The sequence below is a fragment of the Euprymna scolopes genome, chromosome 44, assembly GCF_053919585.1.
Source record: "Euprymna scolopes isolate OS-2025 chromosome 44, ASM5391958v1, whole genome shotgun sequence".
NCBI lineage: Eukaryota > Metazoa > Mollusca > Cephalopoda > Sepiida > Sepiolidae > Euprymna > Euprymna scolopes.
Window position 1 is genome coordinate 57092059 of NC_136525.1, and position 144179 is coordinate 57236237.

At 36.0% G+C, this 144179-nt stretch overlaps 3 protein-coding genes across 11 annotated transcripts in view; all 3 read right to left on the minus strand.

Annotated features, from left to right (window-relative positions):
- Window positions 1-12511: 12511 nt before the first annotated feature.
- On the minus strand, window positions 12512-19914 carry LOC145268862 (uncharacterized). The gene is made up of 2 exons (XM_080124572.1): window positions 19758-19914; window positions 12512-14447 (listed from the first exon to the last, which is right to left on the minus strand). The coding sequence occupies exon 2, from the start codon at window positions 14438-14440 to the stop codon at window positions 13463-13465; it is 978 nt and encodes a 325-aa protein (XP_079980698.1). The 5' UTR covers window positions 14441-14447; window positions 19758-19914; the 3' UTR covers window positions 12512-13462.
- Window positions 19915-36549: 16635 nt separating this feature from the next.
- Window positions 36550-70257, minus strand: LOC145268863 (E3 ubiquitin-protein ligase TRIM45-like). 9 transcript variants are annotated; one of them, XM_080124575.1, is made up of 5 exons: window positions 69314-69565; window positions 59086-59118; window positions 51133-51221; window positions 45056-45879; window positions 36550-40151 (listed from the first exon to the last, which is right to left on the minus strand). In XM_080124575.1, exons 4-5 carry the CDS (start codon window positions 45779-45781, stop codon window positions 39411-39413), a joined length of 1467 nt encoding a protein of 488 aa, XP_079980701.1. In that variant the 5' UTR covers window positions 45782-45879; window positions 51133-51221; window positions 59086-59118; window positions 69314-69565; the 3' UTR covers window positions 36550-39410. The 9 variants fall into 9 exon arrangements, with proteins under 9 accessions (XP_079980701.1, XP_079980703.1, XP_079980702.1 ...); XM_080124577.1 differs by lacking the exon at window positions 69314-69565 and adding an exon at window positions 62850-62995; XM_080124576.1 differs by lacking the exon at window positions 69314-69565 and adding an exon at window positions 60442-60646.
- A 28789-nt stretch (window positions 70258-99046) lies between these two features.
- LOC145268635 (uncharacterized) overlaps window positions 99047-144179 on the minus strand; it is a 69144-nt gene continuing 24011 nt past the window's right edge. Inside the window, exons 9-26 of the mRNA XM_080124112.1 lie at window positions 143047-143136; window positions 141839-141889; window positions 139532-139582; window positions 137460-137510; window positions 136005-136055; window positions 135443-135493; window positions 131089-131139; window positions 129565-129615; window positions 126095-126145; window positions 124668-124718; window positions 122591-122671; window positions 115841-115891; window positions 115075-115143; window positions 114229-114297; window positions 111539-111616; window positions 107637-107672; window positions 106639-106682; window positions 99047-99159 (exon numbers count right to left, since the gene is read on the minus strand). Of these exons, the coding sequence (XP_079980238.1) occupies window positions 99105-99159; window positions 106639-106682; window positions 107637-107672; window positions 111539-111616; window positions 114229-114297; window positions 115075-115143; window positions 115841-115891; window positions 122591-122671; window positions 124668-124718; window positions 126095-126145; window positions 129565-129615; window positions 131089-131139; window positions 135443-135493; window positions 136005-136055; window positions 137460-137510; window positions 139532-139582; window positions 141839-141889; window positions 143047-143136 (1032 nt within the window). The 3' untranslated portion in view covers window positions 99047-99104. The remainder of the gene's footprint in view (window positions 99160-106638; window positions 106683-107636; window positions 107673-111538; window positions 111617-114228; window positions 114298-115074; window positions 115144-115840; window positions 115892-122590; window positions 122672-124667; window positions 124719-126094; window positions 126146-129564; window positions 129616-131088; window positions 131140-135442; window positions 135494-136004; window positions 136056-137459; window positions 137511-139531; window positions 139583-141838; window positions 141890-143046; window positions 143137-144179) is intronic.

Here is a 144179-nt window from a genome sequence, read left to right on the forward strand (position 1 = left end):
TACTGGATCGATAGAAGGATCTGACCATGGCAACAGATTTGATATACGTATTCCATTTAAGATCAGGAGTAAAGATCAAACCCAGAAGCCTATCAAAACTTGAGACCTCCCCAAGACGAGAGCCATTCATTTTAATTGATGCCAGATGGGGATCAGAACGTTGATGATGTAAAGATAGAAGCTTGGTTTTAGATGCATTAAAAGTAACCAGCCACTCCTTTCCCATTGTATAACGTGATCAAGATCAGAGGAGAGAGAATCGGAGAGAACTTGGTCGTTTACTGTCTTAGATGTGCTACCATATATGGCAGTGTCGTCAGCAAAAATGTCTACGAATGATGTAAGGATGTGATTTAGAAGATCATTAATGTAAATCAGGAAAAGAGTTGGGCCCAGGATGGACCCCTGAGGGACTCCAGCATTTATACTGTGAGCTTCTGATTTCTGCCCATCAACTACTACTCTTATGAACCTATCAGTGAGAAATGATTTAATAATTGAGAAGACATTTCCAGCTATACCATAGCTGGAGATCTTGTGAAGTAAACCTTTATGCCATACCCTATCAAAAGCCTTTGATATGTCAAGAGCAATTGCCCTAGAAAGGTTGCCTCTGTCGAGAGATTCGCTAATCTTATGAGATATAACTGTGAGCACATCTGCTGTAGATCTAGCAGAACGGAAACCATATTGTGTGTCACTAAGAAGGTTATTTTTGCTGAGATAGTTGATTACTGCTCTATTTAACACAGATTCCAGCAACTTACTCATGACGCACAGGAGACTTATTGGCCTGTACTGAGAGGGAGATGAACGATCACCTGAATTCTTAAATACAGGGCATACTGATGAGATTTTCCAGGGTGATGGGAAGCAATTCTCCTTAAGACAACGTTTAAACAGTTTTGTAAGTATGGACGCTAGTTCTGGTTGAAGTTTTTTGAGTACTATAATTGGAATACGTCAGGGCCGGTTGCTTTACTGGAATCAAGGTTTTTGATTAGCTGGGCAACATCACGTAAAGATATTTGTATATCACATAGCATATTTTCTGATACAGTAGGAAATATTGGGGGTTGGCGGCCTTGATCGCAAAGGGTAGACTTAGCTGCAAAGTTCTTGGCAAAGAGTTTGGCTTTGTCTGATGCTGACGAGATTACCTCAGGTCCATTGATGATGGTTGGGATAGAGCACATGCTTCTGTTAAGGATTCTGTTTGCTATTTGCCAAAACTGGTGGGAACCAAGCCGTTGCTCAGCTACTTTTGACTTGACGGACTGAGCATACAACTCTCTTGCATTCTTTATTACTTTCTTACAATGGTTGCTGGCAGTCCTGAAAGCAGCTTTAGTTTCCCTACATCTATGACGTTGGAAGCAGTGGAAAAAGTGATTTCTGTGCACAATAGCAGCAGCACATTCTGGAGAAAACCATGGCTGGCTGTTAGGTTTTTTCTGGAACTTTTTCGAGCGTAGGAAACAGTCTATACCTACAATTAACCATTCCATCAGGTCTGATACTATAGACAACACATTCTTTTTAAACATGGAACGCAGAGGAAGATCCGGTATAAATGTACGGAAACTATCCCAGTCAGCCATAGTGTATCGATATACAGTACGATGGAGAGGTATGTCTGAGGACTTATTACATTTCATTTTTATCTTAATTGATACAACTGAGTGGTCGGAAGATCCAAGAGGAGACAGAACAGAAACTGAACATAGTTCAGGGAAAGTTGTGAGAAAAAGGTCTAGGAGACTCGCATACTGGCCGTCATTATCGGGCACATGGGTGGGTTCGTGAACAATCTGAGTGAGGTCATAAGCAATGGAGAAATCATGACAGAACTTCCCCTCATCATCGGTCTTGTTTGAGTGGGTCAACCATTCCACATTGTGAACATTGAAGTCTCCAAATACATGAATTTTAGCTGTGCCTATATAAAAGATGGCTTTCCATGTGGTAAGGACATCTCCAGAGAAGATCCTAACTTATCCTATATGTGCTTCCGAGTAGCATTAGCTCACACTACTGCATTTATATTTATTCTCTATCGCCCCCATAACAGCGGAGTTACTATCTTTAAAAGCATATCTGAGAAAATTGACCAAGTTCTATCAGCATATCCTTATATGCTGATAGAACTTGGTCAATTTTCTCAGATATGCTTTTAAAGATAGTAACTCTGCTGTTATGGGGGCGATAGAGAATAAATATAAATGCAGTAGTGTGAGCTAATGCTACTCGGAAGCACATACAGGATAAGTTAGGATCTTCTCTGGAGATGTCCCTACCACATGGAAAGCCATCTTTTATATAGGCACATATTCCATGCCCATGGTGATCTTGGGAGTCAGATTTGGAAGTTAGGTTAGAGTATCCTTTAATTACGAACTCATCTAGGGAAATAGTCTGTCCAATTCCGATTTTGCTTAAAAATAAAAGGTCTGGTTTAGTCTCCTGTAATTGGGCTTCAACTTTTGGAAGGTTACAACGTACACCCCTGATGTTGGAGAAGGAGACATGGTAGTGGGGGTCTACGTTGGAAGTTTCATATCCGAGTTTAATCGTGTATTTTTTATTGAAACTTGTCATGATGGAATTTTGGAGTTTGTGGACTAGGTCGTCAGACTTGCTTAGAGCAGGACAGAGAGGGGAAACTAAGAGAGAAAAGTAACAAAGAATTTTTTTTTTTTGTAGAACATGATAAGGTAAAGCTGTAACAATTACCCACTAATATGGCATCGAGAGGCCCCACCAGATGCTACTGCATGGTCCAGAATCCATTCACCAAATGGCAATACAGAAGCCCCAGTACTTTGCACCTGCTGATAGGACAGCCTCCTTAGTGGTTAATCCAAGGTGCGGGTCCCTGACTATCAGGCGGATAACGTCAGCCCAGATAAAACGTTTACCTCCAGCACCCTTACTAGTGACATGGCTACAAGGATAGACATAGAAACAGAAAATTTCCGTCATCTCTGTCGACTGTTCACACAAAATATTGCCAACCTAGAATACAGCTTTTTCTTCTCCCTTTGTCAGAAAAATCACTCATTAAAAAAATGAGGACTGAGTGACAAATAAAGAGAAGCGAGAGTATACAAGCAATCGAATCTTGAACACCCAGAAAAATGGTACAAGCACAAGCTGGCAACGATACTTAAAAACAAAAATTACAAAATCCTCTGGGACACAGATGTACAAAAAGATGAACCTATTCAATCAAGAAGGCCGGATTTTATAATAAGTACTGGAGAGTACTGGCAATCCAGGGAGACTTGTTGTCACTTAGACTCGAGGGCACACCCCAGGTTTTTGACAGCGAAATCTCTGATGACGATCTATCTGAGAACTTCTAGTAACTAGTACTACTATTATTACTACTACTACTACTACTACTACTACTAAAAACCTAGTAAAAAAGGTATAAACACATGGCCAGTATCACTGGTAAGGTACTTTAAACCGTTTATAGGTTGGACCAAAGAAGAACTGAGGCACCTCAGTGAAAAGAACAGGAAACTTATGACCATGCACAATACAGCACATTCAAAAGATGATTCTGATCGACTCTATGTGAAAAGGAAAGCGGCGAGAGAAAATTGGCTAGTATAGAAGACTGTGTGAATGACGCACACATAAAAAATTAGAAAAACACACAACACAGAACATAGAAAGACTAATTTGTGCAGCAAAAGACACTATAAAAAGTAGCAAAACAGAGAACAAAGAGGAAAAACGAGAAAAGAAAAATGGAAATAAAAACAACTACATGGACGATCCAGAAGATTACAAAAGACAAGAAAACACCTGGACATGGCTACGAAAATGACACTTAAACAGAGAAACTGAATCATTAAAAAGAGCTGCACAAAATAACATGATTAGAACCAACTATATTAAAGCTAAGATCGACAAGATACAAGCAGCAGCAAATGCAGATTCTGGACGAAATAATAGACCGCATAATAAGTGAATGCAGCAAACTAGCTCAAAAAGAATAGAAATGATCAAATAGACAAGGCAGTGCACTGGAAACTATGCAAACAATTGAATACCCAGACAAATAGTACAAGCACAAACCAGTACCCAAACTTAAAAGCTGGGACCATAAAATCCTATGGGACATGGACATATAAACAGATAAACTCACTCATTCAAGGAGACTAGATGATATAATAGGTAACAAGGAGAAATGTCCTGCAACATCATAAATTTCACCGTTCTATAAGACCATAGGACGAATATAAAATAGATGGAGAAGCGAAGCAAATGCACATGGTTGGCCAGAGAACTGAAATGGATATGGAGGATAGAGGAAAGTCAATATAACCAATAATCTTAGGAGCACTAAGCACAATCCTGAAAATTTTAGAAAAAATGGTAAAAGCTGAACCAGGAGGATAGCTGAGAAAATACAACAGATTGCAATAATGAAAATGGCTGAAATGTTAAGGAAAACTCTTGAATGCAGAGACTCGTACACATGAGTTACAAATGTTAAACAGTTTTATAGAAACTGCAGCAGAAGAAAAAAGATAGAGAAACACCACATGGAACCAAAAAAAGTAAGACTGTAAAATTATAAGTTAACAACCCTCCTCAAAAATTTGTAGTATTGGCATCAACTATCCCCCCTAATAGCCGAGAAGCTCAAAAGACTGAGGAAAAAAGACACCTGGACATGGCTACAAAAAAGATCTGCACTGGATGGATGCAAAGAAGACTTGGACCTTGGGGAGGCTTATTACTACCTAAATTCCAGTGATGACCAATGGTTATTGCCAATGAGAAGTCAACAGCAAGCGGCTGTTGCAATGATGTAAATTTACTTGCAAAGGATATTAAAAGAGGGGGGTATTGGATATCTGGGGAGATTTGTTGTCACCCAGACTTCAAGGAACATCACCGAGTGTTTTCAGTGAACAATTTCTGGTGACAACCTGTGTAGGAACCCTTAGTTCTAATAATAACAATAATTATTATAATAGTGATAGTAAGTTATAGACGAAATGTAGTAATACAAAATGTGAATATAAAAATTGTAATGATGGCTGTATTTATCTATGCACACATATAAAACATATATAAAAGTATATACACAAACACATGCACGCACACACAGACATGTATACCTTTTTGGTCCCCTGGCAAAAGGAGGATGGACTTGTAAATTCACCCTTGTTGGTTCATCTGTCCGCACTTTTCTCAATAAATACACCTTGGAATATTTTGAAATTTTGCACAAACATTAAGCATGATATGAGTAAAAAAGTAACAGAACAGATTTTCCAGGAAAACTCCGATTGTCCCCCTAGGTTAAAATGGCAAAAATTGACATTTTTGTGCTTCTTAAAAAAAATTGATTCCTTGGATTTTTATAAAACTTTCTGAAAAGTTGTAACTAACTGATTTCTATTTAATTTTATTTGTCTATACTTTGCAATAACTTTTGGGTGTGCCCCAGGGGCTCTTTATGGGCTAATAAAAACACTGCATTTTTGGGACTATTTTACCATATTTGTCCAAAATTTTCTGTGTATGTCTATTTAGCAATTTTGCATTGTGTTGAACTCAAATTTAAATATGTTAAGGCCTTGAGGACTTTTGGAGCTAAATGGGGAGGGGGGCGAATGATGGACTTAGTCATTTCTTTTTTTTGCAGAACTCAAATTTACACATGTTAAGGCCTAAAACTGCACCGTTTGTTCATTTTCACCAAGATTTGACGTCCCCTAGGAACTTTTGGGGCTAAATGGGGTGGGGGAATGCTGAACTTAGTCATTTTTTTATGCCTCGTTCACTGTGCACTCACGGGGGGCCCATGCAGGCTTCACTTGTTAAGTGTGTGATATGAGTAGGCTATACAAGCTAAAGAGTAACTTGTTAGAAAATATAATCAGACGAGTTTATAGATGCTTTTTTCATTGCATTTTCACCCAAAACAAGGCACAGTGTCACTTGGATGTAGGGAGCTACTATATGAGGCATAATTGCAGGGATACTATGAAGAAAGTTTCACAGCAAGATGTCTGTTTGCATTACACTTGAACTTCTGCATGTCAGTACAGTTGGAGAAGCAGGAACCCGAAAGGGAATTCTAAAGTCTAGCAGTTCTGGAGAAGAAACTATTAGAGTAGAAGGCTTTCTGACATCTGGGGATCTCTACTGTATAGAGGTGGAATTTTGCTGCTTGTCAGGTTTGTCGGGGGTATTTACATTAAAGGAGTGCAAGGGCTTGTAGTTCGTCAGAGCATCCACCATTAAAATACTTGTAAAACAGGCATTTCGTCAATGGGAGACTGACAGTTCAGAACCTATTAGATTGATGATTCTCTTTTGAACCCTGTCCAGGAGTGAAAGACTGGTACCAGATGCACCAGCCCAAATGTGACAGCAATGCTCCATACATGGGCGAATTGTGGCCTTGTAAAGGTATACAATACTTTTCAGGCATAAATAACTTTCTAGCACATACCTAGTCATAGCATACTAACCTCGCACTCACATTTTCTGTTGTTTATTTTATTCATTTATATTCATATTGTTACCCAGACTTAGGGTTAGTGGTAGATTAAGGAAAGGAATACACTTTTATTAGTTTTAAACAACAATTTAAACAAATTTTAAAATCAGATTTTATCCGTCATAATGATTATAAAAAAAAAACTTTCTAAGAAACTTTTTATCTACTTTTCTCCCCGCAAAAGCAGAGTCAGACACAAGGTTGTTTCATTGCGATGAAAAATTTAATTTCTGAAAACGGGCATTCTGGGTTGGAAGAAAAGTAAAAATTTCCCAAATCTAGAATGGTTTATCTTTCACTAACTGAGACCAATAAAGATGAAGTGTAGCATCAGAACAGATACTACACTTTGTAATAATGGCAAGCAATCTATTAAATATTAATGCAAGCAACAGTAAATGTAGTCACTAGTTTTGTCTTCTCTGCCCCAGCCTCTCGAACCAAAGGCTCTCAACTCCTTCGCCACCCTTACTCAAGGCACGCCTCCATGCTGGTCTATCTTCGGCTAACTCCTCCCACACATTCACATCAATGCCAAGAGCGATCAGATCCCGTTTGGCCACGTCTTTAAAGTGCAGCACCGGGCGACCGCGGCTTCTTGATCCGTGTGCCAGTTCGCTGTAGAGGATATCCTTAGGGGGATGACCTTCGGGCATTCTGCGCAGGTGTCCAAGCCAGCTCGATCGTTGTATCTTGAGTGTCTGGAACAAGGAGCAGCTGCCGGCACATCTTAGCACCTCTTCGTTGGTGATTCTATCCCACCAATTGATGCCCATAATATGTCGCAAGCATCGGAGATGGTAGACGTTCAGTCTTTTCTCCTGACGAGCATACGTGGTCCAAGTCTCTGCTCCATCATTCGTAGATGCGGCATTTTGTGCCAGAAGTGAGGTATTTATTAAACTATACTCTTTCACATAGTCGGTTGAAAGTAGACGCTGCTCTACCTATGCACGTTTTTAGCTCTTGTTCAATGGATACTCCCTTGTTGATGTTGTGTCCAAGATACGCAAAGTTCTCGACAAGTCTCTAGTTTGTGGCCATTGATGGTGATTGGTGATGCGTCACTCTGATGCATCACAACTGTCTTCTTCACACTGGAACTCCACACAAGCAGCGCTCAATTTATTAAGCAGCCGCTAGAGTCCACTTGCAGCGTACGAGACCAATGCAGCATCGTTTGCAAACAGCAGCTCAAGTATTAGGTCTTTTCGAATCTTGGTTTTGGTGCGTAGGCGAGCCAAGTTAAAAAGTTTTCCATCAGAGCGAGTATGAAGGAAAACACTGTCTTCGTCCTCGTGATTTCCAAAAGCGTGGTGCAGAAGAACTGAGAAAAAAAATGCCAAACAGTGTGGGAGCCAACACACAACCTTGCTTGACTCCACTGCACACGAAGAAGATGTCAGACATGTCACCCTCAAAGAAGACTCGGCTGCCATGTTGTCATGGAGCAATCTTATCAAACTAAGAAGAGTTGGTGGACAGTCCAACTTTTGTAGGATTGACCATGTCAAAAGCTTTTGTGAGGCCCACACATGCGATATGGAGAGGTCTACATTGTTCTCTGCATTTTTCCTAGATTTGATGCACTGAAAATATCATGTCCGTGGTTGAGCGCCCGCTGCAGAAGCTGCATTGTGATTCTGGATAAAAGCAGTTTGCAATCTGCTGGAGCCTTGGAAGGATCACTCTGGCAAAGACTTTGCTGGTGACACTGAGTAAAGATATACCACGGTAGTTAATGCAATCTCCTTTGTCCCTTTGTCTCCTTTCTTGAATTAAGTGACAATTTTAGCATCTTTCATAGCTGTTGGAAATTTTCCGTTGTGCCAACTGGTGCAGAGGAGGTCGTACAAGTGCGGGAGCAAAAACTTATCGCACTTGAGCAAGTCTGCTGGAACCTCATCGGTACCTGGGGCCTTCTCTACATTCGTGTGTTGGAGAGCTACTTCGAGTTTTTACATAGTTGGAATGTTGTCCAGTTTGACTAAGGTATCGAAGTTCAGAGTGAATTTAAAGCTGACTACACTTTGTACCTAGCCAAAAAGTCAACAAAGTGACATTAATAATGCCAAATTTTTCCTTCGAAATCGTATTGGTTTTTATTCTTGTTATTTTTTTACGACTTAGATATAAAGTTACCAGGTGCTTTGCTTCTCTAAACCTATAGCTAATTCTAAGTCTCGGTAGTAATACTAGTTTATTCATTTATTTATTTTTACATTTCTAACTGCCAGTTATTATGTTTGTTATTTAGTTTAATTGTGCTTGAAATTATTCTAGATGGAGGCAGTTTTATTTTTTTATATTCATCACTCACCTCCTTAAAAAGAAAAAAGAAAAATAAATAAAAGAAAACGGCCACGTATCCAAATTTTCTCTCATAATTTTAAATAAAGGAAAAAAAAAACGGGAATAATAGTTATCTTTCTTGTAATGAAATTTTAGTAGCAAGGGAGACCACTCCCTTTTTTAATATTTCGAATTTTTCCCCTTGTACTGTTTAAACATGTTTATATAACTTATTTATGTTTATATATTTGCATGTACAGAAATCAATTAACTAATTAACGGATCATTATGAATTTCGAAAAACAGATGCTAGGCGCAAGGTATGCAGTGAATATTTAGTTTCATTTAATGGTAATGTCTTAAATTAACGTTGTTAAGAATTTTTTAATTTTACGAAGGGCAGATAACTTTCGGTCCTAAATTAATGTCGGTTTCAAATTCAAGCAAAGAAAAGTTTTTTTTTTTTTTTTTTTTACACATTGGTCACCACTTATCAAGGCCCGGAAACCACTCAGGGATAAGGGTTATTGCAAGTACATTGTGTTAGTGTGGAGATTTGATGAAGTGTTTACTTAAGGGGCGATTAGGAATTTGTTAACGTTGGACTTGAAGACATCCAAGTTGTAGTCAGGTGGGAAGCAGGCAAACGGAACAGAGTTCCACAGACATGCAGTTCTAAGAAAGAAGCTTTGTTCATGGAATCCACGTTTTGATTTAGGCACAGATAAAGAGTGGGGGAAATTTTTCACAGTGGATTCGCCTAGACGGGTGTTTTTCGTGAAAGATTGGCGAGGGGGAACCAGAGATTGGAGTTCAGACGAGCACCTGCCATAGAAATAACGATAAAACAAGGACAGGTTCGCAACGTCTCTTCTGTGGGAGAGAGGTTGCAAGGTAGAGAAAAGGGCATCCCCCACTAAGCCACGAAGTCTATTTTGTACTCTGTCAAGGCAGGATAGGCTGTTTTTAGCAGTTCCTGCCAAGATATGTCAGCAGTATTCCATCCTTGGACGTACTTGGGTTTTATATAGATAGAGAATTGCATCAGTAGTGAGATATCTTCTGGAGCGGTAGAAGGATCCCACCATCTTTCCAGCGACCCTGGCAACAGACTTGATGTACGTGTTCCATTTCAGATCAGGAGTAAAGGTCAAACCCAGAAGCTTGTCAAAACACGGGGCCTCTCCCAGACGAGAGCCATCCATCCCAATTGATGCCAGATGGGGATCAGAGCGTTGATGATGTAAGGATAGGAGCTTGGTTTTAGATGCATTAAAGGTAACCAGCCACGTCTTCCCCCACTGAACCACGCGCTCGAAATCAGAGGAGAGAGAATCAGAGAGAACTTTGTCATTTACAGCCTTTGACGTGTTGCCATAGATGGTCGTGTCATCAGCATAGATGTCAACGAATGATTTAAGTATGTGTTTAGGGAGGTCATTGATGTAGATCAGGAAGAGAGTTGGGCCCAGGATTGACCCCTGAGGGACTCCAGCATTAATACTGCAGGCCTCTGATTTTTGTCCATCGACCACTACTCTTATGAGCCTATCGGAGAGAAATGATTTAATGATTGAGAAAACATTTCCAGTTATACCGTAGCTGGAAACCTTGTGAAGTAGACCCTTATGCCATACCTTGTCGAAGGCTTTTGATATGTCAAGAGCAATTGCCCTAGAAAGGAAGCCTTTGTCAAGAGATTCACTAATCCTGTGAGATATAACTGTCAGCACATCTGCGGTAGATCTTGCAGAGCGGAAACCATATTGTGTGTCACTAAGAAGGTTGTTTCTGCTGAGGTGGTTGACTATTTCTCTATTTAATATGGATTCCAGCAACTTACTCATAACACACAGGAGACTTATTAGTCTGTACTGAGAGGGAGATGACTTATCACCTGAATTCTTAAATACAGGGCAAACTGATGAGGTCTTCCAGGGAGTCTGAAAGCACTTCTCCTTAACGCAGCGCTTAAATAGTTTCTTAAGTATGGGAGCAAGTTCTGGTTGAAGCTTTTTTAACACTATAATTGGGATGCCGTCAGGGCCAGTTGCTTTACTGGAATCAAGGTTCAATGTTGAAACAGTATAGTAAAAGGCAACATGGAACCTCAGACGATCTGTTCCGATCTTACATAATTGAGTTTTTATGGTGAAATATGTATAAAATGATGACATTCTTGGACGTCTTATTTGTTGTATTAAACAGTCCTATCCTGTTTAAACAACCTTTTGGTGATTTTTTTTAATAAAAATTAATGTTTGTATTCAATTTTTTCCTTGAATTTGTTACAGTCTTGTTCAAACTTACTTTTTTATTTATTTTTATAGAAATAAAAGTTTGTATTCAATGCTTAAAACGTTTTTTAAATATTAGATATAAAACATTTTTGAACAGGTCACAAATAGGAAGGAAAAACAAGTTGCATAAGTTACCCAATATTGTTTATAAATAATTTCTGAACGATATTTCTTTTTAAATAATTTGTCAGTAATAATAATAATGATTATTGAAACGTTTAGTATTTTTTTAAATGAAGTCTAGCTTATATTTTGAATGAAAAGAAAAAGAAAAACAATACATTTTATATTACTGTTAGGTACGTGCAAAATGAATGCCGATACTCAAAAATGCATAAATATTTTGACCCCTCCCTTTACTTAAAAATTCATAAAAAATCAGAAAATTAACCAATTTTAATGAAATTTTCAGTATTTATAAAATAATGATCACGGAATATAGTGAACCTATTATTTTTATTTAAATCTTAGAGGAAATATATTATTTTGTTTAAACAAAAAATACCTTTACTAAAGTTATGGTTTTCTGTAGTAAAAAAAATGAATGAATTTATTTTTGCTTTTTTTTATGAAAATAAAGCATCGTAAATTATAACAATTAAAAAAGATTATTTTATTTTTACAGGAACATTACGAAAAAAAAGAAAAATAAAGTCCGTATTAATGAATTCGATATAACTCAAAGAAAAATTAATTTCTCGAACTACCAATATTATCATTGGATTAAGCATTGTTTATTTAATATTTTCACACAAAAAATTATAATAGCAAAAAATATTTCTACTTTTTTTTTTAATTACATGTTTCGCATAATTTTTATATGTAAGATTTTAATATTTTCCAAGTATGTTGCTTGCGCAGCCTTTTTCTACATCGCAAATAGTAATAAAAACTACTCTAATTCGATTGGCAATCACCCTCAGACTTAGGCTTACGCTTCTATTAAACCTTTATTTATTTTTATTTTTTACTATCTTTAAAACCTAAAATTCGCTGATTTTTCAACAAAGTTGGCGGCCGTGACAAAAACTAAGCTGATTTTGCTAGGCAAAGGTGACGATAATAAGTGCATAATTAATATATCATACAATCATTAAATACACGTGAGATTGTGCAAATATAAAAGTAATTGTTACTTTGTGCGTTTGGTAACGGTTATTTGTTGTATATTTGTTCTGATTTCTACTTAAAATGAAAAAAATTTATTATCACAAAATTCAAGGAAACAGAATATTTTGAAAACAAAATTTCATTACAAAATATATTTTCAGTAAAATATTTTTGAAAACAAAATTTCATTACAAAATTTATTTTTCAATAAAATATTTGGAAAATAAAAAACTTCATTATAAAATTTATTTTCTAATAAAATATTTGGAGAACAAAATTTCATTGCAAAATTTATTTTTCAATAAAATATTTGGAAAAGTGTAATGAAATCGTTTTTTTCATTTTTTGTATAAACAATCATTTTGTTTTCTGAAATTGAAAGTTTTGGAAAACATTCGGATTTTTTAGGAAATTTGTATAAAAGTGTTTCTTTTGGAAAAGAAGAAAAAATTCCTTCTTTTGTTGAAAAATACAAATGTCCAAATTTATCGAAAGAAAAATCTCGCCATTCATTTTCGTTTTTTACAGAATTAATTTTTTTCCCGTCCGAATTAAAAGAAACGATTTCAGATGAATCATAACTTAATCCCCAAAAATCTCCACTCGAAGGATCAACACGAATTCGCAACCGACCAATTAACCTTTCCGACAGTGTTGTCAGCCCATCAACTTCTATAGTTTTCATTTTTTCGCCTTACTTTTGTGAATGAATGAATTGCAAAATTAGCATCACAACAGAAAATCGACTCATTTGTCGAACACAAAGACAAAAAATGTTTTTCTGTTCTGATTATCTTTTTAACTTTCAAATGAGGACGAATCTTTTTTCTTTCCAAAAAAATTATTTTACCTTCTAACATTCCACAAGGATCCTTCCCTAAACCACAAGCCACCAAAATATTGAGTGAGATTAATTCCACATCGTTCGGTTGGAAAAAGAAATTATTTTCATCAAAACGACATTCAGTCAGAATTTCTTTATGTTCATTTAATTCAATAATTGATTGATTTTCCAAATCGCTAAGAAAGATGTGATCGTCTTTAGCGATATAAATCGATTGAATGATTCGCGAGACTAATCCCTGTTGAAGAGGCAATCGTCTATGTGGCCTGAATTCCTTTATTGGAGGAAACTTTTTAACAAGGCTCACACGTGAAGAAAGAGAGACAGTTTTATCGCTCAATGAAAAATCGATCAACAGTCTGAACAGTCGACAGATAAATCAGTTTAGTCATGTGTTATTTTCGATCGATTTAGTTCTTCCTGCCAGTCTCGAACTTTTGACTCCAGTCTATTCAAACTATGCAAAATATCCGTTTTTCGGTCATTTCCAGTCAACAAACGTTGATAATGCGAGAGGCATATCTCAATTTGCAGCAACTTTCGGTCATTTGCATCCACCGTGTGGCGCATTTGTGTCTCTTCTTCATGGTTTTTTCGGATTACAGTCTCACATAACTTGATTGCCTCAAGTCGTGCGCTCTCCACCTTCGCTTCATATTGCCGCCAAATCTGGCCAATTTCAAAATGACATTTAGCAGTTAATTCAGTGCGATTTCCCACCACTTTTGCATTCGACCTCTTTACACATTCCGCAAATTCTTTCACTTCCTTTTGTAAAATGGGAATTTCTTCAGTCTTCCGCCTTGCAACCTCACCTTTTACAGTGAGGACCCGCTGACCTACGCAGCCTGACTTTTGGTGATCCGCTTCGTAACAAATGTTGCAAAAACACGTGTTGCACTGCTGACAGAACAAGTCTCGTTCCTTGCCATGAATGCTGCATCGATCATTCATCACGGACGAAATCCATTGCGCGTGATCTAAACTTTTACATTTATGATCTTTGGCGAATTGTCTATGGACAAAGTTGCAATGATCACAAATTAACTTATCACACGTGTGACACCAATTGTTAGCGGGTGCCGTAACGCCTCTTTCTAAGCAGAAATCACATATTCGTTCGGAGTGCAGCTTAATATCAGTAAACAAAAATGGCAAGAGTTGTGACTCTTTCACTTTGAACACTTCTCCACAATTCGGACAAGTTCCGGTTTCTGATGCTTTTCCTTCTTCCCACAGTCTGTTCTCTTCCATGCAAGTCTGGCATACATTATGGAAACAGGCTAGCGTGTGCGAATCGATGGACAGTTCCTTTTCACAATTACTGCACTGATGGCGGCGATTTGAAACAGCTGAAGCCATTATTAATCTAAAAGAAAATAGAAAAACGGAGTTTTAATGAAGAGAAAAATAGGTAATGTGCTGTTTAGCAGAGAGGTAATCGATATTAGATAAATATCGATTATTATCACGGATGGCATCTTAAGATGAATATAAATTGCGTAGAGAAAAAAAAAGAAAAAAAAAACACGATTGTCGGGCTATATTAAAATCCAGAGTGATTCAGAACGCGGTAGGCACAGGGGCTGTAACTCTTACCATTCGGTTATCTCCCTTTTATTAACGTAAGAAGGACATTACAGGTACTGGTACAACTTTTGAACCAAAAACCTACTAGGTTAGGGTTAGGTTAGGATTAGGTTATGGTTAGTTTAAGCTTAGTTTACTATTAAGTTTAGGTTAGCTTAAGCTTAAATTAATATTAAGTTTAGGTTAGTTTGGGGTAGGTTAGAGTTAGTTTAAGGTTAAACTACATAAAGTAGATACTGGTAACGAGGTCACTGATTTTTGTAGTCTTTTCCTTTCTTCTTTCTTATTTCTATATTTTATCTTTCACTCTCTCTCGTTCACTCTTCCATTCTTGTCTTCTTTAAAACAATTTAAATTTTCTAAAAATAAGGATACTTTAAACATGTCGACCTTTTCTCTTTCCAATACTAAACAAATCTAAAATGCTGACACAATCGAAAGGAAATGATTTTGTACTTTACATATAACCACTCACATGACACGTCATGAACTGACTTTTTATTATTGCTAAAAAAAGAAAGAAAGCAGACAGTGGATACTGCGAGATGTAAATAAGAAAGAAAACAGTAAAACAAATCTACTCATCTCCTACTGACACTGTTGCCCCCCCCCCCATTTTTTTTTTCATTTGTGGGTGCATATGCTGACACCTAATATCACAGTTAAATTCGAGGGAAATATTTTTACACCCCTTCTCTAAAAAAATGGGGTGTCTCTACTCCACAAGCCGTTATTAACATGGGCAAGTTGGGGTGTGTATTCCGAAAGCCGATTTTAACAATGAGAGGTTGAGGGTGTCTATTCCGAAAGACGTATTTAACATGGAGAGGTTGGGAGGTGTCTATTCCAAAGGCCATTCATAACATGAGGAGATTAGGTGTGTCTATTCCGAAAGCCGTTCTTAACATGGGGAGGTTCGGGGTGTTTATTCTGAAAGCCGTTCTTAACGTGACATTACTCAAAGAAGTGAAAAAAGTTGTAATTGTTTTGTTTTACACGTTAAAAAAAAAGACATAAAACTGGAATTTAATTTAATACTATTAGTGGAAGATTTGCAAAGAAGACTTGACCAACAAACAGAAACAACTAGGACTGCTACCACTGATTTCGATCACTCTAAACAGTCCATATACAGTGAGAAACCTAACTTCAAAACCTGCTTTTACTTTCTTTTCTTATTTTAATGAACCATTTTTCATACTTTTATTAATTCATACTGATTTATGCATTCCCTTAATTACTTTTTTTTACATTCAAACAGTGTCTGCATGTTATTGCACCAAACCATCACTAATCGCGAGTGGAAACCAGATTATTTCATTTTGGACACGGCCGCCAATGTCCGCAATTGTTCAGGGACAGCAGTGGCCAGCAACAACAACCGTAGTTTAGTTTTTTATGAGAGGGAGTGTCAGGCTTCCACCTGGCAACGCCGATTAACGCTAGTTACTTATAGTAATAAGACAAATGCTGCTGCTGCTGCTGCTTCTGCTGCTGCTGCTGCTGCTGCTGCTGCTGCTCATAATAATAATAATAATAATAATAATAATAATAAACCCATCCAAGCAAAAAGACCGGATGTTGTAATAATTAAAAAGAAAGAAAAGTCCTGTCAAATCATAGACTTTGCTGTTCCAGCTGACCACAGGGTGAATATCAAAGAAAAGGAGAAACAGAGCAAATACACAGAGCTAGCCAGAGAACTGAAAGGGACATGGATGATTAAGAAAATCAAGATAATGCGTATAATAGTAGGAACATTAGGAAAAATTCCGAAAAACTTTGAAAAAAGAATGGGAGAAATTGGAATAAGAGGAATGACTGGAAAGATACAATGAATAACAATAATGAAATATTAAGGAAAATCCTTTAATATGGAGACTAATACACATAAGCCACATGCACGGGCCAGATAAATAGCTGCAGAGGCAAAACATGAAGAAGCGTTACATGGAACCAAGAACATTGAAGCTGCATATCTATAAGTTCTCTATCTCATCTCCATCCCTTTCCATTACCCTATCACCGCCCCCCTCCAAATGTGATGCCAAATAGCCGAGAAGGGTCAAGGAGGATGGAAGGGTCAAGAGGAGAGCGCCGGACAAGTGCAAAGAGAACTGGGACTCTAGAAAGGCTTATCACCACTCAAATTCCAGTGGAGACCAATGGCCGCGTCTAGGAAGAAATCAACAGTAAGCGGCTGCTGCGATAACGCAAATTCATTTGCAAATGTTATCGAAAGAGTTGGAGATTACTGGAAATCTGGAAGACTTGTTGTCACTCAGCTTCTAGGGAACACCACAGGTTGTTTTCAAGGAGAGATCCTTGATGACCTATGTGAAACCTGCTTATGAGCCTAATAATAATAATAATGATAATAATTCGTCGAAGAATATCTCTGTAAATAAATACTTTCAGTTAAAATATCTGTTGGAAGATGTTTCGTCGGGGAAGCCAAATAAGCTATCACCGTCTAAGAAAACAGTGGAACTAAGGCAACAACGAAATGCCTTGATGAATATGCCGGATAACCTATTTAAATATTGGATTTTATTTATTAACCTTCCAAAACATGAATGAGAAAGAGAGAGTGAGAGAGAGAGAGAGAGAGAGAGAGAGAGAGAGAGAGAGAGAGAGAGAGAGAGACAGACAGAGACAGAGACAGAGAGAGAGAGAGAGAGAGACAGAAAGAGGCAGGCAGACAGACAGACAGACAGACAGAAACACAGACAGAGAGACAGAAAAGCCGAAAGAACAAGACAGACAGACAGACAGACAGACAGACAGACAGAGGGAATGAATTAATTGAGAGAATTTCGATATTTTTTTCTTCTCCAGTTTCTCCGATTTTGGAAATAGAAATGCATTTCTAAAATTTTACTGACCGTTTCTTACGAACCGAGATTCACTTCGACCTCACTCACAACTGCAAACTCCATGTAAGCAGAAACTGACAATATTTGAAACTTTTGATTCAATCACTTAAATCACTTTTCTAGGGATTACTTAAAAATTTGGTGTAAAATGTTAGAATTTTGAATGAAGGATCAGTTTTAACATAAAATTGTAACGTAAAATTATTACTCATTTTCGAACTACCTGGCAGAAATGATCACCCATTTTTGATCAGATTTCGTTTTAAGCACATAACCTAATATTTTTTCAGGTTAGATAAATTTTCTTTTGTTTGTGTGTGTAGGGGAGGGGGTTAACACGATAACAAATTTTGGACAATTTTATGTGGAAAAAAATATGTAAATAAAAAATAATTACTTTTATATAAAAAAGTTTTATGGTAAGAGTGAAGCCCTACACACACTGCTTATTTTTAAGAATATTTATTGTTTCTGATCAAGCATTAGTTCGAGTGGCAATACGAAAAGTAAATCTATCTATCTAGTCTACTATTATATAAAAAGAACTTTTGTGTGTGTGTGTGTGAGAGAGAGAGAGAGAGAGAGAGAGAGAGAGAGAGAGAGAGAGAGAGAGTTCACTATAGACTCCAAAACGGCTCGGTTCATTTTTATGAAATTTCACACAGATGTATCTGGCAGTGTTCTTAGATAGGTTTTGTATCGGAATGTCTCTGATAAGTAGCGATAATCGATAATCAAAAACTCTGACGAAAGAACAAACGATTTTGGCACCGTATATAGCCTAACATCACAAGTGAATTTGAGAAATTTAATTACCACAAAAGTAGAAAGGCCCGGCATATAAAATCAACAGTCGGTTCTTTGATATGACAGGGGCGCTTTCGAAAAGAATATTTCTGTTTAGAATATAATTGAACCATCATACTTGACTTTTTTATTTTAAATTTAATTCAAGCCGTTATATATGAAAATAATTTGATAAAATCAACAGTAGGTTTTCTACAGTGCAATGTAAACTATTGTGGAATAAAGTCACTGCGATGAGGCATGTGAAGATTGCTCCTGGTGCACCGTGATAGATCCCCAACTAGAGCACACAATCAATCGATTTGATTGAAAAATGGGTGATTTCACTGATTTTGATGACACGAAAAATATGGGAGTGTGAAACATTCGTTCATCATCATTCAATCCGGGACAACGTCGGGTTTATCTGCTAGTAAAAAATTAAAATTAAAAAAGAAAAAAACGCATAATGAACGTTAAATGCTGATTTATGGCGTATGGGTGAATTAAAAGTCAATTTTCCCTCAAAAAGTAATTATTTTATTCATTACATGTTTTTATATATATTTTTTTTTAATCAACTAAAAATCCCACCTTCAACACACTGATTTCCCTAAAATTATGAAAATGGCCAAAATTAAAAAATTAAATAAAATATTTACATGTTTTTAAAAACACTATTTGGTCGGGAAGTGGGTGATCATTTTGCATTAAATTCATATGCAAAACAGAGCACCACTCTAATTTAAAATAACTGTGTTGTTTGTCGCCAAAATTTCAAGCAGTTTACATGCTTCTCCCATTTTTTTTCTCTTATTTCTGACCTAGTTATGTGTATAAGAGTACAATAATGTCGTGAAATTTTTATTGTAAATCACAATGCGTACAATAATGTCATGAAATTTTCACTGTAAATTAAATAGCCGCATTAAAACTAATGAAAATAGAGAAAAAAAATTGGAAGTTTAAACTTTTAATTTTTTCTCTCTATTTGTGTTTCTATTCTTATCAGAATACAATTAAAAAGCATTCTGGCGAATCTAATTTTTACTTTACAAATACAACAGAACTTTCTAAGAGAATTATGACAAAAGAATTAATTAACCCTTACCCGAACCCTTAACTTTAATTCATATTTAGACGAATATTTTGTATTATTCGGATTTTTCGTGCGAGTTTAAGAGAAGGATCCCCGAGTTCAACAAGATACATCTGAAGAAGGTTGAGAGTTACATCGTCCGAAACGTTGTGAAAATAATAGGTCAGTTGAGAACAGTAATTTAAATAATACAAATAGTACAAATTATCAATCCTCATCTAAAAAAATTCAGAAAGCTAAGAAGATTTGTTTGCAACAAAATCGGCGTTGCAATGTCATATAAAATCAATTATATTCTTTTCTAGCAAATAATAAAATCCAAACAAACCTTTTGTTCTGAGAATTAAAAAAAATAGAAATTTCCTTCTTTTCATCAACTGAAGTATTTTGTTTCAAATATTTTCTGACAACTGCCTTAATCGCAAAAGTATTCTCATTTAAAAAAAAAAAGCACCTTTGTTGCTTGCCACACCCACCTCCGAACAGAAAACAAGAAAAACAGGTTTGAAAAGAAATACAATATGGCCTGGCCACATGGTTGGTTGGTTGTTTCTGTTTTACAGCATATCAACCCTTTTTAGGTTATTTAATGCCGAATCCAGTGATTCGGAAGAAAATTTTTAATAGAATTTTTTTTCAAGTCGGTTTCTATTTAATCCATAATTGGGACCCTACTACCACTCCGGGTCAGAGTGGACTTGGGAGCAATGGCAATTAAAGGGTGGCTTCACACTCCCCAAAGCCTGCAAGTTTGGGCCTCACCATCGGATATAGTTTAAGGTCATATCCAGGACCGCCACATATGGGAGATAGTTTTATAGATGTGAATTTTCACAAGTAAAAATGTTATCTTTTACCTAAAAATGATAGTTAAAATAAAATTTGAAAAACCCTTTTCTTCTTTCTTTTTACTTATTTTAAAGTTTTAGAATTTAGTTTTGCAACTTCAAAATCTGTTTCAAATGTTATCTTTTGTTTGTTACTAACCTATTGTAAACTAAGTTGTTTAGTTTGGGAATTGTTGAGATGACGTTTACGAATTTGTAATGATCGCACCTCACAACGTTTCAGCCGATTTAACCTCTAACTTTTTTCAAAGGCCCGTGGCGAAACGGCTATATGTGCTAAGTAATATTCATGGTCTTCTAAAATGGCGATCCTTAGTACCAACCACACTAAGAATACAATTACAGATTATTTAAGACTTCTGATCGGTCAGGGTTGACAGGAAGGAGAACAAGCTACCCTCATAGATTAAATAAAGGTCTCTATTTTAAATAAGTTCAATGAGACGTACCTGAAGAAGGTCGGAGGTTACACCGGCGAAAACGTTGCGAAAAAACACTCAAAATGAGAACAGTATTTCAAATAATACAAATTACCACCCCTGACGGAATTTGGGGTTGTCACCAAAACCCGCTTTTTAGGGTAACAAATTAAAGGGGGGAAAAGGGCAAAAATAAACAAGCAAAGCAAATAGAAATGAGCAAATGAAACAACGACCCGAAATGAGTTTAAGATGCTCAAAACAAACGAAACAACCGAAACCTTATATATAAACAAACGAAACCTTATATATATATATAACAAACAAAACTTTATATATATATATATATATATATATATATATATATATATATATATATATATATATATATATATATATATATAGCAAACGAAACCTTATATATATATATATATATATAACAAACAAAACCTTATATGTATATATATATATATAAGGTTTTGTTTGTTATATATATATATATATAAGGTTTCGTTTGTTATATATATATATATATATATATAAGGTTTTGTTTTATATATATATATATATATATATATATATATATAACGAAACCTTATATATATATATATATAACAAACAAAACCTTATATGTATATTATATATAAGGTTTTGTTTGTTATATATATATATATATATATATATATATAAGGTTTCGTTTGTTATATATATATATATATATAAGGTTTTGTTTTATATATATATATATAAGGTTTTGTTATATATATATATATATATATATATATATATATATATATATATATATAAGGTTTTGTTTATATATATATATATATATATATATATATATATATATATATATATATATATATATATATATATATATATATATATACTTCGGAATAGTTTTTATTTAACAATCAGTGGTTATGTAAACGTGAGATTGTTGGTTTACAAAATATTACTGGCAGTAATATTCTATAAGTTATCCCATCTAAACAAGAATTGCTCGATATGCAAGATAGAGCAAATAAATTAAATTGTGATTCAATGAATTTCAAAAAACTCTCATTGAAATGAAATAAAGTGGTTGAGTTTCATATCAAAGAATTTTTATTATTCTAAGCAAGACAAAGAATGTTTTAGAATGTTTATCTCCTTAACCTATAGGGTTTCGATGTCTACCATCTCATCAGAGGAGTGAAAATATTAGCAAATAGTTATAAAGGTATGCACCCTATTTGCTAAAGTCAGTGAGACAAATACTCCTGCTACAGGACTTCTGATAAATGTATTATTTTCACTTTGACTTTCCATGTCTCAAAGATTAGAAATGAGAATATCCCAACATATCCCTCGGGATATTCGACTACACCAGGTTTCGAGAGCATCCGGGCACTCCCAGGCTCATGAGTCTGCCATTGGCGATCACCTGTTGAGTATAAATAGGTGTGCCGATCAATATTCCGATGGGTGGTTTTCTGTTTTATACAGTGCTAGGTCGAACTATCATCTCAATATCATTGAGGCGTTAGTTATTAACAACTCTCGACCTAGCCTGTGTAGACAAAAGATTCTTAGACATCAGTTGGAGATATTCATTGATTTAAAACCACCTGAACAGTGAGATTTTTTTTTTTTTTTTTTTCTCCACTGTTCTTCCAACTGTAACTAAAATTCCCCTCTTCCCTCATTCGTTTTCTTAGTTTTTAATCTATCATTCTGACGTTTCCTCTTAGAGGGTCAGACGATAAGGCCTTAGGGAAAATTTTAATTTCACCTGCCCATTTCTTGTTTTTTTTTTTTTTGGTATTTAAATTAAATTATGTTTCCTCTGATATATATATATATATATATATATATATATATATATATATATATATATATATATATCGAAATGAGTTTAAAATGATCCGAATTTATTTAAAGAAAATAAAATGTTACTGTTGCTTATATTTTCCTAAGTTCAGGTTTTAAAAACCTGTAATAAATAAATATATATATATATATATATATATATATATATATATATATTTTTTTTTTTTTTTTTTTTTTTTTTTTTTTCTGGAAAGAAATCATGCAGGTTGCAAAATCCTTTTAAAGTTCTTTTCTTTTTCTCTCTTCTGCTCTGTCTCTTTTTTTTTTTTTTTTTCTTTCAAACAAACGAAACCTTCAAAAGGTGTAAAAGTATAGCTCTCTGAAAGCGGTTATCTTTTCTTCAGCACCCCAGAAATAAATTGTTCCTTTCTCTGAAATGGTTGGTTTCTTTTCCTTTCTCTCCCGTTCGAATGGGTGACAAAGACAAAAATCTTTGTTGACGAGTCTCTCGTCGACAGCTAGAAATAAATATAGTGACCGGCTCGGCCAATCTTACGTCGGTCTGCTTTCTCTGAAAGGGGTTGACTCCTTCAATAAATGGTGTTTTTTGAAACACCAATTTCAACCTCTCAATAAAGGTCTTCTACTCTTAATGACGGTTGAGTGTTTTACGTCAGGGGCCTCTACGACGGAATTCCAGAAACAAGACTTTACTCTGCGATGTCTTCTCTGGAACTAATTTTAAAAAGGGTGCAAGAAAGATTTCTGGGATTGTTTTCATGGTACAGTAAATCAGCGTCAAGCAATGATGATGGCTACCAAGAAAAAGGGAAAGGCACCAACAGAGAGATATAACCTTTTCTCCCTCGCAGGGGTCGCGCGCGCACGGTGAAAAACGATGCGCACTAACCCTAAGGACGGTTGGCTATATTTTCGCTCCTTCGAGCCTCGGACCCCGCACAAGCAGCCGTCTCTCTCCCTCTGCTACTCGTAAGTCTCTCCGAATTGGACGTTGGTATCTGGCCGTCTAGTGTTGTAACGCCCAATCGGGAATTCTTGGTAATTTCTGTCATGATCGTCTTCTCGTCGGTGGCCGTCTCTCTCTGTCTGCGACGGCTGGAAAGTCAAGTTTGGTTATACTGAAATCGAAGGGCAGTCTTCACAAGTATAAATGGAAACAATCAACAACGATGAGGATAGTTTTAGGCTGTTCATTTAGTGATTCAGTATACATTAAGGCTCGGCTCGTCACTTATACTTTCGTCAGGCTTGGAATGCAACCCCCACAGTGTATTTAACAAAAACTCTAAGTGGCGGTCTTGTTAGTTCTCTTCGTCTCAATTAGAAGAGGCTGGCGGCGCACATGGCTTCCCAACTTCTCTGTTCGACAGACTGTCCGATTCTCTTTTTTTGTCTATCTCCGCAGTAGTTTTATTAAACGTCATCCTCCCCTACCTTCTGTAGTTGACCCAATCTCTCTATTCGACGGGTAATCATAATTCTTTCTCTCTCTCTCTCTCTCTCTCCTTCCCAACCGACCCCCTCTCGATTCAATTCTGAGAATTAGTTATCTGTCTAGGCATTTAACCAATTTGTTCCCTTAAAATTAGAATGACTAATTCAATTGTTTTCGGGGTTTGTTCTTTCTTTCTCATCACCTCCAACTTGTTGGTTTAAGTGAATCATGTTATCATTTACACTCGGATCGTCGACTTTACTCGTCGACCCTTCCCAGACCTCCTTGCATTTTCCTCGCCAACCCGACATCTGGCTTATCTTTAATCTGGCCCTTTTGAAATCCAAATAATTTACTTGTCACCCGATGACAATTCGTTGGTTTCTCACGAGATGGGACTGAGACCTCTCGCCCAGCTCCATCCCACTCACCCTCAACCTAGGAAGCAAGGTTATCCGGTGTCGCCCGGCTTCGTTACATACGACCCCCCGTTTTTCGTGTCATTGTCATCAATTACACGCACGTCCCCTGCCTCTAGCTTCTGCTCCAAACCAGTGTGGGTCGTATATGTACTTATGTATGTAGGTAGGCGTGTGGGTTGCATTCCCTTCCCCCGTTTTTCTTTTCACAGTTGAGAACCCGACGAGGGGAAAAAAAAATCTTTCTTCTCTTTCAGCATGCAAAAGAAGATAATTAATAAAATAGGACGAACCAAACAAAATAAAATAGAAAGAGAAAAAAAAATGTTCTTGGACCAACGGTCCATCTGATATGCATAAAATTGTTCGTCTTGAAAATTTTGCAAATTTCTTTTTTATCTCATTTCGTCTGCATTTTTGTTCAAAACAATTAAAAAACAAAGAGTTCATAGCGACTCAACAGTTAGCATGCAATTGATAAGGTAGGGTCGTTGAGTCCATTTTCCCTTCCTCTTCCTAAGTGTCATAAGGACAACATTGATAAGTTCAATTCATAGATTCCTTCCCTTCTTTGTCTTGCGAAATCGTTCTTTAATCCGAAGCATGCAAGCAAAAGTAAAAATATAACAACCAAAACAAAAAAAAAAAAATCATTTTTTCCTTGAATTACTCAATAGTTAGCGTGCGGTAAAGGAAGGATCTTCTCCTCTTTTTTTTTTCAGTGAGGTACCCAAAATCCAATAAAGAAAAGAGAAAAAAAACACACACACAAGGAATCCTCCGGTGGTCCCCTCTCCCTCTCTTCACATAAGAAGCCATGTACAGTTTATGTCACAAAATCACCTGGGGATATAGATTTCCCTGTCTCTCTTACTTCCTTTCCGTCCTGGGTCGCTGGACGATTTTCGAAGGTCTCACTGCCGGCTTGGGTTCCTCCTCAACGCGGATCTGGTTTACCAGGTCCTCGGCTTGATTCTCTGATAGCCACAACTCAGGCTCTTCTTCCACGCCCCGAGAAAGGGCGCTCATTGGTATCCCCGCTCCGCTCTGGTGCGTTGTCGTCGGCGGGTTACCATCACGTAATCTCCTCCATCCTCCCCATAGATACCTTACCAAAACGGCTAAAACTATCACTACCATTAGAATACTCATGATCGGCCAAGCTATTTTTCCAACCACTTCTGGCCTCCCCCCTGACTCTTCCCTACCGACTCGGTTTAATTTAAACCTCAATTTCTCTAGACTGATTTTTTCGATCGGTCCCAACACTTCGGCCATCTTCTGTAAGGTAATATTGGTTCCCATAGCTCCACCCAACCGCTGGAGTTGGTTTCTATTAGCTTCTTAAGGGACCCCCTATCTTCGAATCTCTCTTCCGCCTGATAGTACGGGGGCAAGGAAATCGAGGCCCCGTGTGTGGCACAACCCATGGGTAGCTCTATAACAGACAATGGCGCAGCGACTCTCACTGTTCTCGGGGGCTTCCCGTCACAAACTCGGGTTAACTCTATTCCCTCTTGGGTTACCACCGCCCAAATCCCGTCGGACACCCCCACTGCGGAAGGTAATGTCACCTTCGTTAAGATTTCTACCTCGCAACTCTCTTTGATCCCCGGTTCGTTTTTTCTAAACAGCTCTAGTACGCACAACCGGTATCGACTCGCTACATAAATGGGGCTGGTTGACCCACACGTTCCAAGGGCGTCAGCCCTGCATCGGCCGGCTTCTTCACCGGTCAGCAACATGAATCTTGTTCTCGCCATTTTTAACGCGATAAAGTCCGTTTCCATCTTATATCTAGCCACTGCCCCTAGCTTCTGGTCCGCTCTGGGGTAGGGCATGGCTAGGTTCATGACTTGGTATATCTCGAAAGTACTGTTGTGGTCCAACAAGGGGATCGACACTAGTACAACGAGTCTATCCTCTTCCAACAATGTAACGCAGCCCAGGGTATTATAGTATCTCCATAACCGCTCGGTGGGGTCTACCGGCAGTCTCAAGTGGGGGGGCAACTTCGACTGTACCTCCAACAGCACTTCTCTTAACCTCCCTGGAGCCACTATACTCGGCGACAAATGTCCCAAGGACAACATATCCAGCTGCGCCCGCACATGTTCCAATTGTATCATTACCTGTCGCCCTGTCTGATGGACCCTGTTCGTTATGGCCAACAATTGCAGGTACCTCTGCACAAAACCATCCGACTCTCGTAATTCCGTGGATATCAGCTGGGTTATATTCGCTACCTCTTCCTTGAATCCTCGAATCTGGGAAAACAGCCTCCCTATGCTGGCCCTGTTCTTGGCCAGTTCTAACCTGGTAACATTTAGGATCGATACGCTCTCTTCGGCTACGTGTGCCAACACCCCCTGGTCCTTCTCGACCTGTTCCAATCTCCTCCGAATGATCCTTACATCACTTTCGGATACCGTCCCAAACAATACGTGGAGGGCCTTTCCCACTATTGGCAGCACCGATCTCTTCGGTTTCGTTCGGAGCAACTCTACCTCCTTTAGGTAGAACCTCATATCCTCCCACTGAGCCTCCATTACGATGGTCTCCCTCCTCAGGGAGGCCAGTAACTGCACGTACTCGCTACGACCCCTATATTCTTGGATTATTTGGCTCTCGATCTTGGCCAATTTGGCCGCTTGTTCACTCAACCGCTCGATCACCACTCTATACGGCTGCAGGTCTATCACTAGCGTGACCAACCACCTTGATCTGGTGATCACTACTTCACTGGTCTTTTTAAACACGGTATTCCGGCTCTGCTCCCACATACTTGCTACCGCTAAGGCCGCCAATAGTACCACTACTTTTCGTCCATACATTCCTGAAATGATACAAGTAGAGAACCAGTCTGAGCTCTCTATGTTAGACTCTTTCCAACAGGTTCCAATCACTCTGTCATTACTCGAAAGACTTTAGAACCACTCTGACTGTCAAATTCCTTCCAACCTGTTCCAATCCTTCTGTCATTACTCGACAGTTTAAAGGCTTTAAAATCACTCTGGCTGTTAAATTCCTTCCAACCCGTTCCAATCATTCTGTCCTTACTCGACAGTTTAAAGGCTTTAAAATCACTCTGACTGTTAAACTCTTTCCAACCTGTTCCAATCATTTTTGTCCCTACTCGACAGTTTAAAGGCTTTAAAATCACTCTCACTGTTAATCTCTTTCCAACCTGTTCCAATCATTTTTGTCCCTACTCGACAGTTTAAAGGCTTTAAAATCACTCTGACTGTTAAACTCTTTCCAACCTGTTCCAATCATTCTGTCCTTACTCGACAGTTTAAAGGCTTTAAAATCACTCTGACTGTTAAACTCTTTCCAATCTGTTCCAATCATTTTTGTCCCTACTCGACAGTTTAAAGGCTTTAAAATCACTCTCAACATCAGACTATTCTCGCTTCCTCAGCACACCCGAGAGTCGCGAGCGCCACGCCCTCCAGGCCCCTCACATGCACGGGGGCCCTTCCGCACACATGATGGCCCGGCGGTGCGCCGCCGCTTTCCCAAGGTGGCTAATCAACAGAAAAAAATAATAATTATAGCTTTCCTTCTCTTCACTACAATTCTTCTTCCTTCTATTCTGGTCCCCCGGGGTGGTCTACTCCTCTTAGCCTTAACTTCAGGGGCAATTCCTTCTCGACGCCTAATGTTTCCTTCTCCCTTTTCCACTTCTCCCGGAACCGAGCAAGGGGGACTTCATCCTCTTCTTCCCACTCGCTCGGTGCATCCCCCGGGCTTAATCCCTGATTCTCACCGATCCGACCTCCTCTGTCCGTGGGAGCCGTCTTAGCTCCCTCCCTCGAGGAGGTCGTCGCCTCCTTTACAAGCCTGTCACCAGCTGGAGGGGGAAACTGACATCCCGCTCCTCCCCACTCTGATTCACTATCAGATTCCACTCCCTCTGGGTCCACGAGAGTGGTCCGTCTCATTTTCCTCCTCTTCGCTCTTATGGGCTCTGGCTCTTCCCATCCTTCCACTTCTGCCAGCTTTAGATCATTGACATGCACTCATTTCGTTTTCCCTGCCACCTGGTCCCAGATGACAAAGGATACCGGTCCCGTCTGCTGTACGATCCGGTAAAAGGGGGCCCATCTCTGGTCTAACTTCCCTTCTCTTAGGGGCAACCTGTAGTATACCGGGTCCCCCACTTGTAAGCCAACTTCCTTCCTTCCCTTATTTACTCGTTCATTCCTTTTTTGCTGGGCCCTCTGGACCCTCCTCCTAACTTGGGTAAAAATCTGGTGCTGCTTTTCTAAAATCAACTTATGGTGGTCTTCCCCCAGGTATTTGCAGCGTGGTTTCAGCAAGTCATCGATAGGCAACACCACGTTCCTTCCAAACAGCAAGTAATAAGGGGCGGCCTTCGTGGTTTCATTCATAGTGAATCTTACCGCCGCCAGTGCTTGGGGAAGATATAAATCCCAATTCTCCCTGTTGCCCTCAGCTAGTTTGGCCAGCACATCAGCCAGGGTCCGGTGGAACCGCTCGACCTTGGCGTTACTTTGGGGCCGATACACAGAGGTGGTCACGTGCTGGACGTTCAGACCTCGCAACGTCTCGGCCATGATCTGGTTCACATTCTCTGGTCCGTTATCCGTGACCAACTGTTCTGGGGCTCCATATCGGGGAAATATCTCGGATAGTATTATATGGGACACAGTTTGTGCCCGTTTATCTGGTATTGCGAATGCCTCCGGCCAGTTCGTCAACCAGTCCACGAAGCTAAGTATGTAGAGATTACCCACGGTGGTTTCTCCATATGGCCCTGAGATATCCATGCTCACCTTTTGAAACGGAAAACTTGACACGTCTGTTTCCATCAGAGGGGCCGATCTTCCACTCCTACTCTGGAGTAGCTAGGTGCGGCAGCTCCCCAGGTGGGCTATCACGTCCTGGTACAGCCTCGGCCAGTAATAATTCCGGCCTATCAATTTGTATGTCTTCTCGATCCCCATGTGCCCAGTTCCCTCGTGGCATAGGGTCAATATTTCCCCTCTCAACCCCTCCGGCACGACCAGCTTGGCGCTCACTCGGCCCTCCCTCCGGGAGAGATAACACAGCACCCCCTCTTGTATTACAAATCTGGTCGCTGTACCCTTCTCTACGCTAGCTCAGAGACTAGCTATTTCTTGATCCTCTTGAGCTTTCTCGATGAGGCTCCTCCAGTGGGGATCCCTGATCGTTTCTGGTTCCTCCTCAATGTTACTTCCCCACTCAGGCCGCTGGCCCTTTCGATGAGAATTTATGATGTTTATCTGATACGCCTTATCGTCCACGCGCGGTTCCAACTTGACCGACTTGGTCTCCAACTTCTCCGGTATCCGGGACAGCAGATCCGCGCAGGTGTTGTCCCTACCAGCCAGGTATTCTATCTTACATTGATAGCCGCTAAGCTTCAAGGCCCACTGTTGTATTTTTTTGTTCGTCCAGGCCTTTGAGTGGTTTATGGTCCGTCTTGATAGTAAAGACAGCTCCATTCAGATAGTAGTCTAGTTTCTGCACCGCATATATGATTGCAAATGCCTCTTTCTCTATCACCGGCCATCTCTGCTGGGTCTCTGACAATCTATGTGACAGGAAATACACGGGCACCTCCTCGGGTATCCCTGGTATTGAGCCGTCCCTCTCGGGGCAAGGCTGGGTCAACACCGCCCCCACGCACCTATCACTGGCATCGGTGTACAACACCATAGACCTGCTCAGGTCAGGGTAGGTCAGCAGTGGCACCGCGGTCAGTTGTTCTTTAAGGGCCTCGAAGGCCTTTTGGCAGTCTTCCGTCCACTTGAATCGGGCGTATTTCTTTGTTAGTGCTACCAAAGGTCCCGCTAATCGGCTGAATGCAGGCACGAATCGTCGGTAATAACCTATTGCACCTATGAATCCGCGGACCTGCCTCACCGTTTTGGGTTCCGGCATGGCTCGAATGACCTCGACCTTGTCCATGTCCGGGTGAATCCCGTCCCTGTCTATTATAAACCCCAAGTACTTCGTCTTATCCCTCAAGAACTGACACTTGGGTAGCTTCAGCTTCAACCTGTGTTCCCTTAGTCTATCGAACACCCTCTGCAGGTGTTCGAAGTGCTCCTCCTCATTTTTCGAAAATACCAGTATGTCGTCCAGGTAGGCCATGGCGAAATCTTCCAGGCCTCGCAATACTATTGACATCAACTGGGTGAATATCCCTGGCGCATTCGACAACCCAAAGGGCATCACTCTAAACTGAAACAGCCCCGCATGACAGGCAAAGGCCGTCTTCTCTTGATCCTTCTGCTCTAGTGCCACCTGCCAATATCCAGACCTCAGATCCAAGGTCGAAAAACAGGTGGACCTCCCCAGTAAGGCCAGTATGTCGTCTATAAGCAGCAAGGGTACTGCCAATGGTTTAGTGACGGCGTTCAGTCTTCGGAAGTCAACGCAAAACCGGTGACCGCCGTCCTTCTTCTCAACAATAACTATGGGGAAACTCCACGGGGAGCTGGACCTTTCTATTATCCCTGCCTCCAACATATCCGCCACTGTCTCCTCGGCCAATTTTCTCTTGTGTATCGGGGTTCTATACGGTCTCATCCTTATGGGCGGGTGGTCCCCTGTGTCAATTCCCATCTCCACCGTCTTGGTCTGTCCCAACTCTCTATCAGTCAAGGCTATCACGTCTCGGTTATCCTCTAACAGTTGTTTGGTCCTTATTCTGTATGGTCCAGGAACCACAATGTCCTCATCTCCCAATCGTTCAGATCTCCGCCTCCCTTCCTTCCTGGGGATCTCCTCTAACCATACCCTTTCTGTCCTCTTCACTGGGCAGCAATATGCTAACTCTTCTCCCTTAGCTATTCGGATCGTCCTTCCCGATGTGTTGAGCATCAACACCGGTATCGTCCCCGACGCTTGGACAACCGATTCGCTCACCGTCACTCCCTCTTCATTATCCATGTATTTCTCTACGGGGGTTATCTGGACTAATCCCCTTTTTATTTCCTTCCCCGTTTCAATCCTACCGGCGCAAGACATCGCCATCCTGGGCGAAATCCTCATGTCGGCGCTCGCCAAAATGGGCAACTCGTCGTGTTCTTCGCCTCCCAAGGGAATTTCCGTTTCACCTATCGTCAGTACAGCAGGGTCAAAACTGAGTCTGGCTCCCTTGGCTCGGAGCCAATCCTCCCCCAAGATCAATTCGCTGCACAGCCCGTGCGTTACATACAAGGGAAACTCGTCCTCTCCCCCTGCTACTTGTAAGGGCAACCATGCCACTCCGTCCACCCGCAGTTCGCTCCCATCTGCCTGGCTGATCACTATGTCCGACGGTTCTAGTCTGCCCATTCTCGCTAGTCCTTGATACGTTTCTTTCCCCAACAGTGAGATCGATGCCCCAGTATCCATCAGTGCCTTCACTCGCACACCTCCCACAATCGCTCCGCATGTGAGTTCCTTTTTTTCAGTGGGCAGGGAGAACACCTGGGCTCTCCCTCTCTCTATTTGTGGGGTCCTTATTCTGTATCCCGCTACCGAGGACATGGGGGCGGGCAGCAACAAACCCCCTTGTGACCCATCCGTCCTCGGATCGCCGTGGTGCTCCCGACGGTCCCTAACAATTGTCTCCCTGGGTGGGCGCACGCCGCCCCGGCGCCGCCTCCCAGAGGGGCACCCCTTCCTTAGGTGGTCCTCCTCTCCACATTGCCAACATCGACGCCGCCGGCAATTGGCGGAGAAGTGGTTCTTCTCCCCACACGTCCAACACGCTACTGATTTCGACTTTACTGGGGCCACCCGTCCAGTTACCTTCGGCGGGGCGGCCCTCTGGCGTCTCCCTGGTTCCTTCCCTCATATCTGGGTGGTACGCGATGATTGGGTGTAGTGACCCCCAACCTCCTGTCTCCAGCTACTCTGCACCCCCTGTTCTCGTGTCTGAACTGCCCACATTTGTCGCAGTTCGGTCCAACCGGATCAGGTGGTCTCCCCCATCCCGTGGGACACTCCGCCGCCCGATGCCCCTCACTCTGGCAGGTCCAACAAATCAGTCCATATCTGCCGGGAGTGGGTTTGTAAAACCCATGCGTGAGGTGCCATTCTTTTCTGTTTCGATCGGCCTCCGCCTCCCAGTCTTCTTCCCCTTCTTTCCACCCGGGCTTCCCTTTCTTCTGGGGTTTCCTAGTGTTTTCGCCCCTTTCTATTCTCTCTCCAAGCCTTACACTTGCCCATGCTAATTCCTTAGCTCCCGCTAGGGACAGTGGCTGGCCCCTGACAATATCTCTCCTGGTCTCCTTGTCACTCAGACCATCCACAAACGCATCAATCAGTATCGTCTGTATGGCATCACTGCCTCCCGTCCTCTCATCCGGGAACGCCAACACCGCCAGCCTCTCTATTCGTTCTGCCAGTTCGTCGATGCCGTCCTTGTCCGACATTTTCAGTCGTGTTAACTTTCGCACCGCCTGAATTGCCATTCGCTCACTGGCATATTGTTTCACCAGTGCCCTGCGCAACTCGGACCAAGTGACGGTTTGATTGTCGGCGTATATTGTCCCAATGAATTTTGAGACCGGTCCCGCAGCATTGTCCAAAGCCAGCAGGACCATCTCGTAATCCTCTAGTCCGTATATCACCCTCTTCTTTTCTATTATCGCTAGCCACTCCTGCAGTCCGGCGGGTTCACCCACATAGGACGGAATCCTTATCCCCCCTATGGGCTTATCCATCTTCTTTGCTCCCCCGAGGGGCCCTTCGCCTATGGTACTAACGCCCTCTAGCTCATTTATTTCTCCTTCGTCTGAGGTGATCATTATAGTAATGCTTCTCTTCGTTCACTCTTCTTAAAGTCTCCAATTCCCTTCTTCTTCCTCACAACCTATCGTAATATCCCTACTTAGAACCACAACCAATTAAAAAAGAAAAAAAAAAAAACCCACCGACAACAAGCACCTGTAAAAAAAACGAGCGAAGCAACAAGGAACCAAAAGAAAATCTTTTTCCTACCTCTTTTTGCTGTTCTCGTCCTTCTGTTTCTCTTTTTCTGCACTTCTGCAATTGATGGCTGACTTTTGACCGCACGGTCTTAGCTAAGCCCTAAAAGTTTTGTTTAGTTTACTTTTCTTTTTCTTTGATCTCTTCTGATCTTCCCTCCGTCTCGGTGATCATTTATTGGATAGATCTGGATGCTGTTTTTTGTGACAACCAGTGTGGCATTCTGGCTTCACGGCACCATTAATATAACCCTTTCTCCCTCGCAGGGGTCGCGCGCGCACGGTGAAAAACGATGCGCACTAACCCTAAGGACGGTTGGCTATATTTTCGCTCCTTCGAGCCTCGGACCCCGCACAAGCATCCGTCTCTCTCCCTCTGCTACTCGTAAGTCTCTCCGAATTGGACGTTGGTATCTGGCCGTCTAGTGTTGTAACGCCCAATCGGGAATTCTTGGTAATTTCTGTCGTGATCGTCTTCTCGTCAGTGGCCGTCTCTCTCTGTCTGCGACGGCTGGAAAGTTAAGTTTGGTTATGCTGAAATCGAAGGGCAGTCTTCACAAATATAAATGGAAACAATCAACAACGATGAGGATAGTTTTAGGCTGTTCATTTAGTGATTCGGTATACATTAAGGCTCGGCTCGTCACTTATACTTTCGTCAGGCTTGGAATGCAACCCCCACAGTGTATTTAACAAAAACTCTAAGTGGCGGTCTTGTTAGTTCTCTTCGTCTCAATTAGAAGAGGCTGGCGGCGCACGTGGCTTCCCAACTTCTCTGTTCGACAGACTGTCCGATTCTCTTTTTTTGTCTATCTCCGCAGTAGTTTTATTAAACGTCATCCTCCCCTACCTTCTGTAGTTGACCCAATCTCTCTATTCGACGGGTAATCATAATTCTTTCTCTCTCTCTCTCTCTCCTTCCCAACCGACCTCCTCTCGATTCAATTCCGAGAATTAGTTATCTGTCTAGGAATTTAACCAATTTGTTCCCTTAAAATTAGAATGACTAATTCAATTGTTTTCGGGGTTTGTTCTTTCTCTCTCATCACCTCCAACTTGTTGGTTTAAGTGAATCATGTTATCATTTACACTCGGATCGTCGACTTTACTCGTCGACCCTTCCCAGACCTCCTTGCGTTTTCCTCGCCAACCCGACATCTAGCTTATCTTTAATCTGGCCCTTTTGAAATCCAAATAATTTACTTGTCACCCGATGACAATTCGTTGGTTTCTCACGAGATGGGACTGAGACCTCTCGCCCAGCTCCATCCCACTCACCCTCAACCTAGGAAGCAAGGTTATCCAGTGTCCTCCGGCTTCGTTACAGAGAACGAGAGAGAGAGAGAGAGAGAGAGAGAGAGAGAGAGAGAGAGAGAAAGATGCCCACCAGGACTTAAATGGTATAAAAAAGGACAGAGAGATAGAGGGGAGTGAAAGAGAGAGAGAGAGAGAGAGAGAGAGAGAGAGAGAGTGAGTGTGTGTTTGTGTGTGTGTGTGTGTGTGTGACAGAGACGCACCCACATTTGCCAGCTGAAGAAGGCCCTTCAAGCTCCAACGAGATGAGAAGGAGAGGGTAAGGTGAATTTTACAGGTTAGCCAAAATGCTGACACCCTTTTGCACTGTTTATGGCGAGGTCAAAAAAAATAAATAAAATTCCGACACTCCATATCTGAAAAAAAGCCAGAAACCTAAACATTTTCAATTTAAATCGGTTTCTTACTCGCTCCCTCGCTCTATCTCTCGGTCTCATTATGTATATATATATATATATATATATATATATATATATATATATATATATATATATATATATATATATATATATATTGTGTGTGTGTGTGTGTGGTGATAGTAATACCGTATGATTTAATTTGCATGAGTAGACTTCCATGCAAAACTCTGTAAAAGTCAAAAGTCTAGCCTCCCCTGCTTTATCCAGTGAATGGTATACACGTTCATAGATTACAGTTATCTGATATAGAACGTGTTTGCCTGGATTCATACTGTTGTTTGGAAAGAAGTTTAGTATCTATATGGTCGTAGACCAGTGCTTGAGTGTTTAAGAACTGCAAGATTTTAATGAAGAGAGGAAGGAGGATAATGGGGCAATAATTGAGTGGTTTAGTTCTTTCACCAAATTTTGTACAATTCTGGCACCACAGAAGCAATTTCCCAGCAATTAGGGAAGCAAGATTTGGTGAGGCATCTGTTGAAGAATTTACTGAGCACTATTTTAAAACAGTATAGTAGGGATGAGATCAAGCCCACACGCCTTCAAGGTGTCTAGGTTTTTATAATATCACAAACACGAGAAGAGGTAATTTTAAGATCTTCGAGTGTGGCATCCATCTGCAAAGGGAAATTTGGGAGGGAGTGGTTTGTTGAGTCTAAAGTGGAGTTGGGAGCGAACCGCCGGGCAAGTAGGTCAGCATTTTTGGTTGCCGTGCAAACAACATGATGGTTGTCGAATAGTGGGGGAATTATTGATTGCCCATTATTTACCACACTGTTACAAATTTTCTTAAAATTGAGTTTTTAATTCCTCCGATTCAATGCCTTTTCTAATGATTTTGGTATGTCATCTCTTGCCTGGTGCTATTTTACCCTTACAGATATTTCTAGCTTCTATAAACATTTGTCTATTTGTGCTGACTTCTCTTTTTGAGAAGGGATTAATTTATTTCTAATAGCCTGAGGCTCCCTTGGCGAGGAATGCTGAGGGGGCTGTCCAGGCACTTTTTGCCAGTCACTGCCTCTTTTTGGGGACAATGATTTTTCAATCCCAATTTCCAACCTTAGTTTTAATGCTTTCATTTACTTTTTATTCAAGAACTTCTCAATAAACTTTGATCTTTAAAAGTATATTTTACATCTATGTAAAATTGTCGATATAAATATATTTTGGTTGTTAGTTCATGTTTCTAGCTTTCATTCCAAAATTTCTGTTGTTGGGTAAACACTTAATATTGCACAGTCGCTAAATCAACGTATGTTGTATTGTTGGGTTTGAGTGTTTATATACACTGAATGTACATACTGTATGTGTTGAAGGGTTCATCTGAATGGGTGTATGTGTTGCGGGACTAACCGATGTTGATGTTAATCCCGCAAATACAAAATAATAATATGATAAAAATCAAGTGTAAAATGGAGTTGAAACAATCAAGCAAAGATGACTGAGACGAATGGATAAATTAAATACAAAATTTATTTTTTTTTAAATTTATTTTTTTAAATGAATGAAAAGAGAAGATAAGAAAGTTTCTTCTAAATTGAAAGTCTCTTCCTGTGACTGAGGTAATTAAATGTTTTTGTTATGTAATGAAGAAGACGTGGAGGAATTAATCGTCAGGCGTATGCGTGTTTAACGTCCCAAGGACGGGTCAACGTTGATATCTACGCTGGTGCTCAAAGGTCTACTGACTTGTTTGGGCACAAAATGCTTTTTTATAGATCCAGACCGGCTCCAGGAAGGGACCGCTCCTGCTGATATTTTGGCGTTTGGAAAAAAAAAAGATTATATTTTAAATTTTCTCATTGGTTGGTTGTGTCACGTGACCTGCTTTTAACTACGTCCGCCAAAAATATGTTATTTTCACTTTTGTTATTTTGAGAAAAGTGTGTGGGTGTATTTAAATTTGAGCCGTTGCTTATACATCCGAGCACGCGCACAATGGGGTTTTACAGTTGAGGCAGCATCCCATTATTTTGTTTTGAGTAGATTCGACACGACGGCGGCGGGGCTACGATATGGCCCCCTCCTTAAAACATTGATTGGATAATCAATTCCGTAATAAATGCACGTTTATGTAGTGTCCAGAAGATAAATCAAAATATGTTCAAGCTTCCTGTAGGCGAGGAAGGGTGTAAGAAATGCGTGACATGGTTGGTTGAGAATGATTGGGTTTGCGTGATTGTTCGTTGCCCGGTTGAAAACAAATGCAAATGAGTCTGCATGATCTTAGTCTGCAAATGCAAGTATGGTTGAAGTCGGTTACACGAAGGCTGCAAAGCCAGTACAAGTGAGTCTGTGTACCAAGGTTGGTGTGCATCGTTCGTGTTGATTGGATGCGTCGGTTGAATCAACGAACGACCAGTCGTGGAGTTTTTCGGTGTACGTAGAGCAGCTAACTCATTTTTTGAACTGGCAACTTCTTCCATAACGTCCAGTTGTTGAGTTTTTACTGTGCACGTCGCAGCTAACTAAAACTGGTGTGAGTTCAATGTAAGTTGTTATTGAAGAGCGCGGATTTTGTGTGTTTGCCGAAAATCCATGAGGTTCAGGTTTGTTGAATTCAGTCGGGGGAGGTTTGAAAAGTATTGTTTGCAGAGCTTGACTTTTTACGACTTGTATGAAGTCAAGAACTCAATGTCGATTCATGTTGAGAGACAGCGTCGTTCCTTGGTTTGGCTGCGATCTGTTAGAGATCAGCGATATCGATGGCTTGAATGGTATCATGTAAGCATGCATGTGGTTTATCGGCATTGTGTAAAAAATGCGACATAGTCGTGCTTATGCATGCCTGGAAACATATTGGGATTGTTTACGAATCCGAGGTGCAAGTAATGATGAGTTCGTTCTGAAAATGTTGAATGACCGCTAGCAATGTAGGTAGAAATCTGTCAGTTGGCGGTTTGTCCAACATATTAGCTACATGACCATCAATCCGTAGGAGGTTCATGTGTGTTTTTTGCGCTAATTGGCTGTCGTTGGTATTCGATTTGTAGAAAATCGAGTTGTTTAATCTCCGATTTTTTAGCGATTAATCGCAAAAAATCGGTAATTTTGAGAGACCAGTGTCGTTATTTCTTAAGAAAGTCTGTGGATACGTGTGGTTGATTTACAGATGTTGCTTATTAGATGTTTGGAAAAGAAAAATTAGTTATGCTTGTGTTTCTTTTCGTTTTTCACGTGTCTGGTTGGGAGGTAATGCCTGAGCCACGTACAGGGGTACAGCAACGCTGATGGATAAATCATAGTCGGTTTTGTCGCTAGTCATCCTGTTCGATTACACAACTCACGTCGGGGTAAACCACTTGTTGCGGGACTAACGTTGACACCCACAGTCTCGCAACAAATGGAAACAAAGATAAAATTATGGAGAGTTGACAACCAATGCAGAGATGACCGCAAGCAGATGAATAAATTGCGCGCACAACTTGATTTTACAGTTGAGGCAGCACGCCATTATTTTCTTTTGAGTAGATTCGAGGTGGCGGCGGCGTCAGGGCTACGATATACATGTCACTAAATGTCTATGGTGGTTCTTCACTAATTGAACCCTAGCTTATCGTGTTAACATTTTCTTAGGGTATAATTAACTCTTTTCTTTAACCCTTTTAACCCTGACATGATCTTTAGCAGTGTATCTTTTAGTGTGTGTGCGTGGTGTGTGTGTGTATGTGTGCGTGTGTGTGTGTGTGTGTGTGTATGCGTGTGTGTGTGTTGACATATAACACGAATACACGAATACATAAATGTGTCATATCTTGTTCTGCTGCTGTCTTTTTGGGAGGCTTCTTCGATCCCTCAGAAGGAGTTGATTCTTTTGACAAGAAAACACATGCGATTAACTCAAGATGATGGGTTGGTTTTTATAGTTGTTTATTCGTTGCCAGGGATTATCTGTAGCAGAGAAGCGATCGACAGTCTTTACTTGGGTGGCTAGTTCTTACATGTCCCACGTCTGAGATGCCTCGCCTTATGAGAGGAGACACCTTCCAGATCATCTTCTTCTGTTGATGTCTCCAATCCAACTCATCTATTTTTCTCATCAAACTAGAACCACGTGACCTACACATACTTCCGGGTCGGTTATCAGACAATCTTTTGGTGCAATTGATCAGTCACAGAGTTTGATGTGACTTTGACATGTTTTAACATTATATCAACACACAGCTCACACCTCCCCCTTCACCACACCAGTCAAATAGATATTTCGACAGAATAAGAGATAAAAAATAATCGATAACTAGATCGATAGATATATCGATAATACATATAGATTTATAAATAGATCGAGATATAATAAAGGGAAACGTGTGCTGCAATCATGCAAAGCGCTTTAAAGTTCTACTCTTCCAGAATATAATAAGGGCCTCGCCTGAAGAAAGAAAAATGACACCGTCCGGTATAAGTGATTCTTTCTTTCCCTGGCTAACAGAGCTGGTCAACTTTTGTACACGGGTTGGAGTTTTGAGGCAGTGGCATGATAGGAAATTTCTCCGTTTCAACAATGGTTGTTTTATAATTTTCATTTCAGTAGCCGAATCCACACTCTGTACTGAATCTATGGAAGTTGATGATTCCGCTTTACGTAGGCTGTATTTCACTATGGACTCACCTTGACTTTCAACCTCGGAAAATGTGTCCGTTTCAAGAGTCACAGTTCCCAAGGGAAGGCATTCTAGCAGGTTCAAGCACTCGTGCATTTTGGCATTCATGTCGAATCGAAAAGTTTGTTTTTTCTGGTTCATCCGAAGATTAAGATTTTCAACCTCATTATCATTTTTAGGCATCTCTTTCCGGATTGTTGTGACTAAGTTCATAAACTGCGGTTGGTTTTTGCCCTGGAAGGAATTGTCAAATACTCTATATGTTTCTGACAGTGTTGACAACAAGTCGTTTACCTCGTTTTCCAATGTTTCCATCTTGTGGTCTGCGTTATTATAAAATTTGTTAAGTTCTTCAAGAAGTGCTGTCTCATTGTTCTGGAGTGCTTTAATAAGACGGTTTGTCATATTCTTGATCTCTGAGACAACTTTGCTGTGGTTATCATAGGCAGACTTCCTCTAAATCAGGAAAAAATAAAATAATAAAAAATATTAGATTATAAATTAGCTTGCATACTCACATGTGTTAGACAGCTTTTTAGAAACTAACTTTCAACTCAAATCCATCCTTCTTTATGTTTTCCTTAGCCTTCCCCTCTCAAATGACCCTTCTACTTCTACTATTCTACTAAAATAAGAACTCTTATCCATTCTTTAAATATGACCAAACCAACAAAGTCTCCTGTTCTGCATACATCTTCATATACTGTCTCGCATGAGATAAAATCATGTCTTCAAAACTCACATTACACATGCATCCTTTCATTCTCATATCATTTCTCTCCATCTCTTTAACCTTCATTGAGAAGCTCTTTCTTTTAATTGACAGTGATACACTCTTCACTTCATTCCATCAATATCCATATTTGTTTTTGCCATCTGAATAAATATCCAAAATACTTCATGTTTATCACTGTTCAAAATACTTCATGTTTTTTTCACTGTTCTTTTGTACCTCTTGAAGTTGATCTAGTCACCGTATGCTCAATTATTTGGTCCCTAAATTCAACTTCCAAACTCCACACCTTTCTCTTGAAAATAAACTTCTCTTAACTTTATAAGGTCTCTTCAACTTAATGACTGGTTTATTCAATGTCTCAATTTCTTCACCATGAAGTATTGCTTTCACATCATATAAGAACTTTCTTTATTTTTCCGTACCAATAGACACTCTATTAAAATCTTTTGTGTTCTAAGTATATATGTAACTAGTAGGACACGTGTACTGGCCCAAAGCCAGAAGAGCTACGGTGCAGCCCTCTCCTCTAAAACAAAAACTACATATGATTATCTAGTGCATTATCATATGTGAGTCACGTAAATTATTGATTATGGATAGAAAACAAAAAAGTATTAACTTTAAGAGATGGCAGCAAAGCAACTGGTCCTGCTAATATTCCAGTCATAGTACTAAAAAAGTTACAACAGGGAGTAGCAACCATTCTTGCAAAGCTGTTCAATTGATGCCTAAAGGAGAAATGCTTCCTAACATCTTGGAAAACCTCATTAGTCTACCCAATATTTAAAAACACTAGATATCGCCCTTTTGCATTTCAATATAGATCAATTAGTCTTTTGTGTGTCAGGAGTAAGTTGCTTGAATTTATATTAAATAGAGAAATTCTGGACCACCTCAACAAAAACAACCTACTCAGTAACAAGCTGTATAGTTTCTGTCCTGTGAGATCTAAAACTGATGTACTTACTATAATTTCACATAGGTTCTATGAATCTATCAACTGGGGTTTCCTATCAAAAGCAATAGCTTTTTACATATCAAAGGTATTTGATAGGGTTTAAAATAAAGATTTACTTCACAAGATTTCCAGCTATTGAATATCTGAAATTATCTTCTCAACCATCAGCTCTTTTCTCTTTGATAATCATCGATAGACAGAAAACTAAAGCTTAAAATATCAACACTGGCGCACCTCAAGGGTTCATCTTGGGCTCAACTCCCTTCGTTATTTTAATCAATGATCTCCCAAATCACAATCTAAGTTCATTCATCAACATATATGCAAATGAGACTACCATCTATGGCAATACTTCAAATGTCAACAATAACCAAAATCTCTTTGAGACTCTCTCTTCTGAGCTTGAGCATGTGGTGTAATGATATAAAACGCATCCAAAACCAAACTCCTATCTTTTCACAAACAAACATTCTTATCCCCTCTTGGCCCATATCCATTTCATATCAAAAACGCTCCCTGCTTTGACAAGCTTCTGGGTCTGATCTTCACTCCTGATCTGAAATGGAAGACCTACACCAAATATGTTGCCAAAATTGCTGCAAAACTTGTTGTGTCATTTTACAACTCCAGAAAGTATTTAAATCCTGAGGCGATCCTCTATTTTTATAAGAGTCAAATACATCCTAAAATTGAATAACATTGCAACATTTGGGCAGGAGCTGTGCAAAGCACCCTATCCTGTCTTAACAGAGTTCAAAACCGGCTTCGAAAACTAGTAGGTGATATTCTTTTTTTTCTCTGCAACCTCTTTCCCACGGAAGAAACGTTGAGAGCATATCTCTGCTCTATCGTTATTTTCATTGGACGTGTCCATTTGAGTTTCAATCTATGGTCCTTCTGCAAAACTTTCATAAAAGTACTCGTCTAGCTACAACCGCCATCAACAATTTTCCCCACTCTCTATCTGTGCCTAAATCTAAACACAAATTTCATGGACAAAGCTCCTTTCCTAGAACTACCCGTCTGTGGAACTCTGTTCCACTGGCATGCTTTCTAGCTTACTATAATATAGACGTATTCTTGTAAAAAAATACTTGTTGAGCTGTCTCAATCAAAGTCTACCTAATTTCAACTACTAACGGACATTATGTTGTTATCTCGGTGACAACTGTACACTCATTAATCCTTATCCTCGAGTGGTTTTTCGGAGCTTGATAAGAGGTAACTTCCTTGTAAACACATTCAAATCTATTGTCACAGTGAGAACTTCCTTCTTAACAATGTTACTAGTTACTGCAATAAAATAAATCCATCGTTTTTATCTTTACTCAAACTACATAATCATTCATTAGCAGATATTGCTTTGAAATCTTTCTCACTAATCTTCAACTTCAAGAGTATAATTCTATCACTTACACAACTTTATTCACTTTATCTACCTATGAAATACTAGTAATAAAAGTAAGATTTGTTCATCTGTCTGCTGCATAAAACACTATAAACCACCACCTTCTAAAAAATATTGGAGTTGACAAAAAACTGGCACTCATAGACCTCATCGGAGCCATCTTGAAAGACAAACGTTTTTATGTTTCTTTAAACAACAAATTCGTTGGTGCCAAGAAAAGAATGGTTAATCTCAAGGTAATGTGCTGGCTCCATTACTGTATAACATCTACACCAATGACCAACCATGAACTAGAACTATTACTGATTTATCTATGCTGACAACCTCTGTGTAACATCTGAAGAGAATATGCTTGAAGCAGTAGAAGTACCCAACTCAGCCTTAGATGAACTAAAGAATAATTACTTGCATGTAAGCCTTACAAAACTCAAGTCTACTTGTTTCTATTTCAGAAATCGAAAGACCAAACTATCCATTGACATGGTGTAGTCTGGAGTATAATTTGAGAACTGCACTAACCTTATCTACTGCGGTGTAACCCTACATGCAATGAACGCAAATGTTGCTAATTAGACATTCTGATCAATGACATGCTGTAGATTCTAGGCGCAGTTACTCTTTTTGGACATAATTTATGTCACGTACCATAATAACATAAATGCATACATTGTACGAGCCATAATATATAATAATCTGAATGCATGCGTTAAGTGCCATTAAATGGTTTCATTAAATAGTTGCTATTAAATTGTTAAAACTTGTTGAACTAAGGGGAGAACGGCGTATCTAAACACTTCATTTCCTAATCTACTGGCACTTAACGCATGCATTCACATTTTACTCTCCCAATTTTATTCAGACCGGAATCTCCTCCGATCTCATGGCATATTTTTTTATACCATTAAATTTCCCATACCCCACTAGGGTAAGAAAAGTCGATTTCTATTTCTTAAAAAAATCTCATCTCAGTCTTTTGTAATCGACTGATCTTATGGCATTTTTTCTTGGTGTCACTTACTCCTCCTACGATCAAAGACAACCTCATCTATTCATGCCATAATCCATGAAGGCCTCTTTCGCCTGTCGATGTTGACAATATCTCGTCGACTAAATTACTGACTCTTTCTTCCTTTAGTGTTAATATTTTCACCTTTACACGTTTCCTTTATTATTTTTTTTAATTCCCTAATAGGCAATCTTTACTTACTTAGCTATTATGTATTGGTGGTATATTTTACTTTCACCTTCTACTTATCCTGAGTGATTCGCAACATAATGCCCATATCTGCCATTGCACTCATCTGTCCCTTATGCCAGGTTAGGGAGCATTTCATTTGTTCCCTAAAGTTGATTAAAAACTAGATCCGTTCACGCTGGACAGAATATATTCCGTTCTCTGCTATGTCAGAAAAACCTTTTCCAATGTCGATAACAGCGACTGGCACTTCTAGGCTATAGCTTCACGGAAAATCACAGATTTCCACTTATGAAGCACCCAAATTTACTTCATGATGATTCTACTTGAGATCAATAGAAATTATAAATCGAAAAAAAAAAGAAAATAAAATTCGAAAATAATGAGATAAATAACCGTCTACATATTACCGGTACATACCAAATGCATAAACAAAATGGCATTTTCTATGTTATGATTGGGTGCTGAGTTACTCTTTAACAACATTTCCAAAAACATTACCTATGTATAAGTCGACTACCAAAAAAATAACCTTAAAATCATTTCCCAGAAATTCGGCTTATACACAAGTATATACAGTAAGTAAATAATTGAAAGTAAATCAAACATATAATTGAATGTAAATTAATAATTACAAATAATAAATTTAGCTATAATAGATTTATTTTAAATTTTATTAGTCATTTGTTCATTATTTAGCTTTACTATAGATTATTCAGTAAGTGTCAATTAAAGAATTAAATAAAGTCAAAATATTAAATGCTGAATTATTCAAATACATACACAAAACTTATTTTATTTTCATTAAATTATTAAAATTAATAAAAATTTCTTAATTAAATTAACAATTTATTGAAACATAAACTAGACTAAATTGAAATTGTATCAGTAAGAAACTGTTTGGGGGGAGCTCCTCCTGCTCCCCCTCATCTTTTTATGGGCAGTGTTTTTTTAAGATAAGAAAGAGAATGAGTATTTAGCAAACAACATATGCAATGTTAAAAATATATCAAAAAAAATCTTTCTATATAAACTATTGTAACAATAAGTAAATAAATCTTACCTGTTGTGAAATCTTATCTCGGAGCAGCACCATGCTTTTCATCTGACTCCTGATATCCTCAGTTATGATTTTAGCTTCAGAAGAATATTCAAGAACAGCATCCTCTAAAAGCAGTGTATTTGAACAGGTCTTGTGGTCAGTCATATGGCATTTGTAGCATATACATATTTCACAATTCACGCAGAAAGATTTTAATGGCTCATCTTCATGTTTGGGGCAAGGATATTCAAAATTACTAAACTTGAAGCTTTTCCTTCCTCCAGACAAACACAACTTATGTTTAGATGTCATTGGCATCAAACAATGAATATCTTCACATTTCTGGCACAATGCCTGGTTACAATCTTGACACCAAATGCTGCTTGTTTCCTTGATGTCATCATTAATGCACACATCACAATATTTCGTCAAAGGTTTGATGTTCAGCTTTTGCATCAGACTAACCGCATGAAAATTGTCAGGAAATGTTGAATCAATTACAGCTTCAAGACTCCGAACAGTGAGTCGCTTTTTGCATCGAAGCTTAATCATGTTCTTGCAGACAGGACATGGAAAGCTGTTATCATGTAAGACTGAAGAAAACGAAGCAGTTTCAAGTTGTCTGGATTTGACGTATGTGAGAAGGCACTCACGACAGAAGCAGTGAAGGCATGGAAGAGATTTGGGTTGTGTATAGAGCCCAAGACACAAGTTGCACACAAAACTTTCGTACAAGTATTCAGCCATGATTTTGGTCAATAATTATTTCTTTTTAAAGAATTCAGGATCCGATTTGCTTATGTTGAGATGCCAAAGTTGTAAAGATAATTCTTGATGCAACAGAACTGAGAATTAAAGAAAAATACATATTTATATGAATTTCTTAAATGGATAAAATACACGAATAATTCACACACAGTTTTTATATCGACTGCCACTAAAATGTTCTTCTCTTCTTGTATGCTATATTTTCAGTTTCTTTTTTATACATCCTTTTCAATAGTTGATTGCATGATCCGTTAACACACAAACACAAACTGAATTGAATAAAAAGTTAATTTTATATAGACAACACTACATTAATTGGAACTCATGCTATTCTTATTTGGTTCAACAAGTTATCCATGTTCAGTTTCCTATTTGATTGGAAAGCCTACACCATAGGACCATCTAAAACACACATAATCAATGTAGTAACTGACACCAGAGTATAGATATTAGGCTTCTTATATAAATGCCAAGCATCAACTAAAGTGAAGACCAGGAAACTCATGACAATGCACTATACCCAAAGGATGATACTGACCGACTCTATGTGAAAAAGAAAGATGGGGCAAAAGGACGTGTTTGTACAGAAGATTGTGTAAATGACATAAAAAAGAATTAGAAAAATATACTATGCAGAACACCAAAAGGATAATTACTGCAGTAAGAGCCATTGAAAAATCAAACAAGTCATCAGAGAACACATCAGAAATGCCCATGAACCGATATCTTCTCTTTTCCTGCTGAACAGTGTGTCAATGAGACAACTGAATGGTATGAAGCAGCATTGAAGCACATGTTCCCACGCGAAAGTATTATAGCAAACTCCACTCACCCCTACTGTTCACTACAGATTGTGCAGCTGCCTTTGTACAGAGATAGCATGCATTCCGCCAGTTCGTATATCATAAGTCAAATACAAAAAGGCAAAAATTCATAGATGCTAAAAATCATTGTAAGAGAGAAATAGCAACAGCCAAAAGAAAGCATGCTGAAATAACCAGGGAACGCATAGGATTGCAAAAGGTAGGAACTCATGATTTCTAAAAAATCGATAATAGTGTAGTGAATAAGTGAAATCAGTAATTCCTCCACTATCCAACAACCAGAAGGTCGCATGCACGGCAATTGAGAAGGCGAACCTGCTTGCCCGACGATTTGCCTCCAACTTCATCTTAGAGCCAACAAACAACTCCCTCCCAAATTTTCCTATGCAGACTGCAGCCACACTAGATGATATAAAAACCATTCTTTCTCATATCCGCATTATCATAAAATATTTAGATACCTCCAAAACGTGTGGGCCTGATCTCATCCCTGCTACACTAATCAAGAAATGCTCAGCTGAGCTAGCCCCTGTACTTTTCAAGCTAAATAAATGCCTTGCTGAATCTTGCTTTCCTAATATATGGAAGATGGCCTCTGTCGTACCAGTGTACAAGAATTCTGGTGAAAGGGCTGACCCTCTCTATTATTGTCCTATCAGTCTCTTCCCCCTCTTGCCTAAAATCTTTGAGACCTTAATTAATCAAGCACTAGTCTACCATCTCACAAAAGCAAATCTCTCTAACAAACAATATGGATTTAGGCAATGTCGTTCCACTGCAGATATTTTAACAGTCATCTCTGAACGCATTTACCATGTACTGGATAAGGCGGGCGAAGCCAGGGCTGTAGCCCTTGATATATCCAAGGCCTTTGACAGAGTCTGGCATGAAGGGCTGCAAATGAAATCAAATCGTATGGTATTACTGGACGTATACTAAATATAATTAGATTTTAGACAATAGGACCATCCAAGTTGTCATTGATAGCCATACATCCAAGCAGCAAAACATTAATATGGGAGTGCCTCAAAGGTCAATCCTTGGACCACTATTATTCCTGATATTCATTAACGAACTACTTGATAATATTGTGTCCGAGGGGGATATATTTGCTGATGATACAATGCTCTATAATATGCATGAGGGAAGAATGGATGTACATAAATACAAGACAATGGGAGAAACGTTAGAAAATGACCTCCAGACAATAGTGGAATGGGACCACAAATGAATGGTAACATTTAATTCTAGTAAGACTAAGTTGCTTTCCTTTAACAATTACAAGATGCCTCTTCAATCACCGATATCCATGACAAATAGCACTCATTAACACATAATAACGGGGTGGGGTCAGTAAGAGATGGTACAAAGTTGTAGGACTCCTTCCAAAGCCAAGCCTGAGTCTCTTTGGACTTGTGGGCCGGTGCCGAGCCCTGTTGCCACCTGATTGCACCAGGGGATCACCGCACTCTTCAGCACATCTAGCTACATTTTTGGTGTTTACTTTCAAGCTGTCTTCGAAGATGTGAGGTGGCATGATGTGGCTCTCACTTGAAACCACACCAAAGACCATAACTGTGGCCAGAAATTTGTTTTCATCACCCTGGGCATGTCCTTGTTATTCGTGGCAATCCAGCAATGCATTTTGGGTGTGCTGACAATGGTCTTGTTGTCATAACTTGGATCGGTAGAAAGCATAAGTTTACAGTGCCGCATCTCTCATAACGCTGGCTCAACATTGTGTCACTTTCAGAGTTGATAGAAGGCTCCCAACGCTCTTGGGATTTGTACACAACTTACCAACTAGTAGATGGTCTGCAACAATTAAAGAAAACCGGTTTTCCTCAAATGGAAATGGAATCATGTTGTTTTTCTAGGGCAACAATTTTATCATTTCACCTTGTACTAGTAGTAATAATACTTTATTGCAGAATCCCAAACAATTGTCTATTGAATATTTGTTAGCAAATATCAAAACGATATCAATAAAAACTACAGACCGTACCGAAATAATAACGTTATTATTTAGAAACTCATTCTAAATATGGAGTGGAGAGCGCCTTTTTTCACTATTCTGTACTTTCACCTAACAATCTAATAAACAAAAAATAGGGTAAAAGTTTCATTTCACTTAAAAATCCTATTTAAACAAAACATAACACGGTCTGTATTCTGCAGAAGTACTGTAAAAACAATATTAATATTAAAAGAAAATGACAAAAATCTACAAAAATAACTATACACTTTATATATATATATATATATATATATATATATATATATATATATATATATATATATATATATATATATATGAGCAAACAGTTAATAAAATATGTTAAAAAACACTTTGAAATGAGTTAAAAACATATTTAATCTGAAAAGGAAACACTAGATAAATGGATAGTCCTTAATCCGCGGAGTTTTGAAGAAATACTTTCCTTCTCATCAGAGGGTAGGAATTAGCAAAATGCAGGATCAGATTTTGCATGCAGAAGTATTTGATGAAACAACAAGTAAGTCAAAGATCTTACTTGAAAACAAAAAAAGTGAAGCAGAGGGAATATGGTGAAGAAAAAGGTGATTACACACGAATGGATAGTCTGGTGGAAGATAAAAAATCCAGTGACGGTAAAATCCAAATGTCAAACTTCAAGAAAGTTAAAAGAATTTCCATTTGTAGAAGTAAAATCCAAGGAAATCCCGTAATTGGAAGAAGATGGTCCATAATAATCCAAAGGCAGAAATTCATGGAATAATTCACAAAAATGTGTACAAGGAAAAAAAAGAAAAAAAAAGAAAAGATTCCAATAATATTAATAAAAGAAAAATAAGATGTGCTTTTCACTCTACTTCCGAGACATAAATATAAATAAGAAATATCTGGGAAGAGAAAGAAGAGAAAGAAGAAAAAAAAATGATGATGAAGTTAAATATAAAATATAAAATAAAATAAAAAATAAAATATAAAATAAAATAAAGTAAAATAAAAGGAAACAAAAGTCAAAATGACCCAGACAGGAAATGTTAAAGGCGCGAAAAAATATATAGGGCAAAATAATATAGGTCAACTGAGATGTACAGGTCATCACTTAAATAAAATAAATAAATAAATAAATAATAAATAAATAATAAATAAATAGAAAATAACGAAGGAAAGTATTTCTTCAAAACTCTGCGGATTAAGGACTATCCATTTATCTAGTGTTTCCTTTTCAGATTAAATATGTTTTTAACTCATTTCAAAGTGTTTTTTAACATATTTTATTAACTGTTTGCTCATATTATAAGCTCTATTTCCTATTTGGTTTTATTGAACTTTTACATCTGGCTGAGATAATTTTATAAATATTAATTCTTTAATATTTATAATTTTACTTTAATTTTACCATCTTGGATCATTTTGGTAAATTCAATTGTAATTTTTATTTTAAATATATATATATATATATATATATATATATATATATATATATATATATATATTATATATATATATATATAGAGAGAGAGAGAGAGAGAGAGAGACACACACACACACACACACACACACACACACACACAAATAAAACAATTAGTATAACGTGTTATTTTCTGTGTCACGCTTACATCCGGGTCGTTTAATTGTTGTCTTTCCATTTCGTGTCATAACTAATTTTACCAAGAATTCTTCATAAGTTTTGATTTCCGTTTCGATTTCCGTTTCGATTTTAGCTGAAGGAACTCAAGATATATATATATATATATATATATATATATATATATATATATATATATATATATATATATATATATATATATATATATATATGTGTGTATATGTATATATGTATATATATATATATATATATATATATTCTTTTTATTTATTTCGTTTTTATTTCGGTTTTGATTCAAGCTAATGCACCCAAGTCATATGGATATATTTTTTTTATTTTTGAAATCGCAACTTTATAATATATAAAAATCGATAGAACATTAACTCTATAATAATAAAATACAAAATATGCAAGAATTAAAAAATATGTTTAAGCGTATTTTACAACTGAGCTTTGGCAGGCGTTTGTGGTAGCTTAGATAAATACTTTTGCAGTTTTAACAAAAAAGCTACAATAATATGAGAGTGCTTCCAGTTACACTGAATACCTATAGAATGTCAGCATCAATATATTACATATGAATGAGTCCCCTGTGGAATTTCCACAGATCTCACTGGTTAATATTAATTAGAAAAATTTTTCTTAAAATAATAGCAACAGAAAGTCATGTTTAAAGTAAAATAAAATAATCAAATTATAAACTAAAAAAATCAATTGAAATTATCGGCGTCAATGGAAGGACAACATGTAAATGGTATTACAAAATAATTAATGAGAAAAAATTACAAAGTAAAGTTATCGTTTTTTAGAGAACTTGCACTTCATAAGTAATAAGAAAAATAGCAATTTTTAACCGATTAGGAAACAAAACTAACATGAAAGAAACGTAAGTAAAATCAGTACAAACCTTATGTCGACAGTCATGTCTAAAATTAAGTTGAAGCAGCAAGTAAGTATTATTGTGTCACGGCAGTTGTTGCCTTACTATGCTTTTCTCTGAAAACGAGAAAAACAGGTTTTAAAAGTGATTGTGTTTTTTCTACGCTAGTTATTTATATTTCTCTACCGTTCTTCCTCGAATCATGACTGTATTCTTATCACCCGTGTTTCTAACAGTATAGATGCAGCACTCTCCTTAAATACAAACGGCCAGGTGCCTGCGTTTGAGAATTTTAATGTCCACCACAGAAACTGACTTGGTTTCTCGAGTTAGATGCAGCTGAAAGCAGCATATATAGCTTCTATATTTCTTAGTTGCTTACACAGACAGTCATGTTTCTGACCTGCCTCTCAAGTCGTGAAAATTAGCAAGCCAACAGCTAGATATATTCCTAACTACAATACTTGAAGATTGTGTGACAAATGTCAGTAGTTCACTTGGGAACGCAGATGACCTTGTGATATTGGTATACATCACCCTTAGTTCTCGACCCCAAGCTAACAAGCCGTTGCTCAAAAATGTTTTGAAAAGGCTGATTGGGAAACCATCATAGAACATATCAGAGATGCCACATGGGCTAATATCTTTTCTCTTTCTGCTGAAAAGTGTGCCAGTAAGACAACTGAATGGTCCAAAGCACGCATTGAAGCACATGTATCCACACAGAAGTATTATAGCAAGCCCTACTCTGCCCAATCGTTTACTTCAACTTGTGCAGCTGTCATTATGCAGAAGCATCGTACATTCTGCCGATTCATCTACCACACGTATAAATCGACAAAAGTTTATAAAAGTTAGAAACAATTATAAGAGTGAAATAGGAGAATCCATGGGAAGGCATACCTAATAGGTCCCGAACTGTAAGCTAGACTTCAGCCTTCGTTCCTATTGACGAAATATTGCATCCCTCTGCTTATTTTACAAGTATTTTAATGGTAGATGCTCCAACGAACTACAAGCCCTTGCATCCCATCGACGTAAATACCCCTAACAAACCTGACAAGCAGCAAAATTCCATCCATACACAGTAGAGATCCACAGATGCCAGAAATACTTCTACTCTAATAGTTTCTTCACTAGAACTGTTAGACTTTGGAATTCTCTTCCGAATTCCTGCTTCCCCAACTGTACTGACATGCGGAAGTTCAAGTGTAATGTAAACAGACATCTTGCTGCTCAACTCCTTACATAGTATCTCGGAAATTATGTCCCAGATAGTAGCCCCCTACACCAAAGTGGAACTGTGCTTTGTTTGTGGTGAAAATGCAATAAACAAATGAGAAATTAAAAGAAGTTACCAGGAAACGTATCAAGTTATACAAAATATGAATTCGTAATTTCTTGAAAATTTATAATAGTGTGATAATTAATTGGGCAATCACCAATTCACCCAATATCCAACAACAATAAGGTCACTTGCACGGTAACCGAGAAAACTGACCTACTTTCCTGGTGGTTCGCCTTCAACTCCATCTTAGACCTCACTATACACTTTCTCCCAATATTACTTTGCAAACAGAAGCCATACTCATTGATCTGAAAATCATCTCTTCTCACGTCCATGGTATTATGAAAAACTAGACGCCTCTAAGGCGTATGGGCCTGATTGCATACCTGCCACACTAATTAAGAAATGCTTTGCAGAGCCTGCTCCTGTCCTTACCAAACTCTTCAATTGATGCCTAATAGAGTCTTGGTTCTCTGACAGCTGGAAAATTGGCACCGTTGTACCAGTTTTAAAGAATTCTGACGAAAGAACCGACCCATTCATTTATTGCCTTATCAGTCTCCTGTCCCTCTTCACTAAAATCTTTGAGTCTTGAATCAACACATCATTAATCACCATCTTGTAAATGCTAAGCTTCTCCCTGATGAACAGTATGGATTAAAGTAAACCAGTTCTACTGTGGATATTTTAACGATAATCTCTGAACACATATACCATGCACTGGATAAAACAGGCTGATATGTCACATAAATTCATTTGAAGTAGGGGAGTGGGATTTGCTACAGTTTCATGTAATAATCTGATAAGTCGCCTTACTTAATGGGTGTCCATGGTTGAAACTGCTATTTTTGCTTTGGGTTACCTTTCGATGTCTCTCCTTAGGTGGAGCTACCAGTTGGTAAGTATGGCTTAACCAACTAATTATAATCGTGTAAGGAGAAAGGACCCGGATGTAGTTATATTCATTACATCACATCCTGAGTAAAATTTTCCCGTGAAATTTAGCTTTAATATTTTCTCTTTTTAGGGTCTATTTTTTTCTATGGCTTTTCTTTCTTAATCCTCCTTGTAGCAGTGACGTTTGACACACTGGTATCACTGACGTCAACTTCGAAGATCCATCCATTTGAGTGTTGACTTATAGTGACAGGAATTTCAAAGCTGTCATACAGGAGTCCATTGATATCTCTTCAGCATTTTTCGTGACCTCTGTAGTATCTGGGTCTCACTTCTAATGTCGTTTGCATGGAAATTTGTTTCCTTTTATATCATATATATAACCCGTTCTAATCTTTTGGTTACTATTCCTTCTTCTCAATATATACTTCCATCCCTAAAGTTCTTAAAAAAAACAAACTTTGTCACATGACTTATAGACTCTAGTTTTCATTTTTTTTTAAAGATTTCTTTTTCGAATTGGCCACAGTCTTTGAAACACAGAACATAGTTTTCTTGCAAACATAAACCCCGTGAGCGATAAAGATTATGTCAAATTCGGGTTTGGCATGATTCTGTAAAGTGCAAAATTTTTCTGAATACGTCTTTTATTTGTGACCATGCCTTCATTCTTATCCAGAGTTCGTTAAAATGTGCCTCCAAATTTTTGAGAATGTCCGGTCATATACAAGTAGACAACCCGATGCATGGCCCTCCGATCATTTGCGGTAACCACGCTTCAATTTTTAAAATTGTCATTGGGTAAATGGAATTCACTCAATATCACGAGTGCTTCTGTTCAAGTTTAAATCTTTGTAATTTTATAATTTTATTCTCCATTTAAAACATGAAATAGGAAGCCACAGCCATATGCCTCATATGTCGTTCATTATTTGACCAAAAGGAGAAAGAACCCAAGATTAAAAAAAAAAAAGATTGGATGATGAGAACCGTAACTTAATAAAATTAGTTGTATCAGCTATAATTCCTAACCCTTACTTATTAATCTTAATATATATTTGTGAGGTGTAATTCTCTATTCTGACCTGAATCCTCTGTACTCACACCTATGGAGCTGTTACCTGCTTCTAGCTCCGGATACATATTATCAGGTGTTAATTCTCTCAACCTCCTTCAACACTAACGTGCAACTATATTCTTCCGTAGAATGGCGTTCATTAGTTCCCCATCTAACAATTCCTCATCTCGCCACTAAACCAATACATATCAGTACGCATACAATGCATAAACTATTCCCTAATATAAGCATAACCATGACTTCCTCAGCTTTATCCCTACATCTATATACTTAATTGTCCTAGGGTATCCAGAAATTTATGGATAGAGATCTTCATCTTTTATACTGAAATAGTGTCTGTTGAAAAGTTTAGAACTTACTCATTATTGAGGACCCGTTAGCAATCCTTAGATTTACCCCATTATTGTTGTTCAGATCCCTGTCGAAAAGATTCTTAATTTCCGCTACTTATGACTGATAACTCTGCTCCAGTATCTATCAAAGCTCTATCTGCTCTACCTTCTTTCCTCATAGACCTAGAATTTAGCTCGCTCATTACTGACAGTAAATTATTATTCCGCGTGTAAAGCGTCATATAAAAGGGCTGTCATCATTTCCTTACATGGCCTAATCGTGTTTTCTCTTCCGTTCTTTCCTTTTTTCCTATCATTGTGTGTTTTGGGGTTTGATTGAACCCAAAGCTTCAGCTTGTATCTGCCTTTCAGTTGGACAAACCCCCATGGACTTATCTTCATATTCCTGGCTTGCATCAAGCCAGATCTTCAACTTTAATTCGGATAAGGTTTTCTGATAACCTACCTATAGATCTTGCAATTATACTGTATCACCATCATTTTTATCTCTCAATCTTTTTGACCATCTCTAAAAAAAATCCCAGCACTTGCTAACTAATCACTTTATTCTCCACATCAATTCTGATATATACACCCTCCTCCAGACGTACTATCCTCTCCATACAGTTCTTAATTTCTTCTGTTCTGTTACATAAGCTAATTCGACTATACGCACATTGGGATTTGCAACAATCCCGTAATAATCTTCCAACGATCTTTTCAATTCGTCCCATGTTAGCCATATATTATTCGATGTTAAGCTCTTAATAAAGTCTCTTCTGTTAAGATGAGCTGCCTGACATTTGTCTCTTCTGTTAAGATGAGCTGCCTGACATTTGTCTACATCTGCAATGCGTACCACTTTAAAGGACTGCTGCATGTCCTCCAACCAACACTGTGTTGCGTTGTTATCTCTAATAAGGGGGATTGTGTGTGTGTGTGTGTTCATTTAATCAGAGTTAATTTCGTGTGATCGTCTAGCTGTTCTTTCTATTAAATGATGTGTTCATATGCCGTTGTGTGTGTGTGTGTGTAGTACATGTATTTTTCAACATACATTCTGCGTCTTGAATGTTGGTCCATCTGGAACATCTCGTGTCTTGGAGGGGAGACGGTACCTTTTTTGGATGAGGGCTCATTCACTCCAACACGATGAATTTGTTTTATAGTTTTTATTTCACTTTCCAGATGTCTCACAGAAGATGGAAAGTGAATCTCTGGCTTGTGTAGTTTCTCTTGGCATCGTTTCTAAACACGTCAGCGCCCCTCCCATCTGTGATAGCCGTCCATCCTCTTCTAAGTTATAACCAAATCTCCACGATTCAGCTAACCTGATCACGTGACTCACACGCAATCCGATCAGCTGATCCTGACTTCCGGTCAATGTGTCTCAATCTAATTTACATACCCCCCTCTCTCTCTCTCTTGATCCATTCTCAAACAACTGTACGCACTATCTTCTCTTCGCACTAGCAGTTGTATATTCTTTAAAAACGAATTACTTCTGAGCGTGTTTGTCATCGACCAAGATACATTCTTTTTAGATCTAAGGTCAGATCCATAACGACATTTTATTTTATTTTTTTTACATGGGGGTCACCACTTATCAAGGCTTGAAGGCCACTCAGGGATAAGGGTTATTGCGTGTACAGTAATCAATGAGATAGTATTGTAGTAATCATTAGTATTGGGGGTTTTGATAGAGTGTCTTACTTAAGAGGACGATTTGTAAGGAGTTTGTTTATGTTAGACTTGAACACGTACAAGTTGTAGTCAGGTGTGAAACAGGCAAGTGGCAGAGAGTTCCACTGGATTGCTCATGGAATCTACGTTTGGATTTAGGCACAGATAAAGAGTGGGGAAAATTATTGACAGTAGTTTCAGCTAGACGGGCGTTTCTTGTGAAAGATTGGGGAGGGGGGGACGAGGGATTGGAGCTCCGATGAGCACTTGCCATAACGATAAAACAAAGACAGGCTCGCAACGTCTCTTCTCTGGGAGAGAGGTTGCAGGGAAGAGAAAAGGGCATCCCCCAATAAACCACAAAGTCTATTTTGTACTCTGTCAAGGCAGGATAAGCTGTTTTTAGCAACTCCTGCCCAGATGTGGCAGCAGTACTTCATCCTTGGACGTATTTGGCTTTTATACAGATAGAGAATTGCATCAGTAGTGAGATATCTTCTGGAGCGGTAGAAGGATCCCACCATTTTCCCAGCATCCCTGGCAGCAGATTTGATGTATGTGTTCTATTTCAGATCAGGAGTAAAGGTCAAACCCAGAAGCTTGTCAAAACATGGAGCCTCCCCAAGACGAGAGCCATCCATTTCAATTGATGCCAGATGGGGATCAGAGCGTTGATGATGTAAAGATAGAAGCTTGGTTTTGGATGAATTAAAAGTTACCGGCCACCTCTTCCCCCATTGTAACATGTGCTCAAGATCAGAGGACATTTACGGTCTTTGATGTGTTGCCATAGATGGTCGTGTCATCAGCATAGATGTCAACGAATGATTTAAGTATGTATTTTGGGAGATCATTGATGTAGATCAGGAAGAGAGCTGGGCCCAGGATGGACCCCTGGGGGACTCCAGCATTAATACTGTGGGCCTCTGATTTCTGCCCATCAACCACTACTCTTATGAACCTATCAGAGAGAAATGATTTAATGATTGACAAAACATTTACAGTAATACCGTAGCTGGAAATCTTGTGAAGTAGGCCCTTATGCCATACCTTATCGAAGGCCTTCGATATGTCAAGAGCAATTGCCCAGGAAAGGAAACCTTTGTCAAGAGATTCACTAATTCTATGTGATATAACCGTTAGCACATCTGCTGTAGATTTTGCAGACCGGAAACCATATTGCATGTCATTAAGAAGGTTGTTTCTGTTGAGGTGGTTGACTACTTCTTTATTTAATATGGATTCCAACAACTTACTCATGACACACAGGAGATTATTGGTTTGTACTGAGAGGGAGATGACTTTTCACCTGACTTCTTAAATACAGGGCATACTGATGAGGTTTTCCAGGGTGTTGGAAAGCACTTCTCCTTAAGGCAACGCTCAAACAGTTTTGTAAGTATGGGGGCAAGTTCTGGTTGGAGCTTTTTCAGCACTATAACTGGAATGCCGTCAGGGACAGTTGCTTTACTGGAATAAATGTTCTTGATTAGCTTGGCGACCTCACGCACAGATATTTGTATATTGTATAGCGTGTTGTCTGTTATAGGAGGAAATACAGGGAGTTGATGGTCATTGTCGCATAGGGTAGAATTAGCTGCAAAGTTCTTGGCAAATAGTCTGGCCTTGTCTGATGCTGACGAGATGACCTCTGGTCCATTGATGATGGTTGGGATAGAATGTACGCTTCTGTTCAAGATCCTGTTTGCTATTTGCCAGAACTGGTGGGAACCAAGCCGCTGCTCAGCTACTTTGGATTTAACAGACTGAGCATATAGCTCTCTTGCATGTTTTATTACTCTTTTACAGTGGTTGCTGGCAGTCCTGAAAGCAGCTTTAGTCTCAGTACATCTATTATGGTGGTAGCTATTGAAAAAGTGATTTCTGTGCACGATGGTAGCAGCACATTCAGGGGAGAACCATGGCTGGCTGTTAGGTTTTTGTTGGAAATTTTTGGATGGTATGAATCGATCTATGCCTACAATTAACCATTCGGTCAGGTCTGATACTATATAGGACACATCCTTTTTAAACATGGAATGCAGAGGTAGGTCAGATATGAATTTACGGAAGCTGTCCCAGTCAGCCATAGAGTATCGATATACAGTACGGTGGAGAGGTACGTCTGAAGACTTATTACATTTCATTTTTATCTGAACTGTTACAACAGAGTGGTGTCTACGTTTCTATTAAAAGTTTAATAATCTATATTTAATAAGTAAACAGAGAGACAAAAGCAGCTTTCAAAATTGAAATAGAATTGACACAAGAAAAGAAAATTCATTTTACACGTGAGTAGATGTCTATAAATTATAATGACTACAACACACCTCTATATTGTGCAAGCTGAAGCCACTAACCTCCCCCCGTTGAGGCTGTTTACATATGTATCAGTTGTAGTAGGACTTTTAAGAGAGCGATTGAGTCGAACTCACATTTATGCCACATGTTGTGAATATATTTCACCCCATGAACTATACTTACCGCAAGGTAAACTCGAAAATCTTTAAATAGTTCAAATAAATTGGAATTTGGGGAATTTTTATTAAAGTTTAGTATATATTGTTACAATTTAACAGAAATTAAAGGTATCTGAATTTTCTTTGTCCCTTGTTAGTCTTTCTCTGCTATATCGTTATTTTCATGGTAGGAGCTAGACTGAGCTTCAATCTATTAAACATCCATAGAAATAATATACCTACCGTAAATATTTTTTCCTTTTCCTTCCCCGTGTCCTGAAAATAGACAATAATTTATTTCGATCATAACCAGTCTCTTTCAGGTTCGATGATAAATATTTTTATATTCTCACCTTTATTATAAATTATCGCGAAACTCGCCAATTAATACTGCATATACAATTATTTTGTCGTTTTTGTTATACACACACACACACACACACACACACACACACACACACACACACACACACATATATATATATATATATATATATATATATATATATAGAGAGAGAGAGAGAGAGAGAGAGAGAGAGAGAGAGAGATAGGGTGGGAGAAAGAGAGAAAGTTTAGATAAATCATCAGTATCGTCGGTTTCAAACCTGATAATAGGGGGACACTTTTAGATAACCATATCAAGTTCCCTTCAGCCGATACTCATCTGTTTTATAACCGGAATTGGAAGTATATAGATACATTACAAGATATCGTTCAAATCTCTTTTTTTTTTTCTGAACAAATTAAAATTCAAATAATAAAATTAAAAAAAAGTGGGTTTGTATTACTGTACACATAGATTCGAAAAAGTTGTCAAAAAAACAAATATATAACAAATAAATGTTATCAAAGGCAAGATAAGTTACTTTTCTACCAAACTGGATATATTTTTTGTGTTTTTATTCAATGTAACATATTTATTCAGCTCGAAAAACATACAGTGTTTACCGATGTATTGGATAATTCAAAATGGCGGCCGACTCTCTCTCTTAAACACGGTAAGTTCGAGAAAAGGTGTTATAAATAATAAACTAGACAAAATACTATTAAAAAAACACCGAATATATGTCAACCTATGTCACGGTAATATATATTGAGCGAATTTCTAACAGTATTATCTTGCCTTTGATAACATTTATTTGTTATATATTTGTTTTTTGACAACTTTTTCGAATCTATGTGTACAGTAATACAAACCCCAAGTTTTTTAAGGTAGGTTTTGTGATGGTCTATCAGGCCACAATTACCAAACAATCATAAACCTTTAAAAAAAAATAAATAAATAACAGACCCCCCTCCAAAAAAAGGTGGCTATAAAATTGGTGTTCATTTTACGTTAAATTAATATAGAAAAGTGATTCACTTTTTAAAACGATAATTACTTTATATCTTGGAAACTACTCGTTTCCTGGGATTTTAATGGTTATTTTCGTTTTCAGCAGTCAGCACCCTCGAAAGCCTCTAACTGTGGTAATTTTAAATCCGTAAACATAATAAGTGTCGAACGAATGTAATTTGAATACATGTGCAACTTACGGACCGGGTTGAAATAAATGCATGGCCTACTTATATACTTTTCAAATGAGAAAAATGTGTTACCTTAAATTTATTCGACATCAGAGTAGAAAAGAGTAATCCTTTTTTAGCGGGGGCGGGGGTGTCGTGTTAGGTGAGTCTATGTATGGTGATCGATTCTTCTGGAAGATCCTTTTCGCTGGCCGGATGAAAATGAATTTGTACACAGTAGTTGAGGTCTTAGAACTAAAATACGTGACAGCAGAATATGATTGCGATTTAATTGAATGTAAAGTGAAACCAGGATTTTCTGTTCAGATTCTGAGAAAAAAAGTGTTTTTCGAGGAAATCTAATGCCCACGCCTTTTGGCCAAGATCAAAGTGTAGTATCTGTTCTTCAGATGCAGCACTTCCATTTCTCGTTCTCTTTCAGTGGAGGAGAAATCCTTCACGACTGAGACAATTTTTATTTTTGTACCTTTTCTCCACATTAAAAAACGACCCTGGTGTCAACTCTGTCCCGTGGGGAGGCATTGTAAATAGGTACATTAGAGAAAAAAATCAGAGAGAGAGAGAGGGGGGGTGAGAGAGGGGAAAAGTGAGAGAAAGAAAAGAAAAAGCCGTTTAAAACAAAAATATTTTAATTCAGTGACACATTATGAAACGAGAACAAATATTCTAAAGACACATCCTCCACTTAACAAATATTCTGAAGATACGTCCATTTTATCTGTGCGTTTATCGATGAAAATGCCATTTTAAAGGCATTTAGCCTTAGGATTCACTACAGGCTTAGATTCTGTATAGATTAATTGCGATATATATTTTACCTACTCTCTCTCTCTCTCTCTCTCTCTCTCTCTCTCTCTATATATATATATATATATATATATATATATATATATATATATATATATATATATATATATACAAAGCCGTATCCGGCTACGCGTTGCCGTGGCTCAGTTTATTTAAATGGAACACAAAAACGAAAAAGACAAAATATATGTCTTATGTTTATGTTCTCAATATTTTTGGATACACAATATTTTGAGGTGTCATTTTTTTTTCTGTGCAGATGTAGAGATTGTCTGATTTTCCGACTGTAGTATACATAACATATACTTGTCCATGTGAGAAGATATCATGGTGTAGATGTAAGTCACACAAATGTAAAAATTGTCCCTGAACCGTGTTAATGGTTATTACAAACGCCAAGCGAATTGTGAAGCGCAATATTTATATTAAAATGGTATATCTGTTTAAATCATACAATGTACATTCACTGCCTGTTCTTCTTGACGGTTGACAGAAGGGAAAACATGAAGGTTAAATGTTACTATAGACATGTATGTGAACAGGCACTGAAAAATCTCGAAAAGTACAAAAATGTCGCCGATTTTCTTTTTGGATGTAAGTATAGTGTTTTATCAAAGATAAACCGATGGAAACATTGAAAGGAAAACTGTTTAAAAAATAAACCAACAAAATAAGTGGGAAACCAATGATAATTCAGAATAAAGAAAGAAAGATGAAAAGAATGTAAAAATGTTGTAGGATAAGTTTTCAAAGAAAAGAACTAGTTTAGTAAACTGTTGTCTTTGTTTTATTCCAAGAAAATACAATATATTGCTTTCAAATATAATTAATGAGAATATGCGTAAACATTTTGGTGCTATTTCTTTATTGTTGCTAATTAACTAATCGAAATATTGATTTTCAAGTGAAACCAATAGTATCTACTGAATTGCCATGTCACAGTAATGAAAATAGCCAAAACTTACGAAAAACGATGAGGGAGCAACCAATGATTAAATGAAATAGTTTTTGAAGAAATTTTAGCTTGTGTGTACGTCACATGTCACGTGACCAAACAAACATAGCCACAATCATTTTTTCATGTAATCATTGAAGATCGAAATAATTGGTACACGACAATTAGGTATATTACATTGGTTATTGTAGTGGTTGACAAACAATGTTAGGAGTTATCATGTTTGTTTGTTTGTTTTTTTAAATTAAATATCAACTTTTCAGCTGGCCGATTTCACTACAATAATGAAGAAGCGCCCTTTTTATCAGCAGACCTGTACAATGAAAAACCTCATATATTTTTTGGTACTTTTGCATAACTTGACCCAGATCCTCGGGATTTTCCATCAATTATGATTCGGGCTTGACCGGCAGTCACCGGAGAAGCCGAGCAAAGTAACAGATGTAGACGTATTTCAAAACAAACAAACTGGAAAAAAGTAGAAATACAATTAATATAAAATGACAAAAACCTACTGCAAATTCTGGAAGAGTACCAATCTTCCTAATTTCGTCTTTTTTTTCTTCAATTTCTTTCAGTAGATTATCAGCGATTGCAAACTAACAAATTTAACCAAAATGCAAAAACTTCAATAATGAAATATTTTTAAGGGGTGCTCACTTTCTAATACAAAGTCCTAGTAAATCTTGTGTAATAAATTGCGAACAGACGGGCTTACCTGACAAACGCTCGAGGTGTGCACTCTGCAAAGCGGGCACGTCCAAAGAAAAATGGCAAGATGGCGGCCAAGTAATCACGCAAAATCTCGTGTTCTCTCGCACACACGAGAGTTCAGCTTAGCATAAAAACGGGTCACTGTGAGCAAGAAGTGAGAAGGAAAAATGTAGTCAAGACAAAGACGACGCTTCTGACGACTGAGAAGAAAAAAGAAGAAAAAGAGCAAGAAGTAGAAGAGGAAGAAGAGAACGATACATGAGAAGACGAGGTGTGTGCGGTTTTGAGTAAATCGAAACAGACAGAAAAAAAAACTCTGATTACAAGCTATTTCGGCTTTGGTATGGAGAAATTGGACATCAGATTAATTCCGGAATTCGATGGCTCCCCCACTGGTCCCTCGGTGGTCGAATGGCTGGAAAAGGCTGAGCGCATTTGCCGGTTGTGCAAGATTAAAGACCCAGCTATGGTTATCCCATTGAGACTCACTAAAGGGGCTTATGCCGTGTACCAGCAGCTAGGGGAGGATCCGACCATGGAGCAGATTACACAAGCGCTATACGGGGCATTTGGTACAGACCCTTTTGTCGCCTGGAGGCAGTTTTCCGAACGCCGACTTGGGCCGGGGGAGACAGTGGATATCTATATGGCCGACTTGAAAAAGTTTGCCACTCCCTTTGGCGGTGCAAGTGATCGCATATTGGCATGCACCTTTTTGTCGGGACTTCCGGATGAGGCAAGTCGACTGCTGCAAGCATCGTCAAGACTCACTGAGATTGGATTGGAGGAGTTATTGGCGAGAGCACGAAACATCTTGAAAGACGATCAAGAACTAGTCTCCGCAGCTGTTGACACTCTGGACTTGCCAACGAAGGGTCTACGATGCTATACCTGTGGTGGCCCCAACCACTTTTCCAGAGACTGCAAAAGCGGTACAAGGCGCACCCCTAATTATGGAGCACGACAAGTAATACGGTGTCACCAATGCAATAAGCCAGGCCACATAGTGCGGAATTGTCCGGGAAACGGGCAAGGGGAGGACGCCGCAGCGCTAGCACCCTCCCCAACGCGGCATTGAACAAAGCGCTGCCTGCAGTAACAGTTCAAGTTGATGGATGTGAACGTTCAGCGCTGGTTGACACCGGCTGTACCCAAACCCTTCTTCGAAAGGAATATTGCGCCACATGGAAGAAACGAAGGATCCCTGTACTTACTGTCGGCCAAGGCTCATTGGTGTGTTGTGGGGTCAGCGTTGTTCATATCAGCATTGGCAATGGCTCTCCGGTTGCTGTGACGGTGTTAGTGGTCGATGGGGAGCTGCTCGGATATGACCTTCTCCTTGGAATGGACGCTATCACACAGCTAGGCGGAATTACTATGAACGGCGCCGGTGATGTAAGCTTCTCTCGACCAAACAAACAAATGTGTGCAGCAATCACTCTCGATGAGCCCGACTTCCATGCAGAATACGATAAGGGCACAAACACTTGGACAGCATCCTGGAAATGGGCAGGCAACCAGCCACCAGTGTCATTGCGGAATCGACTTACAGAGTATCCCCCTCCTGCGTGGCTTAGGGGGCAGTACGAGGCAGAACTTCAAGTGTGGCTGGATAATGGCTGGTTAGTTCCATACCCAGAGGATGAGCTCGGGCCCCCGCGGGGGCTAATTCCCCTGATGGCTGTCAGACAAGAGAACAAGCAGAAAGTTCGACCTGTTCTTGATTACCGGGAACTTAATGAATACGTTGACCCACACACTGCGGGGGCTGATGTCTGTGCTCATAAACTACGGGAGTGGCAGCGGCAGGGTGCGGGAGCAGCCACACTGGACTTGCGAAGAGCGTACTTGCAAATACGTGTTGAGAAATCGCTGTGGCCGTTCCAGACGGTGGTGATCAAAGGAACTCGCTATTGCTTGACCAGGCTAGGATTCGGCCTGAATGTAGCCCCTAACATCATGACAGCAATCATGCAGGCGATCCGGCATCAAGATGAAGCGGTGCAACATGCGACATCGTCGTATATAGACGACATTTTTGTCAATGAGAGCCTCCTGTCTGCCCAGGCGGTCAAAGAACACTTCAAGCACTTTGGATTGTCGTGCAAGGAGCCGGAGCGGCTACAGGACGGGGCGAAAGTGCTCGGACTGCAGGTGAGTGGAAGTGCAGATGGCCTTCAATGGGGAAGGAGTGGTGAAATCCCGGAAATCCCATCTACCATCACACGTCGGAGCACGTTTTCCATTTGCGGAAAATTGGTGGGTCACTTCCCTGTGTGTGGGTGGCTCCGAGTGGCTGTAGCGGCCATAAAGTGACGGGCAACTTCTATGTCAACTGGATGGGACGATGAGGTGCATGATCCTGCCCTGCGAAGCATGCTGGTGGAAGTTGTGGCCAGAGTGACCAATGATGACCCTGTACGGGGGAGCTGGTGCGTCGATGGGAGTGAATTTACAGTTTGGGTAGACGCCAGCTCACTTGCCCTTGGCGTTGCTCTGGCGGTCGACGGAAGGATAATAGAAGATGCCTGCTGGCTTCGGCCGGAGAATGACGCCAAGCATATAAACCTAGCTGAACTCGATGCTACACTGAAAGGAGTCAATCTAGCGCTTCAGTGGCAGGCTAGAATCCTTCACATCATCACGAATTCCACGTGTGTGCATCGGTGGATGACCAATGCCTTGAACGGAAAAGCACGTCTGACAACGAAGGCGTCGGCCGAAATGTTGATCCGGAGGCGGCTTGCTACCCTAACCGAAACCACTAAGGAATACGACTTGGTCATAGATGTGACACTGGTGCAGTCCTGTTTGAATCAGGCGGATCGTCTGACCAGAGTGCCACGCCGTTGGCTAGACCTGCCAAAAGAAGTGAATGAGTCAGCACCTGTAAATTGTGCTGCAGTGGGACATAGACTCAGCCCGGAGCATATTAATGATGTCCATTGCCAAAGCGGGCACCCCGGTGTAAACCGAACGCTTTACTTCGCCAGATTGGTTGATCCCTCTGTGTCTCGGAGGCTGTGAAATCTGTTGTGGGAAGCTGCAACACCTGCCGATCGATCGACCCAGCACCTGTCCGGTGGAAGAAGGGAATACTTAGTGTGAAGCGTAATTGGGATAGGATTGCGATGGACATAACGCACTACAACGGGAGGCATTCTTTGACGCTGGCATTCTTTGACGCTTATCGACTGTGGACAATCTAGGTTTTCATTGTGGCGGCGCCTTCGCCGGCAGGACGCGGCTGCCATTATCCATGAGTTGGAAGGTGTGTTCCTCGAGCGTGGCCCTCCTTCTGAGATACTCACCGACAATGGCCCCGCTTTTGTTAGTGAGCCGTATAAACAGTTTGCAGATGGCTGGGGTGTCCATCTGCGTTTTCGGTGTGCCCATGTTCCCAGTGGAAACGGGATTATTGAGCGCAATCACAGAACTGTTAAGATAATCGCAGTGCGGAAGGGGTGTACGGTACCTGAAGCAGTCTATTGGTACAACGTCACCCCTAAGGACGATGTTTCACCCTCCACCGCGCCAGCCAACGCGCTACATACATACCGTGTCAGGGTGAGAGGTTTGGAGAGCAGCTCACTACCCGAACCGGAGCCACCACAAAAGAACATAAAAGAGGGAGATGTCATCTGGGTTAAAAAACCCCGAGGCCAGTGCACGACTCGCTACGGAACCGGTCATGTCACTGAAGTGATCAGCCTGCAGGCGGTGCAAGTTGATGGAGTACCTCGTCATATTAAAGACTTAAGATCAGTATTCCAAACGCAACTGCCGCTTGACGAAGATAGTGAAATTGAATCCGTGACCAGCGACCCATCATTCTGGTTCATGACAGCTTCAATGCACAGCGACACTGAGAGTGGTAGCCTTCAAAGTACTGACCCTCCTGCTGATGATGAAGACCCGGACAGTGATACTGCGATGCTCAGCTTTAGGTTCGCCGACCTTCGTGTCACGGAAGACAGTGCAGACGATGATGAAGCCCCGAATCCCCCTCTCCGAAGAAGCACTCGAAGAAAAAGGCCACCGCCTCCCTGCTCTTTCTGTGATAATGAGATCAGGGGGGAGTGTGTAATAAATTGCGAACAGACGGGCTTACCTGACAAACGCTCGAGGTGTGCACTCTGCAAAGCGGGCATGTCCAAAGAAAAATGGCAAGATGGCGGCGGCTGGTTAATATTGCCAAGTAATCACGCAAAATCTCGTGTTCTCTCGCACACACGAGAGTTCAGCTTAGCATAAAAACGGGTCACTGTGAGCAAGAAGGGAGAAGGAAAAACGTAGTCAAGACAAAGACGACGCTTCTGACGACTGAGAAGAAAAAAGAAGAAAAAGAGCAAGAAGTAGAAGAGGAAGAAGAGAACGATACATGAGAAGACGAGGTGTGTGCGGTTTTGAGTAAATCGAAACAGACAGAAAAAAAAAACTCTGATTACAAATCTATTCCCCTTATTGGAAATACGAAATCAAATTATTGCCCGTATGGTTGAGAGAGGTTCTTTTCGATTTTTTTAGGAGGGGGGAGGCGTTGGCGAGATCCCCTCCCCCACTAAATTCCACAATTTTCACTTTTCTTTTTTTCCTGTTATTCCAGACTAAAGTTACAGGTCATAAAAAAAATTTGAAAGAACATTCTTTATAACTTCACGTGAGGGTTCAGTATTCAATATATTTCGCATTCAATTTAGTACAATGTTATAAGTGAAACATGGAACCTCCACCTGAAAAGTTATAAAAAATGTTTTTTCTAATTTTATTTCTTATAGTCTAAAACTTAAGTGCAATCTCGCTTACGTCCGTCTTTTTTTCGTTCCGTTTTGATCGTTTTTTTTTTTATTGTACCCCTAAAAAACGAATTTGATGGAAAGAATAACATTCAACAATCGTACTTTATTTATTTTTGAAATAATTTAATTTTAAATGATAAAATCAATTTTGCATATCTTTTTAGTATTTTTTTTTTTTTTTTACATACGTCCAACTCACCGTCCACATTGGGTATGTCGACATTTTCGATGAATATTTGACAGGAAAGCGACCACATGTGATTAATTTAAAATATTGTAAACACAGTATGAAGCGCGACAAAACGTTCCTTTTAGTGATGTCACGTGACGGTGGGCGGTGATGTGATTTTCCCCAAATAAAAAATGGCCAGATCGTAACAAATAAAACCACCTAATTTATTAAATAAAAATTAAGTATAATGTTATAATTAAAAAGAAATATATAAAAACACGCACGAGTAAACTGCAAATACTATACCAAAATGTCAAAGCAATTGGTTCAGTAGTTTTTTTAGTTTTTAAAAAAGTAACAAACCAGACGTTTCATTTTTATATATATATGCATGTGTGTATATATAATTTCATCCACGTTCTCTTCCCCTGTATCTCTCTATTTTTTTACATTTTTGTAATGCCTGTGTGTTCCCTATAAAAACCAATGTTAGACTATCGAAATAAAATCTAAAATTTGATTCTCTTTTAAAATTGAACGTGTAAGACAATTAAAGAGTTTCCGAATCTCAAAGTGTTCCCTTAAGGGGGCAATGCGGTCATGACAAAATGTAGCTAGTGTTCTTTTCAATAATGTAAACGATTTTAGATTTGGTTCAGAATCGAATCAGATATCGATATTAGAATGTGTAAAAAGTAACGAAAAAGGGGTGTAAGAATATCATGTTAGTTGCTGGTGGCCTGGAGGAAAGACGCTAGCCGGCAAAGTCAACGATGACTTTGTTGATTGGCTTTGAATCTTCTGACCATCCATCAATAATTATTGCTACCTACACTGATGAGTGCATAAGCATTGAATACTAGTTTACGTAGGTATAAAAATCGTATTTATTTTAAAATATGGAATGTATACGTATGTGTATATATATATCTTCTTCTATATAAATAAAAATGTAAAATTATGTTTGTGACTAACCGATAATTTAAATAACCACTGGACTGGTTGTTTAAGCATTTTGGTATAGTATTTTCATCATACCCATGCGCGTTTTGATATATCTCTTTTTCATTATATTGTTATGCTTAATTTTGATTTAATTAATTAGGTGGTTTTTCTTTGTAACGATGTTGCCATTATTTTATATGGGAAAATATCACCACCAGTGATTCACCAGTGTCATTACTTAAGAGGGCGTTTCATCAGGAATTTGTTCATGTTGGACTTGAATACATCCAAGTTGAAGTCAGGTGGGAAACAGGCAAGCGGTAGAGAGTTCCACAGACGTGCAGTTCTAAGAAAACGATAATTACTTTATATCTTGGAAACTACTTGTTTCCTGGGATTTTAACGGTTATTTTCGTTTAATGGGGGTAATTTTGAATCCGTAAACATCTCAAGTGTCGAACGAATGTAATTTGAATACTTGTGCAACTTACGGACCGTGTTGAAATAAATGCATAGCCTACTTACATTTTTTAAATGAGAAAAATGTGTTACCTTAAATTTGTTCGACATCAGAGTAGAAAAGGGTAATCCTTTTGAACGGAGGCGGGGGCGTCGTGTTAGGTGAGTCTATGGATGGTGCTCGATTCTTCTGGAAGATCCTTTTCGCTGGCCGGATGAAAATGAATTTGTACACAGTAGTTGAGGTCTTAGAACTAAAATACGTGACGCCAGAATATGATTGCGATTTAATTGGATGATACGTAAATGCAAAGTGAAACCAGGATTTTCTGTTCAAATTCTGAGAATAAAAGTAAATAAAAGTGTTTTTCGAGGAAATCTAATATTCACATACATCAGAGAAAAAAGGCGAGAGAGAGAAAGGATGAAAGAGGGGAAAAGTGTGTGTGTGTGTGTGTGTGTGTGTGTGTGTGTGTGTGTGTGTGTGTGAGAGAGAGAGAGAGAGAGAGAGGTAGATAGATAGATAGTGAGAGAGAGAGAGAGAGAGAGAGAGAGAGAGAGAGAGAGAGAGAGAAAAGAAAATGTCGTTTAAAACAGAAATGTCAAACATTATGAAACGAGAACAAATATTCTAAAGATACATCCTCCACCTGACAAATATTCTGAAGGTACGTCCATTTTATCTGTGCGTTTATCAATGAAAATACCGGTTCACTACAGGCATTAATCGCTTAGATTCTGTATAAATTGCGATATATATTTTCACCTAATATCCTCGAACCATGTAATTATTATGTTAGTTTTAACTAAACAAAAAATATATGAATAAACACAATTGCCCAATTACGTTTACACATTTATTATACACTGAAAACGTTTAAACAACAATAAAACACAATACAATAGCGACAGTTCGATAAGACTCACCGACTGGTGGAAAAAATTCTCAGAGCTCACCTCGTGGTGGAACGAAGGTTCTCCTCTTCTTGAGAGGGAAAGGCAACACGTCTGCCCGTGACCAAAGGGAAAAACCAACCAGCCTTAGAGAAGGGGCAGATTACTCTTCCCCGGTGTCCTCTAATTTTTAGTCCCCTACAATTAAAAGGAACTGCTTTCGGTCAAGTTTAGTATCTCGCTTAAATAAACAATTTGTTTACATTATGAAATGAACAATATGGGTCTATTAGAAATCTTTCACTAATTGTAAATGAGTAAAATTTAATCATTGAAAATGTAACTATGTGATTAAAATTTTTATTTAAATTAACCATGTTTGGTCGCTTTCCTGTTAATTATTCTTCAAAAATTGATATTAGTAGCAAAGCGAATATTGTGGATCATGTTTTTACTAATCAGGAAATTAAAGAATTTAAATAGAATTTGACGTATATTTGCTCAGTGACTAATGAGATTCCTATTTCAGTCACCTAAATTATTTAGAGTGAAAGGAGTTTTGGAATTTATATTCAAACATAAACATTATTTTTACTTAAAAATCACATTAATACACTAAGTTATAACAAGTTTCATCGTTAAACCACCACAAACTTCTATATCTACTTACGTTGTATCAGAAACTGAGCGACCCTAAAAATCTTTTGAGACTCGCCGGCAATCACCAGACTAAGACGAGCGTTGTTCAAATGTTGAAACACTAAATCGACATTTTTTTGTTTTTTGTATAAAAAATGTAATTTTTAAATTAATTCTTAGATGATGGAGGTATTTTTTCCTGTTTATTTTTTAAACATCTGTTGACAAAAAATAATTTGTAAATTTGCTTAAAAGAAACCCCCCAACATTTTTTTGTACTTTCACTGTGGGAATATGATGAATGAATACCGAGGCCATATCACCTTACAATTTACAGTTATCAAAAAAGCATATTCATTTCTCATAAAATCTTCTGTTTATAGGCTTTATTTATTCCGTTTATTGTTTTGAAAACAAAGCAATTTTAATCGTTTGCTAATAGTTACTTCGTAACTCTTTAAAAGCCTTTAAACTGTCGAATGGCTTTAAAATTCTTAGAAAATTCTCATTTAATTAAAAGATTGAAAGTTTTGTAAGCTTTCTATCCCTTCTTGGCCTCCGAGCCACGATCACGCCATTCTTGTTTATTACTTACTAGCATTTCAGCCCGGCGTTGTCCGAGTGTTTAGAGGTGTATGTTGAGCAAAAAAAAAAAAAAGTGGTAGGAGGAAGGCAGGCTCGAACCCGTACCGCAAAGGAGGAAAAGAATAGGAAAAATGCCTGACGTCTTTGCTGTTACGACCACCAACAAACCGGAAGTCACTTATGTTTAAATTAAGGCAAGACAATCTGAAGGAGAGGATGACTTTAAAAAATATTGGCGAAAAAAGCGACCCCCCTGTAGAAAAGTGCCGAGTTGAAGGTGAAAATATTAATGTTTTTAGCCAATTTTTCGATATTTGTCGTATGAAAGGTCGAACTTTAAAACGATACTGATCTTGGTAAAATCCGTCGCCTCTGTCGAAAGTTTCAGGCAGACATGCAAACATACATACATACATACATTTATATATTGGTAACTAAAAATTTTCGACTCAAACCAATGAAAAAGCTTGCCCTATCTCTGAATACCCTTTATGTCAAATTTCAAATGTTTAGATCAGAAATTATCTGAGTAATTTGGTAGAGACCGCAGAGGTCAAATTTTTTTAAACTTTGACCCTTATTATGAACCCTTGACATTTATTGTTTGGGGCTCAAATCAAGTTAGATCGATGTCCAAGGAACCTATATCTAAAATGTCCAAGGAACCTATATCTAAAATTTCAAGTGTTTAGACTCAAAATTGTCGGAGGAGTTTGGTACAATTCTCAAAAGTCAAATCGTTAAACTTTGACCCCCTTAACAGACAAATTTCTGGCCGAAAACTGATCACGAAGATTTTCTCAAATTTCAGTACCCTGTATATCAAATTTCGCGTCTGTAGACTTAAAATTGACAAAGTTATTGCATAGGGAAATGTACACACACACACACACACACACACACACACACACACACACACACACACAGATACACAGACACGTTCACTTTTATAGATAGATAGATAGATAGATAGATAGATAGATTAAACAAAAATATATACATATACATAGATATATATGGAAACAATTTTGTGTTTACTGTAAACTTTTTACGCAAATATTATGCAAGTATAAATCATGTAGAATATCTGCATGAATATAATTACACGTAATTGTTAACTAAAGATGATTATCCTATAAAAAACCCGAAAACCTAATAGGGAATTAATTAAAATTAATGCTTAAAAGAATATACAAATTAGCTAGATCTTTTGCTAGTGAATGCAATTCCATGACCCATATATGAGAAAATTGTATTTTCTTTTTAAATAAATAGAAAAGAGGGTTGGGTTTTTAATATGAATGTCAATACACAGAAGAAAAACGAATTCATAGGAGTGTAGATAGATGTGTCGTGTTATTTGACCAAGAAGAATTTGGTGTTTTTTTTTATTATTATTTTGTTATTTATTTATTGAAATAAATTACTATTTATCCTATATTAGTTGATAGTGTTAAACCTTTTTTTTTTTACATGAGGGTCACCACTTATCAAGGCCCGAAGGCCACTCAGGGATAAGGGTTATTGCGTGTACAGTAATCAATGAGATAGGATTGTAGTAATCATTAGTATTGGGGGTTTTGATAGAGTGTCTTATTTAAGGGGGCGGTTTGTCAGGAGTTTGTTTATGTTGGACTTGAAGACGTCCAAGTTGTGGTCAGGTGGGAAACAGACTAGCGGCAGAGAGTTCCACTGGCGTGCAGTTCTAAGAAAGAAGCTTTGTTCATGGATTCTACGTTTGGATTTAGGCATAGATAAAGAGTGGGGAAAATTATTGACAGTAGTTTCAGCCAGACGGGCGTTTCTCGTGAAAGATTAGCAAGGGGGGGACGAGATATTGGAGCTCAGACGAGCACCTGCCATGGAAATAACGATAAAACAAAGACAGGCTCGCAACGTCTCTTCTGTAGGAAAGAGGTTGCAGGGAAGAGAAAAGGGCATCCCCCACTAAGCCACAAAGTCTATTTTGTACTCTGTCAAGGCAGGATAGGCTGTTTTTAGCAGCTCCGGCCCAGATGTGGCAGTAGTACTCCATCCTTGGACGTACTTGGCTTTTATACAGATAGAGAATTGCATCAGTTGTGAGATATCTTCTGGAGCAGTAGAAGGATCCCGCCATTTTCCCAGCATCCCTGGCAACAGATTTGATGTACGTGTTCCATTTCAGATCAGGAGTTAAGGTCAAAGCCAGAAGCTTGTCAAAACATGGAGCCTCCCCAAGACGAGAGCCATCAATTTCAATTGATGCCAGATGGGGAACAGAGCGTTGATGATGTAAAGATAGAAGCTTGGTTTTGGATGCATTAAAAGTGACAAGCCACCTCTTCCCCCATTGTACCACGCGCTCAAGATCAGAGGAGAGAGAATTAGAGAGAACTTTGTCATTTACGGCCTTTGATGTGTTGCCATAGATGGTCGTGTCATAGCATAGTATGTGTTTTGGGAGATCATTGATGTAGATCAGGAAGAGAGTTGGGCCCAGGATGGGCCCTTGAGGGACTCCAGCATTAACACTGTGGGCCTCTGATTTCTGCCCATCAACCACTACTCTTATGAACCTATTAGAGAGAAATGATTTAATGATTGACAAAACATTTACAGTTATACCGTAGCTGGAAATCTTGTGAAGAAGGCCCTTATGCCATACCTTATCGAAGGCCTTGGATATGTCAAGAGCAATTGCCCTAGAAGGAAACCTTTGTCAAGAGATTCACTAATTCTATGTGATATAACCGTTTGCACATCTGCTGTAGATCTTGCAGAGTGGAAACCATATTGCATGTCACTAAGAAGGTTGTTTCTGTTGAGGTGGTTGACTACTTCTTTATTTAATATGGATTCCAACAACTTACTCATGACACACAGGAGACTTATTGGTCTGTACTGAGAGGGAGATGACTTTTCACCTGACTTCTTAAATACAGGGCATACTGATGAGGTTTTCCAGGGTGTTGGAAAGCACTTCTCCTTAAAGCAACGCTTAAACAGTTTTGTAAGTATGGGAGCAAGTTCTGGTTTGATCTTTTTCAACACTATTACTGGAATGCCATCAGGGCCAGTTGCTTTACTGGAATCAAGGTTCTTGATTAGCTTGGCGACCTCATGCATAGATATTTGTATGTTACCTAGCGTGTTGTCTGTTATAGAAGGAAATACAGGGAGTTGATGGTCATAATTGCATAGGGTAGAATTAGCTGCAAAGTTCTTGGCAAATAGTCTGGCCTTGTCTGATGCTGACGAGATGACCTCAGATCCATTGATGATAGTTGGGATAGAACGCACGCTTCTGTTCAAGATCCTGTTTGCTATTTGCCAGAACTGGTGGGAACCAAGCCGCTGCTCAGCTACTTTGGATTTAACAGACTGAGCATATAGCTCTCTTGCATGTTTTATTACTCTTTTACAGTGGTTGCTGGCAGTCCTGAAAGCAGCTTTAGTCTCAGTACATCTATTACGTTGGTAGCTATGGAAAAAGTGATTTCTGTGCGCGATGGCAGCAGCACATTCAGGGGAGAACCATGGCTGGCTGTTAGGTTTTTGTTGGAATTTTTTGGATGGTTTGAATCGGTCTATGCCTACAATTAACCATTCGGTCAGGTCTGATACTATATAGGACACATCCTTTTTTAATACGGAATGCAGAGGTCAGATATGAATGTACGGAAGCTATCCCAGTCAGCCATAGAGTATCGATATACAGTACGGTGGATAGGTACGTCTGAAGACTTATTACATTTCATTTTTATCTTAACTGCTGCAACAGAATGGTCAGAGGATCCTAGAGGAGATAGAACGGAACATGAACACAGCTCAGGGGAAGTCGTGAGGAAAAGGTCTTGAAGGCTTGCATATTGTATCGGGCACACGGGTGGGTTCATGAACAATCTGAGTGGGGTCATAGGCAATGGCAAAATCATGACAAAACCTCCCCTCGTCATCGGTCTTATTTGAGTGGTCAGCCATTCCATATTATGGACATTGAAGTCACCGCAAATGTGAATGTTAGCCGAAGGATGAGCAGACAGGATGTGGTCAATTTTCTCAGATATGCTCTTAAAGATAGTAACCCCACTGTTATGGGGGCGATAGAGGGCAAATATAAATGCAGTGGTGTAAGCTAGTGCAACCCGAAAGCACATATAAAGTAAATTAGGGTCTTCTCTGGAGATATCCCTACCACATGGAAAGCCATCTTTGTGTAGGCACATACTCCATACTCATGGCGATCTTGGGGGTCAGATTTAGATGTTAAGTTGGAGTATCCATTAATTATGAATTCGTCTATGAGTTGGCCCTATGCCAGTTTCACTTAGAAAGAATATGTCCGGTTTCGTCTCCTGTAATTGTGTTTCAACCTCTGGAGGGCTGGAACGTAGACCCCTTATGTTGGAGAAGGAGACCTGGTAGTAGGGGTCTACGTTGGTAGATGGGGTTCTAGGTCTGTTCGTGTTAGAATGAAGACTCTTTTGGACGCTATCTAAGAAGGAGAGACTAGTGGTGTCTAAGAAGGAGAGTCTAGTGGTAGATGCAGCAGCCGGGATGTGGCAACAATACTCCATGCATATGCAAATTTGTAAAGATATAGGATACTCTTTTCTGTGAGTAATTTTCTAGGTGGTAATAGCCCACCTTATTTGCAGCAGACCTGGCAATGTCTTTGGTATTTGTTTCAATTCCTTTTATCGGTGAATGTAAAGCCAAGGAGTTTGAACGATGGTTTCTACGGTAGTGTTATTAATCATGATAATCGGTGGTTGAAAAGATTTCTTGCAATTGTTAAAGGAAAGAAGCTTAGTCTTAGTAGCATTAAATTTTGCTATCTATTTATGATCCCATTCCACTAAAAAAAACTCAGTTATAGCAAGATTTTTTGTATTATTCGGACTATTCTTCTCCTTATGGATGTTATTTTTACAACGTTTCAGCTGATGTAACGTTCGTCCTTCTTCAATTGCATCTTGTTAGAATTTGTGAATATTTTTAATTTAAATCTGTTTATTTTCCTCATTGTAGTTTAACCCTTATCCTCAAGTGGCCTCTGGGCCTTGATAAGTGGTGATACCTGTGTAAAAAAAAAAAGCTAGACAAGTGTTATTTTAGGAAACTTTTGTCAAAGTGGGACCATAGATCGAAGTTCAAGCAAGCACTTGCCATGAAAATATTGATAAAACAGAGACAGGCTTGCAACGTCTCTTTTGTAAGGTTTCAAAGCCCGTTTTGAATTCTGCCATGACATGATAGGGTGCTTTGAGCAGTTCCCACCCATATATGGCAACAGTACTCCATTTTAGGAAACGTATCTGGGTTTTATACAAGTAGAGAATTGCGTTGGAAGTTCAATAACTTCTGGAGCGATAAAATGATGCGACCATTTCTGCAGCAACATTGGCAACGGATTTGATGTAAGTGTTCCATTTCAGGTCAAGAGTAAAGGTCAGACTCGAAACAGGAAGCCTTTTTTAGACGAGAGCCGTTCATATCAATTGGGATCAAGTGGGGATCAGAGTGTTTATGGTGAAAAGATAAAAGCTTGCTTTTTAGATGCATTAAAATTAACCAGCCATTTTTTACCCCATTGCACCACATGCTCAAAGTTGGATGAGAGAGACTCAGAGAGATCTTGGTTGTTGTTAGACTTTAAAGTGTTGCCATAGATTGTATTGTTATCTGCGTGTATGTTGGCAAATGAACTTAGAACCTGATTTGGGAGATCATGTAAAAAGTTGAGCATAATCGGATAATTAGTTTACAAACTACAACTATTTTTTTTATTGCTTTTTAACCCTCCAAAAGGCATGATGCCACTTGGATATAAGGAGCTTCTATTTGGGGCATAATTTACAGGTATACTATGTAGGGAGTTGAGCAGCAAGATGTCTGTTCACATTACACTTGAACTTCTGCACGTCAGTAGAGTCAGGGAAGCAGGAACCTGGGATGGAATACTAAAGTCTGGGAAGCATTGAAAGTTTCCATCCATTTATGTCCCCATTCCACTACAGACTTGAGGTATTCCTCTAAGGTTTTATGTAATTTCCTTAGATATGTGTTCTTTTGTTTTGCCCTTGTGTCTTCTATGTCATGGTTTCATCAGCAAAAATGCGCATCTCAGAGACAATTCTATCAAGGAGTTCATTTATGAATAAGAGGAATAATAAAGGTCCAAGAACTGATCCTTGAGACACATCCACATTTATATTGTATTCTTTTGATGTACGACAATCGAGGACAACTTGGATTCTTCTCTTAATTAAGAAAGATTTAATTATGTTAAGTATTCGTCCAGTAATATTATATGATTTAATTTTCATGAGAAAACCATCATGCCATACTCTGTTAAAGGCCTTAAGATATATCTAGGGCTACTTGCCCTAGCCTACCCTACCTTATCCATTGCATGGTATATACATTCAAAGATTGCAGTTAGGATATCTGCAATAGAATGAGCTTGCCTAAATTAATACTGTTGGTTGAAAAGGTTAGTATCTATGAGGTGGTGGACTTGTGTTTGATTAAGTGACTCAAAGATTTTGATGAAGAAAGGGAGGAAGCTAATGGGAGGATAATTGAGTGAATCAGTTCTTTCGCTAGAATTTTTGAAAACTGGTAACACAGAAGCAATTTTCCAGCAGCCAGGAAAGCAAGGCATTTGTTTAAAAGTTTGGAGAGAACTGCGGGCACCTCAGTGGACCATTTTTTTTAATAGTATAACTAGGTTAAGATCAGGTCCACATGCCTTTGAGGTGTTTGAGTTTTTTATGATATCAAAAACTTGAGAACGGGTGATTTTCAGATCACCGACTGTGGTTTCTGTCTGAAAAGGAAAATCTGGGAGAGAGTGGTTTGCTAGATCCAAAGTAAAGTTGGAGGTAAATCGTTGAGCAAGCAGATTAGCCTTCTTAGTTGTCGTGCAAACAACTTTATAGATGTTGGAAGTGAGGGAATTGTTGATTACCCACTATGTAGTACACTGTTATAGATTTTTCAGAAATCACAAATTCCTAATTTCTGTGCTTCAATGGGTTTTCTTGTGGTTTTGGTGTATCTTCTCTTAGCTGTGGCTATTTTGCTCTTAAAATTATTTTTAGCTTCTAAAAACTTTTGTCTATTTGTACTGGACTTATGTCGGATAAATCTGCAATGGCAGCTGCACAAGTACACATGAACCATTGGGGAGAGTGGGGTTTGCTATAGAACTCTGTGTGAGAACATGCGCTTGAATTGCCATTTTAAACCATTCAGTGCTCTCATTTGTGCATAGGAAGAGAAAAGATATTTCCCCCCTGGAGTATCTATGATGCGATCTGTGATGGTTTCCTAGTCAACCTTCTTGTAGTATCTTGTCATTTTAAACAATGGCTTTTCAACTTGAAGTCGAGAGTTTAGGGTGATTATCATTATTACAATAATTAACATTCTCAAGAGGGCAATGGGCATTTACTACACACTCCTCTGGAACTGTGGTCATAAATAGAAGTGAGGCTAAAGCTATTGTTGCCAATTTCTCAAACAATAGAAAAATCTGGATTCTGCTTCATTGGAAACAGTTAAGAGATAGTATGCTAACTTTAAACACAGTCGTAGAGACACAAATGATGCTGAACACTCATGTCCACTAAATTCGTTAGTTGTACAAGAAAACTTTTTTAAAGAGTTCACATACTCGTTTTAGCAAATCATTAGAAGTTGCATAAGATAGCAGATGAATTGAAGATATCACAAGAAGCATCTTCTTTTGCATTAAAACTTTAAAGTGTCTAGCATCAGATTAACAAATTTTTACCGTTAATAAAACCATCCTTTTTGAATTTTCAACTCACTCTGCACATGATCACGTTCACATGCAACATCACAACAGATGCTCACTTGAAAGTCATCAATTACAAGTCGTTAAAAAGACAACAGTGAAAACAGTTGTAAACACACCAGGACTAACACTGCTTGATAACAATTTGATGAATCAAATCAAAAGTAATCGTAAACAAAACAAAGGTAAATGAAACAAGAAACCCATGGAAATTATATAAACTAATTTTACTGAAGATTAAAGCAACCCTTTTCAACCTTTCACTGAATACTGCAGTTGTTCTTGCTGATTGGCGGGTGACTAAAATCTGCCCTAGTTTTAAAAAAGGTGACAAAGAAGACCTTATAGCCCAACCTCTATCCCGTATAAAATCCATAGAAATACTGTTCAAGCAAGCAATCATGGCTCATGTTACACCTACTGCTACCATCTCCCCATCTCAACATGATTTTATTAAGAAACGTTCATGTCTCACAAATTGACTTGTGATGGAAAAATAAGTTATGAGTATCATGGATGATGGAGATGCTGCTGACATTGTCTTTTTCAACATTGCCAAAGCCTTTACCTCTGTCGATCACAGCTCACTTTTACATAAACTCAACAGCTATGGTCTTCATGAATCACGAAAAAAGGAAATAATAATGGAACAAGAAATCCACAAAACTTATATACATCAATTTTATTGAAAACTAAAAGGATTATTCAAACAATTGAAAAAAAAAAAATAAATAAATAAAATCAGTGTTATTTAATTGCATTTTCTTATATATATATATATATATATATATATATATATATATATATATATATATATATATATATATGTGTGTGTGTGTGTGTGTGTGTGTGTGTGCAGACCTCTTAATACAGTGTAGTTAGTTATTTTTATGTTCCGTAGCATGTGTATAACAGTTGTTCTTGTGTGATGTGTCTCTTAATGTATGCGCTTGTATTTCCGTGATCGTCTTCAAAAAATGTTCGTTGTGGGTGTGAGTGTTTCTTTATGTGTTTAGACATTCAGCCACAGTTTAAAAATGGACAATTACACATACCTTTCTTCATTTTGATGGATGTATCCTTCACTCTCTCTTTCAGGAGTCTGACATATTGCTGTGCTTTAGTTTCTTCCTTTCATCAAAAACAAAAACATGAACCATCTCTTTTATGTATAAACGTTTATTTCATGCCCTGGAGTTTGCGATGGCTACATCTTGAAAATCTCTCATACCCTATCTTTTGGATATAGAGACAAACTCTTCCCAATCTTGTTCCTAGCAAATCCCGACATTTGACTCCCGACTCCGACCTACTGTTCATCTAAATATGACAGTGTAGTTGGATATAACAACTACGACGATGACGACGATGACGACGATGATGATGATGATGATGATGATGATGATGATGATGATGATGATGATGATGGAAAGAAAGAGCATTGTTAAAAAAGGTTGTTATAGTATTAATTTAATACACACAATTTTTTGTGGATATAATGAATTGATAAAAAAGAAATCGGTTTTCTTCCCTGATAATTGGGATGACACTCAACGGTTATTAAAAACATATTAGCTGAAAACGCTAGCGTCTTGGATTATAAAATGTCTCCAAAAAATGTCAGAAATGCCGTTTTTGGGGGGCAATTTGACAAGTCTCATTTCTATGCTACTCTTGTTAAGAAAAACAGTTAACTTAATTCCTTGGGATGATTGAATTCGCTTGGGGATCATTTGAAATATAGATCAGATGAGTTTCTTTGGACAGGAAAAAACAAGATAGTGAATACAAATTTATAAATTGTTATTCTTTTCTTCTTTTGGCTTGAAATGATTTCTACTTTCTAGTGATGCTGACTTGAGAGACCACGGCTGAACAGTCGTACTCTCTATCAAAAGCAACGTGAGGGGAGTAGCAATCTGTCTGCTTGGATCATCTTATCAACCAGACCCCTCGTCAAAGAAACAGCCTAGCCCCCCCAGCGACTAAATGAGACCCAGAGAGGACAAATCTGGTGACATCACTTACTGGACGTCGTTGAAGAGAAAGGGTTACTCTTTCTCTATCTCATTACATCACCACCCACGTAACCAACGAATCAAAATCACGTCATCCAAATTGTCTGGATTTGTTTATCTAAAAATTAAGTGTCAGCTAAACTTCCTGACATATTTTGCTTTATTACATTCCTTTCTTTGAAAACATTTTCTCTAAATATTTTCCTCTACATAACATTCACCAATATTACTAATAATAACCGATCAGGATTATCTGGCATTGCCCTACACGTTAATATAATATTACATTTATATTAATGCGAATTAATTTATCTTGCATAGTTTATATTTACTTTTGTTGTAAAATAAAGTTATTTAATTTGTATTATTTTATCATTTTTATTTGAACAGGAAAAATTTAATCACATACAAAATTATGTTCGATATCATTTCACTGTATCGTTCATCCATAGAAAATGTAAACCAGTTTCATATGTAAAATACAAATACTTATCATTTTAACCAAGTACACAAACAATTATTTTATATATTTAATCATGTACGCAATTATGTTCAATATTATTTTACTGTATCTCCCATAATCCATAAAAAATGTAAACCAGTTTCATATATAAAATACAAATAGTTATCATGTTAACAAAGAACACAAACAATTATTTCAGAGTTTGTGTAAGTTCCACCAGAATTCAGTCCCAAAGCCATACTGACATTTGAAAAGTTCGAAAATTATGTTTGACATCGGAGTTTTACTGAAATGTATTTATTTTTCTCTTTCCTTGTCCTGTGCGTACAGATCAGTTAACATTTCCTACGTTTTTTTGTTGGTTAGGGTTGGGGGTTAGGCTCAGATTCTGTCAATTTAAAAAAAAAAGCCAAACAATATAAATTGTGATAAAAAATCGGAAATGCATTAAGAAATTTTGAGTAAATAAATAAAACAGAAGATTATTTTTTGTGATTTTTATAATTTTTATTTCAAAATTGTAACAAAATAAAATTAATTGATAAAATTAGTTCCTGGTCGGCAAACACATCCACAGGTAAAACATTGAGAAACGATGGTGCGTTTCATAACAATCAACAATCTTTTATCTTGCATCATCATTATCATCATTGTATTATATGAATCTGAAGATTTTAGTATTGACATTGGTTTTCCTGAAATATTTTGGTTGCTTAATGTAGCCTTATATTTTATGGATGAAAAGGTCTGTAAATCATGTGTCCCTTGAAAGGATCTAAAAAATTCTGCCCAGTGATTCATGCAAAATGCAACAAATGTAAAAAAAAAAAAAACTAGAACATTATGCATCTGAATGTAGAAGTAAATCGGTAAGGGAAGTTGCAGAGGAAGAAAATCACTTCCTGGGGTCGATCTCATTGGGAAATATTAAAAACAGCGAAGAAGAAGGAAAACAAACATAAGCAAACATAGAAGTCACCACTGCAATCTGCAGCAAAATAGTCAACTTCAGTTTAGACACAGGCACAGATATGACCGTAGTACCAGACTGGTTCTTTAGAAAAAGTTCTCCTATAATAAAGTGGATGGATAAAAGACTATATTGGACCAAATCAGAACAAAATAAAGGTGATGGGAAAAATAGATGCTAAACTCTGTTATAGAGAAAAAAATTCACGGCAAGAGTTGTACATTGTTATGATTTAATGGAACCATTGTTGGGTGGACTAGCAACTTGTTTAGCAAAATGAACTCCATAGAAAGTAGAGATCAACAATACAAAGAATACTTTCCAAAAGTATTTACAGGACTAGGAAAACTGGATCATGTTTATAAAATACATTTGGAGGAGACTGCTCAGTCTTTTTCAATTACAACTCCCAAATGACTAGCACTTCCTATGAAACAAAAAGTCCAGGATGAGATTAAAAGATTAGAAAGTGAAGATATCATCCGCCCGATCAAAATGCCTACTGATTGGTGTGCTCTTATTGTAGCAGTTCCAAAAAAGGATGGTAAAATGAGACTTTGTGTTGACTTCACTAAATTTAATGAAAGTGTGAAGCGTGAACATTTCCCACTACCTTCTTCAGACCAGTTATTAGCTCAACTTGATGGAGCATTAGTATTTAGTAAACTGGACTGCAGCAGTGGATTCCATCAAATTGTGTTGCATGAAGATTCTCAAAAGCTAACCACTTTCATTACACCATAAGATATTGCTACAAATGTTTACCATTTGAAAGAAGTTTGGGCCCTGAAATTTTTCATCATGAAATGACATATATTTGTCAGGAATACCAAGAGTCATCTGTGATATAGATGATGTTCTTGTCAGTGGAAGAAACCAACTGGAGCATGACTAGTGTTTAGAAATGGTGCTAGAGTGGACGGAGGCAGCAGGAATAACGTTAAATGATAAATGTGTATTCTCTGTTAGCAAAATCCAATTTATTGGGCAAATCATTTTAGAAGACGGTATCCAAATAGACCCAGAGAAGATCATGAACATGACCAAACCACAAAACATGTCTGAACTGTGACGACTTTTAGGAATGGCAAATCATGTTGGTAAATTTGCTGAAAATTTAGCAGAGACCACAAAACCACTCCGAGATCTTCCAAAGAAAGACGATGCATGGATTTGGGATGAGCCTTGGCAAACTGCATTTAACACACTAAAGAAAAATCTGAGTTCTTTACCGGTACTGTTTTACTATATCTTAGCCAACAAAAATTTCAGCTGATGCATCTTCCTATGGTTTAGGTAAAGTACTGCTCTAGAAACAAGAGAATAACTGGAGACCTGTATTTTATGCCTCAAGATTACTTACTGAAACTGAACAAAATATGCTCAGGTTGAAAAAGAAGCCTTGCAGTCACTTTTTGCTAACTTCTTGATTGGACTGCATAAGTTCATAATTGAAAAAGATCACAAGCCATTATTAGCATTATTAAAAACTAAATGCCTTGATGAACTGACCCCAAGAATACAGCATTTCCATATGCACCTAATGAGATTCACCTATGAGATTATGTATACTGCTGGGAAAAATCTCATTACAGCAGACACTTTATCTAGAGCTCCAAACAGCCTACCAACCAAACATGACTTTGAGCAGGAGACAGAGATGGATATGTTCATCCATTCAATTATACAAAACATCTCTGTTACTGACAAGAGATTGGAGGAAATAAAAGTGAAACAACACTCTGATAAAATCTGCAGTCAAGTCATGAACTATTATAAGATGGACCATTGGTCTGAAACCGCTACACAAGACCCTCAGCTGATACCCTACTGGTTTATAAGGCAGTACTTTACAGTCTGTTAGGGACTTTTACATTATCAGAGCCGACTGATCATCCCTGCAGATCTTCCAAAGATATCTTGGACCGTCTTGATGAAAGATACCAAAATATAGTAAAATGTAAAGCATTTGCCCGGAGTAATATTTGATGGCGAGGCCTTTCAAAACAAATAGTGGAGAAAATAGAGCAATGTAGTATTTGTGAAAAAGAAAGACAATATCCATCAGAACCACTACAACCAACCTGACTACCCTTGGTAAAAATTTGCGATAGATTTACGTATTTGAATTGAATGATCACAAATACCTGATAGTCATAGACTATTATTCAAGATGGATAGAAATATCTCATCAAGAAAATACCATTGCTGGTTGTATTGTAAACCACTGCAAATCAATATTTGCTATGTACAATATACCTGAAATGGTAATAAGTAACAATGAGACTAGACTTATATCTGAAGACTTTCTGGAATTTGCTAAAATCTATGGCTTTATTCATCTCACTAGCAGCCCACAACATCCACAAGGTAATGGTGAAGCAGAAGTGCTCTCCAGACAGTTAAAAATCTTTTTAAAAAGTCAAGTGATCCTTACATTGCTTTACTTAATAACCGTACTACTCCACTACTGTATGGACAAAGTCCTGTAGAATTGTTGATGAATAGGAAACTTAGAACTCGCATTCCAGCACTCCCCCAATCAAAATGAAAATTATCAACAAAATGTTGAAAAATTCAAAGAATCAGATGTTCAGGTTAAAATGAAACAAAAGATATATTTTGATAAACGCCAATGAACTAGAACAAACTCCTGTTACCCAAAGACAGGCAGTTTGGTTGAAAACACCTAAAACGAGCCCAGCCAAAGTGGTAGATACTGTCATTCCAAGATCAGTCATGGTTGAGACTGATTCAGGATTGCTTCATAGAAATAGAAGCCAGTTTCGAAAAAGAAATCAACAAACCAAGTTTCCTCAAGTAGCTACTCCGACAAAAGTGTTTGTCTTACCAAATGCATTCAGAGACATTTTTGAGTACAGCCACAATAATTTAATGGGACAATCTGATCAAACAGATGTGCAGTCAACTATACACGAGGATATCTAACCTTTTAATTCAGAAAGTCCCAAAGTAAAATATACAAAGAGTGGTAGAAAAGTTTAACCATCAAAGAAACTTTCACTATGAATTTGGGAGAGATGTGGAATCGTCTGAATTACCTCCCTTGAACTGTTAAAACTTTTTTTTCTTTTACCCAATTCTTTTTAAATAGAAGACAAAAATATATATCAAGATCCACGAGATCTGTAAGAGTCAGTCAAAAAATTATGTCATTCATTTTATATTTCCCTTTTATTCTGTTTTTATTATAACCCCCCCCCCCAAAAAAAAAACATTACAGTTTCTTTCTTCTTAGACTTTGAAATTCCCTTACGAGTTCCTGCTTCTCTGACTGTACTAACATGCAGAAATCTAAGTGTAATGTAAACAGACATCTCTGCAAATTATGTCCCAGATAGTAGCCTTCTATATCAAAGTGGCATTGTGCCTTGTTTGGGGTGAAGATTCAATAGAAAAAATAAACTGCATCCAGAGATTATACACAAGTTATGAACTGTTTATAGAGTTGTGTCTTTAATGTTAAAATTTCTATTATGACGTTGTTTAGATCCGACTCAATATCATTATGATATATAGTGATAGAGCAAAGTACTGTTTTTGTTTGGAAAAAATGTAAGTTTTTGTAGACTAATTTCACTGTTAATAGTTTATTTGCAACTATTTATTTTGATACTTTCATATTATTATATCTTGTAAAACTAATGTAAAAACATAATATGAAAAGATTTTAAAACAAATTCTTTCATTTCTTACAGGAAAAACATGAAAGAAAAATTTTTGTTTAAAAAAATGACAAAACCTTTTAAAATTTATTGCACAAGTACTCATTTCTTTTCAATAACTTGTAGCAGCCTATTATAAACATTTGATGTTAGATTTGTAAATTTAGTGACTGGTAAGTTTTTGCAGCAACTTTTAACTGCTTATAAGAGGTCACAGTTGCTGTAAAATTGCCTTTCATGAGAATAAATATCTCTCGTCAGGAAGCTCCCTAGGTTCTTAATGAGATTCAAGTCACGGCAATTTGAAAGCCAGTCCATAAGAGAATCTTCAGCAAATCCATTTTCTTTCAATCAGGATTTACTAAACTTTGATGCATGACTTGGTGTGTTTTGAAAGCCATTCAAAGAAATATTGCTCTAGAAAATGACAGTAACTTTTGGAATTACTTTTAACTCCATCTTTCATTTTAAATGAACCCACAAGCACATTATCAATAATCCCAGCCCATATCATGATTCCACCGTCGCCTTGTTTGCATTAAAAAAAATTGTTTCCATTCATGTTGCTTACTCACTATACATACCATATATATTTGTGTATAAGACGATCTTGTGTATAAATCGATATGCATTTTAAGACCAAAAATTGTGTCATTTTAGATGTGTATAAGTCGACTGTAGATTCTAAACAAGTTAAATGGTCCATCTCATGGGTCTTTATTGCACCGATAATTTCCTTTTTTGTGTTTTTTGTAAGACATATTATAAATTGTTTATCGGTATACACAAGAAATAATATGTGCATTTATGCTAGTGTGGTCTATTCGATTTTCATATATAGAACCAATCCACTGCACACTTACATGCAACGAACGTAAATGTTGCTAATCAGAAATTCTGATCAATGACATGCTGTAGATTCCAGGCGCAGTTAATGTTTTTACACATAATTTATGTTACATATGATAATAATGTAAATGCATACATTGCTTGAGCCATAATATACTGTAATAATGTGAATGCATAGGGTAAGAATGGTGGGCCGTAACAATAATATTGTCATTTGTAGGATTTTTAATAGTAAACTTAGGGGACAATAACATATCATAAATACTATATTTCTTAACCTACTAAAAAAAACGTCATAACTTCAATAAATACATCATATCAAACTTAGGCCTATAGCCACGTTGAGAGCAATTCAAATTATTAGTAAGCTTCCTACTGAAAAACCGTGCATGTGCTTACATGCTGACAAACGCACTACAATGGAGTTTGGAAGGAATGCAATTAATTTGCTAGGATTACCGGTATATACCAAGTGCACAAACAAAATGGTGTTTCTTTGTTATGATCAAGCACTGGGTCGCTCTTTAACAACATTTTCAAAAACATTACCTATCTATAAGTCAACCCAATTGTTATGTCTCTCAGTTTTGTCCCTTAAACAGTTATCTCCCTTGGCCGGACATTTTTCTTATAGATTTTCCCCTGACTCGACACCGGCAGATTGACCGGTGTTTTGTCCCTAACTCAGCTGCATTTCTAGCTGCATGTTTCGGTTTGTTAACTCTCATTATCCTTCGCTGTTTTAAGTCATCTCCGGTAAGAAACACTTCTTAAAGACACCTTTTAATACCTTAATGTTATTTTTTATATTATTTTATTTTAACTACAAACTTTGTTTATTTTCTTTATCCACATGTTCGGCCTTATTTCTAGTTGTCGTTAATTCCCTTACATATGACTCCTCGATTTGGGACTTTTTCTCTTTGTATTCTGAACAATGGTTTTTTGTTTCTTTCAGTTTTTTCCGTATATACCTTCAATAAACCTGTTTTTGGGATTTCCTGTCTTCAGAGTTTTGATTGCTAGAAAAGCATCCTGGGGACAGTATACCAATCGTGTCCCCGAAATGTTACTTATACGCAAGTATATATGATAATAATACAAATTATTTCATTTAATAATACATATCCATGAATTGTACATAAAATATGTGGCAATGTCTATTTTGCATATAATCTCTAGATGCAGTTTATAACAGGCAGCTATGTTCCTCAGTGTTATTGGTTGAGGATACATTAATTTCTATTAATAATTTCGGGTACTCATGCAGAGAGTGATCCAGACGTAACTCAGAGTCCGCCCAACTTTCTCCGGAACATGACATCAACAGCCAGAGTAAGCCGAGCGTCGCTGATGAAAGCATAACAAGAAAAGAAAACTTAACTTTAATTTCAAGTTTTATTAACTGTAAAGAAAAATGTTATAACAATATTTTTTCTTTTCTTTTTTTTGCTATATATAAAATAATGTTAAAGATTTTTTTTGTTCGAGAAAAGGTTCAGAGGTAAGTCAAATAAATGCTTTCAAGGAATTTTTTTGTAAAGTTTTTTTTTTTTTTTTTTTCAAGAAAAATTAAAAACAATTTTTTTATTTTTGCTTTTTGGGGTGTTATTTTTGTGTTTGTTTTTTGGGGTGTTTATTTTATTTATTTATTTTTTTTTTTTTCAAGGAAAACCCTGAAAACTAGAAAAGTTGAAACAAAACTGGGTGGGATAATTTTTTTTTTTTTTCATATTAAAACAGATATTGCTGTTGTTTCCTCAGACCATTGTTTTATTAATCGTGTGTGTGCGTAGATTTTATTCCGCATTCATGCTGGAGGTCTTTCTGTGTTGCTCGCTCGAACACCCACAAGTAGATCATTTTAATTATGATGGCAATTGTCAGCTTAGACTTGCCAAAAAAGTTACCAGTTCGGATTACGTAAAGGTTCGGCATTTGGTAGCCTGACACCTTCAGGCATAAGCATCGCTTACCTTTCCTCTTATAATAAGATTGCACCTATGTCCACATGGTACACAAGTTTTCGTTCGTGGCAGTAATTTTTTTCTTGACAAAAGTCAAGGACTCTCGCTGGTGTTTTCAGCTGCCCACTGAAACATTGTGTAAAAGAATACCTAAAGATGAGATTCATTTATGAGAAGCAGAATACGGTCTCCATTTTTTATTGAACCCCATTTCCATGTCAACTGGAAGTGGAGGTATATCCGAGACTTCTTTACTGAAGAGTTCTTTAAGGGGAGCTAATGGTTTATACTATCACATCCCTCTTCTTTCAATAATTGAAATGGAAAGAGAAAAAAAGGAATTTATTTACAATGATGAGATAAAAAATAAAATAAAAAGTCAGTTAGTAACTGTCTCATCTCGGAATCTTTTTTTTTGGGGCGGGGGGGGGGGGGGTCTGACGACACGTCTAGATCTGGTGGTTTTAACTGTCATATGGTTGCTATAGGTGCCCATGTCTGGCACTCCATGGGATGTACGTTTGAAAGGTGCCTGTTGACATTGTGTACTGTCCGTCTCTATACTTGATGAACCGTCCCTGGTAGGTTCCTGAGGAATTTCAGTGGAGTGCATCTCTGGATGTGCTATGCTTCTGGAGGGGATTACTTTAAGATGCTGTCGATTTCGACGAAGAGTTTTTCCAGAGGGGGTCTGTACTATGTACGACCTTGGTTCTCGGTCCAATTGTGTGACAACTGCAGGAGACCACTCACCTGCTTCTTTATTTAACACACGTACAGGTTGTCTGATGGGCAGTCTGGGCAGCTCTTTTGTATATTGATCATGGTACATTCTGTTTTTCTTACTTCTGATACAGTCGTTCTATTATTTTCTCCTTGTTAGCGTTTTGGTTGGTGCATTTGACTGGGATGTTCCCTGCTAACTTCCTTTAGTATATAAGCTCACCTGGTGAGGTTAGAGTATGATCTAAAGGAGTCGAATGTAGGCATAATAGTACCATATCCAAGTCATAACCGCTTGAGGCAGCTTTTTTGAATGCAGATTTCACTCCCTGGATACAGCGTTCAGCAAAGCCATTTGACGAGGGAACTTAGGTGAGGATGTGTGGTGTTCAAAACCCCATTCTTTTGCGAATTGCTTGAAATGTATTGAGCTGAAGTGTGGGCCATTGTCACTTATCACTCTCTCTGGAATTCCTTGTTCTCCAAATATTTGCTTTGTCAGTTTAATAACTTCCTGACTGGAGAACTCCTTCAACACTCGCACAAATGGGAACTTGGAATAATAGTCTGCAATGAGCATAAAGTTGAGACCTTCAATGTGAAATAAGTCGGTAGCCACTATCTGCCATGGCCTCACTGGAATCTCATGGAGCATCAGGGGTTCAGCACTCTGCATTTTTTGGTGCTGCTGGCAAATGGTACATTGTTGTACTATGTTGTCGATGTCTTTGTTAATGTTGTGCCAAAAAACGCAACTTTTGGCTCGGAGTTTACATTTCTCCATCCCACCGCTGCCACCATGAAACATTGTGTAAAAGAATACCAAAAGATGAGATTCATTTATGAGAAGCGGAATACGGTCTCCATTTTTTATTGAACCCCAGTTCTGTGTCAAACGGAAGTGGAGGTATATCCGAGACTTCTTTACTGAAGAGTTCTTTAAGGGGAGGTAATGGTTCATACTATCACACTCACTTAAGGCTGTAAAATTCATGTTTTTTTTTCTGACGTAAAAGTATGAAATGTTGTGCTTTTTTTTCTTTTTTTTTACTGATTTATTTTTTTTTTCTTCCTCTTCCAAATTGTCATCTGCTGCTTTGAATTTTCAACTTGCGCAAATGCGCGTTGCGTTGAAAACCATTGTGCTACATTGTCATTGGCTCAGCTTTATGTTACACCAGACAGCTTAATTTCCTAGGCAATGCTCGGCTTACTCTGGCTGTTGATGTCATGTTCCGAGGAAAGCCGAGCGTGCACTGAGTTTTGTCTGGATCACTCTCTGCATGAGTACCTAATTTCGATAAGGTTCCCCTAAAGAATTAATAAAAGTTGTATGGCTTTTTGTAGTTCAATCAATTAACTTCAAGATGATTCTAAATGGCAGTTTCCATTGATGACGTAAGCAGCCATTTGTATGCAATTTCCTGTTTATTTTCCTCGTGAGTTGCAATAATCCCGATCAGTGTTTGTGCTGATAATGCCCATCAAAACTCCCTCAACACCATTTACACCGCTGCACTCATCTAGAACAATAGCAACATCCTCAACTAGAAGAATCTCCGTGTTGCACCGATGTTGGGCATCATACTGTGGGTGAGATACCCACTACCAGTGCTTAGTTCTCTGCTGAATGTTAAGTGGCACTTTGGACCTTTGATTTCCTAATCATTTTTCACCATTTTCTTTCGTAACCTCTGTTATTGCAAAATATCCGTATCAGCTGTGCAATAAACTCCTATGCAGATGAGACGATCATACTCCTAGATATGTTTCTGATGGCTAGTTACCTTCATGCTTGCCTTTTCCCTATCTATTTAAACAAATCTAAAATACTTTCTTTTAAATTCATGTTTGGATGAAGAGGGCCCACACGTTGTAGCAGTGATAGAGAGACATTAGCTGAGCAAGACTCAGTGTTGAATGATGCATCACCTCTACGGTGCAATAGAGACAAAAACGATCACTTAACAGCTTTGCGTGCAGGAAAATGGTCATGTTAAGAAACAGATTAAAAATATACGATGAGTCAGATTTGAGACAGGTGAGAGAAAGTTGTTTAAAATTTGTCAGTGTTTGTTACATTGTTGTTCGGAAATTTGCATACATTGTGTTTTGTAATAATATTAATATAAATATACTGTTCTGTTGAATCCAGAGCGCCCACTATGTCGATATACTTGTGTGGACTCATGTAATCTGAGGAAAAATCGCAGCTGTGTGAAGTACATGGACATAGTAGGCACCTCCGGGACATGTGGACATTACTTTTATGTGAATATTACTTCAATAAAAATAATTACGGTTCTAAATGTTTTAGGTTAGGGTTGATTGATCAAATTATCTGAACTCTTCACATTACTGCCCTCATCTTGAGAGTTATTTGCAAAATGTTTCTGTTGTTTGAGAAACTAATAAGGTTTTACACCACCTTTAGTCATGTCACTGTAGTTGGCTCCTGCATAAAAAAAACATGCAATTGAACGCTCTGCAGGTGTTGTCTTTTATATATTGTCATTCATGTATAAACGTTAATAAAACATAGTGACAACCGTGGGATCCAAGGATTTTCGTGTAAGAAGGAAGTAATAGGAAAAGTACTTTAGGAAGACAAACTGAGATAAGTAACGTTGAATTATTTTGTATTAATTTGTGTGCACGTGGAATAAGAACAATGGCAAATCTCGGCATGGAAGAAGCAAATATATCTGTGGCTGAAATACCTCAACCTCCATCACCTCTGTGTATGGAAAATAACTTAGCAGTAAATTTAAAACTTTTTAAGTTGAAATGACATAATTATGCCAATATTACTAGATTTATCATACTAAGCTCTTGAAGGGCCTGCTTTCTTAGTTTGTATTCTGTGGGGTATTGCAGCAAAAATCTACAATGCCATGCTTCTCAACCGTATCCAACCATGGATTGAAGAAGTGCTCAAAAAAAACAGAATGGGTTTAGAAAGAATCGCTCTACTACTTTGTCAAATATTTACTGTCAGGAGACTAATCGAAGGAGTAAAAGCCAAAAACATTGAGGCAGTCATGCTCTTTGTAGATTTCTTCAAAACGTTCGACTCTGTACATAGAGGAAAAATGACCAGCATATTAAAAGCACATGGCATTCCAAACAAAGTTATTAATGCTATCATGATGCTATATAAGCACATTCGAGCAATAGTCAGGTCGCCAGATGGGAAATTGAATTTTTCAACATCTGCACCGGGGTTCTATAAGGAACTTGCTCCTTTTCTTTTCATTATATGTCTTGACTTTGTACTTTGCGCCTCTGTTGATATACACATTATGCTAGGCTTCACCCTAAATGAATCCAGAAACAGACGTCATCAATCAGCACACATAACTGATGCAGATTATGCTGACGATACTACTTTGTTTGCAAATAACACTGCTGATGCACAAACACTGTTACACAAGCTAAAAAAGTCTGCAAATGACATTGGTTGACACATTAATGTGGATAAGACAAAGTTTATGACTTTCAATGTGGAAGGAGAGATCAGGGCTCTGGTTGTAAAACCACTTCAACCGTTGCACCCTGGAAAGATGGTAGGGATGCAACCACACATAAAAGGTCAAAAAGAGTGGAAGAACGCTATTGTGTGGCAAAGATTAAATGAGAGGTCACATCATCTACCAGCCATATGTAATTGCATAGTAATGTACTAGTGAATATGGGATCATGTGCAGAAGAGACTTGCAACCCTCAAAGTGAGCCCAACAACAACTCCAACAAAACCAAGCCCAAGGGTAAGGATGGCTAGGAAGAAATCTTACTAGACTCAAGGACTATGCCTCTTAAATGGAGTCCAAAGTGAAAAGGGCAGAATAATCTGTTCGGCAAGAGGGTAGTTAGCCCAATAACTTGCTAGGGTCATTATTTTATTTTTGTCTATTGCTTTTATTAGATCTCTTTTTTTTTTCTTATTTTGTTTTTCAGGAAAGGGAAAATCTTGCATGAGGGACTAATTAGGTTTTACGCCACCTTTAGCTGTATTTGGCCTCTCAGGAATTTCAGAAGGAATGAATCATTCAACCAGTGGGGACAACATGCTTTTGTTCCAATTTTTTTGGAGGGAGTAAGTACTTATCAAAATAGTGATACTTACATCCAGAAACAAAAATAGGTTTAAGGTTCCTAAATTCGTTCTAGAGACTTCTCTCCACTCATGGCTGATGGAGTGAAAACATGTTGCCCATGTTGGTTGAATAATGGATTCAACTTGAAATCCCGTGAAGATTCCAGAGTTCGCCAATATACATCTTAAGAATGTTGGAGGTTACATCGACCAAAACGTTTTGCAATATAAGATAAAAACAGTAGTCCGAAGAATTCAAGTAATATGATCAATAAAAATGATGTTTGTAAATCTCCTTTAACTGTAATAAATTCACAATGACGGTACAAATTTCTGAAGAAACTCTTGTTCAAACAATGCTGCAAATTATGTTTAACTATAAGTATCTGCCAATATCAAAATGAGTTCTATTTTCCCTGGAAAACTGTTGTTATAGACACAAAGCAGGTAAGCATCCATTTTCATCTCTATTGCTACACTTGACTAAGTTGTCTAAAATATCTATGGATTTTTAGAACATTATAATATCTGACATTAGACTATCTCTCCGGCTCCAAACTATCATATGATGTCTCTGATTCAACTAAATGCCCTTACTCACGAGCTATGGTTTAAACAGTGTTACTAGTGTTATTTTTAATAATATGATTTTAAAAATGACGTTGACACATAAGTAAAAGAAACCTAACTCGTTGCCTTTGTTCTAAGGTTTATTTAAATATTACAGTTCAGTTGGTAAATGCAACCAGCATACATTATGCATTGATCTTAAATCTTAGTAAACCAATCAATCGATAAAAATGTTTGTTAAAAACATTTTTTATTTTAACTACAAACAGTATTTGGAGTCTGATTCTCTTATTTCAAACCAAAATGCTCTAAAGTTTATTTAAATTGACTAGTTTAAGAATAAAGTAATGTCAATTGTATGGTTGATGTTCTTGGATCAGCAGTATTCAAAATAGTTTAAGAATATGTAATGTAATTATTGTGTTTAACCGTATACTTCAAACTAGTTTAAGGATAAGGTAATATTATTTATGCGGTTTCTAATTTATATGGTTGTTATTTTATATAGTTATTATTTTGATATTGTATAATTCATTTAATTATTCATTAATTTATATGGTTGCTATTTTGGCATTGTATAATTCAAACTAGTTTAAGGATAAGGTAATAGTAATTATATGGTTTTTGTTGTTTGGCTTGGCATAATCCAAACAAGTTTAAAAATAAGGTACTGTCAAATATACAGTTGTTTTTGTGCTTTGCATAATTCGAACACGTTTAATAATAAGATAATATTAACTATATGCTTGCCCTTGTGTTTGGCTATGCATAATTCGAACTAATACAAGAGTAAGATAATATTAATTATATATGGTTGTTGTTTTTGGCTTTGTATAATTTGAACTAGTTTAAGAATAAATTAAAGAGATGGGATATTTTAAAATATATAAGAATGAGAAGGGTAAAATACACATTTTCACTTAACTCTCACTAAGTTTCAGTATTTGAAAAATCCTTAGATATTCTATGGAACTTATTCGAGGTGATGTATCATTCAACAGTTGGGCATATTCTGCTAATGCTTTTCTATTACGACTACAGCATATGTGCCTCCTTGATCCAAACATGAATTTAAAAGAGAATTATAGGTAAGTCAGAAATCGATAGGGAAACGGCAAATGAAGGTAACTAACAATCGTAAACAGACCTAGAACTATGATAATCTTATTTGCATTGGATATTTATTGCATAACCGACAAGGACATGTTGCAATACAAAAGGTTACGAAAGAAAATGGTGACAAAATGATTGAGAACATCAAGGGACCAAAGACTGCGAAACATACAGCAAAGAAAAAAGCACTGATGGTAAATATCTCATTCACGGCAAGATACCCAACGTCGGTTAGATGGAAATTCTTCTAGCAGAAGATGTTGTGTCTGTTCCAGAAGAGCACAACAGTGTGTATGGTGTTAAGGCAGTCCTGATGGGCAATATCAGCAGAAACACTAGTTGTAAACCGGGACTTATTACAGCTACCGAGAAAAATAAACAGAAAATTGCATACACAATTAACTCCCATTTAGATCCACCTTTGTTAACTGATTGAACTACAAGAAGCTCTGCTAATTCTCAAAGGAAACTTTGTAGAAATTATTACCATGATTTTACTCAAGTAAACTAATGTTTGCTACCTGTTGTTATGACCCATGATTTGCCACCAAAATTTTGTTGATGTTCTAAACATAAGGCAAATTAATCTTCCCATTTCTATGCAATTGTGAGAATCTCCTCACTAAAGCATTCATACAAAATTCTGTCTATTTGATAAAAACGTTTAAAAGAATTAACTGCTGCTGAACAAGTTGAAAAATCCACACAAATTTTTCTAAATATACATCACAGAAACACGATAAATATCATACCATTATAAGACCAACGGACCAACGCTCTTACACGCGGATTCCACACATTTCTTGATTCATTTTGCGCAACTAATGCGACACCCTGCTGATTACTGTTTTTGAAAATCATACCGTTATAGACTAACATTCTTACATGTGGATTCCACCATGCAGGCCAGAAAAAAAGACTTTCATTGACAAGGATGTGTATCATTGAAATATCTGAATAAACAAATAAATTTGTTTATAAAAAAATATAAAAAAAATGTTTTCTAGCTTTCCAAACATATTTTATATACGTTATTTTTAATTGCAAATATGCTTTCTGTTTATTTACTACATGTCACTGGATTCTTCTTCCTTTTGTCTCAACATCCTTAACACATTGCTCTAATTCTAATCTTTGACTTTTAATGGAATTTTCAGCTTTTCTGTTTAGTATTACCTTATGTTGAAACATTTGTTTTAGCATCATTTTTTCCTCACCTTTATGTTCAGACTAAGTGTTATTCTGAACTGTTTAATCGACCTTCCAGTCTCAATACAATTGTTATCTATTGGTATACATCAGCTGCAAATTATTCATGCAATGAATATACAACCTTCCATGGGCTGACAATCAAGAGTGCTTACTTGGAATCTAGTTCGTTCCACAGAAACTCTTGCACTTAAGATGTTGACAACCTTTCATCTGATCCCTGCCGTACATTTCTAAAAAGAATTCTGTTTCAAAAGATTAGGAAAACCAATGCAAACAGTAAAATCATCAGATTCATACGAAATGTATTAAATACATTAGAAATGCAGGACCAAAGGTTATAGATATGCTGGAATGGAGAAAGTGATGTGTTACCTGATGGAAGGAAACTAACATTTTATCAAGTTAGGTTAAAAAAAATATTGAACAACGACTGAAAATGCGTGTGAAAGAAAGCCATACAACAACAGCAACCACCACAACAACAAAACAATATTTACAATAATTCCTCTGGTGCCCATCTGTTCCACTGAAATGGAAAAGAAAGAAAAAAATAAAGAACTGAAAGAAATAAGAATTGAAAAGAAAAACAAGATGTCCAGGGGGGGGGGGGCGTTAATTTCATCCTTTAGAGTCTGTTAGATTAAGAATTAGAAAGAAAATGATTATTTAGGATAATTAGCAACCTTTGTGTCTTCCTGCATGACAAGGTTGGTCAGACTCTGCTAGAGAATTTTTAAACTTTGATTTTACACAACAATTACCCACAAACTTGTAAGCATGGGAAAGCATCAATTCCATCTTTTAAAGTTTGCTATGCAGTATTATTTAGAATAATTAGCAACCTTTGTATATTCCTGCATGGGAAGATTATTCAGAATGTGCTAAAAAATTGTCAGCCTTTGATTTTACCCAAATTAATGTCATCTTTTGCATAGAATATTAATGTCCTGAATTATCCCCTTATTTGATTGATCTGTTTAATCTAGATTCTATGCTATTATTTTTAATTATAAGTCCTGAATTAAAAATTATACATGCAACATCTTTAGAAATATAGTGTTATGTATCTCTCTTCTTTTAAAACTTTACAGCTATTCAATAGTTTTAGCCCTTCTAAAAATTTGGTTGAATCTTGCAATTCATTCCCGTAGTATGTACATCAATTTGATGTGTTTCAAACGACGTATAATCGCAGAATCCTCTCTGACTGCAAGATCAACAACCATTTAAAGTTGGAAGGTTTGTATAACTCCAAGCAGTTGCCAACAATGAGGAAGGCGGAATGAAGATCGGTTGTTATGGAAACCAAAATTCTCTGTTGGATCTCAGGAATTACTCTGCATGACCCTATCTGTCATGAGGAGATCTGAAGTCATTGCACCAATCGAGGACAAAATGACAGAATGATGGCTCAAATTGTTGACAATGCTGAATGAAACTGTCGCAAAATGCACTTTTAAATTAGAAGTTGCTAGCAGCAATTATGAGTGTGTTTTTTGATGCAGACCTTCTCGATGTGTGAAAGAATCAATAAGACTACATAAACCGAATCCAATACATACGTCTTGTATTACTGTGCTATTATGAACCCTACAAAACATAACAACAAGGCTTTCAGACCAGTCTGCATACTTGCTATTGTCAAACGAGATGAAGTCCAGCAGAATTTTATTTTGCTAAATATAAATTTGGAGGAAATTAGAGTAAAGAACCCACTCCAATCATCTATTACATACAAGGCAAATGTTTAATTGTACATCCAACTAATACGTGAAAAATACACAGCAATCAACCAAAAAGTGGTATTTGTTAAATCAGCGTAACCCTGGATGTATAATATTATCCATTATGCTGACTCGAGTTATGCGTGTGTGTATGTCCAGAGATAGGATTGGGAAAAAGAAGAAAGGGGGGGGGGTGAGGGAAAAGAGAGGTAGTACAAGTTATGTTACACTTTTGCCCGGGCAATGTCAGGTATCCCTGCTAGTGGAGAGACTTTTTAGAAGAGTTCTTTATTTTTTGCTGATTATAATTAATCCTGTCTTGTCCTATTTTCCAATATGACATATCTTAATTGTTACACAAAGTAATTGAAACATTGAAAATTATATGGTTGCCTCATTTACTCCGTCACAAAAAATAACGATCATTTTAAATTTTGATTTTAAGAGTATTTTTTTGCTATGCATCCAAATTATTTCAGTGAGGAAGCCAATTTGGAAAACAGTTATCATGGACACACATTCGGTTGATTTTGTTTTAAATGAATACTAATTTGGATTGGAATGAGACTTAATCAGTTCTACACTTACCTGTATTGTTGTCGTCCTTAAGTATTTCGTAGGAGCTGTGGAAAGAAAGAAAAGATTTTTATAATAAAAATACTAATTATATTTAATAATATTAATATATTTCTTTCTATTTTAATCAATGGTCGATCTTTTTATGTGTGACATTTAAACACTATTGATTATGTCTAAAGTTCGATCTTTGATAAAAAAATTATAATGCTTTTCCCGAATGCTACTGATAGCAATATATCTGGAACACAATCACAAGCTCTAAATCTAAAAAAGAAAACACAAATCTAGCTTTCCCGGAAATATCTGATAATTTTGTTTAAGTAGCTTTCATTCTACTTAAATAATTGTTATTATTTTTCACAATTTTAATCGATGAAGTTGAAGTTGAATGCAACTTTTCTACTTTTTTTGCATTCTGTTATTCCATAAAAATTCCATCAACCAATCCCCTGCTTAGCTGGTTGGCCCAATACCATACTGAATGATACCATTTTGTTCTCAAGTATGTGGCAAAGCTCACTAAAGTAAATATATCAGCAAAATAGCTTAGTAAGTCATAACCATATATATATATATATATATATATATATATATATATATATATATAGTTTTAAAAATAATAGGCGGAAGTTTCTCGAGAGCTCTTTCGGCTATCGAACTAAATAATATTGTGCCAAAAGTACGGGGACACTAAATAAATTTATTTACGTTTAAAAACTATTAAAATATTGGCACAACGAGGGAGGAAAAAAAAAGCAGGAGAAAAAATTCAAAGTTCCCCAAAGAGAAACAATGCGTTTGATGTTTCTTTTTGCCGGCACAAAGAAGGTTGACGCACCGCAATAGAGACAGACTCCAAAATCTTTAAATGGTTTTTGGAGTCTGCTCTATGTAGCACCTCAAACCAATCTATTTTATATCTATTGGCACAGCACGGGTTATCAACCAAATGCTGGCCAATAGCAGAGTCCAAGGCTGCAGAAGGAGGGAGACCACCAGACCCCATCCTCCCTTGTCTGATCTTCGATGGAACATGCTGGTTTATACGAGTCAAAAGGTGCAAGAATGTTCGCCCAACATAACCAGCATCGCACTGGCATCTAAACTGATATACAATATTACTATTTTGGATGTAAGGCAAACTATCCTTGCGAAAAGACGGAAAAGCAGGTCTCGTAGTATATACCAAATGCAAAGACACAGAATTGAAGCAGTCGTAAATACTTCTTCGAATCTGTTTGGAAATTCTATTACTCCCCTCCCCAATCCATGGTAATTTCAAATAAACCGGGCATTTCAAGGGTCCAAACTTTTTAGGGGATTTAAAATCAACAACCTTTTGGAAAATACAGTCATCAATAAGGTCAACAGGATAACCATTATTGATGAATATTTCCCTATATATATATATATATATATATATACACACACATATATACAGATATTAGAACTAGCATAGATGATGTAGAATCATTTCTCTTAGCAAACTACCCGGATATCTTAGCATAAAGTGAAACTAACTTGCACTCCTCCATCCCCTCTAACATCTTTAACATGTCTGGTTATCTTCCATTTTGTCGTAAAGACAGACACATGCACAAACTTGGAGTCTATATTCGTAACTCACTCTCCATGACTAGGGAATCTAAACTAAAATCACATGACCAGGCCTTCATGTGTTTTAAATTAACTTTACAACATAGCGTTAGCTACCTATATTTTCTTTATCGCCCTCCCTCGACCCAGGACTGTACTCATGTTCCCACAGGGAAGTTCTAAAGTAAACCCCACACTCCCCAATGGTTTACTCCTACTTGCGCAGCTGCCATTGCTCAGAGGCAACATGCATACCACAGATTTAGCCAGCATAAGTCCAGTACAAACAGACAAAAGTTTATAGAAGTAATTCTAAGAAAGAAGTAGCGATAGCTAAGAGAGAATATACCGAAACCACCAGGGAATGCATTGAAGCACAGAAAGTAGGAACTTGTGATTTCTGGTAAATCTACAACAGTGTAATAAATAATGGGCCATTCCCTCACTATCCAACAATCATGAGGTTGTTGGCATGGCAACCGAGAAAGCTAACATGCTTGCCCGTCAGTTACCTGAAACTCTACTTTGGATCAAGCAAACCACTCCCTTTCCGATTTTCCTTTGCGGACAAAAAACACATTAGATGATCTGAAAATCATCCCTTCTCAAGTACATGATATCATAAAAAACTAGACACCTCAAAAGCATGTGGACCTGATCTCATCCTGACTGTACTATTTAAAAAAATGCTCTGCTGAGGTTGCTCCAGTTCTCTCCAAACTCTTCAATAAATGCCTAAACTAATCATGCTTTCCTGACTGCTGGAAAACTGCTTCTGTGGTACCAGTTTACAAGAATTCTGGCAAAACTCACCCATTAAATTATTGTCTCATTAGCCTCCTCTCTCTTTTTGCCAAAATATTTTAGCCCATAATTAATCAAGTTCTATTCCACCACCTTACAGTTGATAAACTTCTGTCTGACCAACAATATGGATTTAGGCAAGCCTGTTCTATTGTAGATATTCTAATTGTAATCTCTTAACGTATATCCCATGCGCTGGATAAAGCAGGGGAGAGGATGGCAGTAGCCCTAGACATATCTAAGGTTTTTGACAGGGTATAATGGTCTTCTCATGAAAATCAGATCCTATGGTATTACTGGATTAATACTTAACAAAATTAAATCCTTCTTAAATAAGAGAAGAATCCAGGTTGTCCTCAATGGTCGTACATCCAAACAATATGATATAAATGTGGGTGTACCTAAGGGGTTGATCCTTGGACCTTTATTATTCCTGATGTTTATAAATGACCTCCCTGATAAAATAGCCTCCAGATGAATATATTTGCTAATTACACCACACTCTATAACAGACATGAGGAGAAAACGAATAAATACATATCCAAGGAAATAGCGGTAATCCTAGAGAAAGACCTCCTGTCTGTAGTGGAATGAGGTCAAAAATGGATGGTAACGTTCAATGCTGCTGAGACTAAGCTTGTTTCCTTTAATAATTACGAAAAACCTTCTCAACCACAAATAGTTATGGCTAAAGATACATTACATGAAAGAACTTCATTCAAACTCTTCGGCTTAATGTTCACAAGGAACAATTGGAACAGATACATCAATAGCAATGTCCAAGGCTGCTGCAAAGAAGCTGGGCTCTCTCTACTGTGCTAGAATGTTACTTATGCCTGAAAGTATCTTGTACCTCTATAAGCCGACCATTCGGCCATGTATTGAGTATTATTGTCACACTTGGGCTGGTGCATCTGCTACTAGTCCTTCACTTCTGGACAGGGTCTAAAAGAGAGTCACCAATCTGATAGGTCCTGAACTGTCATTTAAGCTTCAACCTCTGTCCCATCAACGAAATGTTGCATTCCTCTGCCTGTTTTAAAAGTATTTTCATGGTGGATGCTCTGATGAACTACAACCCCTTGTACCCCCCTCGACGTAAACACCCCTGACAAACCTAACAAGCAACAAAGTTCCACTCTTACACAATCGAGATTCCTAGATGTACAAAAGCCTTTTACTCTAATAGTTTCTACCCCAGAACTGCTAGACTTTGGAACTCGCTTCCGGGATTTTGCTTTCCCAACTGTACTGACACGCAGAAGTTCAAGTCTAATGTGAAGAAACATTTTGCTGCTCAACTCCCTACATAGTATTCTTCCAACTTATGCCCCTGATAGTAGGCCCCTGCATCAAAGTGACAATGTGCATTGTTTGGGGTAAAAATGTAAAAAAAAAAAAGATAAAGAAAGCATATATGCATATAAACAAATGCATTATGACATTTTTTCTGTTTTAGATAGAATGCATGATTGAAAATGTTTTCGTGATACTCTGGTTTGGAATGCATGTTATGAATTTTTTTTTTTTTTTACACAGTGATCACCACTTATCGAGGCCTGGAAGCCACTCAGGGATAAGGGTTATTGCAAGTACATTACGTTAGTGTGGAGATTTGATGAAGTGTTTACTTAAGGGGGCAGTTCATTAGGAATTTGTTAACATTGGACTTGAACACATCCAAGTTGTAGTCCGGTGGGAAGCAGGCAGACGGAACAGAGTTCCACAGGCATGCAGTTCTAAGAAAGAAGCTTTGTTCCTGGAATCCGCGTTTTGATTTAGGCACAGATATAGAGTGGGGGAAATTATTGACAGTGGCTTTAGCTAGACGGGTGTTTTTCGTGAAAGATTGGCGAGGGGGGGACCAGAGATTGGAGTTCAGACGAGCACCTGCCTCTGGTTTGGAATGCATGTTGTGAAGAGAGTAAACAACCGTAATACCTATTTATATGCTATTTGGAACGTGATTTGAGAAATATTTCGAATTGTAAATATTTGCCACTTTTCTATTTTAGATTGAGCTGCATATAAAAGTTGTTGATTGATATTTTAATTATGTTATTGAGGATGAGATTTGATTAGATTATGTCTCGTCCCTATATATATATATATATATATATATATATATATATATATATAATAAAAGAGGCACAGAAATTCCCCTCTGGACTAAATACTGTAGGTTTGCAAGAACAGATGCCACATACAAATTTATTATGCCTAAACTATTATCAGCTATCTTCTCTAACTTTTGACCGCCATCATAGACACATTTATTTGCTATATTATAACCCCTATTACTTCATCCTAGGAGAGCCATCATCTACAGAGGAAGTAGTTCTAATTTTTCCCTCTCTTTCTATAGTCCTCTTCCTGCCACCAGTCTACACCCCAAAAATATATACACATTCTTACTATGCCCTCCAGTCACCCTTCTTAACTGGATAATAAACTCCTATACACAGCATTAACTTTTCATTTCCCTTACACAAAATAATGATTTCTCCTTACACATTTTCATCCCTTCTCATTGGTTGCTACTTTCTCAACCCGCTTATTCGAGAATAGATACCTTATTGAATAAACAAACACATTGGCTTTTAAAAAAAACATTTTTTTTTCTGTTTCGTTTTCCTTTCTCCCCACAATTTTAATTAACTTCTTCTACTGTTGTCATTTCAACTTATTGTTTTATGCAAATTAAAACAAAGACATAATCACGATATTTGAGGTTTGTAATACCAGCAGGCGAACAACAGATTTCGTAAACATATACACACGGACACATCAACATACACAAACCAAGCAAGTTAGATTATAGGGAGCCATGCTGGGAGGCAGATGGACTGATACTTACACATATATATATACAGTGATGATCATATTTATTGGCACGGTAAAATAAAAGTTAAATTTTGTCTAATAAATTCTAAAAAAGGGATTAAATTAAAGAAAATAACAAAGTATATTATGTATTTTTAACTGGCCTTTCCGATGCAGCAATCGGATTTTAGAAAAAATAAATAACAAAGGAACAACAAACATAATTGCAAAAAACCCTTGTTCAAAATTATTGGCACGATTTATTTAATAATCAATTGTATAGCCTTTGGCCTTGATTACCTTCCTCGGTCGCTTTTCATAGTTTACAACCAAGTTGTTGCACTCTTCAGTAGTAATTTTAGCCCACTCTTCCTGACAATAATCCTCCAATTGAATAAGATTCTTAGGCTTCCTTTGCATTACCCTCAATTTTAATGTTCTCCATAAATTTTCAATTGGATTAAGGTCTGGGCTTTGTGATGGCCACTCCAAAACATTAATATGATTGTCCTCAAGCCATTTCTTAGTCAGTTTAGCCGAATGCTTTGGGTCATTATCTTGCATGAACCACCAACGACGACCAAGTGAGAGCTCTTTAGCAGAGTCTTTCAGGTTTTCATCCAATATTTTAACATAATCTTCCTTTTTTATGCTACCTGTGACCTTAACAAGTCGCCCTGGTCCAGAGGCAGCAAAGGATCCCCAAAACATCAAACTGCCTCCACCGTGCTTCACTGTGGGTATGGTGTTCTTAGGCAGGAAAGCTTCGCCAGATTTTCTGTAAATATAAGACCCTTTATTATGGCCAAATAACTCTATTTTCATTTCGTCAGTCCATAGAACACGTTTCCAGAATGCAACATCTTTATCAATATGACGTTTTGCAAAGGCTAGCCTTGCTTTCAGGTGCATAGGCTTCAATAAGGGAGTCTTTCTCGGACGACATGCTTTTAAACCAGCTCTCTTCAAAACTCTACCAACTGTATGTCGAGATACATTCACTCCAGAGGTGCTCTGTTCATCAACAATCTCCCCAACAGAGATCCTTGGGTTTTGTTTTACTTGTCGAACAATTTTCCGTTCATCTCTTGGGGAAAGAATCCTTTTTCTCCCTCTACCCTCTAAACTCATAACGTGGCCTTGCGATTTGAACTTGTTTATTATGGCTCTAACAGTGGATTTGGGAAGGTTTAGCTTCTTTGAAATCTTATCATAGCCCTCCCCATTGGTATGGCATGCTACAACAAGCTTCCTGACGTCTTCGCTGTGTTCCTTAGTTTTAACCATGGCGATTGAAAATTATAATTTAGTCACTTATAATAGTTTAAATAAATCGCTATCTAAAAATTATCTGAAAAAAATTATTCACTGAATTAGCGTTAAACAAGCATAATATGGCTATAAAAAAGTTCAGAAAGCACGTAAACCGGAAATTGATTGATATTATACTGATACTAAAAGAAAAACAAAGCCGTGCCAATAATTTTGAACAAGGGTTTTTTGCAATTATGTTTGTTGTTCCTTTGTTATTTATTTTTTCTAAAATCCGATTGCTGCATCGGAAAGGCCAGTTAAAAATACATAATATACTTTGTTATTTTCTTTAATTTAATCCCTTTTTTAGAATTTATTAGACAAAATTTAACTTTTATTTTACCGTGCCAATAAATATGATCATCACTGTATATAGAGAGAGAGAGACAGAGGGCGAGAGACAGAGAGCGAGAGAGAGCAAGAGGGAGACAAAGAGTGAGAGAGAGAGACAGACAGACAGACAGGAATAAAATATTCTTTTTTATTTTAGATGACCATTTTCTTTGCTTTTAAATACTACGCATAGAAGTTTATGGTAAATGTGTAGTTTAGCGGCGTAAATTATTTGACAGATAAAATATTATAGAAACTATTTTTATATAAAACATTATTAGACCCAAAGGCTTAAATAAAACCAGCAAAAAATTCATTTTTATTATTTTCATAATTTTTTATTAAATTTAATGTACGATATTCGAGGCCGCCATATTGCTTTTAAAATTTGGCCTTTCTAAGGTTTGACAGATTAGCCTTTTGAAGGCCAAATTTGGCCTCTTTCATACTTTTTCATTACAAAAAATATGGTAGCCAAAAATCATAATTTGGCAACATCTCGTACAGATATCTATGAAAAGTTTACTAAAAACTGTATACCATCTACATACAAATTGTTGAAGAGCACCGATCTCTATTTTTTTTAATTTTCATTGATAAGAAGTTGAGTAAAAACTCTGTAAAAAAAAGTGATGATATGATAAATTACTTACGGAGCTTCCTCTTGGTGAATAATGTACCTTTTGATAGATGGTTCCTAATAAAACATAAAGAAGAGAGTAAACAGTTTTCATTGTCAATCTTAGCAGTTCTGCTGTTTTTTAAACTTTGTTTCAAAAATATATTTTATTATTAGAAAAAAAAAAATAAATTTTAAACTACAAGTTTTATTTGCATTGCGATTTAATTTTAAAATTGCATTGTCTTATAATCTAATAGTTTTATTTGAAAGTTGCATTTTATGATGTTAAAACTTAATGCCTTTACATTATTATTAGTGGATGTTATTAAAATTGAAACTATAGATTGTAATTGAATTCAAGAGTTTATCATTTGAAAATTAGATTATATTTTATAATCAAATATTTTATTCTACGTGTATGTGTGTGTGTTGGAAAAATAAAAAGCAGTAAAACAAATACACTTATTTTCTCTGTAACAATTTAACAATAAAAATAAATGACAAAATAGCTTGTACATAACATAGAAGGTGCATGCAATTTGTGTCTATTGTCTAGTAATTGCGGATTTAAATCTGATGGAAATCAGATTAATATTCGATCTGAAACTATCAGAAAATTCTTTAAAGTTAAACATTTACTTTTAAATCTAATGTTCTCCTAAACGAATCATTGGATTTCTATTAATGGTTTCCAAATAAGGAATTTATTATTAGTGAAAAATATCAGAATTAAAACCAAACTGCATATCATATTAACATTACCTACAGGCATGAGACACGGAAGCTTCTGCATAGCTTAATAGCTATAAAAATAGCTTCATAACTTGCTAAAGTTTATCAAAAACTGCATACTATGCATGCACAAATTGTTGATATGCACCAATCTTTTTAAAAATATATTATTTAATAAAACTCAAAACGAGAGACATTATTTAATGCCTACATTTATCTTTATTATAATTTACTTTCATTGATAAAAGGTTAAGAAAAACTATATGCAAAAGGGTAATGATATAATCAATTACTTACAGAATTTTTCTCTTGTGCCCAGCTTGTTGATGGATCCTAACAAATGATTAAAAGAGGGTAAAAAACTTTTCATTACAAGTATTTAAAGTTTTGCCATTTTTCTGTAAGTTGGTTTCAACTTGATTATTATTAGTGGAAAATTACCAGAACATAAGTTATTTTTTTTTGCATTGGAGAAGGTATATCATTGTAAAATTAGATTACGTGTTATAATTTTATTGCCTTGAACTTTTATTAGCTTACATTGATTATTGAACTTAAGGCCCTTAACATTCTTATTAGTAGATATTATTCAAAATTTTAACTACAGGTTTTATTTGCAAATAAATCACCAGAGTTAATCATTTGATAATGAAATTATATAATCTAATATTTTCATTCCAATATATATATATATATATATATATAGTAACGTCCAAAACTAAGGGACAAAATTTAAAAATCTCATATTTGTTAGAAATAACAACTGTGAAAAGCTGAAATTTTGACAACTCGTAGTCGTTATCAGCCATAATAACATACTTAAATTTGAATCATTTACAAAGAATAGAAAAAGAATTATAACAATTATTTATTTTCAAAATAGGAAAGTAAGGGACAAAATTGAGAAAAACAATGTAAACAATATGCTATATTCAATGTTTTTGATTTTCTCTAAAGAATAAGTCTTAGTCATTTGTAAACGTTACATCAGCCGGCACCATGGCGAAACACCCAAAACTTGATTACTCTGTGAGACAAGCTATTGTAAAGCTACACAAGGAAATTATATCAGATGTGACGAGAGAAACTGGCTTAATAAAAAAGAACCTTCAGAAATACTTAGAAGCAATCCCTGGAAAGTCAAGCTTTAAGGAAATACAGATAGCTGACATAAAGGGAACAGTGTCTATCCTTTAAAAAACCCTCGGATATAAATTTAAACTGTAATAGAATCAAGTGTTAGGAAGGAGCCCCTTGATCTCTTCAAACTAACAAAAGTAAAATAAAAAATATTAGAGCTACTCTGGTGATTTTCTTTTATTTTGCAGGTCCGAGTAAACTTTATTTCAATTGCTTCATATTACTGATACATTTACCAAACTCTGTCGGAATCTTAATTATGTCAGGTGGAGAAGTGATTGGAAACTAACCATTACCAATTTAGAGAAGCAATTGTGAGAAGTCGGCTGCAGTTGTGTTTCCAGAAATATAATACCAAATTTCATCAAGATAGGTTGAGGTGATGGGGCAGAGGAGAGTGATCATAAACAAGTTAGCTGTTGCTATAGTGGCGCCCTGGGATAGTGGGAGTTTATGAAAAGCCGTACGAAATAAAACCTTAACCTTTGACCTTGAAAAATAGTGTGCACCATCCTTACTTGAGAAACAATCATCATGCCAGGTTTAGTCATGATTGGTCCAGTGGTGTGAGCTGTAGGAGAGTATATTATATATAGACTCTGACCTTGACCTTTGTTCGTAACCGTGAAAAATGGTGTGCACCATCATCATGCCAGATTTAGTCATGATCGGTCCAGTGGTGTGGGCTGTAGGAGAGTTGTACTCACAGACACACACACGAACGCTACTACTTATATATATATATATATATATGTTGTTAAAAATATAAATTTTATAATTATTTATAATGAGCTTTGTTTTTTGCATGATATATTAGGATATTTAAAAAATAAATTTTGAATATACTGAAGTGTAGTAAGAATACAGGTTGTATAATACTGTAAATATAAAGTCCAAATAAATATTAGTATCAATATTTATAAGACGATAGCAGGCAGATAAAGAAAACTCACTATGCAAGATAGAGCAATAATATAAATGGAAATTTTGAGTTAAATTATGTATTAGGTTGGTGCAAAAACAATATCGTTTTCTTACATATGTTACTTTTATATATGATTTCTGTATCAATTCATTGATATATATAGCCATGTTATATATCATTTTAAAGCACGTTTTTCGCTCTATCGAATCGTGTTTTTCGTTACCATTCTCAATTTCTTCATTCATTTTTTTTAGGCTTTTCGACAGCATGGACAAAATTCATATCTGCATGATTTTCTTGTTCCAGTTCAAACTAGGCCGAAATCTGCCGAGATGACAATGATGCATTTGTCCCAGGAACCACTAAAGAATGTGTGGTACAATGGTCATTTAAGAAATTTCACAATGATGATGAAAACTTAGATGGAGACGCTCGCAGGCAGCCAACTACGGTTGATAACAAACATTTAAAAGCCTTAATTGAAGCCGATGAGCCGTTCCATATAAGTTATTAAATTTACCAAATTTTCATTACTAATGATTACTATATTGACCAATTTCTACTGTACACTCTTTAACCCTTATCCTTGAGTGGCCTCTGGGCCTTGATAATGTGGTGATGCCTTTGTAAAAAAAAAACAAAAAAAACAACCCATTCTTGAGCAGATTGTGACATGTGATGAGAAGCGGATCCTCTATGACTACTGGCGACGTTCAGCATAGTAGTTGGATGCCAGAGAAGCTCTAACGTATGTGCCCGAGATTGATCAATATGAAGAGACCAATTCTCTTCCATGACAATGCTCGCCTAATATTGCTCAACTAACCCTGCAGAAGCTGGACAAATTGGGCTAAGAGACTTTGCCTCATCTGCCATAATCACTGGCAAGAGGTCCAGTGAACAACTGGACAACTACCTACACAAAAAGTGCTTCAAAAGCAAAGATAATGCCGAATCGGCCTCCAATGACTTCATCGGATTTCTATGCTAATGGTATAAATAAACTTGTTTCTCGTTTGCAAAAATGTGTCAATTCTAATAGTTCTTATTTCGATTAATAACGTTTAAGGTGAAGTTCAACGTCAAAAAACATTATTTTTGCACCGACCTAATATAATTACAACAAAATTTATTGTTTGACAAAGGAATACAGATAATTATTCAAGTCTTTTTTCTTTAACCCATGGATTTTCGATAAATGGCTTATATCATCAAAGGAAAAGTTGAAAAATAGATATAGGTAATTATGATTTTTGCTTATGACACTATTCAAGTCTCCATGAAGAAGTTTTTCTCATGCAAAGCCAAAATTATTTTCAGCCACCCTTCACAAGCACAGACCTAGGCATGTGGTTAGGTCTGTAGCATATAAGTGAACCTTTCAAAATCATATAGGGTTTATCTACTTCTAACTTACATTTTTCGAGCTAGAGCATTATTTGTGTGAAAAATTAGCGAAAAATGGGCCTAAATTTGTGACAAAAATTTTTAAAGTCGTCAGAAAATGTCATATTCCAAATTTCACTTACCCAAGACACAAAATAAGGCATTCAAGCAAGAAAGTACCATATGTAGATTGAATTCAGCAAAAAAAAAACTATACCAAAAATGCTTATTGGTGATTTGCCCTGCAAGAATGTGCATTTTTGTCTGTGATAATGACATTAAATTGTTTTACTACATTTGTAGTATGATAATGACGTTAAATTGTTTTACTACATTTGTAGTATGATAATGACGTTAAATTGTTTTACTACATTTTTTATGATAATGACGTTAAATTGTTTTACTACATTTGTAGTATGATAATGACATTAAATTGTTTTACTACATTTGTAGTATGATAATGACGTTAAATTGTTTTACTACATTTGTAGTATGATAATGACGTTAAATTGTTTTACTACATTTGTAGTATGATAATGACGTTAAATTGTTTTACTACATTTTTTATGATAATGACGTTAAATTGTTTTACTACATTTGTTATGATAATGACGTTAGATTGTTTTACTACATTTTTTATGACTTGAATAGTCTTTTATTTGCTCATAGATTGAAAATATGCAAAAGGGAGGTTAAAAGTTCTTCACTAAACAGAAAATGGAATTTTGAAAAATTAATAAATACTTACAAAATTCGGTAGAAAGCTCAGTAGAAAGGGATGTTTTATATTTATTTCCTCATCATCTTGTTGTTTTCTTTTTTTAGCCTGACGAACATAGAAAGTGGAAAAAAGTTTGTTTTATATTTTTAATAGATTTTGTACAAATTTTTAATAGATATTGTAAAATTTTTTAATAGACTTTGTACAAATTTATACTAGATATTGTACAAATTTTTAATAGATAATGTACAAATATTAATAGATATTGTACAAATTTTTAATAGATATTGTACAAATTTTTAATAGATATTGTCTTTAAAACATCTGATACCTATTTTTATCTTTCTCAAAAAAAAAAAACAACTGGGAGAAAGAAAACCCTTTAAACAAAACTGCATTTTTGGAGTCATGCTTTTATGTACTGAAAACTCTTCATTTTAGAAGCCAATTAATTTTTCTATGTACTCGTCCAGTAATGGCAGATTGAAATATCATAGAAATAGAATGAATATTTGATTAAAAATTGGTGCACGGAAGTTCATTCCAGCTTGGATCAGGTGATTGCCTCTAACACAAGTAAGAAAAGAGGCTATAAACTTTTAATTACCAATCTTTAAATTTCTGCTGATCTTTTAACTTGGTTTCAAAACATGAATTTTTTTATTAAATTGTTATAATTTAAACAAGGTTTATTTGCATTAAATACGGTTTAAGATTTTAAAATTTGTCTTTTAATCTAATATTTTGATTCAAAAGTTACTTTTCATCAGCTTGAATTTTGCTTATATATAATATAACTTAATACTCTTACATTATTATAAGTAGATATTATTATGTCTTATAAACTAATGTTTTAATTCTAGATTATTAATGCATATTTAAAAAATAAGTAGTAAGATGTGTATTCCTTTTTCTTGGTTAGAATTTAACAATAAAAATAAATAACAAAAAAGCTTGTACATAACATAGCAGGCATTTGTGTCCATTGTCAAGTAACGGCATATTTAAATTTGATAGTAATGAGAAAAATATTAGATCTGGAAATACGAGAAAATTCTTTAAAACTGAAAATTTCTTTGTAGCTGATATTCTCTCGAAACAATCTTTGAACTTCTGTTTTTTACTCAGGTTTTCCAAAAACGAATTTATTATTTGAAAATATTAGTATTTAAACTAAACTGCTTTTCATGCTATGATTCTTCTATGGGGTCAAACATAAAAGTCTCTCTATAGCTTGATTGCTAAAAAATAGCGAAATGTTTCAGCTTCAAACGTATCTAATGTGTATTTCATTTTATTAAAATTCAACCAACGCTTCTATAAAAAGAACACAAAACCTAACGTAAATTTTGCATGACCCACATAACGTTCCGACACTTGAAAAGACTACATTGAAAAAACCAAACGGACTTCTACTTGCTGATTTTATGCTCCAACAACAACATGGCAAAAAAAGGGCATACTGAAGGTGAAATTTACCTTCGAAATATATTTATGAATTCCAATATAAAAATTTCAAACAAAATAAATATGTGTCTATTTTGTAATAATGCATTGTTTTGGCTTCAAACATATCTAATGTGTATTTCATTTTATTAAAATTCAACCAACACTTCTATAAAAGGAACACAAACCCTAACATAAATTTTACGTGACCAACGTACTGTTCCGATACTTGAAAAGACTACCGTGAAAACACCAAATGGACTTCTACTTGCTGATTTTGTACACCAACAACAACATGGCAAAAAAAAAAAAAAGAAGACATACTGAAGATGAAGTTTACCTTCGAAATTTTGGAAATAGGGTATGATTATTAATTTCTCCAATATCAAATAATCCTTATACACTTTGAAATTGACTTTACGTATGAAAACCAAAGAAGAGAAATATAACATATGAGAAATATTTGGAATCAAGTCTTCCCTTGCTGTTATTTTAGATCATTTGAAACCATAGCAGCAAGATTCAGTCTCCCCTCCATCAAGGTCAGAGGTTTTGAAAAAATATCAGATATTTTATAATTCATGTGCAAAACTATGAAAATAAATATCTATGATTGAAACATTTTATGGCTGTAAAAATGTGCTAAAAATTGGCTCTTGATGATGGATGACCCCCTTAATGTGCGACCTTAAAGGCTAAATGCCACATAGCCCACTACACGATTCAGGCCATAACCTTTCCGACGGCCTCCATTTGTTGAATTCTGATCAATAGTCACTGAGATTTAGAACTTATAAAAGTGCCAAAAAAAGGTGGTATCTTTATGGATATATCTATACTAGTAGCCAAATTGTATATTGAAATGCTCATATCTTTGGTTCAATGGAACGAAACTACATGAAAATTTGCAGCCTTTTGAAGATTATAATACTATTCTATGATTAAAATTTTATGAAAATTGTAAAAAAAGAACCTATATGTTCAAACAAATAAAATATGCCCACATTTGCCTACATTTGTATATATAATGTCCAGCAGGCCGATTTGGTTTAGCTACTTTGGTTGTCTACTCTGCCAGGCCACTAATATATAATAATAATTATAATTATTAATTAATTATAATATTATATATGTATATGTGTGTTGTTAAAAATATAAATTTTACATTTCTTTTCATTCTGAGATTTGTATTTCAAATGATATATTAGGACAATTAAAAATAAATCTTTAATAAATATACATGGAATTTTGAAAAATATATAATTACTTACAGGATTTACATTGGTGCAACTTATTTTATTTTTGAAAACATTCCCTCCATGTCTTTTCCGCTTTTGGCACTGATGAATGAAGAAAAGAGTTTGTTTTAGATTTTTAGTAGATATTATCTTTACTGGCCCTTATTTTTTTGTATTTTTCTCAAGAAAACTCAGTGAGAATCTAATATTGAAAATTAGACTATGTCTTTTAAGCTAATATTTTTATTCAAAAGTTACTTTTTATTATCTTGAATTTTGATTAGCTTTCATTTATTAAAGAACTTAATATTCTTACATTATTTTTAGTAGATATTATTAGAAATAAAAGTAAAGGTTTTTGATAATTTAGGGAAAAGTATTTTAATCATGCAGTATTGAAGCATGCCCTTAGAAAGCAGGATGAATCTGCAATTCCTGCCAGAATGCAACAAGAACTGAAATACACAGCTGCTGGCAGATTTCTTCTGACTAAAACTTGTTTAGTAAACCATGTGAGGTCACATAATGTCAGGCATGACAAACAATTGTATGAGGCTGTGCTGCTTCCCAGACCACACAAGTATTGCAGTAATATCTCTGGTTTCGTCTCGAATCAAGCAAGCGTTTTGACAAGATTCTCAAAGGTGTAGTATGAAATACCACCACAAAGAACACCAAATACAGGGTGGGCTAAAATAAGGGTCCTATTTTTAAAAATTCATAAATTCATGTAAGTTTTAAGAAGTGTTTTTCGGCCAAAATTTGTTTTGTTTATTTCAAAAAAATCTCGGAAGGGTCAGTCTACACACACATAAAAGCCTGCTTAAATGTTCATCATATAACAGAAAATGGAATTTAGAAAAATGTATAATTACTTACAGGATTAACTTCGGTGCAACTTATTTTATTTTTGTAAACATTCCCTCCGTGTCTTTTCCGCTTTTGGCCCTGATGAATGAAGAAATGAGTTTGTTTTAGATTTTTAGTTGATACTATCTTTACTGGCCCTTATTTTTTTGTATTTTTCTCGAGAAAACTCAGGGAGAATCTAATATTGAAAATTAGACTATGTCTTTTAAGCAAATATTTTTATTCAAAAGTTACTTTTTATTATCTTGAATTTTGATTAGATTTCATTCATTAAAGAACTTAATATTCTTACATTATTTTTAGTAGATATTATTAGAAATAAAAGTACAGGTTTTATTTGCATTCAAGAGAATTTATTTTTAAATTATGTCTTATAATCTAATATTTTTATCCTAAGCTATTGATATATATTAAAGAATAAAAGCAGTAAATATTGATATATATTAAAGAATAAAAGCATAAGGTATTTATATATATTAAAAAAATATATATGTAAAATATTAAATATATATAAAATATATATATTAAATATATATTAAAAAATAAATACAGTATGATATGTACACCTTTTTTTAGAAGTTTATAAAGAACTGCATACTATGCAGACACAAATTGTTGGTGTGCATTAATCTTTTTAAAAATGCATTATTTAATAAAACTCAAAATTAGAGATATCATTTAATGTCTATATTTATCTGGATCATTAAATTTTATTGATATAAGCTTAAGAACAGACTATGTATGAAAAAGGTGATGATATGATCAAAGTACTTACACGACTTTCCTCACTTACGTCATGAAGTTTATCGATGCTTTTTGCTGGCTCCTAAGAAATGTGGAAAAAAAGGTAAAAACTTTTCATTACCAATATTTAAAGTTCTGCTGTTTATTTTAACTTGGTTTCGCAAAAAGAATTTTATTTTTAGTAGAAAATATTAGTATTTGAACTGAACTCCATGTCATGTTACAATTCCCTACCAGGAATAAATGTAGAACGCTCTGTATAACTTAAGTGTACCACAATATTTTTTATTATATGCTATATGCTATATATATATATAAATATATATATATATATATATATATATTTATATATATATATATATGCCATATATATATATATATATATATATATATATATATATATGCCATATATATATATTTATATATATATATATATGCCATATATATATATTTATATATATATATGCCATATATATATATTTATATATATATATGCCATATATATATATTTATATATATATATATGCCATATATATATATTTATATATATATATATATATGCCATATATATATATTTATATATATATATATGCCATATATATATATTTATATATATATATATGCCATATATATATATTTATATATATATATATGCCATATATATATATTTATATATATATATGCCATATATATATATTTATATATATATATATGCCATATATATATATTTATATATATATATATGCCATATATATATATATATATATATATATATATATATGCCATATACTATATGCTATGCTAATATATATATATATATATATATATATGCTAATATTAGCATATATATATATATATATATATATATATATGCTAATATACATACATATATATATGCATATGCTAATATATATATATATATATATATACATATGTGTATATATGTATACATATGTACATATATATATATATATATACATACTTATATATATATATATAGATAGATAGATAGACAGATATAGATATTGTTGTTATCTCCTATCTCGTTAAAGAGAAGAAGAGATCTTATGACAAACTTCTTAATTCATTTATTCTCCAACAGAAAAAGTGGAGGACGCTTAACAAGGAAGCAAAAGAGAAACTACAATGCAAACTTCATCAGATGAAGAATAAGTGGTGGACTAAGTTGTCCGCTGAAAAAGCTTTCTATGGCAAAATCAAACAAACTTATGGACCACAATCTTCATCTATAGTCCCTTTAAAATCTAAAGAATTAATTAATTAATTAATTTTTAATCTGCTTCCCTCCGGACTACAACTTGGATGTCTTCAAGTCCAATGTTAACAAATTCCTAATGAACCGCCCCCTTAAGTAAACATCTCAGCAAATCTCCTCACTAACGTAATGTACTTGCAATAACCCTTATCCCTGAGTGGCTTCCGGGCCTTGATAAGTGGTGATCACTGTGTAAAAAAAAAAAAAAAAAAAAAAAAAAAAAAGATGGCTCTGTTCTAATAAAAGATATAGACGGTATCATGGCACGATCGGGGGAGCATTTTAATGATCTGTTCGATAATCCATCTGTTATAGATGAAGTAGTGATTTCTAGTGTTCCTCAATATCAAATTATTGATGAAATGATGGTGGGCCCCACCCATGATGAGATTAAATGCACTATCAAGGAAATTGATACTAGAAAAGCACCAGGTTAAGATGGGATACGAGTAGAGTTGTTGATCTTTGATGGTGAAAATATTTCTGGAGCGTTGCATTGTCTCATTCTTAACGTATGGCATGACAGTCGTGTTGCTACTAATTGGGTGGATGCAATATTGTTGCCAATTTACAAAGGAAAGGGATAGAATGCTGATTGTGGTGACTATAATTTGATCACGCTTTTCAAAGCTGTGGGTAAATTGCTGGCAATGATTCTGTTGAACCGACTGCTTATGTATATTTGTCCCTGCATCATTCCTGAAAGCCAGTCAGGGTTCAGAAATTGCTGTGGGACAGTTGATATGATTTTTTTTTGGGGGGTGGGAATGGAAACTTACTGAGAATGAGAGATAATAGGATAGCGAAACAACTGTAGGAAAGATACCGAAGCATAAACCTTTGAAAATATTTAAGGTGTATTGAGGGAAAACATCAAGTTGCTAAGGATTGTTAAAACGACTACGAAGTTCAAACTGCAGATCGAAATAAGTGGAGAAAAACGATCACAAAAAAATGCAAAAAATTTGAGGAAAAGCATTTTAATCATGCAGTATTGAAGCATGCCCTTAGAAAATGTAGAAAATGTATAAGGAAAGTCCTTTAAAAAATTACTGCGCCCTCTGTAGATGTACAATGTTCAAGCAACATAAAGCAATTCAAAAACCAGTAAACACCGGTTCTGCACGGAATCCAACTAGCAAGGTGCCTAGACGGACGCGAACGGTTACTCAGACCGGACCCAAGAACGGTAAGATATCCTCACACGGCACGAGAAGCAACAGCAACATGATTCCCGACCAAGTCAATCATCGCTCTCCCAACGTCTTTCAATCACCCGCTTTTATGGCCGCACACAAACACGCGGGCGCTTGTCTCCTGGATGCACATTACACTCCCCCCTGATCTGATGATCACATAGGGAGCATTGTGGGCCTTTTAGTGCGTGTGCTTCTGCGAAGAGGTACATTCACTGTTTCAGATTCGGGTTCTGGATCTGGTTCCACCTCATCAGATGAAGTATCGCTATCAGTCTCTGGAGGGGGCTCACTGAATCCGTGCATCGGCAGCTCATCACTTGACGCTTCACTGCTTTCTTCTGTAGTTGTGTGACGCACCTCGGTAGCTGGGCGAAGATCTCGCACATGTTGTGGGGTTCCATCGACCAAAACAGACTGCTGGCTAATCACTCCAGATATTTGTCCTCGCTTAAACTTGTCGGTGCACCGATTTCCTGGGGGCCGCACCCACACTGGATCTCCCACTTCATATCTGTTACATGTTCCCTTGTCGGCTGGCTGCATAGTGTTGATTCCCTTCACTCCGACTCGGTACGTGTAAATAGCATTCGCAGGTGCGGTTGAAGGAGACGTCCCGTCCTTTGGCGTAATGTTGTACCAATATGTGGCTTCCGTAATAGTACATCGCTTCCTGGCAGCAATTCTCTTGATGCTGCAATGGCTTCTTTCAGCAATGCCATTTCCTGACGGCACATGTGCACATCGCAACTGTAGTCGGACGCCCCACTCATCTAACAACTGCTGGACTTGCTGGCTACAAAACGCTGCATCATTGTCAGTCAGGAGTTCTTCCGGTGCACCTCGCTCAGAAAAAATGGATGATAGGTGGCGAACAACATTTGCTGAATCCTGTCTGGTCATCTGCCGCCACACCGCAAATCTCGTAGGCCCGCAATCAATGAGAGTTAGAAAGGGCTTGCCACTGTAATGGGTAATATCCATGGCCAGCCACTGCCACACACTCTCAACTTCCAATTAACCCTTCTGCCATCGCTCTGGTGCAGGATCAATAGACTGGCAAGCCTCACAATTTCTGATGATCTGTCTGACATCCATCTTGGTCACTGCTGGGTATACACACCTCACAAAATAAAGGGTCCTCTTGATACCCGAATGTCCGCTCTGTGCATGAATTTTTTGTATTTGACATTGGTCGATTGCAACTGCACAAGATCGAGCAGTAATCTCCATTCCCATCTTCGCGGCTTCATACCATTTGGGAGGTACTCGGGTCAGTTGGTCAGCACGATTACAATGTGATGGCACCAGAGTGACGCTCAGTGATAGCCCATACTCGGATACCAGGTTTTTTAGCGTGTATAGCCTTCTCCGTATTAACATTTCGCTTGCTGCCTTGGTACGGATTTGTATCCGTCCTGAAAGTGTGTCAGACACCTAGTGGTAGACACACAGAGAATCTGTGTACAAGGTCATCTTCTTAGACTGCCACTGCAGGGCCAGATTTATCCCCTTTACAACAGCGTCCAGGTTGATATGCTGAGAATCTGTTACGGGCCGCAGCCAACATGCATCCTCGAACACGTTTCCTCCTTGCTCCAACGAGACTCCCAACGCCAAAGAACTGGCATCAACCCACACACCTACGTTGTCTCCGTTAACACACCACCGCCCACAGGCAGGGTCCTTCTTGTTCACTCTCTCCAGTGTCTCTTTAATCATCAGAGTTAGTAGGACATCATCGGATATGTCATCCCAACCCGTGGTTGTTAAATTTGCTCTGTGTTTAATTACACCAACAGCTGCGTGGAGCCAGCCACAGACCGGTAAGTGACCAACAAGTTTTCCACACCAAGAAAAAACGGTCCGCCTTGTAACGATGTTGGGGATGCTTGGAATTTCACTGCCACGCCTCCATTGTAGGGTGCCATCTTCTTCATAAACATCCAATCCCAATACACGTACTCCTTCCCTCAAACGTTCGGGATTCTTGCATTCCAGACCAAACTGAGCCAACTTTTCTTTGACAGACGACGCAGACTGTACATCTTCATTGACGTATACGTCATCAATGTAAGCTGACGTTGAGTCCCTCATGGGCTTTTCTTGGGACAATACTGTGTTGACAATAGTCTTCATGATCTGTGGTGCCACATTTAGGCCAAAGCCAAGGTGTGTAAGGCAGTATCTCTGCCCCTGGAACCAAACTGTCTGGAACGGCCACGTCTCATCAACTCGCACCTGTAAATAGGCTTTTCGCAAATCCAATATCGAGACATTAGTGCCTTTCTGACGCCATTCCCTCAACTTGCTGGCGCATACGTCAGCATCAGCAGTGTAGGCTTCAATATGCTTGTTAAGCTCCCTATAGTCCAGCACGGGCCGTACTTTCGACTTGTTATGCTGGACTACTGCCATCAAGGGTATTAGACCCTTGGGAGGCCCAAGCTTGTCCTCAGAGTAGGGGATTAACTAGCCATCTTGGATCCACACCTTTAGTTCCCTTTCGTATTCTGCTCGGGCCTCACTGGGTATAGGGTACTCTGCAACACCATTCTTGAGTTTAGTCGGTGCCATTCCCTCGGTCCACTTCCAAGATGAAATCCAGGCCCTCTTGCGAAAGTTGTAGTCCACTGTAAAATCCGGCCTATCGATGTGGAGCGCTGCACACACTGGGGCCTCCAAGAATCGCACTTTTCCATCCTAATGAATTGCGACTCCCCCCAGCGCCTTCATGGCATTGTATCCGAGCAACAGGTCAAACCCCAGGAGATTTCCTTGGGTCACGAGCACATTGATCTTAGTGGCTGCACCGGTGTCCATGTAGATCTCGACAGTTCCAGCTCCACAGCATGTCTGGGTCTCGCCTCCTATCGTGGTGACTTTGATCTTTCTCTTAGTACAACTTGGACACAGCCTGGCGCTCACTATAGTATGCGAACAGCCTGAGTCGAGAAGTGCTGAGCAGGGTATCCTGTTTACGTAGACAGTCATCACTGGTTGCGCCTTGTTCAAATTTTGCTCGGGGAGCAGGGCGGCGCTGACATCCTCTCTCCTAATGTTTCCTGCACAGTTTTGGGCTAGATGCCCCAAACCGCCACAATTAAAACAGCAGCGCACACGCCCCCTGTTGGTGCAATTCCTTGCAAAATGTCCTAGTCGGCCGCAGCGAAAACATTTCCCATTGCTTGCAGGGTTCTGATTCGGAATCTCCCGAGCACCAATCTGGCCTGTCTGTGTCGCCATCACAACTGGTTCCCCCAGGTCCTCCTCATCTTTGATGATGGCTCGAGCACGTTCCATCAAGTGTTCCATGGTCGTTGTTGAAACGTTGGTTGAGGCTCTCAATAGCTGCTTCACCCGAGTGGGAAGGCCCGCCACAAACGTGTACGCGAGCATCCGCTCCGACACCCCTCCACCGAATAGGACTGCGAGTTTCTTTAACTCCGCGAAGAAAACATCCACGCTTTAATTGCGGTGACATCTCCCTTTTCGGCAGCACTGAGTTGCTGATATACACTCAAGGCAGCCCCAGCCAATCTCAGGGGAATCACAGTGTGTACCCTTTTTACCTCACAAAGGTCGTACGTCAGCTCGACCCTTTCAACCCAGTCGACAATGGACGTGGAACCGTCAAACTCGGGTATGAGCTTTAAGTTGAATTTCGACTCGGTCATAGTCCTAGAGGCCAAATAGCCGAGATAGCTTGTAGAAAATGTGTAAGGAAAGTCCTTTAAAAAATTACTGCGCCCTCTGTAGATGTATAAGGAAAATCCTTTAAAAGTACTGCGCCCTCTGTAGATGTATAATGGGGCAGCAATGTAAAGCAATTCAATAACCAGTAAACACCTGTTCTGCATGGAATCCAACTAGCAAGGTGCCTAGACGGACGCGAACGGTTACTCAGACCAGACCCAACAACGGTAAGATATCCTCACACGTCACGAGAAGCAACAGCAACACGATTCCCGACCAAGTCAATCATCGCTCTCCCAACGTCTTTCAATCACCCGCTTTTATGGCCGTTGTAGGCCGGCTAAATTTGCATATTGCGAGAATTTATGTGACTTTGCGAGATATCATACTTTACAAAAGACGGCGGCCGCCATCTTGATCTTTCTTTATCTATTTTCGGTCGGCGACGCCGAGCCGGTCCCAAGGTAAGTCTTTCCTTTTCGTCCATCTCTCTTACGCACCCACACAACACACAAACACGCGGGCGCTTATATATAAATTAATAAGCAAAAGGCTGCTTAAAAGTTCTTCACAGAACAGAAAATGAAATTTAGAAAAATGTATAATTACTTACAGGATTCTCTCTGATGCAAATTTTTTTATACTTGAATGAATCTCCTGCTGCATGCCTTTTACGTGTTTGTACCTGAAGAACCTAGAAATGCGAAAAAACATTGTTTCATATTTTAAATAGATGTCTTTAAAATGATATCCGACCTCTATTTTATATTTCTCAAGAAAAACTGGAATAATGTATAAGAAATGAACACATAAACAATCATATATATATATATATATATATATATATATTTATATATATATATTACATATATATATGTATGCATATATATACGTATATATATATATATTATATATATATATACATATATTTATGTATATATATATATATTTACATATATTATATATATGTATGTATATATATATATATGCATGTATATATATATATATATATATATATGTATGTATATATATATATATGCATGTATATATATATATATATAAGTATGTACATATATATATACATATATATATATATATATATGATGCAAATTGTTTTATACTTGAATGACTCTCCCCAATCTTCTGCTGCATGCCTTTTACGGGTTTGTACCTGAAGAACCTAGAAATGCGAAAAAACATTGTTTCATATTTTAAATAGAAGTCTTTAAAATGATATCCGACCTCTATTTTATATTTCTCAAGAAAAACTGGAATAATGTATAAGAAATGAACACATAAACAATCACATATATATATATATATATATATATATATATATATGTATGTATATATATTACATATATATATGTATGTATATATATTACATATATATATGTATGTATATATATACATATATATATTACATATATATATGTATGTATATATACACATATATATATTACATATATATATGTATGTATATATATTACATATATATATGTATGTATATATATACATATATATATTACATATATATATGTATGTATATATATACATATATATATTACATATATATATGTATGTATATATATACATATATATATTACATATATATATGTATGTATATATATACATATATATTACATATATATATGTATGTATATATATACATATATATATATTACATATATATATGTATGTATATATATATACATATATATATTACATATATATATGTATGTATATATATACATATATATATTACATATATATATGTATGTATATATATTACATATATATATGTATGTATATATACATATATATATTACATATATATATGTATGTATATATATACATATATATATTACATATATATATGTATGTATATATATACATATATATATTACATATATATATGTATGTATATATATACATATATATATTACATATATATATGTATGTATATATATACATATATATATTACATATATATATGTATGTATATATATACATATATATATATTACATATATATATGTATGTATATATATACATATATATATATTACATATATATATGTATGTATATATATACATATATATATATTACATATATATATGTATGTATATATATACCTATATATATTACATATATATATGTATGTATATATATACATATAAATATTACATATATATATGTATGTATATATATACATATATATATTACATATATATATGCATGTATATATATATACATATATATATTACATATATATATGTATGTATATATATACATATATATATTACATATATATATGTATGTATATATATACATATATATATTACATATATATATGTATGTATATATATACATATATATATATACATATATGTATGTATATATATATTTACATATATTATATATATGTATGTATATATATATATATGCATGTATATATAAATATACACATATATATATATATATTACATATACATAAATATATATATATGTATTAAATATATATTAAAAATAATTATTAAATATATATATTAAAAAATAAAAGCCGTAAGGTATATATATACTAAAAATATATATATATTAAATATATATTAAAAATATATATTAAATATATATTAAAAAATAAGAACAGACTATGTATGAAAAAAGTGATGATATGATCAAAGTACTTACACGGCTTTCCTCACTTACGTCATGGAGTTTATCGATGCTTTTTGCTGGCTCCTAAGAAACGTGGAAAAAAAGGTAAAAACTTTTCATTACCAATATCTAAAGTTCTGCTGTTTATTTTAACGTGGTTTCGCAAAAAGAATTTTATTTTTAGTAGAAAATATTAGTATTTGAACTGAACTCCATGTCATGTTACAATTCCCTACCAGAAATAAATGCAGAACTCTCTGTATAACTTAATTGTACCACAATATTTTTTATATATTTATATATATTTTTTTGCTGGCTCCTAAGAAACGTGGAAAGGAGGTAAAAACTGTTCGTGACCAATATTTAAAGTTTCTAAGGATTGTATAAAACGATTGCGAAGTTTAAACTGCAGATCGAAATAAGCGGAGAAAAATGATCACAGAAAAATGCAAAAAATTTGAGGAAAAGCATTTTAATCATGCAGTATTGAAGCATGTCCTTAGAAAACAGGATGAATCTGCAATTCCTGCCAGAATGCAACAAGAACTGAAATACACAGCTGCTGGCAGATTTCTTATGACTAAAACTGGTTTAGTAAACCATGTGAGGTCACATAATGTTAGGCATGACAAACAATTGTATGAGGCTGTGCTGCTTCCCAGACCACACAAGTATTGCAGTAATATCTCTGGTTTCGTCTCTAATTAAGCAAGCGTTTTGACAAGATTCTCAAAGGTGTAGTATGAAATCCCACCACCAAGAACACCAAATACTAGCAAGTTCCCCTGTAATCTCTGTGAACAATTTTGCAGCTGGTGTGAAGAGACATCTACGTGTGCAATCTAAAGAGATGGCAAGCTTCTGTGAAGAAGTAGCAAACACACACACACACAAACACACACACACACACACACACACACACACACACACACACACAGATAGGGTTAAATGTGAATAAACTAATAGTTACAAATATTACGGCCCAAAATGTGTGTTGACTAGAATATCAACAAAGGGCAGATAAGTTCTCTCTTAAAAAAGAACTTGGTGAGTGAAAAGAAAGAAGAAAAAGATACCACAGAATCATGTATAATATATATATGTATATATATATATAGATACATATATACATATATATATATATATATATATATACACATATATATATGTATGTATATATATATACATATATATATATATATGTAAAATATTAAATATATATTAAAAATAAATACAGTATGATGTATACACCTTTTTTTAGAGGTTTATAAAACACTGCATACTATGCAGACACACATTGTTGGCGTGCACTAATCTTTTTAAAAATGCATTATTTTATAAAACTCAAAATTAGAGATATCATTTAATGTCTATATTTATCTGGATTATCAAATTTTTTTGATAAAAGCTTAAGAACAGACTATGTATGAAAAAGGTGATGATATGATCAAAGTACTTACACGACTTTCCTCACTTAAGTCAGGGACTTTATCGATGCTTTTTGCTGGCTCCTAAGAAACAAAGGTAAAACATTTCATTACCAATATTTAAAGTTCTGCTGTTTATTTTAACTTGGTTTCGCAAAAAGAATTTTATTTTTAGTAGAAAATATTAGTATTTGAACTGAACTACATGTCATGTTACAATTCCCTACCAGGAATAAATGCAGAACCCTCTGTATAACATAATTGTACCACAATATTTTTTATTATATGCTATATGCTATGTGCTATATATATATATATATATATATATATATATATGCCGTATACTATATGCTATGCTAATATAAATGAATCAAATCTGTTGACAAGGCCGCTGGAAAAATGGTGGGATCTTTCTATCGATCCGGTAGATATCTCACTGCTGATGCTATTCTCTATCTATATAAGAGCCAGGTACGTCCAAGGATGGAATATTGTTGCCACATCTGGGCAGGAGCTGCTAGAAAGGACTTGTCCTGCCTTGATAGAGTTCAAAATAGACTTCGTAGCCTCGTAGGAGATGTCCTTTTCTCTTCCTTGCAACCTCTATCTCACAGCAGAGATGTTGCTAGTCTGTCTCTGATGTATCGTTATTTTCATGGAAAGTGTTCGACTGAGCTTCAATCTATGGTCCCCCCTCACCAAACTTTCACAAGAAACACTCGTCTAGCTGTAAACACTATCAATAATTCCCCCCCCACTCTTTATCTGTGCCTAAACCTAAACGTAGATTCCATGAACAAAGCTTCTTTATTAGAACTGCACGCCTGTGGAATTGTCTTCCGTTTTCCTGCTTTCCAGCTGACTACAATATGGTTGTCTTCAAGTCTAACGTAAATAAGTTCTTGATGAGCCGTTCCATATAAGTTATCAAATTTAACAAATTTTCATTGCTAATGATTATTATATTATCCAATTTCTACTGTACACTCTTTAACCCTTATCCTTGAGTGGCCTCTTGGCCTTGATAATGTGTTGATGCCTATGTAAAAAAAAAGTCCTATGTGAACAAGTTCTAATTGAACCGTCCCCCTATGTAATCCAAGTTACAAAATTCCCACTGTTTACTATGCTAAAATCACAATGACTAATGTATACCTATTAACCCTTATCCTCGACTGGCCTCTGGGCCTTGATAAGCGGTGACACTCATGTAAAAAAAAAATATATATATATATATACATATGTGTATATATATGTATACATATGTACATATATATATATATATACATACTTATATATATATATATATATATATATATATTGATAGATAGATAGATAGATAGATTGATAGATCTAGATATTGTTGTTATCTCCAATCTCGTTAAAGAGAAGAAGAGATCTTATGACAAACTTCTTATTTCATCTACTCTCCAACAGTAAAAGTGGAGGACGCTTAACAAGGAAGCAAAAGGAAAACGACAATGCAAACTTCATCAGATGAAGAATAAGTGGTGGACTAAATTGTCCGCTGAAATACAAAAGGATTTTCATCGCAAACATGCAAAAGTTTTCTATAGCAAAATCACACAAACTTATGGACCACAATCTTCATCTATAGTTCCTTTAAAATCTAAAGATGGCTCTGTTCTGATAAAAGATATAGACGGTATCATGGCACGATCGGGGGAGCATTTTAATGATCTGTTCGATAATCCATCTGTTATAGATGAAGTAGTGATTTCTAGTTTTCCTCAATATCAAATTATTGATGAAATGATGGTGGGCCCCACTCATGATGAGATTAAATGCACTATCAAGGAAATTGATACTAGAAAAGCACCAGGTTAAGATGGGATACGAGTAGAGTTGTTGATCTTTGATGGTGAAAATATTTCTGGAGCGTTGCATGGTCTCATTCTTAACGTATGGCATGACAGTCGTGTTGCTACTAATTGGGTGGATGCAATATTGTTGTCAATTTACAAAGGAAAGGGATAGAATGCTGATTGTGGTGACTATAATTTGATCACGCTTCTCAAAGCTGTGGCTAAGTTGCTGGCAATGATTCTGTTGAACCGACTGCTTATGTATATTTGTCCATGCATCATTCCTAAAAGCCAGTTAGGGTTCAGAAATGGCTGTGGGACAGTTGATATGATTTTTTTGGGGGGAGACTGGACACTTACTGAGAATGAGAGATAATAGGATACCGAAACAACTGTAGGAAAGATAACGAAGCATAAACCTTTGAAAAGATTTAAGGTGTATTGAGGGAAAACATCAAGTTGCTAAGTATTGTTAAAAACGACTACGAAGTTCAAACTGCAGATCGAAATAAGTGGAGAAAAATGATCACAGAAAACTGCAAAACATTTGAAGAAAAGTATTTTGATCATGCAGTATTGAAGCATGCTCTTAGAAAGCAGGATGAATCTGCAATTCCTGCCAGAATGCAACAAGAACTGAAATACACAGCTGCTGGCAGATTTCTTCTGACTAAAACTTGTTTAGTAAACCATGTGAGGTCACATAATGTCAGGCATGACAAACAATTGTATGAGGCTGTGCTGCTTCCCAGACCACACAAGTATTGCAGTAATATCTCTGGTTTCGTCTCGAAGTAAGCAAGCGTTTTGATAAGATTCTCAAAGGTGTAGTATGAAATCCCACCACAAAGAACACCAAATACTAGCAAGTTCCCCTGTCATCTCTGTGAACAATTTTGTAGCTAGTGTGAAGAGACATCTACGTGTGCATAGAGGCTCTACATCAATTTAAAGAGATGGCAAGCTTCTGTGAAGAAGTAGCAAGCACACACACACACACACACACACACACACACACACACACACACACACACACACACACACACATGGGGTTAAATGTGAATAAATTAATAGTTACAAATATTACGTCCCAAAATGCGGGTTGATTAGAATATCAACAAAGGGCAGATAAGTTCTCTCTTAAAAAAGAACTTGGTGAGTGAAAAGAAAGAAGAAAAAGATACCACAGAATCATGTATAATATATATATGTATATATATATAGATATACATATATGTATGTATATATATATATATATATATATGTATGTATATATATTTATATATATATGTATCTATATACACATATACATATATGTATGTATATATATACATATACATATATATATATATGTATGTATATATATACATATATTATATATATATGCATCTATATATATATATACATATATATTATATATGTAAAATATTAAATATATTAAAAAATATATACAGCATGATGTATACACCATTTTTTAGAGGTTTATAAAACACTGCATACTATGCAGACACACATTGTTGGCATGCAATAATCTTTTTAAAAATGCATTATTTAATAAAACTCAAAATTAGAGATATCATTTAATGTCTATATTTTTCTGGATTATCAAATTTTATTGATTAAAGCTTAAGAACAGACGATGTATGAAAAAGGTGATGATATGATCAAAGTACTTACACGACTTTCCCCACTTACGTCATCGAGTTTATCGATGGGTTTTGCTGGCTCCTAAGAAACGTGGAAAAAAAGGTAAAAACTTTTCATTACCAATATTTAAAGTTCTGCTGTTTATTTTAACTTGGTTTCGCAAAAAGAATTTTATTTTTAGTAGAAAATATTAGTATTTGAACTGAACTCCATGTCATGTTACAATTCCCTACCAGGAATAAATGCAGAACCCTCTGTATAACTTAATTGTACCACAATATTTTTTATATATTTATATATATTTTTTTTGCTAGCTCCTAAGAAAAGTGGTAAGGAGGTAAAAACTGTTTGTGACCCATATTTAAAGTTTCTAAGGATTGTATAAAACGATTGCGAAGTTTAAACTGCAGATCGAAATAAGTGGAGAAAAATGATCGCAGAAAAATGCAAAAAATTTGAGGAAAAGCATTTTAATCATGCAGTATTGAAGCATGCCCTTAGAAAACAGGATGAATCTGCAATTCCTGCCAGAATGCAACAAGAACTGAAATACACAGCTGCTGGCAGATTTCTTCTGACTAAAACTTGTTTAGTAAACCATGTGAGGTCACATAATGTCAGGCATGACAAACAATTGTATGAGGCTGTGCTGCTTCCCAGACCACACAAGTATTGCAGTAATATCTCTTGTTTTGTCTCTAATCAAGCAAGCGTTTTGACAAGATTCTCAAATGTGTAGTATGAAATCCCACCACAAAGAACACCAAATACTAGCAAGTTCCCCTGTAATCTCTGTGAACAATTTTGCAGCTGGTGTGAAGAGACATCTACGTGTGCAATCTAAAGAGATGGTAAGCTTCTGTGAAGAAGTAGCAAACACACACACACACACACAAACACACACACACACACACACACACACAGATAGGCTTAAATGTGAATAAATTAATAGTGACAAATATTACGGCCCAAAATGTGTGTTGACTAGAATATCAACAAAGGGCAGATAAGTTCTCTCTTAAAAAAGAATTTGGTGAGTGAAAAGAAAGAAGAAAAAGATACCACAGAATCATGTATAATATATATATGTATATATATATACAGATACATATATGTATGTGTATATATATATATATATATATATATATATATATATATATATACACACACACATATATGTATGTATATATATATATACATATACATATATATATTATATATGTATGTATATATATATATACATATATATATTATATATATATGCATCTATATATATATATACATATATATATATATGTAAAATATTAAATATATATTAAAAATAAATACAGTATGATGTATACACCTTTTTTTAGAGGTTTATAAAAAACTGCATACTATGCAGACACACATTGTTGGCGTGCACTAATCTTTTTAAAAATGCATTATTTTATAAAACTCAAAATTAGAGATATCATTTAATGTCTATATTTATCTGGATTATCAAATTTTATTGATAAAAGCTTAAGAACAGACTATGTATGAAAAAGGTGATGATATGATCAAAGTACTTACACAACTTTCCTCACTTACGTCAGGAACTTTATCGATGCTTTTTGCTGGCTCCTAAGAAACGTGGAAAAAAAGGTAAAAACTTTTCATTACCAATATTTAAAGTTCTGCTGTTTATTTTAACTTGGTTTCGCAAAAAGAATTTTATTTTTAGTAGAAAATATTAGTATTTGAACTGAACTCCATGTCATATTACAATTTCCTACCAGGAATAAATGCAGAACCCTCTGTATAACTTAATTGTACCACAATATTTTTTATTATATGCTATATGCTATGTGCTATATATATATATATATATATATATATATATATATATATATATATATATATACAGTGATGATCATATTTATTGGCACGGTAAAATAAAAGTTAAATTTTGTCTAATAAATTCTAAAAAAGGGATTAAATTAAAGAAAATAACAAAGTATATTATGTATTTTTAACTGGCCTTTCCGATGCAGCAATCGAATTTTAAAAAAAATAAATAACAAAGGAACAACAAACATAATTGCAAAAAACCCTTGTTCAAAATTATTGGCACGGCTTTGTTTTTCTTTTAGTATCAGTATAATATCAAACAATTTCCGGTTTACGTGCTTTCTGAACTTTTTTATAGCCATATTATGCTTGTTTAACGCTAATTCAGTGAATAAATTTTTCAGATAATTTTTAGATAGCGATTTATTTAAACTATTATAAGTGACTAAATTATAATTTTCAATCGCCATGGTTAAAACTAAGGAACACAGCGAAGACGTCAGGAAGCTTGTTGTAGCATGCCATACCAATGGGGAGGGCTATGATAAGATTTCAAAGAAGCTAAACCTTCCCAAATCCACTGTTAGAGCCATAATAAACAAGTTCAAATCGCAAGGCCACGTTATGAGTTTAGAGGGTAGAGGGAGAAAAAGGATTCTTTCCCCAAGAGATGAACGGAAAATTGTTCGACAAGTAAAACAAAACCCAAGGATCTCTGTTGGGGAGATTGTTGATGAACAGAGCACCTCTGGAGTGAATGTATCTCGACATACAGTTGGTAGAGTTTTGAAGAGAGCTGGTTTAAAAGCATGTCGTCCGAGAAAGACTCCCTTATTGAAGCCTATGCACCTGAAAGCAAGGCTAGCCTTTGCAAAACGTCATATTGATAAAGATGTTGCATTCTGGAAACGTGTTCTATGGACTGACGAAACGAAAATAGAGTTATTTGGCCATAATAAAGTGTCTTATATTTACAGAAAATCTGGCGAAGCTTTCCTGCCTAAGAACACCATACCCACAGTGAAGCACGGTGGAGGCAGTTTGATGTTTTGGGGATCCTTTGCTGCCTCTGGACCAGGGCGACTTGTTAAGGTCACAGGTAGCATAAAAAAGGAAGATTATGTTAAAATATTGGATGAAAACCTGAAAGACTCTGCTAAAGAGCTCTCACTTGGTCGTCGTTGGTGGTTCATGCAAGATAATGACCCAAAGCATTCGGCTAAACTGACTAAGAAATGGCTTGAGGACAATCATATTAATGTTTTGGAGTGGCCATCACAAAGCCCAGACCTTAATCCAATTGAAAATTTATGGAGAACATTAAAATTGAGGGTAATGCAAAGGAAGCCTAAGAATCTTATTCAATTGGAGGATTATTGTCAGGAAGAGTGGGCTAAAATTACTACTGAAGAGTGCAACAACTTGGTTGTAAACTATGAAAAGCGACCGAGGAAGGTAATCAAGGCCAAAGGCTATACAATTGATTATTAAATAAATCGTGCCAATAATTTTGAACAAGGGTTTTTTGCAATTATATTTGTTGTTCCTTTGTTATTTATTTTTTCTAAAATCCGATTGCTGCATCGGAAAGGCCAGTTAAAAATACATAATATACTTTGTTATTTTCTTTAATTTAATCCCTTTTTTAGAATTTATTAGACAAAATTTAACTTTTATTTTACCGTGCCAATAAATATGATCATCACTGTATATATATATATATATATATATATATATATATATATATATGCCATATGCTTTATATATATATATGCCATATACTATATGCTATGCTAATATAAATGAATGGCTCTCGTCTTCAGGAGGCCTGAAGTTTTGACAAGCTTCTAGGCTTGACTATTACTCCTGATCTTAAATGGAACACGTACATCAAATCTGTTGCCAAGGCCGCTGGAAAAATGGTGGGATCTTTCTAGCGATCCAGTAGATATCTCACTGCTGATGCTATTCTCTATCTATATAAGAGCCAGGTACGTCCAAGGATGGAATATTGTTGCTACATCTGGGCAGGAGCTGCTAGAAAGGACTTGTCCTGACTTGATAGAGTTCAAAATAGACTTCGTAGCCTCGTAGGAGATGTCCTTTTCTCTTCCTTGCAACCTCTATCTCACAGAAGAGATGTTGCGAGTCTGTCTCTGATGTATCGTTATTTTCATGGAAAGTGTTTGACTGAGCTTCAATCTAGGGTCCCCCCTCGCAAAACTTTCACAAGAAACACTCGTCTAGCTGTAAAAACTATCAATAATTCCCCCCACTCTTTATCTGTGCCTAAACCTAAATGTAGATTCCATGAACAAAGCTTCTTTATTAGAACTGCACGCCTGTGGAATTGTCTTCCGTTTTCCTGCTTTCCGGCTGACTACAATATGGTTGTCTTCATGTCTAACGTAAATAAGTTCTTGATGAGTCGTTCCATATAAGTTATCAAATTTAACAAATTTTCATTGCTAATGATTATTATATTGTCCAATTTCTACTGTACACTCTTTAACCCTTATCCTTGAGTGGCCTCTTGATACCTATGTAAAAAAAAAAGTCCAATGTGAACAAGTTCTAATTGAACTGTCCCCCTATGTAATCCAAGTTACAAAATTCCCACTGTTTACTATGCTAAAATCACAATGACTAATGTATACCTATTAACCCTTATCCTCGAGTGGCCTCTGGGCCTTGATAAGCGGTGACACTCATGTAAAAAAAAAAAAAATATATATATATATATATCTATGCTAATATACATATATATATATATATACATATGTGTATATATATGTATACATATGTACATATATATATATATATAGATAGATAGATAGATATAGATATTGTTGTTATCTCCAATCTCGTTAAAGAGAAGAAGAGATCTTATGACAACCTTCTTATTTCATCTACTCTCCAACAGAAAAAGTGGAGGACGCTTAACAAGGAAGCAAAAGGAAAACTACAATGCAAACTTCATCAGATGAAGAATAAGTGGTGGACTAAATTGTCCGCTGAAATACAAAAGGATTTTCATCGCAAACATGCTTAAGTTTTCTATAGCAAAATCACACAAACTTATGGACCACAATCTTCATCTATAGTTCCTTTAAAATCTAAAGATGGCTCTGTTCTGATAAAAGATACAGACGGTATCATGGCACGATCGGGGGAGCATTTTAATGATCTGTTCGATAATCCATCTGTTATAGATGAAGTAGTGATTTCTAGTTTTCCTCAATATCAAATTATTGATGAAATGATAGTGGACCCATGATGAGATTAAATGCACTATCAAGGAAATTGATACTAGAAAAGCACCAGGTTAAGATGGGATACGAGTAGAGTTGTTGATCTTTGATGGTGAAAATATTTCTGGAGCGTTGCATGGTCTCATTCTTAACGTATGGCATGACAGTCGTGTTGCTACTAATTGGGTGGATGCAATATTGTTGTCAATTTACAAAGGAAAGGGATAGAATGCTGATTGTGGTGACTATAATTTGATCACGCTTCTCAAAGCTGTGGGTAAATTGCTGGCAATGATTCTGTTGAACCGACTGCTTATGTATATTTGTCCCTGCATCATTCCTGAAAGCCAGTCATATGATTTTTTTTGGGGGGGAGACTGGACACTTACTGAGAATGAGAGATAATAGGATAGCGAAACAACTGTAGGAAAGATACCGAAGCATAAATCTTTTAAAAGATTTAAGGTGTATTGAGGGAAAACATCAAGTTGCTAAGGATTGTTAAAAACGACTGCGAAGTTCAAACTGCACATCGAAATAAGTGGAGAAAAATGATCACAGAAAAATGCAAAAAATTTGAAGAAAAATATTTTAATCATGCAGTATTGAAGCATGCCCTTAGAAAGCAGGATGAATCTGCAATTCCTGCCAGAATGCAACAAGAAACGACTACAAAGTTCAAACTCCAGAATACAACAAGAAACGACTACAAAGTTCAAACTGCAGATCGAAATAAGTGGAGAAAAATGATCACAGAAACTTTATCTGGATTATCAAATTTTATTGATAAAAGCTTAAGAACAGACTATGTATGAAAAAAGTGATGATATGATCAAAGTACTTACACGACTTTCCTCACTTACGTCATGGAGTTTATCGATGCTTTTTGCTGGCTCCTAAGAAACGTGGAAAAAAAGGTAAAAACTTTTCATTACCAATATTTAAAGTTCTGCTGTTTAACTTGGTTTCTGCTGTTTATTTTAACTTGGTTTCGCAAAAAGAATTTTATTTTTAGTAGAAAATATTTATTTGCATTCAAGAGAATTTATTTTTAAATTATGTCTTATAATCTAATATTTTTATCCTAAGCTATTGATATATATTAAAGAATAAAAGCATAAGGTATTCATATATATCAAAAATATATATATATATATTAAATATATATTAAAATTATATATTAAATATATATTAAAAAATAAATACAGTGTGATGTGTACACCTTTTTTAGAAGTTTATAAAAAACGTTGGTGTTCACTAATCTTTTTAAAAATGCATTATTTAATAAAAATCAAAATTAGAGATATCATTTGATGTCTACATTTATCTGGATTATCAAATTTTATTGATTAAAGCTTAAGAACAGACTATGTATGAAAAAGGTGATGATATGATCAAAGTACTTACACGACTTTCCTCACTTACGTCATGGAGTTTATCGATGCTTTTTGCTGGCTCCTAAGAAACGTGGAAAAAAAGGTAAAAACTTTTTATTACCAATATTTAAAGTTCTGCTGTTTATTTTAACTTGATTTCGCAAAAACAATTTTATTTTTAGTAGAAAATATTAGTATTTAAACTGAACTCCATGTCATGTTACAATTCCCTACCAGGAATAAATGCAGAACCCTCTGTATAACTTAATTGTACCACAATATTTTTTATATATTTATATATATATTTTTCTGCTGGCTCCTAAGAAACGTGGTAAGGAAGTATAAAACTGTTCGTGACCCATATTTAAAGTTTCTAAGGATTGTTAAAAACGACTGCGCAGTTCAAACTGCAGATCGAAATAAGTGGAGAAAAATGATCACAGAAAAATGCAAAAAATTTGAAGAAAAGTATTTTAATCATGCAGTATTGAAGCATGTCCTTAGAAAACAGGATGAATCTGCAATTCCTGCCAGAATGCAACAAGAACTGACATACACAGCTGCTGGCAGATTTCTTCTGACTAAAACTTGTTTAGTAAACCATGTGAGGTCACATAATGTCAGGCATGACAAACAATTGTATGAGGCTGTGCTGCTTCCCAGACCACACAAGTATAGCAGTAATATCTCTGGGTTCGTCTCTAATTAAGCAAGCGTTTTGACAAGATTCCAAAGGTGTAGTATGAAATCCAACCACAAAGAACAGCAAATACTTCCAAGTTCCCCTGTCATCTCTGTGAACAATTTTGTAGCTGGTGTGAAGAGACATCTACGTGCGCATAGAGGCTCTACATCAATCTAAAGAGATGGCAAGCTTCTGTGAAGAAGTAGCAAACACACACACACACACACACACACACACACACACACACACACACACACACACACACATATTCGGGGTTAAATGTGAATAAATTAATAGTTACAAATATTACGTCCCAAACTGCGGTTTGACTAGAATATAAACAAAGGGCAGATAAGTTCTCTCTTAAAAATGAACTTGGTGAGTGAAAAGAAAGAAGAAAAAGATACCACAGAATCATGTATAATATATATATGTATATATATATACATATACATATATGTATGTATATATATATATGTATACATATACACATATATATATGTATATATATGTATATATACATATACATATATATATATTATATATATATATGTATGTATATATATATACATATATATATTATATATATGCATGTATATATATATATATACATATGTATATTATGTATATATATATAAGTATATATATATATATATATATATATATGCATATATATATATATGTAAAATATTAAATATATATTAAAAAATAAAGACAGTATGATGTGTACACCTTTTTTTAGAAGTTTATAAAAAACTGCATACTTTATGAAAAAGGTGATGATATGATCAAAGTACTTACACGACTTTCCTCACTTACGTCATGAAGTTTATCGATGCTTTTTGCTGGCTCCTAAGAAACGTGGAAAAAAGGTAAAAACTTTTCGTTACCAATATTTAAAGTTCTGCTGTTTATTTTAACTTGGTTTCGCAAAATGAATTTTATTTTTAGTAGAAAATATTAGTATTTGAACTGAACTCCATGTCATGTTACAATTCCCTACCAAGAATAAATGCAGAACCCTCTGTATAACTTAATTGTACCACAATATTTTTTATTATATGCTATATGCTATATATATATATATATATATATATATATATATATATATATATATATATATAGTATATATATATGCAATATGCTATATATATATATATATATATATATATATATATATATATATATATATATATATTTTTGTTATCTCCAATCTCGTTAAAGAGAAGAAGAGATCTTATGACAAACTTCTTATTTCATCTACTCTCCAACAGAAAAAGTGGAGCTTAACAAGGAAGCAAAAGAGAAACTACAATGCAAACTGCTGGCAGATTTCTTCTGACTAAAACTGGTTTAGTAAACCATGTGAGGTCACATAATGTCAGGCATGACAAACAATTGTATGAGGCTGTGCTGCTTCCCAGACCACACAAGTAGTGCAGTAATATCTCTGGTTTCGTCTCGAAGTAAGCAAGCGTTTTGACAAGATTCCAAAGGTGTAGTATGAAATCCCACCACAAAGAACACCAAATACTAGCAAGTTCCCCTGTCATCTCTGTGAACAATTTTGTAGCTGGTGTGAAGAGACATCTACATGTGCATGTATGCTCTACATCAATCTAAAGAGATGGCAAGCTTCTGTGAAGAAGTAGCAAACACACACACACACACACACACACAGATCATGTATAATATATATATGTATATATATATACATATACATACGTATATATATACACATATATATATATGTATGTATATATATACATATACATATATATATATTATATATATATATGTATGTATACATATATATATACATATATATATTATATATATATGTATGTATATATATATATACATATATATATTGTATATATATATGCATGTATATATATATATATATATATATATTTATATATATATATACATATATACATGTATGTAAAATACTAGCGGGCGTACCCGGCGTTGCCCGAGTGTTTGTTTCTGGGACGGGGGGGCGGGGGGGGGAGTTTTAAAAAATGTTATGGTAGTAAGTAGGAAGGATAAAACCCGGAGTCATGAGTAAAAGTAGGAAAATAAAGTGTGAAAAAAAAACAAAAAAAAAACATCTGCAACGTTAACAGTTCGGCCACCAAGAAAAGTCCATTCCAGTTGTTTAGGAAAAAAAAAAAAACGACTACGGTAGGTCGGCGCGAACGTGAAAATAAAATGTGAATTGTCCAGCACGCTAACCACTATGCCACAGAGCACTGCAGCTTAGTTTAGTGATTTTAAATAACTTCACATGAAAGAACTACGAAGCCAAACCGGTGTTCTCTTCTCAACTGTTCCTTGTGAACGATCCCCAAACGGTGTTAAGTGTTGGCAGGTGGAGGAGGAATTTATTAGAGAGAAAATATTTTACCACTTCCATTGATCTTAACCGATTTTGGCCGTGACTTCTCAGCAGAAAAAGTATAGAAATCTAAGATTATCGAGGAATTTGAGAAATAATAAGCCTATAACACACCTCAGATATTGTTCTGCCGTTTGTGCATATTATATTTGCATGAAATATCTTGATTTTTAATCCTATTAAGGTCAAAATCAGGCGTGAAAAAATGAGTTCATTTTATTTATATAGAGATATATTAAAAAAAGACAGTATGATGTATACACCTTTTTTTAGAGGTTTATAAAACACTGCATACTATGCAGACACAAATTGTTGGTGTGCATTAATCTTTTTAAAAATGAATTATTTAATAAAACTCAAAATTAGAGATATCATTTAATGTCTATATTTATCTGGATTATCAAATTTTATTGATAAAAGCTTAAGAACAGACTATGTATGAAAAAGGTGATGATATGATCAAAGTACTTACACGACTTTCCTCACTTACATCATGAAGTTTATCGATGCTTTTTGCTGGCTCCTAAGAAACGTGGAAAAAAAGGTAAAAACTTTTCATGACCAATATTTAAAGTTCTGCTGTTTATTTTAACTTGATTTCGCAAAAAGGAATTTTATTTTTAGTAGAAAATATTAGTATTTAAACTGAACTCCATGTCATGTTACAATTCCCTACCAGGAATAAATGCAGAACCCTCTGTATAACTTAATTGTACCACAATATTTTTTATATATTTATATATTTTTTTTTTGCTGGCTCCTAAGAAACGTGGTATGGAGGTAAAAATTTTTCGTTACCAATATTTAAAGTTTCTAAGGATTGTTAAAAACGGCTGCAAAGTTCAAACTGCAGATCGAAATAAGTGGAGAAAAATGATCACAGAAAAATGAAAAAAATTTGAGGAAAAGCATTTTAATCATGCAGTATTGAAGCATGCCCTAAGAAAGCAGGATGAATCTGCAATTCCTGCCAGAATGCAACAAGAACTGAAATACACAGCTGCTGGCAGATTTCTTCTGACTAAAACTGGTTTAGTAAACCATGTGAGGTCACATAATGTCAGGCATGACAAACAATTGTATGAGGCTGTGCTGCTTCCCAGACCACACAAGTATAGCAGTAATATCTCTGGTTTAGTCTCGAAGTAAGCAAGCGTTTTGATAAGATTCTCAAAGGTGTAGTATGAAATCCCACCACAAAGAACACCAAATACTAGCAAGTTCCCCTTTCATCTCTGTGAACAATTTTGTAGCTGGTGTGAAGAGACATCTACGTGTGCATGGATGTTCTACATCAATCTGAAGAGATGGTAAGCTTCTGTGAAGAAGTAGCAAACACACATACACACGCACGCACACACACACACACACACACACACACACACACACACACACACACACACACAGATGGGATTAAATGTGAATAAATTAATAGTTACAAATATTACGTTCCTAAATGTGGGGTGACTAGAATATAAACAAAGGGCCGATAAGTTCTCTCTTAAAAAAGAACTTGTTGAGTGAAAATAAAGAAGAAAAAATACCACAGAATCATGTATAAAAAATGAATAAATCTACAATCATATATATATATATATATATATATATATATATATATATATATATATATATATATATATATATACATATATACTATATATATTATACATATATATATTATATATATATAAATTATATATATATATATACTATATGTATTATATATAGATAATATATATACATATATATTATATATATATATGAACGTATATATATATACATATATATATATATGTATGTATACATACAAAATATATAATGAATAAATCTACAATCATATATATATATATAATTATATACATATATATATACTATATATATATATAATTATATACATATATATACTATATATATATATAATTATATACATATATATACTATATATATATATAATTATATACATATATATACTATATATATATATATAATTATATACATATATATACTATATATATATATATTATATACATATATATATATATATACATATATATACATATTATTTATATATATATTTTATTTTTGTAAACATCCCCTCCGTGTCTTTTCCGCTTTTGGCCCTGATGAATGAAGAAATGAGTTTGTTTTAGATTTTTAGTTGATACTATCTTTATTGGCCCTTATTTTTTTTGCATTTTTCTCAAGAAAACTCACGGAGGATCTAATATTGAAAATTCGACTATGTCTCTTAAGCAAATATTTTTATACAAAAGTTACTTTTTATTATCTTGAATTTTGATTAGATTTCATTTATTAAAGAACTTAATATTCTTACATTATTGTTAGTAGATATTATTAGAAATAAAAGTACAGGTTTTATTTGCATTCAAGAGAATTTATTTTTAAATTATGTCTTATAATCTAATATTTTTATCCTAAGCTATTGATATATATTAAAGAATAAAAGCATAAGGTATTTATATATATTAAAAAAATATATATATATTAAATATATATAAAAAATATATATTAAATATATATTAAAAAATAAATACAGTATGATGTATATACCTGTTTTTAGAGGTTTATAAAACACTGCATACTATGTAGACACACATTGTTGGAGTGCACTAATCTTTTAAAAATGCATTATTTAATAAAAATCAAAATTAGAGATATCATTTAATGTCTATATTTATCTGAATTATCAAATATTATTGATAAAAGCTTAAGAACAGACTATGTATGAAAAAGGTGATGATATGATCAAAGTACTTACACGACTTTCCTCACTTACGTCATGAAGTTTATCGATGCTTTTTGCTGGCTCCTAAGAAACGTGGAAAAAAGGTAAAAACTTTGCATTACCAATATTTAAAGTTCTGCTGTTTATTTTAACTTGGTTTCGCAAAAAAGAATTTTATTTTTGGTAGAAAATATTAGTATTTGAACTGAACTCCATGTCATGTTACAATTCCCTACCAGGAATAAATGCAGAACTCTCTGTATAACTTAATTGTACCACAATATTTTTTATATATTTTTTTTGCTGGCTCCTAAGAAAGGTGGTAAGGAAGTAAAAACTGTTCATGACCAATATTTAAAGTTTCTAAGGATTGTATAAAACGACTGCGAAGTTCAAACTGCAGATCGAAATAAGTGGAGAAAAATGATCACAGAAAAATGCAAAAAATTTGAAGAAAAGTATTTTAATCATGCAGTATTGAAGCATGTCCTTAGAAAACAGGATGAATCTGCAATTCCTGCCAGAATGCAACAAGAACTGACATACACAGCTGCTGGCAGATTTCTTCTGACTAAAACTTGTTTAGTAAACCATGTGAGGTCACATAATGTCAGGCATGACAAACAATTGTATGAGGCTGTGCTGCTTCCCAGACCACACAAGTATTGCAGTAATATCTCTGGTTTAGTCTCGAAGTAAGCAGGCGTTTTGACAAGATTCTCAAAGGTGTAGTATGAAATCCCACCACAAACAACACCAAATACTAGCAAGTTCCCCTTTCATCTCTGTGAACAATTTTGTAGCTGGTGTGAAGAGACATCTACGTGTGCATAGAGGCTCTACATCAATCTAAAGAGATGGTAAGCTTCTGTGAAGAAGTAGCAAACACACACACACACACACACACACACACACACACACACACACACACATACATATATATATTGGGTTAAATGTGAATAAATTAATAGTTACAAATATTACGTCCCAAAATGTGGGTTGACTAGAATATAAACAAAGGGCAGATAAGTTCTCTCTTAAAAAAGAACTTGGTGAGTGAAAAGAAAGAAGAAAAAGATACCACAGCATCATGTATAAGGAATGAATAAATCAACAATCATATATATATATATATATATATATATATATATATATATATATATATATTAATAAGCGAAAGGCTGCTTAAAAGTTCTTCACATAACAGAAAATGAAATTTAGAAAAATGTATAATTACTTACAGGATTCTCTCTGATGCAAATTTTTTTATACTTGAATGATTCTCCCCAATCTCCTGCTGCATGCCTTTTACGGGTTTGTACCTGAGGAACCTAGAAATGCGAAAAAACATTGTTTCATATTTTAAATAGATGTCTTTAAAATGATATCCGACCTCTATTTTATATTTCTCAAGAAAAACTGGAAGAAAACCTTTGGAATAAAACTGCATTTCTGGAGTCATGCTTATATGTACTGAAAACTCTTCATTTCAAGTGACAATTAGTTTTTCTATATACTTGTACGGTCATTGCTGATTGAAATTTAATGGAAATTTTTTACCTAATTATAGAACCTATTGCGCTTACATTATTATAAATAGATATTATCATTAATATTTATAAATTCATATTCCTGTTCGTTTGTTTTTTCACAATTTGATTAATAAATACAAAAAAGTCCGCTTCTTTACTATTTCATTTATTTCTGTATATAGTATGCTTCTTGCAAAATATACAATTGAGGCCATTTCATTTGCATATTGCATTAAGGAAAATCGATTTTACTAAATAGCGGTTTGTTAGTTTATGTCTCTAGCGAAAGAATTGTTTTCAGTGTTTTATTTTAAATTGTTACTTAACAAACGTTAAATAACAATTTAATTTAATTTATTTGAAATTATAAAGACGGAGAGTTATCTCCCCAAGAAACTCTTCACCAAATAAAATAATTTGGTGATTTCAATAAGTTTCTAGCTTGAAAAAATAATTCTGCGTAGACAGAAAAAACTGCATACGATACAGGCACATATTGTTGGCACTAATCTTTTTTAAAATACGTTATTTAATAAAACTCAAAGTTAGAGATATTATTTAATGTCTATATTTGTTTTTAATATTCTTGAAATGGCTATACAGAAAAGTTATGTTTTTTTCTTGTTTTTTTAACTTGGTTTCCAATGAATAATTTTATTATTAGTAGAAAATATTCGTACTGGAACCAGCGGTGTGGCTAGAGTGGACGCTCAGCCTCCTGTGACAGCAAAAACGTCACCCCCAGAAAAATTTTCAGTGAGGCTAAAATGCGAAAATAGTCCGAAAGTAGGATTTCTTTATCAAATATTAAGTAAAATTATTAAGTTTTTAATCTTGTCTTA

What these genes read in the sequence shown, in the direction of transcription:
- LOC145268863 (XM_080124580.1), bottom strand. Translation starts at nt 45,781, where the DNA reads ATGGCTGAATACTTGTACGAAAGTTTTGTGTGCAACTTGTGTCTTGGG. An exon ending in GAGATAAGATTTCACAACAG is followed by an intron (nt 40,152 to 45,055) that starts GTAAGATTTATT and finishes TTCCTGATTTAG; the next exon opens with AGGAAGTCTGCCTATGATAA.
- LOC145268862 (XM_080124572.1), bottom strand. Translation starts at nt 14,440, where the DNA reads ATGGCTTCAGCTGTTTCAAATCGCCGCCATCAGTGCAGTAATTGTGAA.